At 40.6% G+C, this 129,150-nt stretch overlaps 6 protein-coding genes and 1 pseudogene across 12 annotated transcripts; 5 read left to right on the top strand and 2 right to left on the bottom strand.

The window, feature by feature from the left end:
- The first annotated feature begins 8,409 nt into the window (after window positions 1–8,409).
- Window positions 8,410–30,101, top strand: LOC100701074 (multidrug resistance-associated protein 4). The gene is made up of 31 exons (XM_005449942.4): window positions 8,410–8,841; window positions 10,298–10,408; window positions 11,812–11,932; window positions 12,120–12,344; window positions 12,477–12,566; window positions 12,763–12,926; window positions 13,077–13,202; window positions 17,857–18,106; window positions 18,919–19,026; window positions 19,124–19,213; window positions 19,313–19,504; window positions 20,947–21,041; window positions 21,299–21,385; window positions 21,629–21,725; window positions 22,366–22,587; window positions 22,747–22,884; window positions 23,116–23,153; window positions 23,303–23,418; window positions 23,501–23,647; window positions 24,575–24,654; window positions 24,758–24,908; window positions 25,020–25,139; window positions 25,677–25,787; window positions 27,383–27,483; window positions 27,839–28,030; window positions 28,114–28,269; window positions 28,549–28,638; window positions 28,722–28,894; window positions 29,002–29,107; window positions 29,227–29,360; window positions 29,535–30,101. The coding sequence occupies exons 1-31, from the start codon at window positions 8,762–8,764 to the stop codon at window positions 29,560–29,562; spliced, it is 3,939 nt and encodes a 1,312-aa protein (XP_005449999.1). The 5' UTR covers window positions 8,410–8,761; the 3' UTR covers window positions 29,563–30,101.
- Window positions 30,102–30,221: 120 nt separating this feature from the next.
- abcc4 (ATP binding cassette subfamily C member 4 (PEL blood group)) lies at window positions 30,222–69,910 on the bottom strand. The gene is made up of 31 exons (XM_003440892.5): window positions 69,649–69,910; window positions 60,736–60,846; window positions 57,028–57,148; window positions 56,673–56,897; window positions 56,357–56,446; window positions 55,492–55,655; window positions 55,054–55,179; window positions 53,581–53,830; window positions 52,880–52,984; window positions 52,630–52,719; window positions 52,275–52,466; window positions 49,592–49,686; window positions 47,394–47,480; window positions 46,458–46,554; window positions 42,980–43,180; window positions 42,566–42,703; window positions 42,397–42,434; window positions 42,205–42,317; window positions 41,978–42,124; window positions 40,995–41,074; window positions 39,863–40,013; window positions 39,589–39,708; window positions 39,378–39,488; window positions 38,637–38,737; window positions 37,191–37,382; window positions 36,935–37,090; window positions 35,252–35,341; window positions 32,986–33,158; window positions 31,314–31,419; window positions 30,784–30,918; window positions 30,222–30,703 (listed from the first exon to the last, which is right to left on the bottom strand). Exons 1-31 carry the CDS (start codon window positions 69,720–69,722, stop codon window positions 30,614–30,616), a joined length of 3,969 nt encoding a protein of 1,322 aa, XP_003440940.1. The 5' UTR covers window positions 69,723–69,910; the 3' UTR covers window positions 30,222–30,613.
- Window positions 69,911–82,820: 12,910 nt separating this feature from the next.
- On the top strand, window positions 82,821–89,490 carry cldn10a (claudin 10a). Its single transcript, XM_013268885.3, has 6 exons — window positions 82,821–83,333; window positions 84,711–84,872; window positions 85,009–85,090; window positions 85,194–85,298; window positions 86,620–86,675; window positions 89,459–89,490. The coding sequence occupies exons 1-6, from the start codon at window positions 83,114–83,116 to the stop codon at window positions 89,467–89,469; spliced, it is 636 nt and encodes a 211-aa protein (XP_013124339.2). The 5' UTR covers window positions 82,821–83,113; the 3' UTR covers window positions 89,470–89,490.
- Window positions 89,491–91,038: 1,548 nt separating this feature from the next.
- Window positions 91,039–96,217, top strand: cldn10e (claudin 10e). 2 transcript variants are annotated; one of them, XM_019351162.2, is made up of 5 exons: window positions 91,039–91,534; window positions 91,680–91,793; window positions 92,436–92,517; window positions 92,619–92,732; window positions 95,194–96,217. In XM_019351162.2, the coding sequence occupies exons 1-5, from the start codon at window positions 91,303–91,305 to the stop codon at window positions 95,591–95,593; spliced, it is 942 nt and encodes a 313-aa protein (XP_019206707.1). In that variant the 5' UTR covers window positions 91,039–91,302; the 3' UTR covers window positions 95,594–96,217. The 2 variants fall into 2 exon arrangements, with proteins under 2 accessions (XP_019206707.1, XP_003440934.2); XM_003440886.5 differs by having other exon boundaries at window positions 91,632–91,793.
- Window positions 96,218–98,974: 2,757 nt separating this feature from the next.
- cldn10d (claudin 10d) lies at window positions 98,975–100,773 on the top strand. The gene is made up of 5 exons (XM_005449941.4): window positions 98,975–99,369; window positions 99,565–99,726; window positions 99,815–99,896; window positions 100,000–100,107; window positions 100,243–100,773. The coding sequence occupies exons 1-5, from the start codon at window positions 99,138–99,140 to the stop codon at window positions 100,433–100,435; spliced, it is 777 nt and encodes a 258-aa protein (XP_005449998.1). The 5' UTR covers window positions 98,975–99,137; the 3' UTR covers window positions 100,436–100,773.
- Window positions 100,774–102,514: 1,741 nt separating this feature from the next.
- On the top strand, window positions 102,515–103,407 carry LOC112843869 (uncharacterized; annotated as a pseudogene).
- Window positions 103,408–112,363: 8,956 nt separating this feature from the next.
- On the bottom strand, window positions 112,364–128,913 carry dzip1 (DAZ interacting zinc finger protein 1). Of its 6 annotated transcripts, none has more exons than XM_025903179.1 (20): window positions 128,799–128,913; window positions 128,307–128,418; window positions 127,550–127,739; window positions 126,791–127,393; window positions 124,128–124,212; window positions 123,907–124,022; window positions 122,916–123,074; window positions 122,682–122,819; window positions 122,539–122,601; window positions 122,307–122,435; window positions 121,994–122,042; window positions 117,641–117,691; window positions 117,406–117,465; window positions 116,788–116,963; window positions 116,503–116,704; window positions 115,998–116,172; window positions 113,683–114,047; window positions 113,253–113,374; window positions 112,972–113,131; window positions 112,364–112,845 (listed from the first exon to the last, which is right to left on the bottom strand). In XM_025903179.1, the coding sequence occupies exons 4-20, from the start codon at window positions 127,253–127,255 to the stop codon at window positions 112,760–112,762; spliced, it is 2,601 nt and encodes an 866-aa protein (XP_025758964.1). In that variant the 5' UTR covers window positions 127,256–127,393; window positions 127,550–127,739; window positions 128,307–128,418; window positions 128,799–128,913; the 3' UTR covers window positions 112,364–112,759. The 6 variants fall into 6 exon arrangements, with proteins under 6 accessions (XP_025758964.1, XP_013124411.1, XP_005449996.1 ...); XM_013268957.3 differs by having other exon boundaries at window positions 127,592–127,739; XM_005449939.4 differs by having other exon boundaries at window positions 127,550–127,668.
- Between the last annotated feature and the right edge of the window lie 237 nt (window positions 128,914–129,150).

The raw sequence follows: 129,150 nt of genomic DNA, 5'->3' as shown, positions 1-129,150 counted from the left end.
ATGTGGCACCATATTTGACTCTGTGGTGCCATTCCAACTTTGCTGTAGTCTGCCAAGAGGCTACCATGAGGCATCAAATGCCCGAAACCATGTCAACTGGCTCCTGTCGATGTGGAGGAGCAGCAGCTCTACTCAGACTCCCTCTGAGGGAAAGTCTCTTCAAAGGAAACTCATTTCCACTGCTTGTATCCGCAGCATCATTCTTTCAGTCACTACCCACACCTTTCACCATAAGTGAGGGCAGGAACTGACCAGCTCCCTTTTTACCACAGCAGATCAGTACAGCTTCCACCTCAGTCCGTCTGTCAGTCTCGCACTCCACTCTCCCATCACTCGTGAACAAGAGATGCTTGAACCTCTCCACTTAAGGTAGTAATTTGTCTCAAACTTGGAACAGGTGCTCCACCCTTTTCCAGCTGGGAATGGGGAATTGCCCATGGCAAATTGCCTGAGATGTGTACTATTTGAAAACCACCAGATGGCGGTAACTGCAAAAAAAAAACAAAAAAACTTACTGTCCTATAGAATATGGGAAAACAGCTTTCTGTCTTGTCATCTGTAAATGCCTACCTGCTGATTTTTTTGTTTTTTGTTTTTGTTTTGTTTCCTTCATTTATTTAGGGTTATATTCAATGAAAATAATGAAGTCTGCTAGTTGTACTATCTGGAGTATGAAACAGCACTCTCATTATCCAATGAGTTTTCTGTCAACTCGTTAGCCAATATAAGATAAGATCTTTATTTTCACCGTTACCAGAACAGTGAAACACAGTTTGGCATCTCTCCGTTGGCAGCATGTAGCTTTTTACATTCAGAACCTTAGGATAAGAAAATACGATAGAATAGAGATAAAATAAGTTCAAGAGGTACCGACACAGGGAATGTATGTAAACACAGGGAATGTATGTAAACACAGGGAATGTATGTAATGCACAATAATATAAGTATCTACACAAAAAGGATATGCACAAGTTATATACAGAAATAAAATATCTATATATATATATGTGCAGGTACAGTGTAAGGAGTATTGATCAGTCCAGTATAAGGTGCAATGTGATCGGTGGTATTGCACATTGAGTAAGGGGTAGGAGTACTGGTTGCTACTGTAATAAATACAGTTGTATAAATAGAGGTAGGAATGTTGGTTGTTATATACTGTAATAAATACTGTTTATAAATAAAGTGCAAGTGTCCATGAGTGTTAACACCACAGTTAACCTTCAATCAGGGTGGAGGTAGGGCATGTTTGACAGCCTGTGGGTAAAAACTTCTATAGAGTCTGTTTGTCTTTGACCTGATCGACCTGTAGCGTTTACCAGAGGGAAGGGGGGGGAAAAGTGAGTGTCCAGGGTGCGAGGGGTCCTTGATGATGATACTGGCTTTCTGTTGAAGTCTGCTGGTATAAATACCTCTGAGGGGGGGTTAGTGAAGTGCCAATTACCCGCTCTGCCGCCCTCACCACCCTCTGCGGTTTTCTCTTGTCCTCCACAGTACAGCAGTTGAACCACAGTGTGCAGCAGTAGGTCATAAGGGTCTCGATGGTGGAGCGGTAGAAGTTAATTAGCAGTCTTTGGGGTATTTGGGCTTGACACAGCTTCCTGAGAAAGTACATCCTTTGTTGTGCTTTTCCTACCTGGTGGGAAATGTTTGTGGACCAGGTAAGGTCGGCCAGGATGTGGACCCTGAGGAACTTAAAGCTTTCTACCCTTTCTACCTCCTCTCCATCAATGTAGAGGGTGGAGTACTCAGATCACTTTGTTCTCCTTAAGTAGAGTACCATCTCCTTGGTCTTGGCTGTGTTCAGATGTAGGTTGTTGTTGTCACACCATCATTTCAGATGCTGAACCTCCTCTCTGTAGGCTCTGTATGCACAGTCAGACCCATCCATTCTTTGTGTTTTGCAGCTAAGATAGTGACAGCAGAAACACTTGAGCCTGGAAATGTTTAAATTAATGTACATTAAATTGACACTTTATAAAACAGATGATGACATTATGAGAAATTGCCCAGCAAATGTTTTGATGGTGAATAACCATCAGGTGTCTGGGTTTTGTTGATATCTAGTCCCAGTGAAAAATTGTTCTAAAATAAAAGTTGAAACAATGTTGCAGATGTTATACTGAGGTCAGTTAAAGGTACGTCTCCAAAACTTCTTAGATGTCCTTGTTAGACTTGATAGCAAGAGCAAATTTGTGTTCAAGAATTCTTTTAAATTATTAATCAATTATAATAAAAAACTAAAAACAAAACAACACGCTGTACCTCAAACTCACAAGTGCAGCCTTCTGAATCCATTTTTATCCTGAGCTAATTGAATTATTGCTTAACCAGTCCCATCCCTGGTTTACGATGTTCTCAGTTTTCAGATCAGTTTTTGACCAGGAAGGTGATAGTGGGATTTGAAACCTTTAGCTTAAAACTTTCCTTTTTGCTAAAGCATATAGTTAAGGCTGATCAGGTGACCCTGAACCCTCGTTATGCTGCAATAGGCCTAGTCTGCTGGGGGCTTCCCATGATCCACTGAGTGTATCTTCTTCGTCACATCGGCATACCACTTTGCATTTAATTATTAGTTATTAATCTCTCGCTCTCTTTCACAGTGTACCTTCTGTTATGTCTCTACTATTGTGGGATCTTTGCCTTAGAATATAAAGTGGCTTGAGGTGACTATTATACATAAAACTGAACTGAATTCATCAGCACCTGTGCAGCAATGTGACTGAAAATGTCTTTGGATCTTTACTCTACCATTTTCCCTTGTTTGAAAGCTGAGGTATGGTTCAATGCTGACAAGCAGACAAACCGCCGTGATTTATATTGATGTTACATGCTGCATGCAACAATTCCAGAGAGAAGGAGAGAGAGCAACAACCAGTTATTGAGTTTTGCCAGGAAACTTTCTGTAGTTGTGTTTGAGCAAAGCAAGATGTGTTTCTGCCTCTCCATCTGGGTTACATAAACATGTCTGTATTTTCATTTCCTTTTCATCCTGAAGATATGTTAACCCAAATTAAATATCCAGCCTTTCATGGATATTGAGTCTTCTTTTTCTGGTGTCCAGTACTGACAGATATTGGAACACTTGCTCCTGAGGACGTGGACACGAAAATGCTTTGCGATCCTTCTACATGACTTGAAAGGAAGTCATATAAAGCAAAATACCTTAGATTTGTAGCTTAAATGAGAACATGTTTTACATCAGATAACAGAAGAAAAGGACAAGGAAAAGTTAAAAGTTTTTTTTATATTCAGTGTAGGTATGTGTGATCCCTCATTTAAACTGTCTAGCTAGCCATCATCTGGTATGCTCTCTGAAGTTGCTGGCTCTCAATTTTTCCTATTTGCAGGTCTTCCATCAGTTCTAAACATCTTTCATCAGCAGCCTGAAGCCTGTTTTTTATTCTTTCAATACTTGTGTAGAATAAATACTGTAATGTTACCTCAGTGGAGATAATGCTGATATTCCTGTAGATTCATGCACTGTGGGACTGAATTCCTTACAAACGGATCACCTGGCGTTGCTTTTCTTTTTTTCTTTAGCTTATGTGTGCTGTTTATCTGCTGCTATAGTTTTGTAACAGTTTTGAGCCATACAACTTTAGGCTTTACAAATCTAATATTAAAATAATTTAATATAATTTAAGGGAAATGCATCTTTGTTAAACCATATTTTCCATCCATATAAATCATCTTCTTTTCAGCAACGTTACGATTCTAATTTGTTAAGATGCTAAAGAGATTCAAAATCATCAAAGTCATCAAAATATAATCCAATTATATCAAAAATAAATATACTCCTACAGAAAAAAGTTACATGTGATATAAAAACATGAAAGATATGTAAATCATAAATTATGCATTGAAGAATTTTCTCTAGGACAAATACATTGAATAGCATCATGTGACACATTTCTTCTCCCTAATATTGATCAGGAGGAAGCTGGCAACATTTTTCCAGATTACTGGGTTTTCCACTCATTAGTGTCCCACAGGTGAGCTGCAGCTTAGCCAGTCTGACTGGCTTGCACATCAGACCCAGTTTCCTCATTGCCTGTCATTTTTATAAAGGTATGAAAATACACTCAACCCTCATTCATAAGTCAGCATATCTGAGATGTTGGAACACATCCAGGACAAATTTTAGTATACTGAACTGTGATTGGTGAAAGCCTGTGGATTGAGCGAATGCCACTGGAGGCCTTTTACAAACTGATCCTGAGCTTGAAGGAGCTGAAGAAAATGAACTGTAAACTCTTACAGGGTGAAACTGATGGACTGATGCTTATGCAAGTAGCTGCTTTGACAGAACTTGCTTGTAACAGCGAGCTTTGTTACACAATAGATTATCAGTAACAATTAGTTTAGACAGCTATAGAAAGAGACTGATTAGTTTTGGGGTTTTTTTAATGGTTGTTTTCCCTTTTTTGTGAGCTCATGTAGTCACTTGAAATATGCACAGAGGAATTGAGATACACAGAAATCATTTTGCTATGATAACAGCCCCGTACCTTCTGAGCAGCTCCTGCATCCGCAGGAAGACACTGATGTTTGCAGAGAGGTAGCTGTTTGAGATGAAGGTGACATTTGCCCTGGAGGTAGTCAGTAATGGGGTCAGCCGGGGAGCTGGCCCTAAGGAGGGGCATCTTGCCCCTCCCTTCTTTTCCTCCCCATCCCCGGCTGCCTCCCTCTTCCTGCTCCACCACACCCACCCACACAGGTAGGGCCTTGGGGTGCGGGTGTGTCACCAGGGTGCAGGGGAGGCATCCCCCCCCCCTCTGTCCCCTTCTGGCCACCTGTGCCTCAATTTTATTTCACAACTTAGACATCCACATTATTCACACTCTCATAACACACACACACACATATATATATATAGGGCCTTGAGGGTGATCACGTTAACGGCGTCCAGAGGACGGTCTGTGTATTCAACCCTACCTCTGGCGCCGGTGCCCACCTCTCAATTTTAAATCCATGTAGACATTGAGGGTTCTCGGGAGGGGCCGTGCTAACACCTGCTGCTCTCTGGCAGCAGCACCATGCCCTCCCTTGTTTTAAATGCACTTTAGAACAACACGCAGCAACACTACACATGAGCGGGAGGAGGGAGGTATGGGGTCTTCACACACCCCCGTTCTCTGGGGTGTGTGGGACTGGGAGGAGGTGTTGGCTGTCCGATTGGCCTCCCTGCTGCTGCGGAGCCTGGGGCGGTCTGCTTGCCTCCACCCCGGGGGAAAGGGTCACATCTCTTGGGTCTGGGTGCCGTTTCCCCCTCTGGGGGCGAGGGTACCTGGACCCAGGGCATAGAGTATGTTTGGGGAGTATGATTGTGTGTACATGTCTATGTATGTCTGTCCCTACGTTGGGTGAGTGCTGAGTGTTTGTATATGTGTGCATGAGGGTGGGAAAGCATGTTTATGTCTGTGTGTGCCTGTTTATCTGTGTCTATATGTCAGGTCGGGTCTTAGACTCCACCTCCCTGGGTACTCCCAGGCCCTCCAAGTGTGGAGGCCTATCTCCCCTCACCACACTCCCTGCTGGTAACTGATGCCCTCAGGGGTTGGTGCATTGGTGGTTCTTGGTGTCCGGGGCTGGGCGCTCAGGTATGCACCGGCTCACTCCCGGTGGCTACTTGGCGGGGCCCGATGCCTGTCGCTCGGTCAGGCCTCTTCCGGGGCAAAGGGGGCCCTCGGGCCTCGGGGCCTGCAACTCGGTTCACTCTGGCACAGCTGGCTGCCGGCAGAGCCGGCGGGCACGCTGGTGCAGCCCCCTCTGGCTTCTGCTCCGTGGCTACTGGGTGACCCCCTCGTCTGGGGATCTCCTCAGCCCTTCCCAGGAGGGTGGCACGGATGCCCCTCCGGTGGTACGCCTTGGGCTCTCGCATTCTGGGTCCTCTGGATGTCTGGAGCCTGGATCTCCTCCATGCCTGCTTCATGCCCTGGGGGACGGGGCTATGGGCCTCCACACCCTCTAGCAGACCGTTACGTGGGAAAACCTTTTGTATACAAGCGCGTTGATCCACACAGGTGTGCACACGGGTGTTCACTGTTCGTAGACATAAACTACACCTTTCTTAGCTGCTACTTCAAAGCACATTGTGCGCTGTCTGTCCTGCGTGCTGCACAACAACTTTCAATATTTAGTATTTACTGCTGTTCACACTCAGCTAGATTAACGTGATGGTGTTGTGTTTAGTATGTTGCTTTGTTTTTGTTTTTGTTTTTTTGCTTGTCTTCTCTTCTTTTTCTCTCAACAGGTGATCCAGGAGATTTTTTTTTTTTCTTTCTCTTTGTCTTTGTAAGTGCCCTTTCTCACTGTCCTTTTTCCCTTCTGTTTTTCTTTTCCTTCCTCTCGTTCTTTCTCCCTTTCCTATCCCCCAGTCATGTCTGTCCCATCTGTAACAACTGAAAATAAAATAAATAATAACAACAAAGTTTGATCAAATGGACCAATACGGCAATGCCATGATGATCCATTTGGCAAAATAAATCCATTTGGTATCCTTGTTGGTCTTCAGACAACAATTCTGACGGCTTAAGAACCAAATGGGACAGACAAAAAAAAAAAAAAAAAAGAAAAAGTAATGACTACTTTTTGAAACTATCCTGATTATACTTGTATACTTATACTTAAGGAGAATTTTGAATGCTAGACTCTTACTTGTGATAGAGTACTATCTTGGTGCATTAAAAATAATTTTACTTTTTAAGAATGGAATTATGAACACAGAAAATCAGAAAAATCACAAAATTAGAAAAAGTCAGATTTTGATCCACCATGCAACACCAACAGTAAAGCATCTAAATGGCAGCAGCTTCACTATCATTGAGCATTAAATGAATATGAAGTCATTCATTTGTGCTTGTGTAAAATATTCAAGTAGCAGGTTCCTCTTTATTTAAACTTTGCCATCCTGTGTCCTGCCCCAACCCCCCTTTTTTTCATTGCCTATACCTCACTCACGTTATTCAGGGTGTACATGCAGTTCATTGAGGCATTCAGGCATGTCAAACTCAAATTACATCAGGGGCTACATACAGCCCACTTTAATTGTCAGTGGTCCAGACCGGTGAAATCTTAATATAATGAAGAGAAGTGCAATTACAACAGTATTTGATTTTTCTACACCAGCCATTCCCAGAGTGCTGGCCCCCTTAAGAACCAGAAAATCCCATGGGACCAATCAAATTTTACAATTTCACTCTAATCAAAATACAAGAGAAAGTTATGCATTTCCTTCAAAGTTTTTTTATTGTTTATTTTTTAAATTTGTAAATATAAACACCTAAAATTACTGCTCTTTTACAGCAAATTTATAAAAATGCTTGTGGTAAGTTTTATGATTAATAACATAAACCACCTCCTCTTACCAATTTTAACTCAATTTTTATATAAATATATACATTTATACAAATATGTAACTGTATGTACTTAAGTGAGTGAGTAATTTCAAACTGAATTTCTGTTATTACTGCAGCTCACCCGCAGAGACCTTGACACCCTGGCCTACACGTAGAAAAGTCATTTCCAAAGAAAAATTTGGATGTAGAAAAGAAATGTTGTCTTTTTTGAATTAAACTGTAAGAAATAAATGTGTAAGATTACAGAAAAAAATCCAGATTATCCTATCATTATAAAACTGAAAGCGTTTTGTTAATTGAAAGATTTTTTTTTTCATTTAACTTTTTGTTTTACTGTGGCCCCATTGTTTTTTTTTTGTTGTTTTTTTGGGGGAGGGGGGGGGTCGTTTTTTAAAATAAATTCACAGTAGTGGAAAAACAGGAACTTTTCTGTCCTTCAGTTGTTTATCTATTACTAAAATACTTTGGTGCACAATGAATTGCCAGGGGAGAGATCCTTGTTAGTAGAAAAAGATGTGAAACTTATTAATATACAGTTAAAAGTCCATCATTTATGCCCTCCTTCACATTTTCCAAAGCAGTCCAGCAGTCCGGATTGGAATCACTGTCGGCCGATTTTGGGCCCCGGACCTTACTTTGACAGCTCTGATTCGTTCGTGTTGACAACTAATCCCGATCTGTCCCGTGTTACCATAAGTTTGACCTTAATTTCTTCCCGTAGTCACGTATGCTTTGCATTCTGGGATGCAGAATAGTAGAATTGAACTAGCCGTAAAATGAGCAGAAATTCTACACGCAGTCCAGAACACAGCGCCTTCTTCTACTTTTGTTGCTCCCGCCCCTGACACCCAACCGGCCAATAAGCGGACTGGACGTTCTCACTTGTTTTGTAGTGACGCACTTTGGTTCGCTTGGACTCCGTTCGGAAGTTTCTATGTGTGAAAGCAAAACATCCATGCGTCCGTCTGTTTTCTTCCGCTTATCAAATTCAGGTTCTCGGCTGTGATGGATCCTATACCGGTGGTCACAGGGCGAGAGGCTGTGTAAACCCTGAGGTGTGAGGAAAGCAGACATATTTTAATAATGCTGCACAGGTAGAGCTAGACTGAAAAGGTCACATGACTCCCTTACTTTTCAAGTTCCAAACACGGCATCCTGTAGTCCTGTAGTAATAATAAGATTAATAATAATAATAAAGTTTCACTTTCATTTTCAAATTGCTCTGATGGTGGTGTAGGTGGAGTTACGTGAAGCGATCTTAAATAACTTAAACGGCTTCAAGCCTGAACAGTCGCAGCGATGTTATTGGTTGAGCTTTACATAACGTTCACTTACTACACGGACCGAATGAAGTGGAGTGTACAGCGTGCAGAGATGCGCCCGGCTGAGCTATCCCCAGTATGACCATGGAGGTGACAAGCACGGGCGGCAGCCACAACCCGCTGGCAACTGCAAGCTTTTTTTCAAGAGTCTTTTTGTGGTAAGTGGGATTTCACGGCATGATCTAAATCTGACCGAGCGGTGGGGTAATCAGTTAAGAACAACAAACTCTGCTGATTTCATGCATACATGTTTGTATATCGTTTTAATTGTGGCTTTTCTGAGTTAACTAGAACTATGAAAACCTGTGCGTTTACAAGGGGATTTAATCTGTGCCAGGATGCATTTTTAATTGAAAAAAATAGTTTCTCATAACTTGATCACCATTGAAAAATCAATAGGATTAGCCCATCCCAGCAATGCCGTGCTCCATGGGTCACGTGAGGCAAGCTTTTGAAGAAATACTTCGGAATTTATTCAAAAGCCGGCGACGGTGTTTACATGCTTCAGACCATAATAGTGAAAACTGAGACTGATTACTTTAATTCAAAGTGGGTAGATCCACTTCCAGACACTGAAAAAACAAAACAAAACAAAACTCCTGGGTTATTTTATTAGGTCATAAAAAATACCAAATCCACAGAAAGTATGTGCAGCTTTTCGCTGGGAGACAGTGTATCATTTCTGTGCATTTATTTGTGGAATAGATTTTGAACAGCAGAGTTGAATCAGGTAGATCTGGACTTGTCTGAGTTTTCCAACCATAACTCATGAATGGGAAAACCAATCGTAGGCTTTAATGTAGCCCTCATGGTTTAGACTGGCTTAATACATAGTACAAATACCACACAAACAAATACTACATAGATATGTGGTTGGCCTTTTGATGTCTATATTGAAAGCATTGAGTAACTGAGTAATAACTCACCTCAGAATGTTCAAAGTGCACTTCTTTCTAGATACTAAGGGAGGCTTCACTACACATTCGCAGAGAATGATTAAACTGGGAGAAGCAGAAGACTTTGCTATGTTGTTGCTGTTACATCTGCTTTTCCCCTCTCCTAACCTGACGTACACTGAATGTCATACACTGAGACACCAGGCTATGCAAACAGGTGCTTATTAACAAGTGCTTTTACTGCCAGAAAAACACAGAGTTAAATTAAGGTGAATGGTCCCATTATCCTGTTTTTTTTATTCTCTTAAAGTTAGAGTCGGGTGCTTCTTTATTGTTAGTATTTCTTTGAAAAATGAAGTGGATGTGGGATGGTGTGTGAGTGTGTGTGTCTAGGGAAGGCGGACTTTGACAGTCATGCTAATCTGTTTGACATATATATAGGCTTCATTACATAAAGACTATGTGCCATTGTTTGTGTGCGTGTGTGTGATTTAAGCCAAGTTGATCTGTAAGGCTGATTTTTTTTAACCCAGACATCAGTAAAATATCATAAGTACAACAAGCCGAGCAAACTTTTTTTTCCTTTTTATCATGGGGCATTGTGTTTAGAATTCTGAGGTGGAAAATGAATCGAGTCCTTCTTTTGGAATAAGGCCGGAACATGACAAAATGAGGAACAGGTGAAGCGTCATGGATACTTTCTGTCTTTCTATTTCAGCTGGTTAACCCCTTTGCTGCAGCTTGGCCAAAAGCGAAGGCTTGAGGAAAATGACATGTATAGCATCCTTCAAGAGGATCAATCTGAAGCCCTGGGAGAGGAGCTACAGAGGTACTACACTGCTGTGTTGCGTTATTGAATCACTAACAAAAGTCAAATCTGAGAGATTGAGAAGATGATGGCTTAGACATCGGTCCTTACAATTTTCTATGACCAGTTTGAGAAGAGATTTATTTTTGAGTCAGTGAGTAATGTGTTTATGCATACTACCCAAAACCTTTTCACGACACATGATTTAGTCCAATATTGCCTTGAATAAAATAAAAAAATCTTCTACCCAGGAAAGTTATGGGTTAAGACCCTATGGATTTGGTGTCACTTCCTTTACATGTAGCTGGATGGTTGGCCTTTAGTAGTATTTATGAACTGGTCTTTTAATCAGCCCAGAAGAAGAAGTGTTATTATCTATTTATGATGCAAAAAAAGTCATTTCTAGCCAGTCTACCACAGTACAATAATACCCCAAAATATTTTTCTGGAGTCTGCCATCTATTGATGATATTTCTGTTTGTAATCACCTCCTCAGTCTGTTCATTTCCCCTGGTGAATTGTGCAAATATGATCTGTAGACAAGCAGGTAGATGTTGGTGCTTTGCCAGGAGAGACTGCATGCTTGTACAGTAGCTGTGTGTTTCTTTGAATTGCCAGGGAGTGCTGCTGTAGTGTGAGTCACACCTGATGTGTCATTCTGACAGGTCGATCTACTTATTCCTGTTTGATGTATTATCTCCATTCACAGCAGGCCAAACCCAACCTTACGCCTCCCTGAAATATCCCGATGCTCCCAACAGGCATCCTGTCACTAAAAATAACACTAAAGGTTCAACAGAAAGAGCTGTACTAAAGCTCATTACTTTTAAATAATTCAGTTCCATTTTATCACAACAACAGCCAACTTAAAGTGCCTTGTATTGTAAGATAAGACCCTATAATACTGCAGAGAAAACCTTAACAAGTCAATGACCCCCTTTGAGCAAGCACTTGGTGACGGTAGGAAGTCCATACTTTAATCTGTTTTCATTTTTAACTTGGTTTTAATAGTTTTTAATAGTAATTGTTATAAAATTGTTAAAGAAGTAGCTTCTTTTTTGCCACATGTGTAAATGTTCACAGCTCTCTCAGTCAGAGATGCTAACCCTCCAGCTCTCTGTGCCGTATGTTTGATGAAGATGTAAGTGGCAGTGGCACTGGTAGGTCACTGAATTGAATTGAGTATGTTGCCATTGTGCGGCCGTATGGCTCTCATTTGGAAGACTATATCCTAAATAGTTACATCGCTATTTGTTGTGTCTAGATTGACATAAAATGTTGTTTGCTGAACTCCAACTTATGGTGTGTAATTCTGTTTGTACCAGAGAAGTTGTGTGTGTTGTGTTAGTCCCCGAAGGGAAATTACCTTTCACAGTTACCTCATAGGTTAGCCTAATCTAATAATCTCCATGTTTATCTTGCAGATTTTGGGACCGTGAAGTTAGACATGCTACAAAGGAACTCCTGGAGCCAAAACTCACCAGAGTCCTTATAAAATGCTATGGAAGGTCCTATGCAATGGCTGGGATATTTGTTTTTTTCCTGGTACGTTGACTGGTCATGTGGAGGTGTCAGATGAGTTATTTGTAATGAAATAATAAGCATGCTAATGTACTCAGAGACCTTTCTTGTAACAAAATTTGGTTCAAATATCTAGCAGCCATTTGAACCCATTTCCTAAAGTCTGGGAAAGGATGAATGTAAGCTTGCATTCATTGTCTTTGTCATAAAGGAGACAATCAAAGTGATCCAGCCACTTCTTCTGGGGAAGATAATCATTTTCTTTGAGAATGGTGACCCTGATGATCAGAGAAGTCTTGGCATGGCGTATGTTTACGCTGCTGCGATGTCCATCTCCACATTTGGACTGACTATCCTCCAACATCTCTACTACTATCATGTCCTAAGAACAGGCATGAGGATTAGAGTGGCTATGTGTCACATGATCTACAGGAAGGTCAGTGAAAAATCAGTACAAATGAAGAGTTTTCAGCTTATCTCTGTCAGAAATATGTTCCAATGGTTCCATCTATACTTGTCAGTGTTGTGAAAAAATATTTCAGCAGTTAAGTAAAATTCCTCTCATCAGGCTCTCAGACTCAGTGCTGAATCCATGGGACAAACAACCACTGGGCAAATAGTGAACCTCCTTTCAAATGATGTTAATCGTTTCGATGAGGTAAGAGAATCATGTAGTCAAACACATGATGAGATTATTTAACTGCATTTGATGACATTTTTAAACCAAATTGTGCCCTTAACATCAAGCGCTTCACATATTTATGTGACATATTTATGTGTTTTGTAAAAAATTGTAAGTTTTGGAAAAGTGGTCCGGGATGTTTTCTGCACATCATCAATCATGCTCTCTGTAGATTACACTTAATCTGCACTACCTGTGGGTGGGACCTCTCCAAGCAGCGGTGATCATTGTTTTCCTTTGGTATGAGATCGGTGCCTCGTGCCTGGGAGGTGTAGCAGCCATCGCACTCATGATGCCGATACAGACCTGGTTTGGAAAACTCTTTGGCATCTTCAGGTAAGGACGAAGAATACAGAAGCAGGACATTATTGTTTTTGATAATAACTTTCTTCTATTATGCGCATTGTCTGCCTGTTTTTATACAAATTTGATTATATTTTTTTTGGCCTCTAATGTACACAGTGTAAATGGTGCTTATATTTGCAGGAGCAAGACAGCAGTCCTTACTGACAACAGAATCCGTATCATGAATGAAGTGGTGTCTGGTATCAGGATAATCAAGATGTATGCCTGGGAGAAACCGTTCTCAGCCCTGGTGACTGAAGTCAGAAGGTAAGAACAACATGTTTTATAAAGAATCAGCTATTTTTTTTAGAGGAATTTCTTCTTCTTATAATGTGCTCCCATAATAATAATGACTATAAACAGTATTTCAAAAAATCACAGTGGGCAACTGTCAAAATAAATATTTTAATAAGCTGACTCATCATCCCGCAGTTTTATGATTTGGAACGACCAATATGATTTATGCTTCGACATATCAGAACATGTGGAAATGAAATGAACTGAAAATATAAAAACACAGACATGTCTTTAGCTGTCTTTTAAAATAGTGAAAAGGATCGATGAACTTCAGGGGCATAAAGAAAGATCATGCCACAGATCAGGCTTGCTCCATCAGCCCAGGCACTTTTCTCATTTGCCAAACGAATGAGAAAAGAATGTAGGGTTCACATAACGTGTGGTTTCTCTGGAGGCAGAGATCTATGTTGAACCACTGTGCTCTACTGTAACAGTGGAGAACTGGTCCTATACATGTAAAAATCAAAGGAACGCTTTTTAATCAGATTATAGCATCAAGTCAGTTAAACTTCTGGGAATAATACAAACTGCTAAGTACAATTTTGAGCTGCTGCAGTGATATTTCTGCAAAATATATATTTTTCATTTTGATTTTCAGGCTGTGTTTGAATTCAGCTCTCAGCTCTATATGTTGATAATTTTCATTTCAATGAAACAATCTGACATCCTTTCATTCCTTACACATTACACAGTCCATAGTGTAGTCAGCATTGATATCCCACATGATTTTCCCTTTATATTTTTAGTTAGAGTATACAGTTGAAAACATCCTTTGGTGTGCCTCATGTTTTATGTGTGCTTATGAATCTCCTCATCAACAAGAACAAAGAGCCTGAGCATATAAAGTTAGGCATGTCTGGGAAAATGTAAAGAGATTTCATTAATAGCACTGATCTGTATTGGATTTTCTTATCTCTGCAGAGCTCAACAACTTCTTTAAATCACTGCAATCACAGTTTTTTCAGATAACCTCTTAGGGCCCGTGGGAGTACATATGGATTAGCTACAAGTTTTCAGAATTAACCACAGGGAGAATTCCTTATTGCTTTGATATACTGCTCTTAAAGCAGCTTAGATTTTCATTAATTAATTCATTAATCCTCAGCTTTCTCAGCATTCATGTCTGGTTAATGACAATCCTTTATGTTTGCTCTGCACTTTATATGTTAACTGTCACTTAGTGTTCCCATCAACACCTTCTGAGATTCTTTGAAAGAAACCCACTCAAAATCAGTCCTTGTGACGTCAAGCAGTAATCCATTGTAGCCTTCAAAACTTTCCATCCATCTTCAGCTTAAATTTACTTAGAATAACCACAGAGGAAATTTGTCACTACTAGTGACTAGCATTGAATGGGAGGCTCTGCCTTCTTCATTCTGCTTTTAAATACTTACCACATGTGAGTCAGAAGTCTGAGAGCGAAGTGCTCTATTGGGGTGATATGGTATAATGAGGTCTGCTTTTCAGGAGCCAGTATTTTAATATTGGCTATGCACAGACAGAGAGTAAGGAAGTCGGTGAAGCTTGAACTTTTGGTGTGGATTATACAACTGCTCAACATTATTTTTCTGTGTGAAAACCTGGATTGCATTGTAGTCACGATTAATTCAGCGTTACAGTTTCAGGAAGAATAATGTTTTTACAGTCAACCTTCAAGTTTCAATGACTCTTTGATAGTAAAGACTTCTTAAGATATCCACAGTTACAAAACTACTAAATATGTAGTAAATATGAAGTAATGTGTACATTTTAATTCTAACACAGTGTTGATTTATGGTGAAATGGTTTGTCTATCTTTATATTTAAAATGGATTTTAAGTTGTTTTTTAATGATTTGTAGAGAAGAGACAAAACCTTTCATCTTTATCAAAAAACAAAACAAAGAACGTTATGTTCTTTCCATTCATTTAGATCCATTAACCCTATGGAATTTGTCAAGCGCAAGGCCTCAGGCTTCGCGGCCTCTGCAGATGCTGAATCGTTACATTCTTGTGAGAGGCCCCGCACTGAATGTCCTTAGAGGCCGTACCAAAGCTTTCGACAAACTTTTTTTTTTAAAGCTGTTTTGCTAATGTTCACTCTAAAGTAAGCTCAAATTTATAAATAACTGTCATTTTCTGCTGAGTCAAGCTAAATCTATTCCCAGTATTCCCAGTATTAGCATTCCATCATTACCAAACGATATGTTGACGCTATGGTGGACTGAGCCTTTGGTCAAGGGAGCAAACTAACACATGACCTTGGTGTTGCATGAGATATGCTATATTGCCAAAAGTTCTTGCTCTTTTGCCTTCACATGCATATGAACTTGAGTGACATCCCATTGTTAATCCATAGGGTTTAATATGATTTAGGGGTATATTTATGGGAATTTTTGACCATTTTTCCAGAAGTGAGGTCAGACATTGATGTTGGACAAGAAAGTCTGGCTTACAGTCTCCGCTCTAATTAATCCCAAAGATGTTCTATCAGGTTTAAGTCAGGACTCTGTGCAAGCCAGTCAAGTTATTTCACATCAAACTCATTGATGCATGTTTGTTTGGACATTGTTTTCTGCACTGTTGCACAATGATGTTGGAACAGGAAGGGGCCATCCTCAAACCGTTCATCGCTCTATAATACCTTTTTCCAGTCTTCAGTAGTCCAATGGCGGGGTTTTATGGCCCAGGCAAGCCTCTTTGTCTTATTCTGACATCTTAGCGATGGCTTTCTTCCTGCAGCTTGTCCTGTCAAACCTGTAGCTCGAAGTCTTCTCTTCACAGTTGAAACTGAGACTTACTATGACCATTATTAAGCTGCGCTTGAAGCTGTTGTCCTGTGAGCCACCGATCACGGAAGCTGTTAACTCTCAGAAACCTTTTTCTCGACACAAACTACTTTTTGCAGTACAGTACTGTTCAGCTGATGCTCATGAGGGTATGGTACCACAGTGTGTTCCAACATTGCTTTTATGCAGACAGAGGGGGTTGTAAGTAATCCAGAAAAGCTGGAACACCTGTAAGAATTAGTAGCACCAGCTTTCAAGGCCTGATCAACCTCCATTGCTGCAGAACAGCTTTAAATTGTTAACCCATTTTCAGTTCCCTGAAAAATGCCTTTTTGTATAATTTGAAACGTACATTATTTTTCAGTTTTGGGAGAGTAGAAAAGGGTTATATAAGAATCAGTCCATTTACCATCCAGTGACCCTGTTCGCTGATTTTACATTGCCTACTGTACCACTTCCTGGCTAAAAAGTAGAAAACTCAGAACCACCGTACTGCCAGATTAAAAAAAAGTTTAACACAATTTGTAGAAGCACAGCGAGGATAAACTTGACCTACGTGTATTGACTAGAGAAACTTCACGAGGGTCTAACATTCAAACTGGGAAGCTTAAATACCCACTTAAAAAGACAATGACAACCACTGTGTGAGAGAAAATAAAAAAACAAAACAAAACAAGAAGCATCAATGTAAATATATCAAGAATCACATATTATACGTGATAAGCCTTGTTAACTCAATCTATGTAGGCAAATAAATATAAGACCAAAAAATACCAAAGATACACAGAAAATATGTGATAAAAACATGAATATGTAAACATACAATAATGGACAGAAAAAAATCAAAAAAACAAAACAGATAAGACCCTACAGAATTACAAAGAAGGCCCAAAAAATTAGATGACCCCCAATGAGCAAGCATTTGGTGACAGTGGGAAGGAAAAACACAGGAAGACAGGAAGAAACCTCTGGGAGAACCAGGTTCAGGGAGGGGCAGCCATCTGGCGCAATTGGTTGGGGGTTAGGGAGGAAGACAGGACAAAGACATGCTGTGGAAGAGAACCAGAGATTAATAATAACTAATGATTGACTCTAGAGTGGTGTATAAACAAAGGGTGAAAAGTGGTTAGTGAAGAAGAAACACAAGCATAAATTAGGTAGGGTTCAGGGTCAGGGTCACCTGATCCAGCCATAACTATAAACTTTATCAAAAAGGAAAGCTTTGAGGCCAATCTTGAAATCCAAACTGGAGGCTGGTTCAACAGAAAAGGGCCCTGAAAGCTGAAGTCTCTGCCTCCCATTCTGTCTACTACAAAAACCAAGGAACCACCAGTAAGCCAGTCTGACACCAAAGTGCTCTATTGAGTTGATCTTTAAGATCAGATGAGGCCTGATTATTCAAGGTTTGTTATTCAAGGCCTGATTATTCAAGATTGTGGGCGATCGTGGCTCAAGAGTTTGGAGTTCGCCTTGTAATCGGAAGGTTACCGGTTCGAGCCCCGGCTCGGACAGTCTCGGTCGTTGTGTCCTTGGGCAAGACACTTCACCCGTTGCCTACTGCTGGTGGTCAGAGGGCCCGGTGGCGCCAGTGTCCGGCAGCCTCGCCTCTGTCAGTGCGCCCCAGGGTGGCTGTGGCTACAATGTAGCTTGCCATCACCAGTGTGTGAATGTGTGCGTGAATGGGTGAATGACTGGGTATGTAAAGCGCTTTGGGGTCCTTAGGGACCATAAAGGCGCTATATAAATACAGGCCATTTACCATTTACCAAGGTCTTTTATGTGAGTATGTCTTTGCACTCCAAATAAAGTCTTTTGATTTTACATATTAAGCTTCCCTTTGTTCTTCTTTACTCCTAGGAAAGAAATTCATCAGATATTAAAAAGCTCCTACCTGCGAGGACTCAACATGGCTTCATTCTTTGCCAGCAGCAAGATCACAGTGTTTGTCACCTTCACTGTCTACGCCCTCCTGGGCAACACCATCACTGCCAGCAGTGTGTTTGTCACTGCATCCCTGTATGGTACAATTAAGCTCACAGTGACCCTGTTCTTTCCTCTGGCCATTGAGAAATTGTCAGAGACTGTTGTAAGCATTCGCAGAATTAAGGTAATTCTGTTCTGTCATAAATTGGAATACAAGTAACAAAACTGTAGCTGAATCTGTCATTAGTGCCATAATGACCGATTTACTACTTTTCTATTGTCTAAAATGTTCAGAGAACTTTATATGACAAAAATCTGAATTCCACTTTATTCCTACCAGTTTACCAGTTTCTAAACATCTCTCTAAGCATACATCTGACAAACTGCTATTTGGCCATTTGGTAGTCATTTACAGTGAAGCTGACTAATATTCATTAGACCGTGTGAACATAGTCGTGAATTAAGAATGGCTACAGCAGCCTACAGTGACTTGAGGCTATGGGGTAAATGCCCAATTTTGAATCTGGCAGTGTTGACTTAATGTTACGGTCTTCCCCGAGCCTGGTTCTGCTGGAGGTTTCTTCCTGTTAAAAGGGATTTTTTCCTTCCCACTCTCACCAAGTCCTTGCTCATCTGAGTAATCTGATTGTTGGGATTTTCTCTGTATTATTGTAGGGTCTCTTTAGGTTACAATATAAAGCATGTTGAGGCAACTGTTGTTGTGATTTGGTGCTGTTTAACTAAAACAGAATTGAAATTCACATGGTTCTCCATCATGGAGAATCCATCTATCAACTGGATCCTAAAGTGATGTCCAGATTGATTGCAGATATTGTAACTGTCCTGGAAAGAATGGATAAAAGATTGGTGGTGACATCAGAACTCTTTTTAGTCTTAAATGTAGTTGTTTTTAAATTTGTAGATAGGTAAAACAAGAGAACTGTGCTAATTTAGTTTATGTTTCAAAGCATGTGTGTCCATTAAATATCTTTCAAGAATTTTCTCCTCCTGGAAGAGCTGGAAAGCAAAAATCTCGCACTGCCTTTGGAGGGAAAAATGGAGAACGCTATTGAAATTGAGGCACTGACCTGCTACTGGGATAAGGTAAATTTGTGTAAAACTCATATTGATAATGAGTCAACTTACATATTTTTAAATGCAAAATTTATACCTTAATTAATACATTCTTTTCTTTTTTTAGAGTTTGGATGCACCATCTCTGCACAATGTTTCCATCACAGCAAAGTCACACCAGCTTCTCACAGTGATCGGACCAGTGGGGGCCGGAAAGGTCCGCAACTGACTTACCATTTAGCCTTTAGGTTAGAACATTGAGTATCAAAATTGTGTTTTCAGGGTCACATGTTTATAACATCTGTGTTTTCTTCAGTCATCTCTGCTCAGTGCTATCCTGGGAGAGCTGCCTCATGACACAGGCACATTAAAGGTCAGAGGTCAAATAAGCTATGCAGCCCAGCAGCCCTGGGTGTTCCCTGGAACCATCCGCAGCAACATCCTGTTCGGGAAACAACTGAATCCTAAAAAGTATGAGAGGATCCTCAGAGCCTGTGCTCTGAAGAAGGTGAGATATAATGCTGCTAGTTAACCAGTTCAGGTTAGGCCATCAGCTCAAGTCGAACCTCTCTTTACCCTCTGATGTAAAATCTTACAAGAGGTGGGCCAACAGCCTTCAAAAGTCAATCAAATTATAAATTCGGATATGCCTCAGTTTTATATATTAATATTTAATATAAATTAATATATAATTTATACAAGTGTATATATATCTATATATATATATATAGATATATATATATATGTTTAGTCTGTTAACATTTTTCACTATACTTTATAAATGTTTTATCTTTTACTGTATTTTTTACTGTACTATACTGCTGAGTGACTTGTCTTCTGCTCGTCAAATACATTTCACTGCAGTGTTGACCCTGTGCTAACTTGCATATGACAAATAAAACTGAAACTGAAACTGAATGGAAGAATACATGTATATAGAAGAGTTTATCCTCTGCTTTCTTAATGGACCCTAGGTGATCTTTTTGCCAGAAACCTGTGCTCTGTTTTAACAAAGTTTGTTCCTTAGAAATTACTGCCTTACTACTTTTTAGACAAGTGCCCTCATATTTTTACCTTTCTGCTTTCTATACTTATCCATTTGAGTTCTGCTATTGTGTCATAAAAAATCATAATCATATTGATTAATTGCATTTTTTGCTATAGCTTTAGGAGCAAATTCTGAAATTTGACTTTGGGATGTCACATATTTTCTTGAAAGTAAAGCAGTGTTAGTTGTGTTTTTCTTTTGTGGTCTCATTTGAAGTACAGTTGTGGTCAGAAGTTTGCATGCACTCATCCCAGGCATGAATGTCATGGTTATTTAACTGTTCTTTTTCTATAGTGGAATGATTGTACAGCACACATCTTTAATAACTTTAAAAACAAGTTTAAGCCTTTATTTGGGATTTTCTCTAATCTATGGGTCAAAAATATACACACAGCCTCAAATATATACATACAATCTTGCTAGTATTTAGTTCAATATCACTTGCAAGTTGCTCTTCAAACAGACACTTTTGGAGGCCATCAATGATCTTCTGGGTGATTCTGTGATTCTGTCTGGATATTTGACCACTCTTCTTGGCAGAAATTGTAGAGTTTGTTTAAATTGGCTAGTTTCCTGGTATGGAGCTGGCTCTTACCGCTAAGGTTTGAAAGCCTCACCTTTGTTCCTCTAAACATACCTCCTCATTGTGGTCTAACAGCTCAGTCTTTCTCTTGTCTGACCATAGAATGTTTTATCAGAAGGTATTTGTTTGTCCATGTGGGGAACTGCAAATTTCACTCAAGCTTGAAAGTGTTGATTTTGGAGCAGGGCCTTTTTTCTATACAATCGTTCCATTCTGGAACAAGAACAGTTCAAATAAATCTTTAAAAACTCAAAATTATCATGACATTCATGCCCGTGATGATTGTAGGCAGCTTACGCCTCCATTGTTTCAAATTCAGGACCTGCAGCTGTTCCCAGATGGAGATCTGACTCTGATCGGGGACAGAGGGGCCACACTCAGTGGGGGACAGAAAGCTCGTGTCAACCTAGCAAGGTATATAGACATCATGTAGTAAGAACGCTACCTAGAAGAAAACTTACACGTATTGTTTCACCCTGACGCATTCAAATGTTTGTGTGAGTTTCTAAGGAACCTAAACTAGAGGCAACAAGTAGCTAGATGTTAGGGTGCATGTATTTTTACCCTGCAGGCATGCACACACTTGTGCTGTTACATTTGCTATAGTTTATGTGAAAGTTCAGTCTTTTTCCTGACAAATAGATTCCCCCACTGTGTGTCCTTGTTTTCAGGGCTGTATATGAGGATGCAGACATCTACCTCCTGGATGACCCTTTAAGTGCTGTGGATGCAGAAGTTGGAAAACATCTTTTTGAGCAGTGAGTAATAAACAGTTCAGTGCTAATTATCTGTATACCCCGATTAATAATGGTGTCTAGAATCATGCTTATGCTCCACAGTACACACTGCATGATTGAAGTTCATGTGAACTTTTTTAATTCCATTCCAGTTCAGTTTTATTTATATAGAACTATTTCAAAGCGACAGTCACAAACATGCAGTACAAAGTGATATCAGATTATTTCTATAAGGAGAAACACCCTCTTATTTATCAAAATCAGGTGTATCTGTGGCCTGCTGAAGAACAAGTGTCGTATCCTTGTCACACACCAGCTCCAGCATCTGAGGACAGCTGACCAGATCCTGGTCCTCAAGGAGGTTTGTCCCCCTTTATGCTGGTTTAAGTAGGCAAGGGTTGCACATGTTTGCATTCACCAGTTATAGTTTGTTACTCTGAGGTGTATAATCTCTGAGAGTGAGCTCCAGCACACGTTGATCTCCAGTCCTCAGCTGAGATTTCCATTTCCAAATTTTTATTTGATGCATTTAACAACACAAAGTCTCTGGACCGGATGTGTTAATACAAAAAAAAAACTCAGTTACAGAAGTTAAGGAAACATATTCATTTAGATGAAAAATCTAATTCAGTTTTTCAAAACAAGCTTCAGCTGCATGAAAGAGATCCAGATCAGCATTATGTAGAGTGATGTCAGGTGGTTAGGTTAGCTTAGGTGACGAGCTGAAAAGTGTCAGGGATAAACAGGCAACCTGGCTTTGTGTACAGTTCCAATTAAATCTCCTTGATCCCCCTTTTAATGTGTTCCCCTTTATTCACAGGTTCTGAATTTTGTAGAAGGAGCTTCAAAACTGATTTTTTACGGTGGTTTTCCAATTTTCCAAATTCATAGAAATGATTTGCTCCGAAGGAAAGCGTTCCTTCAGATGAGCCTTTTTGGCTTTTTTGTTATTAAGTACTGACAAACACATTGCTGCTTATTTTCATTATTTGTTTCTCCAGGGTCATATCATGGTCCAGGGAACCTACAGTGAGCTGCAGTCCTCTGGCCTGGATATTGTGTCCCTGCTGAGAAGTGATGAGGAAGCACATTCAGTTGGGTCATGTTCGGTTGACCCAGAGAAACTGTCTTTACGCAGCCAGTGGACGATTCGCTCACAGGGGTCACACTGTTCTTCCAGCAGCCTCCTGCTACCAGACAGCAGCTGCACTGATCAGCTTCCTGTAGGTATATTTCCAAAAGATTAGATTAAGAGTCCCCATATAAATGGCAGCATTTTGTAGTCACTGAATGACAAGGATGGACAAAAGTAGAAATGAATAGTGTGGGTTAAAATAGACCTGCAAGTCTATTATCTCTAAACTTATTTTATTGTTTTGCAGGTTGAAGTTGCTCAAACTATTACAGAAGAAACTCGAGCTGAAGGAAATGTTAGCGGCCATGTTTACCTTAAGTACTTCACAGCAGGCTGTAACACTTTGGTGTTAATGGTCATAATACTGCTCAGCATTATAGCTGAGGTAAGCACTAACCCTTCAAAACCCTTCCTGCACCCTTTCTGTCTCCAGATGTTACCTGTCTGTATTAACTGTTGTCAGTATCAAATCCCTCACTGTACAATCATGTGGAAATGTCACAGTGACTCTAACCTGACTTAACCTTCCCACCCTCCCACACATTTCATGCAACTTGGTTTCCTCATGCTCACAAGTGTTTCAAAAATTGATCTAAAGAGAGGTCTGTTTCAACAGGTTGCGTATATCCTGCAGGACTGGTGGCTGGTATATTGGTGAGAACTTTATCAATGTGGATATTTTTAATGGCAACTACAGTATGCAATAGCTTAACTTTATACTGTTCATTTGACAGTTTTTTAAATTAAATTAGATCAATTATCATTTGCTGTGTACATGATTTGATTGTCTTGTCATCTGACAGGGCAGGGGAGGAGTTTTCTAACAGCACAGCCACTGCTGTTAGCGTGGACAGTGGAATGAACGTTACTAGTTCAGTTCGAAAGTTTGATCTCACTTTTTACCTTAGTATTTATTCAGGTAAGCCTATAGTTATACCAGTAGTTCTTGTTAGAGTCTTCGGGTCTAATATCTAATATAGTCCTCCTGTGTTTACTTTTAGGTTTGACAGCAGCAGCTGTGGTCTTTGGTTTTGCCAGGAGTTTAGTGATATTTCATGGGCTGGTGAGATCAGCTCAGACTCTGCACAACAGCATGTTTAGTGCTGTGCTCCACACTCCTGTTAGCTTCTTTGATGTCAACCCCATAGGTGAGGCCTAAACAGAATTTATTTTAAATTTAAGAAAAAGCGTTGGATTACATCAGGGGTATATCCTGCCTTATGCCTTTTTGTGCATTGGCTATAGTTTTACAAATAACCCAGTCTATTTCTACCAGGAAGAGAACTGGAGATAAAACACATCCCTGGCATATTCCAGTTTTTGTGAGAACCAGTCTGTCTGTGAGTTCTCCAAGATGACATTGGCCTTAAACATCTAAAAAAAACCTCTCTTAAGGTCTATTAAGTTCAATTCAATCCAATTTTATTCATATAGTGCCAAGTTAGAACAGCCACATCAAGGTGCTTTGGGAAGAAACAGTGGAAAGGAAAAACTCTTTTAACAGGAAGAGATTTCTGGTAAAACCAGGCTCAGGGAGGAATGACCATCTGCTGTAACCAAATGGGAGTCAGGAGAGGAAGTCAGGACGAAGTTATTATTACTCTTTGGCTCTCTCATCCACAGCATGTCTTTTGTCCTGTTTACCTTCCTTAACCCCCAATCAGTCGCAGCAGATGGCCGCCCCTCCCTGAGCGTTGTTCTGCAAGAGGTTTCTTCCTGTTAAAAGGGAGTTTTTCCTCCCCACTTTCACCAAAGTGCTTGTCATAAGGCAATGAATGGTGAAAGCATTGATTTCTATGGTGTAAAGCTTCATGTTCAGAACATAGACAGCATAAAGATGGACGTAGTGATATCACCCACTGATGTGGATTGTCCAGGTAGCTTCAATGTTAGCGTCTTGCTAGAATTATCCCACCAGAGCATACAGTACACGCTAAGAAAAAGGACAAAAATTACACTTGCCTACATCCTTAACATGATAATGGTGCAGGGGTGGCATATCTTTGCTTTTACTGATTGAATGATTTATTGTCTTCTCTTTATATAATGTTTCTGTTTCTTTTCCCTTGTTTCAGGTCGAATACTCAACAGGTTTTCCAAAGATGTCAGCCAAATGGACTCCATGCTACCTATCACTTTTGTGGACTTCTATCAAGTGAAGACTACTATACTTGCTATATACACACGCTATACTTCGGATTCACTTAAAAGGATCCTTCAGTAATTTGAGTATTTCTGATTATGCGATGTTGTTTTAGTTGTTTTTACAGAATGCTGGCGTTATCGCGGTGGCAGCCTCAGTCATCCCTCTCATCCTCATCCCTGTTGTTCCTCTCCTATTAGTCTTTCTGTACTTGAGAAGCTTTTACCTCCGTACCTCACGTGATGTCAAACGTCTTGAGTCAACAAGTGCGCTTATTTTTATTACGATCCTATCATAAACTCATCATTTTAAACTGTAGGTTCAATGATGCTGGCTGTTTAACAGTTTCTTACAGCTAATCTTTGCTTTTCTTACAGCTCGGAGTCCTGTCTTCTCCCACCTGTCCTTGTCTCTTCAGGGTCTTTCCACCATCAGAGCCCTCAAGGCTGAGGAGAGGTTAAAGAAGGCATTTGATGCCCATCAGGACCTGCATTCAGGTTTACACTTTATGCACTCTTTATGGATGGTTAAAACTGAGATTTTCTAGCTGATTTTCAAGGATTTCAAGCGATAAAGAAAACTAATCCTCATAGTTCCAAGTAGAACTGGAATTCTGGATAATTTGCTCTCAGTCTGTCAATGAATACCTTCTGGGAGCATACTTGTAAAGGCATTTTCCCTCTTAGGAAAGTTTATCACAGGTCAATTCAAAGTTGATCATTCGCTCAACTATCTCTCCTAAGAGGCCTTGGAAGATAAGCCGTGCGTCTCCAGCTGAAAAAAAGTTAAAAATGTTGTAAATCAGTAATGATAGTAGATTAATGATAGTGAAGAAACCTGGAAGACTTTAATTCAGTTTTATTTATATGACAACAGTCACCTCAAGGCGCTTTATATTGTACAAATCGCTTTATAATAAATTATATGTGTGAGATGTTACGGACTCATGAAATGTCTTGTAAAGTTAACCTGCTCAAAAGATTAACCTGGTCATCTTCTTTATAATGAAATGCATTTTTATCGTCTTGTTGCAGAGGCATGGTTTTTGTTCCTGATGACCTCCCGCTGGTTTGCACTACGCCTTGACAGTATTTGCTCCATATTCATCACTCTCACAGCATTCGGCTGCGTCTTACTCAGACATGGTGAGGAACTACAGCAGCATGCAGACAAAGTGTCTCACAATAGGTGCCTTATATTGTAAGGTAAAGAGTCTGTAACAATACAAAGAAAACCCCAACCATCAGAGGACCCTCTTAGAGCAAGCACTTGGTGATGGTGGGAAGGAAAAACTCCTTGATTTATTTTATTACAGCAATTACGTATGCTGTAGGTATTAAAGGTACTTTACAATGGTTTGAATATCTATCTAACAGACTCTAATTTGTTCATGTAAATGGAGAGTCCTCTTCACACACTAAGGTTAGTTATGGAGTTCCACAGGGTTCAGTGCTAGGACCAATTCTGTTTATATTATACATGCTTCCTTTAGGCAGCATCATCAGAAGACATAGCATAAATTTTCACTTCAGTTCAGTTCAGTTCATTTTTATTTCAAACATGTGCCTTTACAGTCATTACAAAATATCATTCCATTTTTTGTTTGAAAAGGAGTAGGCAGAAGTATATACTTATTTCTAATTATTTCTACTTCTATGCAGATGACACCCAGTTTTATGTATCTATGAAGCCAGGTAACACACACCAATTAGTTTAAGTACAGGAATGTCTTAAAGACAGACTTCTTCATTGCCTCCCTGTTAAATCCGGAATTGAATTTAACATACAAGGTGTGGAATAATCAGGCCCCATCTCATCTTAAAGACCTAATAGTACCCTATCAACCCATTAGAGCACTTCCCACTCAGACTGCAAGCTTGTTTGTGGTTCCTAGGGTATTTGAAAGTAGAATGGGGGGCCGAGCCTTCAGTATTCAGGCCCCTCTTCTGTAGAACCAGCTCCAATTTTGGATTCAGGAGACAGAGACAAACTCTCTACTTTTAAGACTTTTTTTTATAAAGCATATATTTAGGGATGGATGAGTTGACCCTGAATTTTCCCTTAGTTATGTTGCTATAGCTCTAGGCTGCTGGGGGCTTTCCATGAGGAGTCTTTCTTCTTCACTCTTTATGTGCGTATACATCACTCAGCATTTATTCATTAGTTATTGTTAATCTCTGGCTCTCTTCCACAGCGTCTTTGTCCCGTCTTACTCCCTTCACCCACAGTCAATCATGGCAGATGGCTGCCTCTTCCTGACCTGGTTCTGCCGGAGTTTTTCCTTCTCACTGTCGCCAAAGCATTTGCTCGTAGGGGATCATATGATCGGTGGGGTTTTCCTCTATATTATTGTATGGTCTTTATCTTAAGATATAAAATGCTTTAGGCAACTGTTGCTGTGATTTGGTGCTATATAAATCAAATTGATCTGAATTGAATTGAATCTGCGCAACAGGTCAAGAATATACAATGTAGATTAATAAGATTTGCCATAAATGGATGTTTATTAAAACCTTTACTTAAACTATAAGAAATAAAGGAAAGAAAAACCAAACAGTCCCAAAACTTTTAAGCCAACCAACCCCTTAGTGGGCTTAAGGTATTTAGCAAACTAAACACAGTTAAATGTTTAATTTAACTGTATTTAGTTTGCTAAATACCCTAACCACACACACTGAGTTAATCCAGAAGAAAGTCCTGAAGTAGCCTCTGATTTCTGATCATGTTTTGGATCCATTAGGCCTGGAGGCTGGAGAGGTGGGCCTTGTGCTGACCTATGCTGTAACACTGATAGGAAACTTCCAGTGGACAGTGAGACAAAGTGCAGAGGTGGAGAACATGGTAAGAACTGAGTGATGACATTTTGTATTTCCATTGTTTTTGAATGAATGATGTTCATGAAAAAAAGTGTTGCTGGGTGAAGATAAATTTATTTAATGGACAGTTACATGGAGCAATGTTTCCATTTCCCTTAAACCTCTCAAACTTTGATCATACCTGATTTGTACAAAAACTTTGGACACTTGACTTCTGCACTTACAGTAATGTATGCTGTACAAATTATAAAACCCTTTGTAGAAAAGTTGGAATTTTTGGTTTTGGGGTTTCAAAAATATAAAACCGTCCTGATGCCTATGAATGAAAGTTAACATAGGCTACAAAAAGCATAATTGGAAAAGAGTTCTTGGCTTTTCAGATGACATCGGTGGAGAGGGTGGTGGAGTACACTGAGCTAAAGAGTGAAGCGCCCTTGGAAACTCAGCAGCGTCCTCCCTCTGATTGGCCGAGCCAAGGAATGATAACCTTTGATCGAGTGAACTTCTTCTACAGCAAGGATGGACCACCAGTCCTCAAAGACATCAACGCCACGTTTCAAGCCAAAGAGAAGGTGACACATCTGTTTGCAGAGAACAGCTGGTTGGGTCTGAGTGATGATCAGCTGTTGATGTTCTGTGTGTTCCTCTGGGTCAGGTCGGTATTGTGGGTAGAACAGGAGCGGGGAAAAGCTCTCTGGTCTCGGCTCTGTTCCGCCTGGCAGAGCCCCAGGGGAAGATCTACATCGACGGTGTTGTGACCTCTGAGATCGGCCTCCATGACCTGCGGCAGAAGATGTCCATCATTCCTCAGGTACAACATCAAATGACACCTCAACTGCCTGAAGAAAAATATGAAGAAACAGTTACAATCTCACTGTTACAATAATGCTATCCATTTGTTATTTTTCTATTAATTAAAAATGCTATATCATTTATTTTCAGTAAATTAAACTCAAAACACAGATTTTCAAAGTCATGTGGTACTGCATGCCTTGTGTTACCACATCCATATCCACCTTTGGTACATAGAATTAATGCCGAAGCAGTGTCTACTGATTTTTCTGCCCGACTCTCCCCTCTGCTCCCCCAGGACCCAGTTCTCTTTACTGACAGTGTGAGGAAGAACTTGGACCCTTTCAACCAGCGCACTGATGAAGACCTGTGGAAAGCTCTGGAAGAGGCTAGTATTTAATCAGCACACCCAGATTTGTCGTTACTGCCCACAGACCAGCTACAGGTTTCTCCTCTCCATGTTCACCGCAGGTACAGATGAAATCTGTGGTGGAGGAGCTGCCTGGGAAGCTGGAGACTGTCCTGGCTGAGTCAGGCTCCAACTTCAGCGTGGGCCAGAGGCAGCTGCTGTGCCTGGCCAGAGCAGTCCTGAGGAAGAACCGCATCCTCATCATCGACGAAGCCACGGCCAATGTGGACCCAAGGTCCTCCAGATATGTTACCAGTACAGAGAGCTCCTAGACATCCAGTAGTTTTCTCAACACACTTTTCCCACATGATTCTCCAAGTGTTTTTCTTGTTGTTACTGCAGGACAGATGAGCTGATCCAGAAAACCATTCGGGAAAAGTTCAGAGACTGCACTGTGCTCACCATCGCTCATCGCCTCAACACCATCATAGACAGTGACCGTATACTGGTAACTCATCTATTCCGACTGTAGCTTTTTAATTAATTCATACTGTTAGGGTACATAGATGCGCAAAAATTGTTCCTATGTTAACTGTTACACCACCACATGTTTTCTGTTGGCCTAAGGTGCTGGACAGTGGCACCATCCAGGAGCTGGACTCTCCTTTCGCACTGCTGCAAAACAAGGAGGGTGCTCTCTACAAGATGGTGCAAGAGATGGGTCAGGCTGAGGCAGCGGCTCTGCTAGAGTCAGCAGGAAGGTGAGATGAAAAAGTCCCTTTAAACATAGCTGAAAAATCTGCATCCACACCGTTTTCATGCTTTCCAGCTTATCACAGCAGCTTGAGCAAAATTCTTTTACACTTTTCTGTGGCTGCTGCAACTTTAAACCAGTTGAGGTCTACTTCCAACAAGTCTCTCTCACACCCAAACAGACAGAAGTTAAACTGTGACGTGGAGTGAAACACTGGAATCAGCTGAACACTTGCAGCGACCTCTGAGCACCGCAAGCTCCTACTGCCTCCAACTGTGTGCAGCAACTGGGCCGTTTGATGTTTTCATGCTTTGTGATCTTATTTGATCTGTGTTTGTTTTTAAGTTATGTTGAAATCATAAATTATGGTTACATCGTTCACATGTGAACGAGCTACTCTGTATGATCTGTAAGTTTCAGAATTTGACCTTGAATTTCCAAACCGTTATACTTTTTGTACACGATTTTACATAAAGTTCATGTAATTTGTAACAGTTGTCTTCTTGACTTGCCCAAAGTAAGATTTGATTTCGGTATTGCATCGTGGTAGAAAAATATTTGCCAAAAAAGGAAGAAACTACACAATGCAGTGTGAAATGTGTGGGCCTTTTATGTAGTATTTGACAAAACAAGTGTGCAAAGTTGAAATAACTTAAACATTCAGCAGACAGCTCACACTGCAGTTTCACTTTCCTCCCTGGAAATACTTCAGTCAGCATTTAAACTACACAAGGAACAAAATATTTAACACTAAAATCTTGTGAAGCTTTTTCTCAAGTCTTTAAAACATGTAGTTAAAAAGATAAATGTGAAAAGAAAAAAAAATACAGAGATCTCTGCTGAGTAAGAATTTGGTCGTTACTAATCCTGTACAACAATATCACTTTGATTTACAAATACAAAGGCAACTTTGGCTACACTTCCATCAGTAAATTAAAGCACTTGGGATTTTAAGGATTATGTAGCCATGTAAAAGCTATTTGTGCAAGGCATCAGAATACTGAGCAGCAATTTAATACGTGAGAGATAAATAGGTAGTGCTCTACATCAACAGTTCTCATAGCTCTGATTTCTGGGCTGTCAGTTTGAGGAAACAGCTGCACTGTGTGGCCACATCAGGCCCAGCAAATCAATGCTGTGCAGGTCACGTCCTCCCAGTCTCATCGCCACCAGCAGCGGATCAGTGCTTTCACCAGAGACTGGAGGGGCACCTTCTGAAATCTTCTGGAGGAGCAGAAGCAATTCAGTGCCTCCCTGAGCTTACAGAGCGGTCTCAAAGATCACCAAGTTCCCGTCTGCTGTTACTGCGTGTCCGTTTGACAGGCCGGGGCGGCTCCTGCTGTCGTAAGCCTGGAACGCATAGTTTACAAATGTCAGTTTACAAAAACAGATTGTTTTTGTTAAGTGTGAAGAACTGGAGTCAAACTGACCTTTTTAGCTGCCTCTAGAAGAGCTGCTGCCTCCTGTTTGCCCGTCTGCTGCACCATTTTATAAAAAATGTTGGTGGGATCCTGCAGCAGGGTGTACGGCTCATCATACGCATGGATCTTCCCTGCATCTAGAACCTGGAAACAAATAGTTCTGATTATTGCACAAAAATAAGAGCACAGTGTGAGTTTCAAAGCAAAACTAACAGCCTCTTGACTTGAATCTGTGGCATGTTTCAGGCTATGAAAGAAAAGCTGTTAAACCCAGAAAGCCCAACACTCCATCCGCATAAAGGGAAAGCAGAAGCTGCTCCAAAGGTGGTAGTCACACTTGTGTTACAGTTTGTATGTTTGGACATCAATCTTGTCAAATACAGAATGCATTAAGCATTAATGCATTTCTAAGGCCCGGCAATGACAGATTATTTGGATCCAGCTCTCAGGAAAAAGCCATTCTACTTTTTACCTTTGCATTAGTTGTTTAACTACTACCTAATTAGAAGTGGCATCGGTGTTAACGGTTCAGGACTCACCAGTATACGGTCGCTGTCCACAATGGTGTTGAGGCGATGAGCGATGGTGAGCACAGTGCATTCTCTGAACTTATCTCGTATGGTTTTCTGGATCAGCTCATCGGTCCTGCAGCCACAGAAATAAACGCTTCTGTTAGTGTGACCTTTAGATAAAATTTACTATCAGCAAACAACCACTGATGCATGATTCACGTGTCAAAGTAAGTATCATCAGCTGAGTAGTTTCTGTATCCCATCAGGCTGCAGTACACAAGATATTCTTCTCTCTAGCAAGATGTTGTTCATACACAGTAGTGCTGGCCGATATGGAAAAAATATTTATCACGATATGAATTATTTTATATCACGATAACGATATATATCATGATATACCACCTGACCTGTGCTCATCTGGAAAGTATGCAGTCTGTAAACAGCGAGTGGAGAGGGTGCAGTCTTTGTTTTGAGTTACCGTAAAGCATGTCGCAAATCCGGGTGCACGTACAGCAGCACCATGTGTCAAAAACACAAGACGGAGTTTCTTTGCAAAAAATATCATTTTTTATACTTTATTTTCTCTTGCATAGAGTCAAGAGTATGTATAGTGAGAAGACAACACTAATATATTTGCCACAGGCTATTTAACCCTTTAAGACTTACCATAGAACCAAGTCCGCCAGAGCTTATCTTTACATTTTACATGCTGTAGTGCCATTTGTGGGAGCATTTCTAGTTGTTATACATCAATACAACCGTTATAGCCCAAATTTTAATAATATGTATGCATTAAGTCCATAGTAACTACATAAATTGCAAAATAATTATGTGCAATAAACTACAAAAAAAAAAAAAAAAAAAAAAAAAAATTGATAATAGTTTGTTATTTTTTACATATATATCTAGTTAGAGAAATTTCAGAGGCTTATCCCTCAAAACTGTAAATACAAAAAAGTTGCACAAAATAGTTTCCAACCATGAGAAATTTATTTTGAGTGTCTTCATAGTTTTATTTTTGAGATACACTAATTCTTATACACACTACAGGAAAAATGAAAATAAATATTATAATGCATCAAAATAAACTATTTCCAACAGTGTAATTTGACTTCTAAGCCTCCCAGAAACGATACAGAAACGCATAAAGTCAAACATGACTTTTAAAAACACCAACATAGGCTTATAAGGCCCTTTCGCGAAAATGACGTCACTTCCGGTTTCGGGAAGGTAATGGCGGATATGCGATAGTTCGCGCTGACGTATATGCCAACGTAGGACGTGTTATGAACATCGGCAAAGCCTGTTTCTGGAATATTATGTTTTTGTTGCTGGAAGTGCTTCTTATGCCATTTTTGCAAAGCTATATGTGGAAGGAAACCGTGACCTCGGGCAAGCTAATGGAATAAGATGTAAGTACAACTCCTACGGTTTCATATGCAAAAAAAAATTATTGCTACCTTACGTGGTTCCAGTTCTACAGGGATTTAAAAATAGTTAGGCAAAACGGAGTGTGCCTGCTCCGACCGGTTGTAAAGGGTTAATTATATATTTTATGTAATAATTTATAAAAATTTGGGTTAGAAACGATAGAAGACAAATGGCACGATAGACACTTTTCTATCGCCAAATATGGGCGATATATATCGTCATATCGCCCAGCACTAATACACAGTAGTCAAACGTCAACTTGCAGTACCTCGGGTCCACATTGGCTGTGGCCTCATCAATGATGAGGATGCGGTTCTTCCTCAGGATAGCTCGTGCCAGACACACCAGCTGCCTCTGGCCCACACTGAAGTTGGAGCCCGACTCAGCCAGGGCAGTCTCCAACTTTCCAGGCAGCTCCTCCACCACAGACTTCAGCTGCACCTGCAGGAACAAAAAAATGAATAAAGGAGCTTTAACTACACTGTATGTGCGCGCGTGTCCTCTATAAACAATTCCTGCTCTGTTATCTTTTTACAGTTAGTTCCCAGGTTTTGTTATGGGACCAATCATGCATGCTCCCCTTAGACATTATTAGAAGTACTGCTATGATATGATACCCAGCTTTATTTATCAATGAAGTCAAATGATGCAGGCATGTCTTAAAGACAGGCCTGAATGACCTAATGTCCATCTTCTAAATTCAAACAAAACTAAGTTTATTGTACTCCGTTTCAAAAACATTAGAAATGTGTGTCTAACCAGACACTGACTCGACCTCCAGTAGCAAAAGGACTCATGAGTCATGTTTGATCAGGTCATGTTCTTCAGCATCTACATTAAGGACTGCCTTTCTTTTCTTCCTATTAATTTGTGCAATATCTGTAAAATTAGAAGCAACCTGTCTCAAAGCAAAACTGAAAAGCTAGTTGGTGTATTTATTTATTCTAGGCTGCATTGTTGTAAAAGCCTAAAAGCCTTCAGTTGATCCAGAATGCAGCAATCAGTATAAAAGAGAGACCCCATTTCTCACATATTAGCTTTGCATTAAATTTGAAGTCCTTCTTCTTACATATAAAAATCATGAATAATAAGACCTCTTAGTATCTTGATATCCTGACAAAGATTAATATGAGCTATAACAATATAATTACTGCAGAGTCATCCGTTTTCACTACAATGTTACCCACAGAGGTGTCCCGTAATGTTAAGAGCACAGCTTGAGCACATTTGTAAGCCTGAGCCAGCCCGAGGACCAAATGCTATTCACTGCCTTGCCATCATAGCTGCACATCTGTGACAAGGGGCTACTCTGGATGACATCACCCTCAGAGGTAATAAGAGCTGCTGGGTTCCTCTGCAGCTAGATAACTGTGATAGACAGTGGGGTGTTATTGTTACACTGTGACAACAGCAGATGTAGAGATGCGACCCAAAGCTGACAATGCTTCATTATAAAAACAAAAACCAAAAAACCAAAACAACAACACAGAAATTAAAGCATACGAGGATGTGGAGACAGAGTTGGAACTGCACAGCTTTCCTCAGCTGAAAGAGGGAGACAATGTGTGAAGGCCGATGACGATCCTCTGCTCTGAAAGTGGCACAATTAGGAATGGGATGTATATACAGTGGTCCCACACTATAACACTGTTCACCTTTCGGGGTCTCGCTGTTTCACTGATTTTTTTTGTGCAATTTGCATGGGTTTTTTTTGTTTGTTTTTTTTACAGCGCATTGTGTTCTGCGCCCTGATTGGCTGTAGACCACTGTCAATCAATCGCGTGCCGTGTCTCCTGTACAGTACAGAATGCGTTCAGCTTGTCAGATTTACATAAATTTTCAATCACTAGCAGTGTGACTCTGTGCTGTACTGTATGTTTGTAAGTTTTAACCCCCACAAACACAAAAATGTCGACGAAACATTTTGCACCGCCAAAGGCAACTGTGGGTGTCTTTGGTTTCATTCTATAATACTACGAAGGTTTGAACTTTGAGAGTGTTTGCCTGTCTGAGAAAAGTGTATGAAATGTGTTGTGAGGGGTTTTACAGCCTTAAAACATGTATAATAATTGTAAAAAAAATAAAGCTGGCTACTTCACGGATTTCACTTAATGCAGGTTATTTTTAGAACGTAACTCCCGCGATAAACAAGGGACTGTAGAGCCCCAGATAGTCCATACATGGTGCAGGTTCCTGGCGGCTCTTTTCAAGGCTGATTTTGAGGTCGAAATCCTTGAGGTCATTTAACACTGGGATCTCTGATTGCCTGCTCCTGGCTCCAGGACAAAATTAGATAATTGCCTATTTAAGAGAATATCCTCATGCAACAGAGACAGCAGTTCCTTCACCCTCAGTCAGCCTGAATGGGACAGTTTGGTACCTCTGATGAGCGTACCATACCAGCGTACCAAATATTTCACAATATTTCTGTTGCTATTGTAAGATAATAAAATAGTTTGGCAAGTATTCTGCTTCATAATACAAGAATTAAAACTCACACACTACTGATTCTGCTGATTGTGAGAGTTACTGACCTCTTCCAGAGCACTCCACAGTTCTTCATCTGTGTGTTGGTTAAATGGATCCAGGTTCTTTCTCATGGAACCCGTAAACAGTACTGGGTCCTAAAGGGGTGGGGGAGAGTTGGAGAACCCAAAATGGACACCAAAATGATTAGATTTTGTGGACTATTAAACAATTTGTAAACAGAACAGCACAGTGACTTATTTCAATATATTTGAGTGAGTTTCCTGCTGTGCCAGGTAAAAGTTTAAAAAACCTAAATGCCACACATGGCACACTGTAACCAGCTGCCAGTCCCTCCTTTGGTTTTAAATGCATCCTACAGGTTTGCAAAATTTCTGACTGATCACAGCGAAGAACTTTGTGGGAATTGAAATGCAGTCTTTAAAACTACACTCGTACAATTGTTAGAGCAAATAATTCAGTTTTATTTATATAGCACCAAATGAAAGCAGTTACAACAAAGTGCAAACACTTGTGCTTTTCTGACAGAGCAAACAGAAGTGACTCTAGAGCAGGGGTCCCCAATCCCAGTCCACGAGGGTCGGTCTCCCTGCAGGTTTTAGATCTCACCTTGGGTCAACACACCTGAATCACATGATTAGTTCATTACCAGGCCTCTGGAGAACTTCAAGACATGGGCCGTTTATCAATGCCCAAGTACGCGAGTACGTACTCGCCGAGAACGCACGGGAGTACGTACCCGCCGAGAACGTGAGCACGGACTCGCGATATGTACAACTGGAACACCTGCGTACGTGATGATGTCACAGGTCCGGAGTTTTTACTGCCGTCCCCTCTTAATTTAACTGTGAGTAACATGTTATGAAGCTTAACTGTAATCACAGCCAAACCGGTTTACTCAGGAACAAATAAAACACTGAAATAAACCAAACATTAACATTTAGAAGTGATCTAAGTGACTTATATATCATTTTTAACCTCAGTAGTGAAACCTCTATTAATAAAAATAGTGTACATGTACATACGTGTACATACCTTAATAAAAACAAGCAGATGAGATGTTAGAACGCTTTTATTTCTATTCTAGTGGACACTCAATACTATAGACAGCTGCTGGGGTTTCTTTAACCCGAGTAGTGAGAAGACCGCGAGCGGGTGGGGGGGGGGGGGGGGGGTTGAAAACGATGTGCCGGGAGTCCGCTGTTGAGTTTTGGACGAAATGCATTCTGGGATATTTAGCTGTCCCAAGTCCACACCGATGCATGCTCGACAAAACGGGCGGATCGAGAACACATCCGGGACTTTTTCGCGTTCTCGGCTTGATGCGTACTTCGAATTGGAACAGTACTTGGTCTCCGACTGATGACGTATCACGAGTACACGAGAACGCAAGTACGCACAAGTACGCATATTGAGAAACGCCCATGTTGAGGAGTTAATTTATCCATTTAAATCAGCTGTGATGGATCAAGGACACATCTAAAACCTGCAGGACACCGGCCCTCGTGGACTGGGATTGGGGACCCCTGCTCTAGAGTGTCAGAGCAGGCTGGGGCTGCTGATCCTTCTTTGCTTTAAGGATGTGCCAAACGAGTAATTAGTCACATATTAGCCAAAAATTTCTCATGTCAAAGTAACAAAGCTGTAGAAGACGAGCTACGAAACAAGGCAACAAGAGTAGCCAGATGCTAGTGTTGTGTTCTGCTAAGAGGTCAGCTATGATGTTGTACCTGAGGAATGATGGACATCTTCTGCCGCAGGTCATGGAGGCCGATCTCAGAGGTCACAAGACCGTCGATGTAGATCTTTCCCTGGGGCTCTGCCAGGCGGAACAGAGCTGAGACCAGAGAGCTTTTCCCAGCTCCTGTTCTACCCACAATACCGACCTGACCCAGAAGACACAGAACATCAGCTTTGGTTTGACAGCGTGTCACACAAAAGGCTTCAGGTTCTTAGAAACAAAACAAATAAACCTTGATGTCTGACCTTCTCTTGGGGTCTAAACATGGCTTTCAGGTTGTGCAGCACCTGAGGTCCGTCAGCACTGTAGGAGAAGTTGACCTGGTCAAAGGTCACCAGGCCTTTACTTGGCCAATCAGGAGGAGGACGCTTCTGGGTTTCCCAGGGTGCTTCACTCTCCAGTTTAGTGTACTCTACTACTCTTTCCACTGATGTCATCTGACGACAGAAATGCAGAAATGCACATTAAATCAGCGTCAGTCTGTGTGGTGTAGTCAAGAACACAACATGTAATAAAACTATATTTGCGTACAAGTTCAATTTAAGAAATAAACAATCAGGTAAATCTGAAAGAATGGATTAATATCTAGAATTACACGAAAGATCTAAGAAGATACTGCCCACCACATCCTCCGCATCCAATCAGCAAGTCTGCAACTCATAGCTTAGTGTTCAGGATGCTTCAGTCTGCCACTGTTTCTGGGCTTCTACAGGACTATTTTACTAAGCTACTTTTTTTCCCCATGAGCTGTTTTTTCTCAATGAAGGAGAACAGCCACGTGACTCAGACGGATGTTATAGAATCATTTAGTGTGTCTACTTGGTATCAAGGAGAATGCAGGTATTATTTATTATTAATCTAAAGCATCCACCCTCTGTGAGCCATTTTATGCTTTAAACACTGTTATAATCTCTTCCTTCAGATAGGTCCTTTCTACCATTTCGCCTGTAGTTTAGCTCTCTCACTGCTTCACCTGTAAACATGATATTGACAGATGCCAGAGAAACTCTTTGAGACGACCAGTACAATTGGTGGTCTATTCATGCTATTCATGTTAAAGAGCAGAATCCCAAAGCTTAACCTTTTGGACCCTTGCAAAATAATAATATCCATCAGTCTTCTTCTGCTTATCGAATTCAGGGTCACGGGGGGACTGGAGCCTATCCCAGGTACCACAGGTCGGGAGGCAGAGTACACCCCGGACGGGTCGCCAACACAGACACAGGGGAGAACATACAAACACCTCACAGAAAGACCACGGCCTGATGGTGGAATTGAACTCAGGACCACCTTCTTGCTGTGAGACAACAGTGCTAACCACTGCATCACCCAAATAAATAAATAATAAATAATTTACTTCAGACTGTAGGTATGCTGACCTCCTTGAACTCCTAAAAATTTTTGATCATTTAAGTCTGCTGATAACACTAGTTTAAGATGCGTAGCACACCAGGCAGAAATCATGCAACATCAGGAAAGTGGTCTCAGATTTACCTCCATGTCAACAAGCCCAATAACCATACATATAAAAGAAAAGGGCAAAGAAGACTTTTGATGTTCAAATGACAGAATAAATACAATCTTTGGACTATTTCTGGAAATTAGTAAGATTTATATGGGAATAGCAAAAGCTCAGTCATATAAAGAAATGATACAAACGCTGGAAATAAAAGAGACATTGAGTATCTTACCATGTTCTCCACCTCTGCACTCTGTCTGACACCCCACTGGAACATGCCCATTAGTGTGACAGAGTAGCTGAGAGCCAAACCAACAGCACCCGCATCAAGCTCTGACAGGAGCAGGAAAACAACCGTTTTACTACACTTTTAAAAGTTAAACAGTAGCAATCACTCAGCACCTGCTGGACTTCACATGCAGTGTATTGCCAAAAGTATTCACTTGACTGCCTTTGCAAGCATATGAACTTGAGTGACATCCCATCCATTTAATTTACAGGGTTTAAAATGATACCGGCCCAACCTTTGCACCTTTAACTCTGCTTTAGCAGTGTGTTTTGTGGGAATTTTTGATCATTCTTGTGCATTTGTGAGTTCAGACACTTATGTTGGATGAGAAGGCCTAGCTCGCTATCTCCACTCTAATTCATCCCAAACTCACTCATACATGTCTTCATGGACGTTGCTTTGTGCACTGGTACGCAGTCATGTTAGAACAGGAACCTGAATGAAATTGTCCAAAATGTCTTGGTATGCTGCATTAACAGTTTCTTTCCCTGGAAACACTCAGACAAGTACCGTTCTCAGACTGGACCATCGGCTTGCCAGATGGAGAAGCTTGATCGTTCATCAATTTGGATGGGTAAGCCTATACTTTTGGCAATATAGTGGATAACTCGCACACTGCTGCCCCCTGCTGGTAGGCCATCACAAACAGCAACACTAAATCGACAGTAAAATTAGTTCTCTCACTGTCTCTGAGTAGCAGACAGCCAAATGTAGTGATGGTAACAAAGACGGAGCAGATGCCATCAAGGCGGACAGCAAACCAGCGAGAGGTGGTCAGGAACAGGAACCAGGCCTCTGCACAGTGAAACAATCCATCACTGACAGTTCACAAACGTACAATTTTTAGGTTCTCTGATCATAATATGAGCTTCTATGTGCCAAGCCTGAGGAGAACCTGAGTGCAGGTCCTGATGAGCATCAAAGACTTTCTGGAAGCGCTCCTCTTCTCCAAAGGCTCGGATTGTCCAAAGGCCCTGAAGAGAAGAGGACAAGTGGGAGAAGACTGGACTCCGAGCTGAAGACACAGATGAGTGAGAAGTTACCAACAGGTTAAAGAACGCTTCAAGCTTTAAAGATATTAAATGTGCAGGTTTTAAAATGAAAAAGAAACAACAATAGCAGCACGTATATCTCCTCCTTCACACACTGTTGTACTGTAGGACACTCACTGGTGGACTCGAGCCGTTTAACATTTCTGGAGGTCCGCAGAAAGTAGCGACGCAGATAAAGAAAGATGAGAAGGAGGGGGACAACGGGGATAAGGATCCAGGGAATCACCGACGCTGCAACAGCAATGACCCCAAGTATCTGGAGGAAGATCTGCTCACAACAGATAACAGAAAAACACATCAACATTAAAGTGGTTTGTTCTTTTGCCTTTTTCTTTTTTGTGTGTGTTTAAAAAAAAACTAAAAATAAATGTTTTACAGAATGAAAAAGTATTTTCATTAACTTGTGCATTGTACTTCAGCCTTTCACTTTAGTAACAGCACTGTCAGTTTTACCCATTTTATTCTTCAACATAGAGAGCTTTGACCCTCCGTTACAAATAAGAGCGTTATCTCCGATCGACATCAGTAGGTAAATATTACCAACCTAGGGCAGTGCCACAGCGCTTACACTTTTCCTTTACTCACCAGTTGCATCACTGAGTGCTCTGATTTGAAATTAAATTTGTCTGTTTGATGCAGATTCAGTGACTGAGGCAAGCTCGAGGAACATCAGACAACAACGAAATTCTAAATACTTTGTCCAGCAGCGTGTAATCAGTGTACTGATTAGCTCCTAAGTTAAGAGCTAAGTGCCAATGAGTTATAAAGCCTTGTCCTGAGTGGAGCATTTTAGGTTCTGCATTGATTTCATAGTGATGGGACAGCTGCTGTCAGTCTGTAGCAAAGTTTAGATTGCCTAGTTATGGCATTTTCTTCATAGAATTTAGCTTTCATTTTGGAAAACTACCCAGCAACAGATGAGCACATGGCAGGATCGCTTTTCTTCACAGTTTTTTGAACTGTTGATTTGATTCGATTAAGACTTGTTATTGTTTTTTTTATTGGACTTTAAATGGCTTTTATTGGCTTGAAGCTTTTATTGTCATTACAGTAGTGAGTGCAGCTGTTACTTCAGGAAAATACTTCACTACCTTTGCTCTGGACCTGCTGTGTTTGTCTGTGTTTGAAAAGAGTGTGGAGGCTGCAGCTCCACCATAAACTGTCACTTGTTATGATCTTCTTTGCTGCTTTGTCAGTGGTTTAGAAAAGAAATATGCTGCTGTGTCTTTGCTGAGAGATCTACCCTCACCTGAACGAAGTCCGCAAACGTCACTGGCATGTTGGAGTCCAGCAGCCCAATGTCCTTTGAAAATCTGTTCAATACTCTTCCTGAGGTGAGACAAGAGACAATTATCACCACACTTTGAAACCAGCTAGAGTAAGATTAAGGTTTAGTTTAACTTTTCTTGCTTGTATACTGTGCACCCACATAGATGGCAAATGGAGTAAAAGGAACTACAAAATTCATCCATCCATCTTTACCCCCCCTTATCTGGGTTATCCGGTCACACCAAGGTATGGCTGAGCTCCTCGCCCTATGTGTAAGGAAGAGGAAACTCACTGAACCTCATCTACCCCAGGGGACCGGCCACCGGAGAGCTCTTTTTTTTGGCTTCAGTGACCTCAGCCACAGTGATGGATGGGTTAGCTCCAGACTCTGCTTCCACTACTAAAGGTGTATCAGCGGGATTGAGGACATCCTTTAAGCAGATCAAGCCTAGGGACTTGAAGAGGGTTGGGTATTGTGCTTATGTGTCAAATGTGATTTTACACATAAGCACAAAATGACAGTCAGGACCCGTTTTTTGACTCAAATGCACAGGGAAGCAACCCCACTCATCCATCGCAAAGCACAGTTGCCAAATTGGGGATACCTGTATACCCAACCTGCCTGTCACCTCTCACTGAGGGCAACCCAGGATTGGTACAATGTCCAGCCCTTTCTAGACACCAGAGCAAAAGCTATGAGTTGATGTGAGCGCGACTACACCTAGCTCATATTTCTCAACCTCAAGCATTAGCTCAGGCTCCTTCCCCAACAGAGAGGTGCCATTCCAAGTTCCTAAAGCCAGATTTCTCAGACTGCCCCTGACCATCGCCCCTCCTGTGAGTGGTTGGCCCACACGAGCACTACAGAATTCCATTTAGAAGTTTTTGAACTACAAAATTCTACAATTTACCGACTCTGGCTTTAGAACGCACAACATTAAAAATTTGCAAAGTTTTGCTTACCAATCGGATTGATGTCAAAGAAGCGCACGGGTGTTTGGAGTATAGCACTAAACATGCGGTTGTGCAGAGACTGTGAACACCTCACTAGCACACTGAACAGCAGCAAATTCCTGCCAAAGCCAAAGATTATGGTGGCTGCAGTCAAACCTGGAAAAATAACACACCATGAAACACCACAGTAAAATCAGCCGAAATGCAGCGCAGTGTAAATAAGAGAACGCCTTTACCTCCATAAATTCCCAGGTAAAAATCCATGTCCAGCTCTTTGGTGACATTTAGTCCATTCTCTGTGTTGTTGGTCATGTTACTGCTGGCCATTAGTTTTTCTTGCTCATCAGCCCTAAACAGTCAGACATGAGTATAAACAAACATGTAAAAGCTGCAGTCTATGAGGAAAACGGCAGATTGAAGATACTTACCAGTAAGCTAGCCACCAGTCTTGCATGATGTATGCTACCTAGAAGATATAAAAGTAAAGAAAATAATTTTTACTGCTTTATATTACACATGTGAAATGCATTCAACACTTATTCTCACTGAGCTAACATGTGGAAGGCGAATTACAAGTACAGGTGGGTCTCTGTGTACCTGAGCCATGATGTTAAGCAGCACGACAGCCAGCAGAACCACAATGTTGGCCCCAGCTGTCAGATACTTGGCATAGATGCGCATTCCAATGGTTCCCTGAGCTCGATTCTCCTCTGCGAATGTCTGAACTGGCTCTGCCTGCGAGGAAGTCATCAGCATACAACAAGTATCATGATCACTGGCCATCAAGTTCCTTGTGTTTAACTTGTCAAAATGAAAATGGAGTAAAGCAAACTAAGCTCAACTTGTGTCAGTTCAGCACGCTCTGCTTGTTAAAGACCATTGGGGGAGGGGGGAAAAGAAAGAAAAGCAAACATGATATTAAACTAGGGATGGGCAGAAACTACCCATTTCCTATAAACAACCCTGACTTTTTAAAAACTAGGCTGTTTTTACTGATAATTATGCACTAACCGGTAACTGGTCTCCATCTTTGATGGACTGGACAGAGGAGGTCTGGGACAGTACTGAATTTTGAGACAGAGTTCGAGTTCTGATGGGGGTGTCATGATGAGGCTGCTGTTGCTCCTCTTCCTCCTCCTTCTTGAGAAGGGAGGTGAAGTCCAATCCAGACTGCTGAAGCTCCGTGTAAGTTCCCTTTGCCACCATGTGACCCTGACACACACAAATCACCAAGTGTTAGGAAATTGTACAGCTGTGAGGGTGTTTTACAGACCTATGGACACACACACACACTTTGTAGTGTCTGAAGATGTCAACAGCAGTACATTTCCAAAGTCCTGCTAGTCACCCAGATAGTTTTTCGACATTCAGCTTACTTTGGCAGCACTTAGTCCCGTTTGTGCTTTTCTACAAACGGCAGTAGTGTGGCTGAATTTCAGAAAACAAAGCATCTTCTGAAGAGACAAAGATAAATCCCTACAGCCCCTTCAGTCTATGATCTAATATCTTGTGTGCAAAGCTGATAACCGACCTGAAGGTGGCGCCAGAGAACACTCAGAAACAAAAGTTCAGAGCAATCTTCTATAAGACTATTCAAGGCTGATCCACAGTGTTTGCAATGTCAGGTCATCACTTTGTACATATAGTTTCCCCAGTGATTATTTCAGATGAATCCTTTTATTAATCTGAAATAATCTTTTATCCAGAATTGAATTCAAAATCCTGCTCCTCACATACAAGGTCTTAAATAATCAGGCCCCATCTTATCTTAATGACCTTGTAGTACCATATCACTCCATTAGAGCACTTCGCTCTCATACTGCAGGCCTACTTGTTGTTCCTAGAGTATTTAAAAGTAGAATGGGAGGGAGAGCCTTCAGTTTTCAGGCCCCTCTTCTGTGGAACCAGCTTCCAGTTTGGATTCAGGAGACAGAAACTCTCTCTACTTTTAAGATTAGGCTTAAAACCTTCCTTTTTGATAAAGCATATAGTTAGGGCTGGACCAGGTGACCCTGAATCCTCCCTTAGTTATGCTGCAAGTAGAGCTGGGCGATATAAGATTTTTTCATATCACGATATGTGTTTTTCATTTCAGGCGATAACGATATATATCATGATATAAGCCAAATAACTATATTTGTAAGATTTAAATGTGCCGTTGCTCACAAGTAAAATGTGAAATAATCAGCAGCTTGTTTTGATTTAAATATTTATTTCCCATAATAAGTTCAACAGGGTAGATGTACTTAAGGAACATAAGACTTCAGTTTCAGATAAATAAAGACAAATATTGCAAACTACACAAAAGGCAGCCGCTAAAGCGTTTAAGTTTCAAAACAGAAAAAACAAAACAGACTACTAAATTGTCAATTCCACTTAGAAACAAAATTTTAATTCTAAAAATAAAACTTAGTCAATTTTGTCTGTTCTTCTGTAAAACAAACTAACTTTTGTCAATATCAAATAAACTGAGAACTAAAAGGAAATTCTCAATCTCTCCTTGTTGTATAGCTTAGCTTTTCAAACAGTTTTAACAGTTACTTTAGTCCAGAGTTTCCCAAAGTGTGGGGCCCGCCCCCTAGAGGGGGGGCGCAGAGCCATTGCAGGGGGGGCGCGGTATGAAAAGAAAAAAAAAGAAAAGAAAAAAAGAAAAGAAAGGTTGGACACTGCTAGCATAATAGACAGGTTTTTGGCGGGGCTCCCACACAGACAAAGCAGGAGATGAAGCATCGCCAAATATGTTTCCAAACCAACTTCCTTCCAAGCCAAAGACTAGAAAGTATGGTGAAGCATATCTTCCCTTTGGCTTCACCTGCACAAGTGCCAAGGTAGGTCTCCCCTGCAAAATTAGTTTTCCCTGCGTCGGGAGCAGCGCTGGGCTCTCCAAATCACGGACAAACAGTATCCCACATTCTTGATTTTTAGTTCACAAACACTTCTTGTAATAACTAACTACTCCTGACATTTTGGACATGTTAGCTCTTTATACAGTAAAGTTACAGTGGGATACAAATAATATCAGGCTGATCCTGCCGTAATTTGTTCCCCCTGTTCAAATCACGGACAAACAGTATCCCACAGCTGGTTTAGTTTTTGAACCCATTTTGCACAGAGAGACATTTTTTGAAAAATGTATTGACAGCAATGTTGAAAATTATTACACAGGAAAAAAAAAAAAACAACTACACGTAAAATAATTACACCGTGACGCCTCTGCCTTTCTAAATGGAGGGACAGTAACTGCGTGTAAAAACTGAAGATAGACAAAATACTGTTAATCTGACTATCTGCCATTCTGCAATTCATCTCATGTAAACAATAACGTGGCGCACAGCGTGACGTGAAAAGAGGCACATACTTTTGTCGTTGCGTGACGAACTCTGTAATCCTCGTCCACACATAAACGCAAAAAAAGGAGTTTTAAATAATCTCCGTTTTCGGTGAATCGCAACGCCGTTTACGTGTGGACGAAAGACCCAAACGCATAGAAACAGCGGAGTTTTCAAAAATACCCGTGTAGGTGTGGACGTAGCGTAAAAGAGTTAGTAGTATATTTTATTACTACCTGTAATTTATTGCCGTTTACTTGTATCTGCTTAATTGTTTACTAAATGTTTGAGGTGTGAAATAAACCGCAATGGAGCAAAACATGGATGTGTGTGTTTGGAGGATGTGTTTGTGCGGTGGGGGGGGCGCGAACATTTTTCTTGTAAAACAAAGGGGGGCCTGGCAAAAAACCACTGCTTTAGTCTGACAAAAGCCGAATGACGAATTAGCGCTTTCAGTCAGAGATTGAGTATGCACCGGTTTATTGTATTTCCAGACTTGCTTTCGGCACAATTTACAGTGCGCGCTACTCTGTTTTTTGTCAGACTTAAAATAGCCGAAATACCTTCACACTACGGAACTTCTATGGCCTTTCCGTTCGACAATCTCTCCGGCATTGGAACCATCATCTGTTTTTTCTTCGGTAACCTTCGCTCACGCTCTCGGTTGATTTTTCTCTAGTCGGCACACTCATTTCCTCCATTACCTGGGCAGCCCGGCTGGCTGCTTCCCAAACAAATACACATGTGCGCCTTGGCACTTGTGCTGTACATAACAAGTCACGTGACGTGACGCTGCGGCTGTGATTGGTTCGGCTCTGCGCTACTTAATTTGGATTGGCTGTTCTTTTTTTTTTTCCTTTTAAGAGGACAAGAGAGATGAGGCCTATCGCAATAGTTAAATTTTTCTATCGAGAAAAAGTTATTTCGCAATACATATCGTTATCGTTCTATCGTCCAGCTCTAGCTGCAAGTTATGTTCTTCTTCAGTCACCTTTCTCACTCACTATGTGTTAATAGACCTCTCTGCACTAAATCATACTTGTTATTAATCTCTGGCTCTCTTCCACAGCATGTCTTTTGCACTGGAATGTAAAAGCTGAAGGTAAACACAGTGCTCAGATACAAGTTTGGTACACAGGGATGATTTCATCTGCACTAACCTCTTTGAGGACAACAATCTGGTCAGCTGCCTTCAGGTACTGCAGCTGATGGGTGACCAGGATGCGAAGCTTGTTCTTCAGCAAGCCACAGATGCATCTGACACAAGAAAAACATTTTTTCTCATTCCAATTTGTTTCAGTTTCACATAAAAACGTCAAACACTGTCAAAGGATTTTCTTATTCTTTAGTACAGTTAAAAAGTTTGTATGTTATCTAAGAGGAAGAGTGTAACAGGAAGTTTGGGGTAAAGCTCAATTGTCTGCCTGACACTGGTAGTCCCGCACCCTTCCTGGCTTAGCCCAACACATGCAAAGCTTTTGTCAGTTTTCACTTCTGATGTATTTTTGTTTCAAAGCACTGTGTACAATGACAAAGCTATAAAAACAACATTAAACAATGGGGCACTGCTAAAAATCTATCACTCGGGTTAAAACCTTTGCCAAAAGCCAAAAACACAAGTGCATGTGTTACATCATGCACAACAATTGAAACTTTCTCCTGCTGGGAGGTGACACTGAACGATTTCCAGCTTTGATGTATTCTTCCAGTAAGGGGCTTAACCCCACCCCTGACCTGTGATGTGACTGCTAACAGAAGAAGCAGGATGAATCGCAAGGACAGAAAACTGTTTTGCAGAATTTTGATTAAACAATATAGCCATTCACAGCCACTTCTTAAAGCAAGGGTTGCCTGAAGTTTTTTTGTTCTTTGCCAAATAATCATGTGTAGACACCAAAGAACACTCAAAGAAAACTTAGAAAGCCTGCACAACTACTCTTTAGTCTGGCTCCATGGAAGCTAAATATCAAGTCTTGTCCAGTCATGTGCAAGACTTTTGCACATTATTGTAAATGTGTGCATCACAAACAACCACACATTCTTTGCAGAGTGAATGAGTCATAAATGCTGAAATGATTTTAACTGAAGTCACTCACTGTTCAAAGAGGTGCCTCCCCACCTCTGCATCCACAGCACTGAGTGGGTCATCCAGAATATAGATGTCTGCATCCTGATACACGGCCCTGGAATCAAAAGCATTTACAGTAGCTGCAGCATCAGGCTTCATAGCAACAATGAGAGGTCTTCTTACTGTCATCTAAAAGTGAGAAGGTCTTCTGTTGTTTTTTTAATTATCATTACTTCTGGCTCACGGAGTGCTTTAATTCAAGACAACTGAAAAAATGCGATCCTTTCGTGCATACATTTACTGTGTCAATATCATCTCAGGTGTTGCCAGGAAACAGTCTGCTGCACCTTCCTTTAAAACCTGTCCATTCCTGGTCCTTTAAAGTTGTTCTGCCTCAGGGGAAATCTATGCTGGCATTCCATGGGTGGCTGTAGCTCAGGTGGTAGAGCAGGTCACCTACTGATCGGAAGGTTGATGGTTCGATTCCTGGCTTCCCCTAGTCTGCATGCCAAATATCCTTGGGCAAGATACTAACCCCAAATTGCTCTCCGATGCATCCATCGGAGTATGAATGTGTGTGAATGTTAGCTAAAAGAAGCACTTAGACAAATGTGCTGGTGTGAATGGGTGAATGCACAAGTTGTGTAAAGCGCTTTGAGTAGAGATGGCACGATACCACTTTTTTATGTCCGATACTGATACCATAAATTTGGATATCTGCCGATACCGATATGAATCCGATATTGTGTTTTTTAATCAATAAAACTGTTTTTTTTAATATCTTGCTGCATTTTGTATAAGTTCATACTCAAGTTTAAATAAACAACAACACTAAAGCTATTCTGTTATACCTGTGTGTAAAAAAAAAATACACTGCACCCAAAATATTTCATAGTTCAGCAACACTGATCAATCTAATAAACCTTACCTAACTTAAAACCTAACTTAAACCTGCTCCATCCTCCCTATTCTGGTATTTTAAAGAGTACTTAGCAGAAATATTAAGCAACCTAACTAATAGGGTTGCAAACTCCCAGCAAAAAACAAAAAAAACATAGGGAACCACCCACCCTCCACCTCATGATGCTTAATCGATGTAATCAACTTTAATTTGATGCAGGGTGAAAAAAAATGCACAGAAACAAATTATTTTTTAAGAATAATTAAATAGATTCAAAATCTTTCTTCTACAGAATTGCAGAATTCACAGACGGTACCTTCCCAAAGGAAAAAGTACTATAGCTTACTAGGGTATATAGACTTAAGAGTTACTATATATAGTAATGGACTTCTATACATTTTACATCAGATTAAAACTTTGGGTGTAAGATTCAGATAATTACTTATTAAAAGCTAGACATTTTAAATGAGAATAAGAAAGAAAAGTATGTCTTTGTGCCCCCTTTTCCCTGTTCATGCCCTATCGGCCCCCCTGGCTACACTTTGCTAGATCCGCCCCTGCACAGTTACCAGCCGTCAGCTACGTAGAAAAGGATCCTGGTGTAGCAAGTAATATTAAATAAATTCTAACAACAGCTTATCAAGCTTAAACGTGCTGCTGTTGTTCAGCCGCTGGTTTCCTCTTTCTTTCGAAGTGGGCCAAAAACAAAGAAGAGAGACGGACTCGCAACAGAAAAGCCGATCAGCTGATCGTTAAGCAGTTTCACGATTGAAGTAGCAGCAGGAAGGTGAGGGAGAGAGAGAGGCAGTCGCTCCATATATCGGTTGTTAAGCTTAACATGGGAACGCTTTACAAACATTCAGAGATGAACTTACACACTTGCTTTACTTCTCTCTGGGATAACTTCCTCGGAGATGAAATGCTGTTTTGGTAGCGAGGCTACAAATACACACAGCCGCTCTATCATGTGACGCATACTGCTGCAACGTGCTACGGTTATGAGCCGAGTTACGCCGTGTTGCAAGTTTTGTGAGATGCTTTTTTTTTTTTATATTTAATGGATCGGAGTACATTTTTTATTTTTCGCCGATATCCAATCCAGTAATTTAGGTCAGTATCGGACCGATACCGATACGTAATATCGGATCGGTCCATCTCTAGCTTTGAGTGCTCAGAAGAGTAGAAAACCGCTATATAAGAACCAGTCCATTTACCATGTGTATCATTTACTGCTACTAGCAAAACAAAACCTAATGTACAACCTAACAGCAGTCAAGAATATGTGGGTGAGCACAATAAAGCAGTCTGGTTCTCTGTCACACTACCTGGCCAGGTTGACACGAGCTTTCTGTCCTCCGCTGAGTGTAGCTCCTCTGTCCCCAATCAGTGTCTGGTCTCCATCTGGGAGTAGCTCCAGGTCCTGGATTTATGGACAGCAGAGTCTTATTACTGCACCATACAGTACCATGGGAAGAAAAGCATGTCTTATTGCACGGGTGTCCAACTCTCCTGCAGGTTTTAGATGTGTCCTTGATCCAACACAGCTGATGTCAATGGCTAAATGACCTCCTCAACATGTCTTGAAGTTCTCTAGAAGCCTGGTAATGAACTAGTCGTTTGATTCAGGTGTGTTGACCCAGGGTGATATCTAAAACCTGCAGGACACCGGCCCTTGAGGCCTGGAGTTGGACACCGCCGTCTTGTTATGAAAATCAAGAGAAAATTCTCATATTTTAAAACTGGAGGAGTAGTTGCCAACACATACTGGTGTGCTACACCCATATAACAGGCTTTGTTGTTGCTGCAGAGTACAAAAATGACCAACACAAGGGCACAACTTTCAATTTAAAAAACAAAAAACCCCTTAATAATATTATCATTATTATTATTATTATTGTTCATTTTGATATTCAATAATATGCTGACTCAATGATAAAAATGCCACACTACCTTTGTGCAAAGAAAAATGACAGAGCAACACTAGCCCCGTTTGTTTTATGTAAATGTACAAGTGTTGAGCCTTTTAAGTGTACAAATGAGAAGAAAACAAAGTAAACAGTTTAAACAGTAAAAGCCAGAGTTTTACCGAACCTTTGCAATGACTAAGCATTTTTAAAAGTCAGCACACTGCATGACTCAGCATCTTGATGACAAAGCTATTCATGAGACTATCAAATCATTTCTAGCCCTTGTCAGAGCAGGATTTTTTTTTTGTTTTACTGTTTATTGCACACAGTAACATGACTCACAAGTAACTCATTTATTGAGCACAGCATGTGAAACCTCTGCTGCTGGCAGGTTAACAAGGGCTCAGTGCAGTGCAAGTGTTATATCAGACATCTGCAAGAGTGCAGACATGCAAATCTTGTTGTAAAACTACATAAAAGTAAGCAATAAGTGACCATAAAAACAAAGATAAGAAATGCCATTTGAAGAAGTCTCATCAGCAAACGGGACGAATACAACAGGAGAAAATTTGGACTCTCTATCCTCTCTGCACTCAGACCTCTGCTGTCGAGTCACTTGGTACCATTCACTTACAATTAGCATATAGTAAGAAAAAGTAGTGCTACCATCTATGGCTCATTATTTTTAGCAGCTTTATGAACAGAACCAAGTCAGCTTGTTTCAAGATTGTTCACAGTCTACACACACACTCATCCAAAAATCAGTGTTGGGAAGTTTCACAGCAGACTGGTGACCTTGGTTTGGTGATACACTGACAACAAACATCAATATTTTAACTGGATAAGAAGATAATGGATGGATGGAAAATACTCTGGGAATACTACGAACAAGAAGGCCCACCTCACTTAATGGGAGGCAAATTTTCTGCAAACAGTCAGAGTCAGACTGACAACATGCTGCCATCAGAGTGCTATTGCCAAACTGAGTCCATTCAAGCCCAGTTTCACTGTGAGGATATAGCCTACAAAAGAAAAAGATCACCCCACTCAGTATTCACTCAAAACTTTGAACTATAGTGATAGCATGTGCATCACTCTGTCTGTAAACACTACCAAAAACATTACCTCTGCCAAGGAAGTTATTATAACACAGCAGATCGAGTGAATTTATGTCATCAACCTGCAGCTAAATCTTGCTTTTCAAACCCAGTAAATCCTGAAATCATATTATTATACAACTAACAGCAGTCTGTTAAGACTCACACAAAGGCGGCAGCAGCTGGTTTCTTTTAAGGAACATTAAAAGAAACCTGACACCAGGAAGTCATCTGTCTAATAAAGCTTAGAAAACATTTCCTGTCTCATTATTCTGCAGCATCACAGAGTCAAACAAACACAGGTCCCATCTCATTTATTGAGACCTTCATGATCAACAGACTGGGTGAAGTTTCACTAATCCTGAAACACAAATCCTCCCATTCCAACAAACATGACACCAAAGCATTTTCATACTCCTGACAATGAAGAGGGAACGTACTAGCAGCACCACACAGGAACAGAGTCTGTGTAAGAGAAAGGGAGTGACACACGCTAACACAGGTGACGCATACAGACTCTGTACAAGAGGTTTTGCAGGTTAAACACTGCACCGCCTCATCCAGTTCTATCTTGTAAAGTCCAAAAGGTCAGGACTAGCCGGTCTCACACACAAAAAAAATTAGTGGGTGTATCAGTGCATTACTGAACTGAACTAGAACTGGTAAAGCAGGTTTTACCAAGAGGACCTATGTATAGACAAAATACTTTTACATTTGCTTAAATGTAAGATGACAGCTTTAAAATCTGAACTGGAATGTTGCTGGTCCAGTTGCTTTTGACAAAGTAAAGTCATCGAATGTGTTTTAACATTGAATTAGTATTAGACACATCAAACAGAGGCAAGTGTAGTTGCTTTGGGACTGATTTCACTAAAAAAACAAAACAAAAAACAAGATTTAGTGCAACTCTGGAGTTATTTATCACTCTTCTCTCTTTTTAAAGGCTCAATCATGCACATAACAATGGTTGAGTACTTTGTGAACTGCAAATGCACATCTCTCACCCTCTTTAGAGCACAGGCTCTGATGACTCTCTCGTACTTCTGGGGGTTCAGCTCTTTTCCAAAAAGGATGTTGCTGCGAATTGTTCCAGGGAAGACCCACGGCTGCTGGGCTGCGTAGGTCAACTGTCCTTTGACTCTCAGCACCCCTTTTTCAGCTGGAAGCTCGCCCAGGATGGAGCTCAGCAGGGATGACTGATAGTGATGGTAGAGGGTAGAAGCAAAGATAGGGTAAACGGACTGGTTCTTAAATAGCGCTTTTCTACTTTGAGTACTCAAAGTGCTTTTTATAACAGCACGTATGACATGAGCATGACAAAGAAAATAGATTACACAGCATCACGAGCAGATGTCTCACCTTTCCAGCTCCCACCGGTCCAATTACAGCCAACAGTTGATTTGAATTGAGTGTGAGTGAGATGCTCTGCAGAGATGGAGCATCTAAACTCTGCAAAGAGAATAAAAATCTTACATCAGAAAAAAACATTTTAAAAGTCTGCTGTTTAGATCTACTATGAACAAAACAATGGGTAGTCAAAGGGCAAGTGTGCACTCAGTTAAACTGAAGTATTCTGATTGGTTAGAGCAGTGAATGACATGTATCCAACCTTGTCCCAGTAGCAAGTCAGATCCTGAATCTCCACAGCAGCATCCTTCTCATCCTGTGGCAGACCAACTGTGTTTTTCCTGATCTCATCCAGTGTCAAGAACTCCTTTACCACAGAAGGAGAAAAGTGCATCAGTGCCAAGTTCTAACACAGCCATGACAGTCAAATCCCTCCCACGATCATTTCCCAATGCAGTGTTACACAACAGCACCAAGGTGTCACATGTTTAAAGAGCAGTCTTTTACTACAGTGGTCTGGTAAATTATTTGTAATGTTATACAACTGACAGTGACACCATTTAAAATTCCATTTAAATCTGAACTCAAGTTTAGGGGCAGAAAAATTAAAAGAGGAAGAACTTTGTTTTACACAGATGTCCATTGAGATGATGCTACGTGAGAACAGCAGTCCCAGACTGAACAGTAGTGTAATGAGCAGGTACTAAAGCCGTTCTCTGCTTTTATGAGTCTGTTCATTGAAAGCAGAACCAGACTTTCAGAAGCACTGCTACATTCTGCTGGCTTTAACAGTTCAAAAGCTGCATGGCGAGAGACAATGACTTTAAACCTGCACTAAAAATGTGCCAGGCACGTCTCCAACAAGTCAACAGACCTTAACTGTTACAAGGTCTGCTGACTCAACTGATTTTTAGTGAAGTCTGTTGCATTTTCATGTCTGTAAATAGCACCAACGCGGTGTACCTGAATCCTGCGGACGCTGACACGGCTCTCAAACAGCTTTTCAATAGCACTAGGGAAGAAGAGCGTCACCGTAAGTCGCACCGCACTGTAGAGAGACACCGTCACGAATACACTGCTGGCTGAGATGGTATTCCCCAGGAGGACATAGAGGGTGAATGTGACAAAGAGAATGAGCTTGCTGGCGCAGAAAAATGAAGCCATGTTGAGACCTCGCAGGTAGGAGCTCTTCATGATCTTGGAGATCTCTTTTCTAGAAGGACACAGAACACCAATAATGAAATGTGACCAATGTTGCCTATTCCTTAGCCCTTCACAAAAAAAATACATTACTTTCTAACATTCAAATGTTAGCGTTAAAACACAGAAACACCGTGTGAGAGCGAAGTACTCTAATGGGGTGAAATGGTACTACAAGGTCATTAAGATAAGATTGGGCCTGATTAATTAAGACTTTGTATGTGAGGAGCAGATTTTTAACTTGAATGTGGATTTTACAGGGAGCCAACAGGAGAAATATGCTCTCTCTTTCTAGTCCCTGTCAGTACTCATGCTGCAGCATTTTGGATTAACTGAAGGCTTTTCAGGGAGTTTTTAGGACATCCTGATAATAATGAATTACAGTAGTCCAGCCTAGAAGTGATGAACTAGTTTTTCAGCATCACTCTGAGACTGGATGCTTCTAATTTTAGAGATATTGCACAAATGGAAGAAAGCAGTCCTACATATTTGTTTAATATGTGCATTGAAGGACATGTATTGGTCAAAAATGACTCCGAGGTTCCTCAGTGTTACTGGAGGCCAAGGTAACGCCATCCAGAGTAAAAGAATGATGTTCACCCTCCTTAATAATAATAATAATAATAATAATAATGGATTGCATTTATATAGCGCTTTTCGGGACCCCTCAAAGCGCTTTTACAATACCACTATTCATTCACTCTCACATTCACACACCGGTGAAGGCAAGCTACAGTTGTAGCCACAGCTGCCCTGGGGCAGACTGACGGAGGCGAGGCTGCCATATCGTGCCATCGGCCCCTCTGGTCTCTTACTGAGGAATGCAGCTTAGCAATAAAACAGCAGTAATCAGCACCAGTACCAGCTATCAGTATTATATCCAAATTGGAAAAAAGTTGGACTGGCTCCTCCCATGTTACCCTACACTACAACGCTCTCTCAGAAAACAGCCTCTTTCCTTTATTTACATTCTTACTCCCGTCCCAGACACATGTATCTAATTAAGCCAGTGGTTTGGTAAGATAAGCATTTTCTTCTTGGTTCATTTTCAAAGTCAGAGCTTTGAGTAACACCCTTCATCAACTATCACAGTTACCAAGCTAAGGTCAGGATGTGCTCCAAAACCAGATCCGCACAGTTCCACTGCATTTAAAAATTAATTGCATGATGTTAAGCAAAGTTAAGTTTGCATTTTTTGATACTCAGAATTAATAATCATCATCATCATCATCTTACCTTCTGACCTCAGAGACCAGAGCAGCGAAGGGCTTTTCCCAAGCGTACATCTTAATGATCCTCATTCCAGACACCACTTCATTCATTGTGCGGATTCTGCTGTCTGTCAGAGCAGCAGTCTTACTTCTGTAAACAAAATAGAAAACTCACGATTGAACAAACCTACCCAAACATCTAACATGCAACATCAATGTTCACCAGTTCCATCAGAATTATTCCTTAAAATGTTTTTCGTCACCAAGTCTATAAGAGATCTTTTTCTTTTTGGGGGAATTTAGCCAAAAATACTGAAGTAAAAACAGACCAATCATAGGAGTTTTTAGACTAAAACAATAGTTCCTTTCCACAGTTCCACGAAGATACACATTTCTGTTATGCTAAATCAGAGTTCAGCTCAGTTTCAGAGATCTAAGACTGACTGAGCATTTGTGCTTTTACCTGAACTTGGAGAAAAGTCTTCCGAACATGCTTTGGACCGGCATCAGAATCAAGAGGACCCCTATGCCTCCCAAGCATGAAGGACCGATCTCGTACCACAGCAGCCCAATGACTGCAGCTGCCTGGAGCGGTCCCACCCACAGGAAGTGCAGAAAGATTGTCACCTATTCAGAGCAAAATATCTGGAATAAGTTTCAATGTTACTTTAACAGCAATACGTCTTTTAAGGAAGCATTCGAATTCCCCCATTTAGGAATGGCTACTTTCAAAAGACTTTATGAAGATCAGTGAAAGCATGACATGGTGTAATTAACATCCAGCTGCCAAGGAACAAAATACCCCCAAGAAGCTGGCATTTTCACAGCAGTCTCTGCCCACACTGATTAAAAGGAAACTCAACATTCCAATGAGGGAAACTGGATTTGGTACCAAGAGTGTAATTAAGCCTGATCCTCACGCTACAAAAGATTTGCCAGAGTTTGTCTGAGTGAATACAGTTGAAACAGTCTGATGTGACACACATAAAAATGGTGAATTAGTGGGTGTGTATGTTTGAGTCTTTATGCATGCATTTAACCCTGAGTGGATTAGAGAAAATCCAAAATACATTCAATATATATTGTGTATATACGCTTCTGATCACAACTGTATCTGTAAAATTAGTAGTTGGACAGCAGTAAAGTTGCATTCTGCTTACACTTCTCTGTAGTTAAATGAAGCATAAGTGCTAGAAGGTGCCACTGGGAATGAGGTTTAGCTATAGTTAAAATCTTGTTGCATCCAAGGGTTAAAGCAAATAATATTACTTAGCAGCTAGTCTCAAGTCTTGGGTTTTTATTTGCTAAAAGCTTTAAATTTCACATACTTCATCAAACTTGTTGACATCATTGGAGAGGAGGTTAACGATCTGGCCTGTGGTGGTCTTTCCCATGGCTGAACTGCTCAGATGCAGAGCCTTAAAAACAGAGATCATCCGTGAAGCAACATTCCTCCACTCCAAACACCCAGCCAGCCATCCACAGAGTTCTTAAAGTATTACATGACAGAACTTGGCAAAGTGATACAAGCACAAGAATGCAGGTACTGCCTTTAGCAGTCCTCACATGCAATCTAAATAGAGTTCAGTAACAACTAGACAAGAAAGGTTTTTTCCTTTATCAAGCAACAGGACTCCTGCTCACCTTCTTATAAATCATGTGACACATGGCCACTCTGATCTTCATGCCTACCCTCTGCACATAGTAAAAGTAGAGGTGATGCATCAATGCCAGGCCAATGGTGCAGAGAGACAATCCAGCTGCATAGCCCAAGGTCTCATGGAAAGCCCTCGTGTTATTTGGGTCATAACTCTCAAAGTATTCAATAATCTTCCCCAATAAGATTGGCTGGACGACTTTAATGGTCTCCTGAAATGAAAAAGATGAAGGACCGTGACCGTCAAAACACAGTAAACACAGCACTGATTAACGATTCTGATCAACATCTCCACTGCTTTAAGTTTGGTTCTTTTCATTTTTAATTATAATGAACACTGACCTCAATTAGTGTAAAGATCCCCAGCACCGCATATGCTTTCCAGTAACACTTAACAATGACACCGGTGAGTTGAGGCTTCCGCAGCTCTTTGGTAGCCCTCTGGACCTCATGATCCCAGATTCTGTCATGGAAAGATCATATTTACTTTGTTTTCCACTTTTGTCTTTTAAATCCTGGAATTCAAAGCAGCAATTAAAGATGACATGATGAGGTCTCCCTGTCACTTGACTGTACTGCTGTGGTAAGATACAAAACAGGTTAAGAATTAAACCATTTCTACGAGTTTGCCGTGGATGTTTTATAGGGTTTACCTTACATCACCTCCTGTTAAAATTCAAATATCAGTCTCAGGCATTAGTTTTTCTTTAACCTCCAAACTTTCAGATAGTTTTGGTGTGAATAGCACTGATTATATTTACGTGAAAACAGTTTTACTCTGGCAGTTTTTATCCAGTCAAAACGAGGTTTGGACACAGCTACTATGTGTTGGTTGCCAGCAGAGCCAGAAGTGTGAATGACCAGTATCACGTGACCATAAAATCCAACCAAGAGGTTAATTCCCTTTAAACACTGAACAGGTGCAAAAAGGGTAAAACAAGGAAAATGGACCTGAACAACATCCAATGTTTACACCAAAGCCAAAGGTCCAACAATTGTTTGAATCGTTTAAGTTCAAAGGTCTTTACAAGAACAAACCTGTAGGGGTTTAACATTCCTCTTAAGGCTTTTTATGGTTGCTTTGCAGCCTTCCTTACTACATCTTATGGGAATATGCGGTTCCAACTTAACAACAATGACCCCCTTAAACAAGACACAATTTCAGCTTTTAAAGGCTCCATTTATTAAAACGTTTGATTACATTAGTCTTTAAGCACTTAGTACATCAGTGAGCCACGCCGTTGCAGTTATAAAGGTGGTTGTTCGAGTGTTTGTTAGTTGGATAATTCATTCACGGCGCAGTCTTTTGTCCATTCGCCAAGTCTGTTGTGATCCAACAGATGAAACCAGACTATTCATCCATAGATCAGCAAAAATAAAGAAAACTGTTTAAATTATACAAATTATATCTACATCCCTGAATAAAAAAGACAGCTCTCTTTCCCTTTCTCAGGGAAGTTCATAGTCTTCATTTTGTCTCTGCACATTTCAATGCTGAACACATACAAAGCAGCAAATCTTGACTCTGGACTAAGAGTCTTTGATGTCCTAAATACAGGATTTCCTACTCAGATAGTGATCATTTCAAGTTCCACTTGAAATTAGACAGCAGATAGCAAACTGCAATAATATTACTGAACCACCTCCTCAGAGGACAGTACAAGAAATACAGATTCTACATTAAAAGAAATTTCACTTGAGGGACACCATCACAGCCTTTCTACAATCAGCTCACTTGGAATTTATAGTAGGTGAAGCTCAGTTTTACTGACTGATAATCACAAGGCACAGCTTTTCTAGCTTCATCAAAGAAATAAGAAAGGTCTAATTTATAGTATTACTCATCTACTGTACTTTTAGTCCTCCTTCACTGTTAAACATTACAAGGGTTCCTGATCATGTAAGAAATATTTCACTTGGCAGGGTTGAATTCTGAATCACCATTATTTAGGATTTTAATTTCCCAGAGGTCACAAAATAAAAACCACAAAGATGAAGCAGAAAATATCCAAAACTGCTTTACATGGAAATTTCTTTCCGGATTGTTGGCTTTCAGCATATACAGAAGTAACCTAAACACATTAAATCTTGTTTTGTTAAAACATGGCAGCAACATAATGTTAAAGTCACAACTAAATAGTATATAGAAGTGATAGTGCTTGTGAAAATGCCACCAGGGAGAAAAAAATAGAGTTTGGTTTTACATCCATCCAGCAAATTCGAGACTATGGCTAAAAGTCAGAGTATTTGCTGAACAGGTTGTCAGTCTGTCGCAGGGCTTAGAGACACGACTGTTCACACTCACATTCACAATCACAGTAACCACTTCGAACTGTGAGAGGAAGCCACAGGGGAGAGCCTGAAAACTATACAGAAAAGGTGCAACTGGCCAGTGGATTCAAACCCAGGACACTCTTGCTGTGAGACAACAGTGCCAAGTACACTTGGACTAACATGTGGTGGAAAAATAAACTGAACACTGAAACTGTCAAACTGTCTGAGATTTACTGAACAAACTTTTGCAAAAGGAACACCACAGCATGAACAGAATCAGCACCAGCATTGATGCTGAATAAACAAAATCTCAGCTCCTTTATACTCCGTGCAGCTCCAGAGCCACGTTTTCCCCACTATCATGTACACACCTACTTGATAATAAAGAGTGTGTCTAGCAGTTGTGTGCCTGCTTCATCTTTGTGCACAATCAGTAGTACAGTACTACATAAGAGTTAAATAATTTTTCTATTTGACATTAATTCTAAATATCTCAAAGCAAATACAAGGAACAACTATTTCAAATCACTTTGACTCCAAGCAGGCTGATGTTTCAGACACAGATTAAGGCTGGTCCAACCTCACCCATAGCAAGCACCAATCCAACATCTAAATCTTTGACACACAATTTATTGTCTGTAGCTTATAGTCTCAGCTTATATATAACTTGTGCCATCACTCTCATCATGTTACACCCGCCATGACCCCTAGGCTTTGCAGACAAGGGTTGGAGTGGGGGGGTAACACAACTAATAAAACCGAAATTGACTGAATTTTAATGAAATAATAAATGAATACAATTCCAGGATAAGTATAATAAAATACAAAAAATGTTTTATTCATATAATTTGATTGTACTGGTGGTACTTCAGATCAAACAGAGTCACCAGCCAGCTGAAGTGAAATCATATTTAAAAGTGTAATTTCCTCCAAACTTCTGTCATGTGGTGACTTAAACACAGAGCAACATAGAACTGAATGGATCATCTCACCGTAAAGTATGATCCAAAACAGCTGCCCTATATTTCCTCATGCCACCACTATTTAAAAAAAATGTTATAAAAATTGTCATCTAATGTTATCTTACAAGATTCTCTATTGGAGACAGTACAGGTGACAAGAATTTATATAGTTCATTTCTACTCGTGCTGATCACTCGATGATTTTCCTACTGCAACCCTCATTGTTTCAAACAGCGCTTCTATTCTATGCCGAGAGCACTTTGTCTAACTTTCATATGTAAACTCAACACTCTGATGTGAGGGGACAACTTGGGGTTCAAATCTTGTCCAGGGATACTTCAAAATGGCAGAGAGGATTGAACCATCAACCTTCAAAATAGCAGATAACCTACTTTACCCCCTGAGCCACAGCTTCTCAAACGGTACAGAGAGAAAATATTATTTTTATAGTTAAAAACAATTTTAAAATAAACAGCCCAAAAAGTGATTTGTCAATTATAAGTATTTCCCATAACAAGTACCTTGAAGGAGAGGGTAGTGAGTGGTATCACTTAACATTTCGAAATAGGTAAATGACCCAACTCCTAGGTATACTGTGGTGGCTGTATCTCAGGTGGTAGAGTAGGTCACCTACTAATTGGAAAGGCTGGTGGTTCAATCCCTTATACCGGACCTTGGTGTAGCCCCTCAGTTCATCCATGTTAGAAAGAAGCCTTCAAACTCAACACCAACACAGTCCGACACATGTTAATGAGCTAACAAAGCCACCAGATGTGATAGATTGTCTTAGTACATAGATTTAAAACTTCTCTACCTCTGCAGGTCCTGTCCCAGTTTCTCCGACCGGTCCTCTGCAAGCACTTGGTACATATCATCTTCCTCCAGCCTACGTTTGTAACCCGCCCGGAACAAAGGATTCAGCCACCTGAGGGAAAAATAATTCCAAGAGTCAGAGGGAAGTGGAAGCAGATGTCGAAAGAAAGAGGAGAGACCGCAGTTTATGGTTTAATTTAGCTGATCATCAACTCTACATGGTGTTAGAGCCATGCAAAAAACCATGTAATATGCTTGCAGCAATGAAAAAGACGTGAGAAATGTGTGGTAAACCAGGACTTCATAACATGATGGGCTGGAGGCACAGATGGATTAACAGATATACAGGCTCAAACAAACAAAAAAACCCTCCCCACTCAACAGCACTTACATAAAAGCAAGGGTCCAAAATGCAGGTCTTTGTTGCTTGTTTACCTCACTTCATGGCCATTTCATTTCTTTGTGTGTTTTGTAGTCATATTTTAATGGATTTCCTTTTCTCTCTTGACTCCTTTGTAGTTTATTTTGCACGCAGAAATGTCTCTTTGCACACACAGTGTTTTTCACTGAAGCCGTGCCAGTGCCCAATCTGGAACTAATTGCACACATTTTCACTGATGCCAAAAAGCAGGCACTCACATGACGCTGCAGAACTATCGGGCCCAAAATTGGGACCACTGTTTACGAATTACTTCGTGAAATGCGCAAAATAGGTTAGAAGTAGCCGTAATTACTTTGTGAAAAATAAAATAGGTTAGGATTCGCCGTAAGGAACCGAATTAGACCTAGGTTTTAGAGGTAGCCGTAATTACTTCGTAACAAATTGTTTGGATAACACCGTACCTACCAGGACTGTACGGTGTTTCTCCAACAACAAACCCTGGATTACTTCAGAAATTAAAGCTGTCCTCAAGCAGAAGAGGAGGGCCTTCAAATCCAGAGACAAAGAGGAGTTGAAAAGGGTGCAGAGAGAGCTTAGGGGACTGATAAGGAATGGGAAGGACAGCTACAGGCAGAAGATGGAGAACCAGCTTCAGCAAAACAATGTTGGTGAAGTCTGGAGAGGCCTCAGAACCATCTCAGGCCACAAACATCAGAACTCTCTGCCTGGGAGGGATGTGAGGTGGGCAAATGAACTGAATCATTTCTTCAACAGATTTGATTCAGCCATGAGGCAGTCTCCAACATCGGCTGCAGACTCACCCACCCCCACTGCTGCTGTTCCACCTCTGACACCTCAGACACTTCACACCTCCTCTATTCACCCTGCTCACTCCTCCCCACCCCCAACAACAGCATCCAATACACACTCAACACAAGGCTCCAGCCTGTCTCTCTCAACCACCCAGGTTCGGAGGGAACTGAGGAGGATTAAAGCCAAGAAGGCAGCGGGTCCAGATGGCATCAGCTCGAGGGTCGTCAGGTCCTGCGCGGACCAACTGTGTGGTGTGATGGAGCACCTCTTCAACCTGAGCCTGAGGCTGGGAAGAGTCCCACAGCTCTGGAAAACTTCCTGTGTTGTTCCAGTGCCAAAGACTTCACGCCCCAAGGACCTCAACAGCTACAGGCCGGTGGCTCTGACATCCCACCTGATGAAGACCCTGGAGCGGCTGGTCCTGGCTCAGCTTCGGCGCCTTGTGAGCTCATCACTGGACCCACTTCAGTTTGCCTACCAGCCTGGCATTGGAGCGGATGATGCCATCATTCACCTCCTACATCGTTCCCTCGCTCACCTGGAGACCGCTGGGAGCACTGTGAGAATCACGTTCTTTGATTTCTCCAGTGCCTTCAACACTATTCTTCCCTCGGTTCTGAAGGACAAGCTGGAGAACTCTGGAGTGGACCATCACCTCACTACCTGGATTTTGGACTACCTCACCGACCGACCACAGTATGTGAGGACTCAGGGCTGTGTGTCGGACAGGGTCGTCTGCAGTACGGGGGCCCCACAGGGAACGGTTCTGGCTCCGTTCCTCTTCACCATCTACACTGCAGACTTCTCCCACAACTCCACCCAGTGCTTCCTGCAGAAGTTCTCTGATGACTCTGCAATAGTCGGCCTCATCACTGATGGGGACGACAAGGAGTACAGAGGACTGACTCAAGACTTTGTGGACTGGTGCCAGCTGAACTACCTCCAGATCAACGCCAGTAAAACCAAGGAGCTGGTGGTAGACTTCCGCAGGCACAAACATCCTCCACTGCAACCACTGAACATCCAAGGTATGGACATTGAGGCTGTGGACAGCTACAGGTACCTTGGTGTTCATCTGAACAACAAACTGGACTGGACTCATAACTCAGACGCCCTCTACAGGAAAGGGCAGAGCAGGCTGTACCTGCTTCGGAGACTCAGGTCGTTTGGAGTGGAGGGCCCACTCCTGAAGACCTTCTATGACTCTGTGGTGGCCTCAGCCATCTTTTATGGTGTGGTCTGCTGGGGGGGCAGCATCTCTGCTGGGGACAGGAAGAGACTGAACAGGCTGATCCGAAGGGCCAGCTCTGTTCTAGGATGCCCTCTGGACCCAGTGGAGGTGGTGAGTGACAGGAGAATGGTGGCTAAGCTGTCATCCCTGTTGGACAACATCTCCCACCCCATGCATGAGACTGTGACAGCACTGAGCAGCTCCTTCAGTGGGAGACTGCGGCACCCACGGTGTGGGACGGAGAGATTTCGCAGGTCTTTCCTCCCCACTGCTGTCAGACTCCACAATAAAGCATTTAACTGATCAATCACACACATCCACAAATGTGCAATAACACAATGTGCAATAATCTTTCTGGCAACCGTTGTATTTTTCACTCTGTTGTATATAACATTTGTATTCTATTTTTATCCTATTGTATATTTTACTCTATTTATTCTACTGTATATATTATTCTATTTTTATTCTATTCTGTACAGTTGTGTACTGTATTTATTCTTTTTTATTTTTTTTTTATTCTAATTGTCCTTCATAACTTTTGCACTGTCCACTTCCTGCTGTGACAAAACAAATTTCCCACGTGTGGGACTAATAAAGGTTATCTTATCTTATCTTATCTTATCTAAAAGGGCGCAAATGTCTATGTGTGTGTACGTGTCTGGAAGTAAGTTGATTTTACAGCACAATACGCTGCTGAACTACTTCTATTTTTGTTTTTTGCTGAGGCTCAAGTACTGGTGACAAAGGAGAACGGTTGGGTTTCATCTCGTAAAACTGATACCGCTTCATTTTTTAGAATTGAAGTCGAAGGGCGTATCAGTAAACCACTCTGAAGTCAAGCGTGCCAGTGACGGCCCAGCAAAATCTTTGAACATGGAGAATAAACAAGCAAAATTAACACCTGATGAGGGATGTTTAGAAAAACAACAAACCGGAGCAAGAGTAATCCAAAAGAAAGGGAGAGGAATGCACAGGGCAGGAGCAGGGGGTAGACGCAGGCCTAGACACACACCAAACAGTGGTTTTAGTACTACATGCTGGAGGTGTGGAAAAGAGGGACATTTTGTACGTGACTGTAAGAAACAAAGAAGCAGTTCAGACTAGGAAGAACATAATAATCCCTCGTCAAGTAAAAGATTAGAGATCAAAGTTTAAAAAGGGCTGGATACAGACCCAACTGAATACATATAAACACAAGAGGAATAAAGTGGAATAAACAAAATGTTAAATTAAATTAGAGCTTATCTCTACTGTATTCAAACTAATAAAAGCAAGGATAACAACCTGTAAACTGGTATTAACAATGAAACATAGTTAGGATGAAGACCATGCCCAGAATGAATAGAATGAAAGAAAATACATAACTCAAACAAACACATATTAAATGAAATAGAGAGATGCATAAGGTATATTAAGGTTTTGTCATTGTTCAGCCAAGGAAAGTGTGTGAAAAGGAAAATGTCTCCAGCTTGGGAAAGGGTGAAACTGCAGGTCACCCCCATCCCTCGATGGATGCAAAACAAAATATAAATAAAATATTGTAATATACTATTGCTGTTATATAAAAAGATAATAACATTAATAATAACATAATATTAATATGAAGAGGCACCTCAGTCAGCTATGATGTGAGGTGGATAATTGTTAAAAGTAGTCTGCATCAAGCTTAAGGTTTGCTCAAATTCAGTATAATGACATATGAGATGAAGAAAATAAAGAAAATATCTAAACTAATTAAGTGCATAGAGGCACTTGACCTGCTTGAAAACCTGTCATCCTAGATGAGACATTGCTGAAATATAGAGCACACCTATACTAACAACTAACAAGCTAAACCCTGTATACAACAGCTAAAGCTACACAATTGAGAAGCTGAATTAAATATATGGTCACTGCTAAGCTGATGAGCAGGTTACACATTTTTTAGAGCAGGAGCTGCATAAGAACACATCAGAGGGAGGGAAACAGCTATTAAAGCTCAAACATGAAGCTGTCTGTGGGCTCAGTTTTTTTTCCCCTCACGCTTCTGATTTGTTTTTGGCAGCAGCCTTTTTGCATCCTGACTTATGTGTGTAAAGCGTTTAAGCCATCAGTAACTTGTTTTTGTTTTGTTTGTTTTTTTTGTTTTGTTGGTTTGAAAAATGAATAAATCTGTGATCATACTTGTGGATCACAGTGGCACATAATGATTAGGCATATGATTTACTAATGCAGATGTAATAACTTTATTCTAAAATTCAAGGAGAACAAACAAGAACAACATCTTCAGTTATGTCTTGTTGTTGTTCTCTGTGCAGTGTGCTGAGTTTTGTTTTTTGTTTCTTTTGTTTTTTGAAATGTTGCTTGAGTGATGAGTACTGTAACTTCTGACGTGGCTCTCACCATGTGTCCTTGATGATGATAAGTTCAGAGCCAGCTGAGAGCTGGGTTGTCTGTTTTGTTTTAGGTGACAAGCCAGAAAAGTTAAAACTTAGTTTCTTGTTTTGAAAAAAAAGGGGGGAAAGGGAGGTTTTGTGTTTCTCAACCAAGAACAACTACAATTTCATTTTCTGTTTTTGAGAAAGGAGAATTTATAATAATAATAATAATAATAATAATAAAACAAAGAGTGATGTTTTGCTTAAGTGTTGAAGCAGGCTAATACTGCAATATACCGTCTAGTGCATGATCCGTGAGCAATAAATGAAATCATCTTATTTATCTTTAAATAAACTCCAATTATGGAGACCTGAAGTCACATGCTTAGGGCACACCCTCTCAGGTGAAGGCAGAAAGCCACTAAACAAAGAAAAGAAGCCATACAAAATGCGCCACAGCCACAAACTAAGCATTCATATTCTTTCTAACTCTTAGTGAGCCTGAGTTATGACCTTGGCTCCCTGTTTTTCTGCTTCCACCAAGGGTGGGGGTGACGCTCCCGTGGCATGTGCTCTGTTCTTTTTACTATCACAAAGAAAAAAAAAGAGAGAGAGGCCCCTACTCTCTGAATACAATATTCTTTTCATAACTCGGCAGTATGAAATGTCATGAAACAGTGTAACTCACTCACAGTAAATCAGCAGTGAATCAGCAGTATAGGATAATACAAACCTATCTAATAAATCTAATGATTTTCACATTCTTTTAACTCAGAAGTATGATGTGGCCTACAGCAGTATCATGATTCACTCATTTTGATTATAGGTATAATGTAATATATAACAGCATAATAATCTCACAACTGCTTCAAGCACATTTGCCTTTCTTAACACACGTGAGAGAAAGGCAACTGTTGAGAAAATGCTCTTTTGGGTGAGACAGTCCCAGAGGCCTTGCATGCAAGCTACTAACACACATACATGCAATGAAGAACAGCTTACACTACAGCACACACTATACATGCGCCTATATCTCTCATTAGTGTTAAAACAGGGAAAACTTAATAGTTTTGTTATCAAATGCTGAAGTTTATCCACTACTAACAAATAAACTCTCTGGGTTGCAGGACAACAACTTCAAAAAGAACGAGACTGGTATGACCAACCAGTGATGAAACAACAAATTTAGTGGTTAAGAGTCAAATTGTGAGATGTTTTCTGCTGATTGAATCATACAAGTGATTACTGAAGGAAGGAAAATTCCTTTTTTGTGCTTTTAAACGTGATCTTACGAATTTTAATATCTACCTGTGTTGTCCTGTCAACTTGGTGGGTTATGAGTTAATTATATTGTGAGGAAAAACAAAAAAAGGGGGAGAGAAGGCTGACACAGGGCCTGGCCCAGTGTTTCTCCCCTCTCTGAATAACACAGCCAACACAACATCATTTTCCTGTTCGTCTGTTTTTGTTTTGTTTTTGTTTTTTCTCTTTATGTTTAATTACAGGCTGCTTTGCCGGTCCTGAAAGCCGAAGCTGACCTGGACTCCTGCTCTCCCCTCTACCATCTTTGACGTGACCCTGACCAAATGCTGCAGCAGCTGGACCCATAACAACAATCTAAAAATGTCAACAGTGCTACAGGAAAGCGATCTCATGCAGCAGAGACGGAGAGCGTTAAATCCAAGGCCCGTTTCACTACACGGGGGAGATTTACAGACAGCTTCAGCTGACAGAGCTGTGACGAGACGCCCATTACGCCCGAATGAAAAGTAAGGCCGAGCAAAAGAATGCTGACCTTGATAACTCTGCATTAACACTGTGCAGGACAGTGGCGGACCAACACGGATGATCGGGCAGCAGAAGAAAGGGCGTGCCAGAGACAGGAGGAGCAACTGAGGTCAAAAGGCACCTCAGAATGGACAAAACACAGAAGAAGATGCAGGTTTCACCTGCGGTGAGCATGGACACTGGAGAAAGGACTGCCCCAATTGGGACCAGGACCAGGACAGACTGAACTATGAGCAGCAGCAGCAATGGTCGCAACCGGACTGAAAAGGAGGAGGGCAGGACCCCAGGGCACGCTTCAGGCCGTGGTTTACCCAAAACACCAGAACAGGAAAGTGATAAACACGCCAACATACACTAACATACACATCTACACACACTGACTCAGAATGAAGAGATACACACACCTGAACAGACGTGCACTTGTTGATTGAGTGAGAAATGACACAGACACACATCAGACAATGTACACTCATCAAACATGACTGATGCCCTGAACGCCTTGAGACAGATCAAGCAGGCCCAAAATCAGGACTATGTAAGTAATACAAGTGACTGGTTTTCTTGGCTTTACACTGGCTCCTGGCTACAGCTGCTAAAAAGACTACTACTGCCTTTTCACTGTGCAATACTTTTTGTTAAAAACCAACGGTGCAATAGACTTCAATACTTGAAATACTTGAAATACTTGCAATTCCTTTGTATTCTTATTCTTACTTATTCTATTTATCCCTTTTTGTAGTTTTACTTTTATTTTGTGTTTTGTAACATGTATCCTGCCATGTCTAAAACTCATGATTAACCGTATAATTGTTTCCACTGTTGCTGCATACATAGCCGTGACAAATGATGATGATAATGACTCCGACCTGTTGGAACATGAAAACTTTGTGCGATTAATGATGGTGTGATAGAAACTGTACAACAAGATGTTACATACTGATATGTCACTTGAAAGTTATACTGACAACAGGAGGGAATGTCAATAGAAAATTGTACTTAGCAGTCAGTATAAGCTTTTAATGATATAAGTTTGCATATGATAGAATACTGTATGTTGACCTTTTGATGACTTAGACTGTTGTCCACTACAAGACTGTTTTATAAATTCTTTCTCACAGCGATAATAGCTGAACAAGCAGGAAGAGGAGAGCTGGACACTTTTATCTGCGCTCCTTAACAAGAAGAGGGGCTGCGTCCTTCTGAATCTCACAACACACACACACATACACCTGAACCACTCTTATCTTCACTCCCTACGCACTAACATCCCTCTGCCTATGAATAGAAATATTCACTGTTGTATTGCTTTGTATATAAATAAAGACCAGAGCGGTAACAGGGCGCGCATCACAGGGCCCCCACTCTGGTGTGAGCGTTCTGTGATCGCCCTTGTATACAAGTAAATGCTGCAGCGTCTGTGTGTTTCTACCCTTAGACTCTTAGCTGAAGAAGTGTCTTTAGAATAAATCTCTTGACACTTTGGAAAATTGTGGTCAGCATGACCGAGCCTTTGCCTCAGTCACTACCACTGTGACAGTACTATATTTAAATGTCTAAATAGAGTGGGTTTGAAGGCAACATTTTAATATTATCAAATTGAATTTAGGTTTCCAAAGGTGAAAAGGATTGAATGGTTGCAGCATTTTACATAAATATTAAAGCCAATGTACTATATGCATGGCATTATCCTTGGGAGCTGAGCCCCCCTAAAGGTTTAAATTTAGACTCGCCCCTGGTGTGAGAACTCAAGGGAGATCTTTGGAAGAGAGGTAACAGAGCGCCTTGCCACTGGGCCAGTGCAAGGTAAACACGTCCAATTACCTGTAAAAATTAAAGAGCACAGGTGTATTAATAACGGCTACGTCCTACTCAGGAGGTCCTGTTTCTGTTCGCGAGGTTATGACTTGCTGGGAATTGAGAAATCAAACTCCGTGAGCTTGATGTGAGTGATAGAGGAAACCGTCGTGTAAAAAAAGCAAAAAACAGCTTGATCGTCCACACAAACCCTACATCCTCTGTGTTTGATACAAACCCGAGTAACCAATTGTCATTTGAAGCGGTGGTATTCAAAATAATTCAACGATAAAGCTTTGAATAAATATACAGGATATGCTTCAGATATTAAAGACTTGCCTAAAGTTTAAATTCTGTAACGAAAACCAGCCAATCGGTCGCGTTTCAGCCAAGCACCCGACTTCTGGTTTTCAGCAACTTTCGGTTTAAGCTGTTTTATGGCTCCACTTACTTTAAAAACAACATTTAGAAAACATATACATTTCTCCACATCCTTTATACGTGTTTTTAAGTTTCAACGTTAGCATCCGGGACGTTTTATTAACTTACCAGAAAAATATCTTGGACAAAAAGTTCGCCGTGGCAGCCGGGTTCGTCTTGGCATCTTTGCTGACTTTTTCCATAGTAGCCCACGCTCACACCGCAGGTTCCCTTCAGCTCTTTCCCCTTTTAAAAAACTGCTCCTCGTGGCTATGTGCCGTGGCTTTGGAGCAGACACATGTTACGCGGAGGTCAGCAACCTCAAGGTGCGTTACATATCCTGTAAGACACATGGGCCTCTCCTTACAAGCGGTCATAAAAAAGGAAAAAAAAGAATAGAAATTTCTTTAATTGCTCCGCCCCGTCACACCCCATTGGTTAAAACAGTCGTCCACGCGCACTGACTGTGTAGCTGTGGTGCATTCACGTAACATGTTTATAATGTCACAGGGTATTGAGTCCAGTTTACCTATGATTTTTCTTCTCTTTTTGAGCATTGAGGAGGAAAAAGTGATATTAAAGATACTGCAGATACTTTTCTTTCTAATATTGGAGAGTACCTGACACCTTCAGTTTTCAGACGCAGAAGTTTCACCTTAACTTACTGATATTACGTAATAAAGCAATATTTGTACCGCATTACGTTTTAAGGTACAATTGCCGTCAAAGATAAGGAAAAAACAGACTTTACTGGTGAATATCAAATTTTCTTTATGCTGACCAAGTAAAAGAGCTCAAAGGTGTCCAAATAAACTTCCCGTGTGTCAGATGCTTTGAGCTTATCATCATTAGTCAGCAAAATACTGAGTTCCTCATAGCTTGTCTTGTGTAGCTGTGAGGTCTCACTTGACTGTATTTAAGTTATGATAACAATGTATCATAAACGAAACTGTGTCTGTCCTGTGGGACCCAACCTGAGAGTTTTCTACTCAAAAATTTCCATGGCAAAGGAGGTGGCATTTGTTTGCTTGCTTGCTTTCTCTCTGTGACTTTATGATCCCATAGGCAAACACACTGATGTGAGGTAGACACAAAGAGAATATCCTATAAATAAAGAGCAGGCTGTTGATGAGAGAGGCTGTCTGACATTCAACAGGTGTTTCCTGCTTTGACATAAAAGACCAGAGATAGAAAGAGAGAGCAGGGACTAAAACACCTACCTCCTTTCCTTCTGTCACTAATTTCCTTTTCCTCCCCCCTATTCAATGAAATTCAGTCAAATATAACCAGAGTAAATGAATGTCCTTGGAGTCTCAGTCTAATGATAACAAAGCTGCATGTTCATAGCCCCTAACCTCACTTGTTACTTTATACTACGGTTGATGTTTAGCTAGCACTGACTGGGAGAAAGGCCAAAAGAAGAGAAGCCAGCAGGAGATTATTACAAACAGCTGAGCTCAACCCAATAACATTCATCTGCAGGGGATCCAAACTACTTTCGCTTGCTATCCTTAGTTGTGTGGCAGGTCTGCTTCATTTCTCACGCATTGTATTTTCAGGTTATTTTCATTTCTTCAGTGCTCAAGAAGGCAAAGGTGCATTATTTTCACAATTCTTCAGCATGCTTTATTGACTTGGGTCAGGGTGACCAGAGAACTGCCGCTTACAAGATATTATTGTCTTTTTGGACCATACACTATAAACCAAGGGGATGGTTTTGTGGGAAAACCCCAATAAATCAGCAGTTTCTTAAATAATAAAAACCAGTCAACCTAGCACCAGCAAGCATGCCATCTTTAAAGTCACTTAAATTACCTAATTTCCCCATCCCGCCAGTTTGCAGTAAGCAGGTCAGCCTGACCATGTCTACATGCCTAAATGCTTTAATGCACTAATGAGCTGCTGCCATGTGATTGACTAATTAGATAAAGATAAGATACCATTAATGAGTCATAACAGGTGTACCTAATCTATACTTTGGACAAGAGCTTTCACTGCATATTTTTATATTAACACTATAAAGTGACAGCTACAATGGTACACTGTTTTTCCAAGAAAAATTAGATCTAGCCTTTTTATTCAGGAGACATCTAGCTTCATCACTTTAATGTTTTCTTTTTTCTTTTTTGCAGTATGATACAATTGTGTGCTGTTAGCACAGAGGTGTTATGGGATATTGTTTTGTTTTTGTTTTTAATAAATTGGCATAGAAGCTTAGTAATGTAGATCCCTCTGATCACTGGGGTTTTTTCACTAGAGGCTCTCTCTCTGCAGGGTCTGCATCTCGCACCATGACACACCTTAAGATAGCCTGTAATTAAATGTATCCAGCTCTCTTCTGTCACTCTCTATATTTAAACCTTTCATCTTTTTTTCTAATATTATAGTCTTATCTTCTTTTGTGATATCAGACTTATTCATGTTTGTGATTGTTAGATGCTGCTGATGCCATTCATGTGAATGCACAGCGGTAATCCTGGGTTAACTTAGCAAGTTTATAGTCAGCTTCATGTGACAGCTTATCCTGATGATCAATTTTAAGGGTAATAAAAGGGTTACTAAATACTGATAATGGAAAGGCACCTTGGGTATGTTGAACTCACCTTGTAGTAAAGGGCTCTGGGTGCTTGCCTGCCAACCGTAAGCCCAATTCATGTAGAAAACCTGCGAGAAGAGAAGAGCTGTAAGTTAACCTAACTTGATAATAATATAATAGTATACCTTAAACTGCCTATCAGATGTAATTATTCATTAACTGAAGGTGCCAGAAGACATGAGGTTTTATTGGTAAGAAAAATGTAACCTACTAATAAATAGTTCTTAAACCCATTAAGAACTTTTTACTTACTCATATTCAAGCGAAGAAAAGTATTTGGCGAATGGTTGTGTTTTTTTAAATCAGATTATTGTTTTACCCTGATAAAAAAAAGAAGCACCTCTGTTGAGTTAGTGTCGAAAAATGAGTTGCATGCTCCTGCTAGCTATTTGCTGCATTCAGTGCAATACACTATGTACCTACTAACTCATCCCAGTTACTTTTCATAAAAAACCATCGCGAGATTTAAGTTATTTATAACATTTAGTCAAGAAACTAGCTAATTAGAGTCTAAGTGGAATCCACTTAGTGTCCACAGTGCTGGACTATAAGCAATGAGCTGGGGAGGGGCCCAAGTGAAAAGTGTGATGAGTTATTTATCCGTATTTTTTTACTTGCTGTTCTTAATACTATTGTAGAGGGTTTTTTAAAAAAAAATTATGCTAATGCTAAATGTACTACTTGTAATGCTAGAACCACTAGCCTAGTTAGCATTTAGTACTTCAAAGAAAGAAGAAAAATGAAGAAAGTATTTAAACACAAGGCAGTTGTTCTGTTTACAACAAACCTGTCCAAACCTTTATTGGAACCAGCCCATTTCAATGACTAAGAGTATGTTTAAACTGAAAGTAAAGTTATACTGGTTGGCAAATGTGTTACACAACAATTTTAGTACTTTCTGGTAAAAATGCAACTATGATGTAATAATTAATTTGTTACACTGAAAACTTTAGTTGCTGTAGTATATGGTAAATAGCTAAACATCATGCAGTTTCTCCCCTTTCACCATAAACATGAGTGTGCAAGCCAATGCTACCTCACTGTACATGTGTTGGAATGGATGTTTTGAGAGACTAATTTAAATTTTTATATAGTGCCAATTCACAACAACAGTCACCTTGGGTTGTTTTATATTGTAAGGTAAAAACCCTATGATATTATTATAATATATGTTATTTAAAAAGAAAGACTGATGAAGAATGTAGAGTATTTAATAAGTATTTATTTACTTAAGTCAGAGTTAAAGCAGTGTGATTAGTTTGAAGACAGCAGATTGCTGTGTTTAAGGATTACAGTTTAAGTCACCACTACAAGACTAAACATGCCAAGAAATACAAGAACTTAACTGATACAGAGTGAGGGTGGGAGTATGAACCTTTGCTAGCAAAGCTCCAAAAGCATCACAGACATTTTACTTTTCAAGATTGACAGAGTCAAGACCAGCTCTGTTATCAACTGGTTTTTGGGATTTTGTGGGGATTTTAACAGAGTGTTTGGTGAACTCTGATACCCTAAGAAAAAAGAAGCATTTGAGAATCTGCCCTTTTCTGGGTGAACTGTAACAAGACCAATCAAGGACATTTTGGGAAATTAGAAGTAATTAGAGTAGAATACAAATATCCTGCATTGTGGGAAATTCCAGCTGCAAAGTGATGGGAATGGAGTTTTTGGGAATGTTAACTGAAAAGTGATAAAATATTACCATTTTTATTACGGTTATTTCATATTTTCAGTGCATAAGTGTAACATCTACCTTTACCAGTAGCAATTCATAAAAACATAAAAACTAATATTTATCAGAATTGAGTTCAGCTTATTGGTGTGACCCTCCACAATAGTCCCAATTTCTCATGTGGACCTTGGGAAAATAATTACCCACTGCGGTTGTACATGATAGATTAAGGGAGTAAAAGAAGTTTTTGAGCTTATGTTAAAAACAGAAAGAGAATGCTAACTCTTTATTCTGAAGGTTTTGAACAATCATTGATTTCAAGCACAGCCCAGTGATTCTGGGTGATTGGGAAATGATAAATAGAAAACAGTAAATGGTGCTGTCAGCCATATGATTGGATTATAGAAGACACCTGAAGAACGGAGTTGAGCCACTCATTTGGACTCCAGTTTAGTCCTATATTTAAGAGAAAGCTGTGTCTTTTCCTTTAGAGATCACACAGCAGTGCCCTGTTGGATGCTCTCTCTCATGCGCATGAAGAAATAAAGAGGGTTGGTACAGCTGATTGTGTCTGCCGACTTTGTTAATTAAACTTCCATGACAATAGTGGCGTTGCGAGCAGGGTGTCCCGCCTGGTCTCGCTGGACGACAGCTCCTCAGCGGCTGATCACCCCAGGGAAAATAGAGCCACGGACACCCCTGACAAACTAGAAGGGCAGCAATTTTCAGATGGGTAAGCTATAGTGAACTCACAAATCATGAGAGTTTTCTGGCTGGCTTAGAGGGGGTGAGCAGTTTGCAGACCTTTGTAATAGTTCATGAAGGACTTTCTGGGCTTAATGTGGGGTGAAATGAATGATGTGAGACGAGAGAAAAGAGAGAATGGTTTTCCCAAATAAGTGGTTCACACTGAGTGATCCCCTAAGAAAGCTAGAGATGTTATTTGGGGACTAGATTGCCCAGAGTGACTTAATCACTGAGTATTGTAATTGACAAGAAAACTATCCAATAACAACCCAAAGGAGAGTGATTGGAGTTGTTTTAAGTAAAACCATTACAAACAGTGTGAAAGAGTGAGGAAGGGTGTGATTAGAGTGACGTGAGAAAAGACTACCCTGACAAGGGGGCAGAAGGGGAATTGTCTCCAACTGGAGGCCAGGGAGTGATGCTGAGGTCACCAGCTGCCCCTAGTAGACAAAATAAATAAAATAAAGAGAGAATAAGTAATAATAACAACAAGAATAAATAATAATATATTAAAGAGGGGTTGTGTTTCTCAGCCTACAACAACTTAAGTCTCACTTTCTGTTCTTAAGAAAGGAGGATTTAAAAGGGGGAGATGTTGTTTAAGCAGTGTGAGAAGGATAAACGTCTCAGTTGCGGGTGGGTAAACGGACCTGGATTAACCTCCACGAGTGCAGCGGTCGGAGCAAAATAATCGGTTAACATCATTAGAATCATATCTAGGCTGAATTATTTTACAGCTTCACCTCCATGTGTTTCTCATCCAAGCTCTAAAATGTTGTTCCAAAGCAATGGCAGACAGCAGCATTGTTCTGAACCTTGAAGGGCCCAGCAGCATATACAAATGCCATCATGGATGCATGCTCTCCCAATAATAAGCTGGGAGGTTCCACAGCAACATCAATGTGTGTGAATGGACCTTGAGAAGACTGTCTTAGTTTGACATTTTATATGGTTATATGGCAATGGAAGAGACTGGAAAAAAAAAACAGGACAAAGCTGAAGGAGAACTGCCACTGGACTGCAAAGTGGTGGAGAGAGCAGATAACAGCAGAGGGAGGAGAACACATGGAGGAAAATTAAGGCTGTTGTTTAGTGTGGGGAACGAAATTTGTGTTAAGGAAAACCGACTGACTCGGAGTGTTATGTGACGGCTGTGTGCAGGCAGGAATAGGACCCAAAGCAGACAGTCAGAGACAAAAGGTGAACTTAAATACAGCTTTAATGCTGAACTCCAAAAAGTAACAAAACTAAGACTCCAAGGTAAACTTATACAGACAGAACACACAGCAAAATGAACAGTAGATCACAACAATGACAAACTGAAACACAGGGCTTAAATACATAATCAGGGAATGGGCAACAGGAGGGAAACACAGCTGGGGCAAATCAGGCCTAACGAAACAGGGGAAGCAAAACCAAACACATTAACATAAGGCACGCACCTCCAAAGTAAAACAGGAAACATGACACAGACTGAACTAAAGACAGACTCCCACGCACGCACTGCAACAGAGGGAACAGAGACGTAGGGCAGACATAGACACTGGCTGGACACGGGGATATAACAACTAAGGATAACACAGAGACATAACCCATAAGAAAGAACTCTAAGAAACCAAAGACTAGAAATGATAAATAATATATAAACACAAAACCTCTGGGTCAACGACCCAGGCATCCTAACACGGAGTGGAGGAAAGAGAAAGTGTCTGGAGCACTGCAACGGGAAAGGTAAATGGGAAAATGAGTAGAAAATGCATTAATCCTACTAACACACACACACACACACATGCAATGAAGATCAGATAATATTTTTATTATCATCTTGTCAGGTTGACTTAGTGGGTTAAGAATTGACATATAGACTAGTTGACTGTTATCATATCAGGGAAAGATGACTTGATTATAACACAAGTGAGTGGAATGATGCGGAGGGTTAAATGAGTGGAGATCAACAGACTGAGTTTCCTGTTTCTGATGTACGGGTGAAGCTTGCACCTAGACACACACACACCTGATTATATGGAAACAAACTCACTTTGTAAAATACATGTCAGCATTTTGCATGTTTTTATTTTAGGGATAAAAAAGAAGAGCTAAATAAAATGATTGTGTCTGTGAGTGCACCAGTGCAAACATTGGGAAGAAATTCACATTCCAGGCATAAAACATTGCAACGAGGTGTTTAGGAAGCATCTAATAGCAAACATAGCTGTGTGAATGCTAAAAAATCTTTTGTGTATTCAGCAGGTGGAACCATGTCAGGTGACCCCGGACTCTCCAGATTAGAATAAATATGATGTGGGGGAAATGAGTGGAGGTAGTGACTCCTGAGTCTGGGTTCAGACCAAGTAAGCATAAGTAACCAGTAAATGCCGGAAACAGTGTAAAATGTGTATACAAGTGTGAAAATGTACTGTATTGAAACTAATCTAATAACTTTGATCTCAGCCAAATGGATTCACCCAGGAACAAATAAAACACAGAAAAAAGCCAAACAATTACATTTTTAAGTTATCCGAGTGACTTATATATCATGTTTAACATGAGCAGTGAAAGACAGCGGGGGTTGCGCCGCTGTGACGTAATTGGCCTTCAAATGCGGCCTCCGAAGGATGCAGCCTACGTTTTGGGACACAGCTAGCGTGTTAATAGACCTCTCTGCACCTCATTAATCTCATTAATCATTAATCTCTGTCTCTCTTCCACAGCATGTCTTTTATCCTGTCTTCCTTCTCTCACCCCAACAGGTCACAGCAGATGGCCCCACCCCTCCCTGACCCTGAGGTTTCTTCCTGTTAAAAGGAAGAAACTGTTTTTCCTGTTTTTCCTTCCCACTGTTGCCAAAGTGCTTGCTCATAGGGGGTCATGTGATTGCTGGGTTTTTCTCTGTATATATTATTGTAGGGTCTACCTTACAATATAAATATGATTTGGCGCTGTATAAATAAATGAATTGAAGTGAAGTATCACTTCTTTTGCAGCAGCAGATGGTTAACCACATGATTTATAGCAGCACCTCTGGAATCTGTTTATCCAGACCTGACGTATGGGATACACAACTCGCTAATGTTTTTCTCTGAAGGTCATTGTGAAAAAATTTGGCATCACGCAACCCAGACATCAGTGAAAATTAAGCAGGATGTGCAGTGGTCACAATCACAGAACATCTCAGCGTTTGTCTTGTTATATCACTATTCATCTCAGGCTGCTGAGCTCGTAGCATTAAAACAAGTAAGTGACATTATTTAATATCAGTCTCTAATTATAGTAATTTTGGATAAACACATGGGATGATCCATGATTTGGGACATATTATGGATACAATAGTGTTGATTTAGGGAAATCCATTGCACATGACAACCTTGTGACTGTAGTGCTGGATGCCTTATTACTCCTCTGACCTACATCTGTTTATAAATGTGAAGTTTATATTAACTCACAGATTCTGTTTCTGAGGCAACTGTAGTGTGGATGAGGATGGTGGAGCCAGGATTTAAACAGACTTAAGCCACATTAAGTCTGTTTAACTTACGAAACCCACATTGACTTTACCTCCTAACACAGGTTTACAGGCCCAGAGAGAAGCTACTCCAGAGGAGAAGCCCTGATATTGCCTAAGATAAAATGTATCTAACTTTTTCTTTATTCTCTTGGTGATGGTAAATTGAGGCATGGGAGGGACCATGTGTCAAAAGGAGGGATTCCAGGTTTACTCTAAAACTATTTTGCAATTAAAAAAAATTTAAATGATTGTTCTATTGATTTGTGTCACTAACAATTCATATACAGGTGGTACATCCATGCTGAGATAAGCCTTTTCATAACCTATAAGTAAAGTTCACTGAGTGAGGTGAGGGGTGAAAAGAGCGCCCTCCAACAAGAGCGTGCCAACCTCCAACTCAGTGACTGCAGGGAAGTCACTGAGTTGGACTCTGTGTCACCTACGAGGGATCAGCGATGGAACACAGATAGCACCACACAGCGGTGCCCTGCTGGACACTCGCTGTCATGAAGAAATAAAGAGGGTTGGTACAGCTGATTGTGTCTGTGGACATGTATGACATTCCATTTCGTTTGTTAATTAAACTTCCACGACAACGTCTTACACGTGTACCAGCACTGTCAGGGTCCCTGGGTCTTGGACACTGTTTTGGAGTTTTTGTGTGTTCATGATTTGTTTTGAGAAATGATTTATGTTGTGCTCTTTAGTCTTCTGATAATCGTTTGATGTTTTGCTCCTTTGTGCTTTTGTGTTTTGGTATTTCATGCCTAGGAATAGATCTGTTAGTTCTTTTTGGTGCTCCCTCTGTTTCCCCATGTCTGTCTGGTTCTCTGTGGTTGTCTGGTCTTCCTGTTCCTCCTCTTCAGCTTAGGATGTTCAGGATCTCTGTTGAGGTGGCACTGGTTCCAACTAGAGATGCTACAATTGGATTGATAATCATGATTGGATGTTATCAGTAGGTGCATTACCCAGCAACAGCAGCTATGGAAATGCGTCACTGAAGGGATTTCATTACGGCACTTGCTGCGCTTTAGATCTAATCTTTGCTTGGAAATCCTCTGTAATTAAACGGGCCTATATAACATTTTTTTTTTTCATTCCCTAAAAAATACAAGATTAGGAGTATAATTAATATCACCTGATCTTGTCCATAGAATTGATGATTTAACATGTTATATCCATGCATGCAAATTCTTAACATTCATTTTACTCAGACTCACTCTTTTGATACCCTTTGCCCTTCATCACGCTTCTCACTTGGGCCCATCCTCAGCTTATTGCTTATACTTCAGTGCTATGGACACAGAGGATTCCACTTAGACCTTAATTAGCTAGTTTCTTGACTATATGTTATTGTATCATACATGAATCAAGAGGATCTTGATTACATTGTGGCAGGGGTGTGATCTGCATCTCTACACTTCTTCTGCAGGAGAGGGGTGTAGGTTTGGGGCCAGTACCAGGGAGCCTGGGAGGACAGCTGGGACTGGTTTTCTAATCATGCTTTCCCTACTTTATTAGCCCGCTGAGAATGGGTGAGGGAAAGAACTGAGCTGGAGGCATGGCAACTGAAAAGTCAGAAAGGACAAGAGTGTATATTGTTGTTGGACTAAATGAACACTTACACTGACCACAATGGTGAATGTGTGTGCCTCAGGTACTTGTTACAGTGGTGTCAAAACCCAGACAGCCGCAGCCCAGCTGCTGATTGAGCTGAGGATGCACCAAGAACATGTGGTGGTGCATTGTGCACAGTTTAAAAAGCTGCAGCATCAGACCAAGCACCAGACACATGTGCTAGAGTAGCTGGTTGCTTGCTCTGGAACCTCTTTGGTACTGCAACTACTCTCCTCGGCACTGACGGTGATGCTGTATCAGATCAGAGTGGATGATCCCAGGCATTCCTGGAAATGCCCCAGGCCACAGTGGAGGCTGAAATTAAGTATAGACATAGACTCAAGGCTGCAGTTAGCTTCCGCCTGTTGCATCCCCCAATTCTGGGAAGTGATTGGCTGGGGTTCCGTGGTGATGAAAATCATTGGTTGAATAGTGTGCCCTGATGTAGAGGCAACATTGATGTGACTTTCAATACTATAGCCTTCCATTCTAAAATATACTATTCCATTTTACACGATGCCATTCCATTCTATACATGACATTCCATTTTATACTATAACATTCCATTCTAAAATCATTATATTCTGTAATATGCCATTCTATTCTATACTTTGACTTTCCATTCTATAATATGACATGTATGACATTCCATTTCATACATTAACATTCGATTCTACGGCATTCCATTCTATACTATGACACTCCATTTTATACTATGGCATTCCATTCTGTAGAATGACATTCCATTGCCTATTATACACGTCTATTCTAAAATATGACATTTCACCTTTTCCATTTTGTGTGTACTGAAAAGAATAATACCAAACAAGGTAAGGTGAATAGTTTTTCAAATGAAATATAAAGGTAAAATCAAAAGTAGGCAAAATTGGCAATCATACCACGGACCCCAGAGGGTTGAACTGCAGGAATGTCTTAAAGACGTAAAGACCCGGATAACCTCTAATTTTCTGTGTCTAAATAAATCTTTATTTCTTACTATGTCATACCATTCCATTCGACACTATAGCATTCCATTTCATATGTGTGGGTGTGTCCTGCCATCTCTATTGCCTTAGGTGCCACGCTTTTTGTACAGCTGACTCTACTCAGCAATTAATACTTAAGGCCAGAGAATGTCATAGTGAAAATTGGAATGGTTTAGTTTAAAATGGTATATCATAGTAACCATTTTAAATAATGGAATAACCTAGTACAGAGTGGAATGTCTGAGTGGAGAGTGGAATACAGAAAGGATTCTGGATCTGTAATAGTGTCGTTAACTGTGAAGTTAACAGTGAGCTGTGCTAATTAATGTAGCTATACCTCTTTGTTTCGAGTTGTAATGCCTGAGAACATGTGAGGGAACTGTGGAGAAGTGAGTATGTGTACAGATGTTTTGGACATATGAGTCTCCTGTAGAAAGACTGCCTGTAAGTCATTTAACCAATTAGTACTTTAAATGTGGAAACAACTCCCCATACATTCCATGTGACAAACCTCTGTGTGCTCATGTTTACTAAAGGTGTATGTGTATGTGTATCTGTCTATCTTTCACGGTTGTGTATGTGACTGTTCTGTATGTTTATGTGGTAAATTGCAACACTGAACGCAGAGCATACATGATGCTGAGTGCAGAAGGAGATGAGAAAAGATGTGAAAGTGAAAATGTGAGGTGAAAATGGGATTACCTTTCCATTTTATACTAATACATTCTATCTGATACTGTACCAGTTCATACTATACTATGACATTCCATTCTACATTATATCATTCCATATTATGGCATTCCATTTTATAGTATGACATTCCACATTATGTTATACCATTCCATTCTACTATGACATTTCATTCTTTATATTTACATTTCAGTTTATACTATACAATTCCATTGTAAACTGTTACATTCCATTTGATACGATACAATTCAATTTTATATGTATGTTAATATGTATATAGGTACGGACACCCACAGTGCCCTAGGCAATTTTTCTGCAAAGTTTAAAATAGCTTAAAAAAGGGATTGGGAAACTCATTGAGAAAAAGATTGCAAACATATAAATATACATAGAAATTATACAATCACCATAGTTTTGATGTTCACAGCCTGATACAAAAATGACTCAATGAATGATTATTATAATTATAAAAATTATTGTTTATTTTCCTATCAACATAATTTCACTTCATGTCATCCTCTGTTTGACCATAGCCTTTGTTTAAGGCACCCAGTACCTGTTTGTACTGCTGTTCTGTTGTCGTCATCAGTGACACTCACACAGTTAAAAGAGTCATAATTTGATTAGCTGTCCTGATTAAATAACAAATATTTATCCCCCAAATTACACTAGGTTATCAAAACTTTGACCAGAACTTTGAAATACTTGTTAGCATTTCTTTCTTAACATTTCCTAAACTTCCTCAGCATAGGTTTTATTCTGCTGTTATAACACTTGAGGCCACAGCAGCCTGTCATTGTCACATGGCAATGGCAATAATGTAGAGAGAGTGTGCATGTGCATGAGAGAGAGAGAGACCCAGGATTACTATTATGAATATCAACCCTACAATCTAGTATTTTCTGTCAAAGGAGGAACTGTGTTTGTTCTTTCTGCCACTTGATGGTGCTCTAATGCTGTTAAACAGGGATGTCAATCACAGCCCAGGGGGTTCTAACCAACTTTTCAATGTATCTAATTCTGCCCACTGGGTGGTTTTGAAACTTGTAACTTCAGAAAAAACAGGGCATACATTTAAGACTTTTAACTGTATTTTAATCAATTTTACACTCATTTTACTGACAAAGATATCAACCATGTCCAATCATATTACTATAAAGTAAGTCACTAAAAATAACCTATTATATGACAGAAAAGATGCTTCTCATTGTTTGCATTACATTAAGTAATAGAATTCTTAAAAGTTACAGTTTTTAAACTGTTTTCTGCTTATTTACAGCATTTCAACAGATTTTCCCCCCAGCTAGTACTTTCTCTGTAATTTTATGACTTTATTTCTTTAACTCTAAGTCCAAAGAGCTGTGCCAATGGGTTTCTTTGATGTTCTACACCCTTATTTGTTCATGTTGTTGAAAAACTGAGGCATACTGTTGAAACCACACATCATCATTCCTTCTATCTGTGTTCCTCATCTTGCCTTTTCAGATCCTTCCAATCAAAGACTTCCTTCTCCTGGAGATCCTCATGCAACCTCTCTTCATACCGTGTGGAGTGATGACTTGTGTGTCAGTCCCAGCCCCCATACCCTATAAAACTACAGAATGTGGATCGGAGAATGGTATGTCTTTGATTGATGCTTGGACAGAGGCTGAGCAGGAGAAGCAGAAACAAAATTCTGCAGAACTGCCAGTACTGACGCACCTGTCCTAGACCGACACTCCCACTTTTTGAGAGACAGAACTCGTACCTGTCCCAATCCAGACCTTTAAGTCAGAGGGAAAATGGGCAACATGGCAACAGAGATCACTGCTTTTCTCCTGACCATCTCTGGGTGGATCTTGGTGTCATCTACTCTGCCGACAGACTACTGGAAGGTATCTTCTGTAGACGGGACGGTCATCACCACAGCTACCTTCTGGTCCAACTTGTGGAAAACGTGTGTGACAGATTCCACTGGTGTGTCCAACTGCAAGGACTTTCCTTCAATGCTGGCTTTGGATGGTGAGTTCATAGTAATTGTTTTGTCGCTGTCGCAGGTGACGACAATTCTTACATCAGTAAACAGACATAGTTAAATAAATAACCACAAATCTGTGAGCACACATCTGACAGATGTACTTTTTAGATAAATGACCTCATTTGTGAAAAAAGAATGTATTTGGAACTTGATATTTCCTTTTCTACCTCAGCCCTGAGGCCACAAATAGCCACTACATTTAAAGCTACTAGAGAAGCTGAGCTAAACTTATTAAGCCCTCCTTATATGTCTAATCAACGCAATCTGAGAAAGCCATACAGTCACACAGAGGTCATTTGTTACTTTATATTACCTGTTATTCAAAGTTAAGAAAGCAATACTTCTGGCAGTCTTAGTGTCCTTTAGACTGTTGTTTTAAAGCAGCAGTTCTTTCCTGGGGGTTAGAGAGATCTTTTACCATCTATACGTTTAAAAAGCCCAAAATAGCGAAAACACTTTACAGCTTAAACGTACAAAAAAAAGTGTTTTTTTTGCCACGAGAACAAGATGTCGACACAACACTAAATGATAACATTTAAAGTGCTGTCAACTTGTTAGTGAGAAGTTGATATTTACACATCAATCAAACATCATGATTGCATTTTTCTCTACCTGATGAAACATTACGCCAGCAATAATTAGTTTTACTCACATTTTATTTTTGATCATTTTCTTTGTTTCTGCCACAATCTGAGACACTTTCCACATACATTTGCAACACACATGCAACATTTCCAACCTCCAACCTTGATACAAATCTTAAGTATAGACGTAACCTTTAAACTAATCTATAAGCACAAACAGTCTTCATTAACAAACTAACCATTCACTCACAGTCCACTCTGGAAAAGCATTTCAAAAGACCTTCCCTTTTATCCGTTAACAACAGGACAAGCTGTCTTCAAATAGAGGACATTCAATACTATTATTAATAGTAGACAACTTGCAAACCATGTGTAACCCTGGAAGAGATCTTTTTAAAAAAGGCAAAACAGATGTAATTAAGATTTTTTTTACATTGTATAAGATGACAAAAGAAAAGATTACACAGGCATTCATAATTTTGGTTCTCGCATCGCAAAGTTATGACATCACATTAATGTGATTGGTCAGTTGCAGTGTTAATCCTAGATCAACTTTATTATGAAAATCAGTGCAGAAATCCAATTTATTCCAAGTGATTTATTTGCAACTATATCTCAAATTTCCTTTACACAAGAATACATCAAACTGTTCAATGTGAACAAAATAATTCTTTTTTTTTCACATTTGTAAGTCTGTTTATTGTTACGATTCATGGGCAACAAAAAAAGTAGGGAACCAACTAATGCATAGCTCTCTTCTCTGTTTCATTTTTTAAGCGTACATCCAGGTGTGTCGGGGTTTGATGATCGCTGCTGTGTGTCTGGGTTTCTTTGGTGCCATTCTTGCCTTGGTAGGAATGAAGTGTACAAAAATAGGAGGCTCAAAGACCACTAAAGCTCGGTTGACTATCCTGTCAGGCTTCCACTTTATTCTTAGCGGTAAAAACCATCCCATTCTCTATAGTATGTCTGGATTTAATGGAGAATAATGTGTTGAATGAATTCCTCTTGAGCTAAGAACATTACCTTAGTTCCTTTTAATTTGAAGTAGTAATCTGCTTATTTCTTTCCACAGGCCTCTGCTGCATGACGGCATGCTCCATATATGCTCGCAGGATCACAGCTGACTTCTTTGACCCCCTTTTTGTTGCCCAGAAGTAAAAGGATTCCTTTCACATGGATCAAAGACATAATCAGATGAAAGGAAGTCCAGTCAAAAATATCGTGTTTTTTTCTTTTTCTTTTCTTTTTTCCCTGCAGGTTTGAGCTGGGAGCCGCTCTCTTCATTGGCTGGGCTGGATCTGTGTTGTGCATCTTAGGAGGACTTATCTTCTGCCTCAGCCTGTCTGAAGGCTTCAGTATCAGGCAAGTGGCTTGGTTTTGCAGATATACAGAATGCTAACAATGTGATTCCACATGAACAGCAAGGTCTTAGTGGATCTGATGTGGATGCACTCTAAACTGCATGATTGATTTACTAACTCAATTGGGCAATTTAAGTAATTACTTTAACTGCAATAGAAAGACAAATCCAGTCAAAAACATCCAGTAATCTCTCAGCAACTTGCCGCATAATTGCTGAACCTACAAAGTAAGTTGTATGATTGTACGTTATGTTGATTAGCTACTCCAGCTGAATGTTTCCTTTGTTACAGTTGCATAAGAAGGACCTTTTAGAAGTTAAAGTCACCTTGACTGAGGGGAGCTATTGAGAAGTGTTACATGAGATGGGCAAAGAAAAACAGACTTTTTTTCTTTTGTTCCTTTTTCTTTTAAACATCCTAGTTCTTTTTCCCCCTTTTTGGTAACAATCAGGCTGATTAGAATGTTCTCACTGTATGAATACGGCGAATAGCAGCAATGGCACCTAGTATTGATTGGCAGTCAGTTTGTAATCGTAGTCATTATAAACCAAAAAAATGTGCTACTGATACCACATGAAAGTTTGTCTGCGCATGTTTTAATCAGACAACCTGCAGGCCTCTAAGAATGGCAATCTTGGTTTCAAAGATCGGTTTAAAATTTTCCAAATTTCCATTAAATTCATGGTTCCCAGTGGAGGAATCCTACTGACTTCTCTGATCAATCAATTTTTAAAATAATTTATTCCACAATGGAGCTGAATTCGTAGCTTTGAGAAAAAATATCTTAACCAGTTTGATGAAATCCTATAGATTTTCCCCTGGGCAACACAATTCAATTCAATTCAGTTTTATTTATACAGCGCCAAATCACAACAACAGTCACCTCAAGGGGTTTTATATTGTAAGGCAGACCCTACAATAATACATACAGAGAAAAAACCCAACTATCATATGACCCCCTATGAGCAAGCAATTTGGCGACAGTGGGAAGAAAAAACCTCCAGCAGAACCAGGTTCAGGGAGGGGCGGGGCCATCTGCTGCGACCGGTTGGAGTGAGAGAAGGAAGACATCTCTTACAAGTCTAAAGATGTGATGTTCGTGTGGTTTGTAGTTAAAAGTGCTTTGAAGTGAATTTTCTAAGGTTTAGTCCCTTTGGTTATCCTTGAACTCTTTTGAAATGCATGAAAAACTCAGTATGGTTGTAGAACTTCTTAAATGTAACAAGAAAATTGAAACGTGTAAGAAAAAAAAGGTTTTCCTTGAAACAGAGCTTTGTAGCCTTTTTTATTACTATGCAAATTTCCTGTTTTGATTTTTGCAGAGCTGAATACTCCTACAATGGAGCTGCATCTTTTCCGACAACACGCAACAAGACCAGTAAGCCAGCCCAGAGGCCAAACAAAGAAACACAGGAGCCATTGAGGCAGTTTGGAAGGAATGCATATGTGTGAAACTGGACTCTTGTTACACGAATTGATTTGAGTATTTAACAACATTTCATCATTTAAAACCAAGGACAGCATCCTCCAGAATTAACTAATCTGCATCTGTAGGAAGATAAAAAGTGAGCTAATCTGGGACATAGTTTACATATTTGATTTAGTGTTCAGATTTAAATATGGCTGCCTCATTTCTTTCAGAAACTCATTTATGAAAGGTAAGCACTGAGAGTAGGAAATTTAATTTGACACAACATGACATTCAAAGTCTTTAGTCACCTCCAACAAACTGGCTTTTTCACCATCTTATGCATTGTTAAAACATGTCAAAAATTGATGGTGAAACCTTTTGTTTTCTTACATTTTCTTAAATGTTTTAAAACTAACCATTGGCATACTATGATTGAGCCATAAATTAAGTACATGAATTAACTGCTCCAGCTCACATTATATGAATACAAATGTCTTCTAGTTAAAAATTAGCATTTTGGTACTTTTTCCTAAAAGCCTGCATAACTTATATTAGTTTGATCTTTGTATAATTGTATAATTTACCATCTCTACAACCAAATAATAGGTTAAAGAAGTGCCTTTCTAATTTTCCTAGTCTAGACTAGTTTGACCTCCAAGGCTAACTAGGTCACATCTGACCCCGGAGATGCTTATGTAGATGTGGACGCCCAACCGGAGATTTCCCCTCTTATCAGCCATCCATCTCCACCTAGGAATATAGGAACCCTGGGCTATGTTACGCAAAACCTCTTGGCCCAGAGGGTATATACTTGAACCAGCTGACAGAGAGTAGATGTCATGTGCTTTCCACTGCTTTGCATCTGCGAAAAAAAGAGTCAGGTGTCCAGGGCTCAGCAGAAGGGTGGCTTTGTGTGGTTGTATGCCTCCTGTGTTAAAATGATAAATACATTTGAGCTTGAACTCTCTTGAAATTATTAAAAAAAAAAAAGTTCACAAATATCAACAGCTTGCAATAGCTTTTGTCTAAACTAAAATCGTTACAACTACACATTTCAAAACAAACAATTGTATCATGAAAGTCTGTGACTGAGAATCACTCAGTCATCTAAGTTCTGGTAGTCTTGAGAACTTGAAAAGAAGTAACTGAATACTTCATTTAAAAATACATTTCTTCCAATGATAAACTTAATGAATTCTAACATCAACTTTCTTTCAAACATTTCTAGACTAATCTTCTAATGTTGCTTCACTTTCATCCTTCATATAAATTAAATACATATTTAATGCTAAAGCCAACCAACACAAAACCAAAAAGAGCATGCCAGTAGCTCTTTGATGCTAAGCTGAGGAACAGTGTTACCTTTCAAGGATTTAGACTTGTCACCCACTTTATTAGGTACACAATATGCTTGTTAAGGCGAATCTCTTCTCAACCAATCATATGGGAGCAACCTAATGCATTTAACCACGTAGACATGGTCAAAATGACTCAAACATCAGAATGGGGAAAAATTGTGTTTTAGGTTGCTTTGAACATGGCGTTGTTGTTTGCTGTTGGTGCTAGACATGCCAGTCTGAGTATTTCAAGAATTTCTCATGTACTGGGGTTTACCACAAAACTATTTCTAGGATTTACAGTGAATGATCTGAAAAAGAGAAAAGATACAGTGAGCAGCAGTTCTCTGGGAAAAAAATGCCTTGTTAAGGCTAGATTACAGAAAAAACTGATAGGAAGGAATCTAGTATTTGGAAGGTCTCAACAGCACATGGATATAGATTTATATTGGGAGGTTCTACTTAAATTGATAGTTTTGCACCATTTCAATAAACAGCAGCAAGCAGTATAGGGTAGCTTTGATCTCAGCGTTAATGTTAATGTCTGCTTTAGTATACTAACTTTTGTCAGAAACATCTAAAACACACAATGCTAATTTTATGTGGGTTATAAACCAGTGGACTGGCAGAATTAATATAGTTTGATATATTTTTCTTTTTTTAAGTTATTTTTTTCATTTTTTTTCTGCACAGTCTAAATATCCTGCAGGTTTTAAGAAACAAAGTAACATATATTTCTGTATATGTCTGAAAGCCCATATAAAGAAAAGAGGACATTTGGGACGGTTTGGCTAATGAATTGTAAAAGTTGAAGGCTCAGGCGTTAGACCTAATAAGTACCTACAACGGGAGGGGCCTCTTTAGGGTTTTCCCAGCCATCAGCTGAAGCTAATTTAAATTTGCTGAAGCTAATTTAAACCATCTTTCATAAAAATATTAAGGCTGCCCAGCCTCCAAAGTATTAGTATATTTCTCTGCCACACTGACAATAACTTTATCATAAGCTGGGTGAACTTTGGAACAAAAAAAGAGCTCTTTCATCTGAACTAAAAGAACATTCATCACTCCCAGGAACTCTCATTACCTCAGATTTAAGTCTAATTAGAGCAGCACAAAGACGCTATGCTGTAATTATGCAGCCCACCGCACAGTGAGGTCCTGGCAAAATTACTAATAACTAGCAGCTTAAGTGCCTGAGGCAAAATTGAGAAGAATGCTTCAAGCAGCTTTATTACATATTTCAAGAAGACTTGTAAAGGTCACTCTTTTACTCTAAATATCAAGCAATGTGATCTCATACGTTGCCTGTTATAATTTTTATACATAAAGTCTGATTTTATTATTTCAAAAATCAGCGGGCTAGAATAGCATCAGTTTAAGAGACAGTTTATCAATCCTTTGACTTATTTGTAGGGACTACCTGAGATCCCTATAACAGCTGGCACAGGCTCCAGCAGCCAACCAACCCAGAATAAGGTAAGTGGAAGAAAACAGACGGATGGAAGTGCTGTGGTAGTGGCTTGTGTGACTCAGTGTGTTTTTGAGGTGGATTTTAAGTGAGTCTTGTTTTTTTTAGTGTTTATATTGTTGTTATATATGTTTCTCCTTTAGTGTACTCAGTCCCTAGTTTCTTTAGCGTTTCCTTCCTCCCTGACTGTTCCATCAACTCTCCTTTATTAATGTCATTTATGTGGGACAGGCCATGTGTCTGTGGTTTCCCCATATATATGAGGAAGAATTTCATGAATCTGAATTAAAGGCAAATTGGCAAAAAATAGCTCCCTGTCTGTTGCATAAATTTAATTCAGTTTCTTTTCAGTGTTATTTATATAGTTGCCTACCACAATAACAGTTGTCTCAAGGCACGGCATCCCATAAACTGTCATGTCCTTTATAGAAATGAGAAATGTTTTTTCTTTTAAATGTCTGCAACTGACAAGCTTTGTAAAAGCACATCAATATCATACATTTACATTACCCCTACACATCCACAACTTGGTAAATAAGCGCATCATCATTCTAGAGTTCCCATTATGAGGTAATTGAATGAAGTTAAGAATTGGAAAGTAAAATCTGGAAAATTAAGAGGTCTGGAACTCAGCTTGTGGTGTAACTCATACGATCTCAGTCTAACACACTATAGTTGGAAAGCGGAATTACATGTGCCAAACATCGAAATGGTAAATAGTTAAGCACTTATAATAAAATATAGATGCCAGACATAGGTATGTACTAAATGCACAGAGAGTAAAGGCACACTGTCTCACTATGGCTGGCAATGGGGAAATATTAAAACATTTAGGAATGGGTCATGACATGTCAAAAAACAAAGAAAAGAATTCTGCTAGACACAAATCCATTTCTATTTGGTTTATAGCCAGAGACAAACAAAATTGGGAACCTTTGTTACCATTTTGTGAATCTAAATGGGGATCAGTTGAAATAGTTGTTTGCTAAGATTTATTTTTGCAGCATTTCTGCCTGTATCAAATAGCACAGTATAGAGTTTGGAAAGAGCGAGGGTGGATGAGTGCGGCTTTTGGTATATTGGTCACCTACTGTGGTACCGAATTAAGACATATTCTTGAAAAAAATATCAAACTAGACCTTTACGTCCTTACTTTTGGCAATCCTTCCTTAAATTGTACCTTTTGACCCCAGCAGTTGTGGAAGATGCAGAAGAAGTAAAGAAATGTTCTAAAATCTCTCTTTTAATTAGGTAACCATTCCTGTTCATTATTTTAAGGTTTTGTAATGTTTTTAAATTCCATGCTTTTTAGCTATATTATGGAGGGAATATAGCTAAAAGGCCTGATATAAAAAAAATCTCAGTATTAATTATGAATTAGAAAAGAAAACTATGCCTCATGCTATAAATAGATCCTTCTTCTTTTAAACTGTCTGAAAACAGTGGATATGATGTCTTCGGTAATTTGAGATACATGCTAAGGTAAGCAGTCTCAGGCCCATGAGGACCTGCATTACTGCTTTATCCCACACAGACATACAAAAAGAAATATCTGGAAAACAACACCACACACCCCTTTTTTAAAACATGATATTCACTTCTCTCTGAGAAGAGCATTTGTTTGAGTTTGGAGACCGAGGATTGCTTGAATCACCGACTACCATCTTAAAAATTAAAAAAGAAACTCACCAAACTAGTGGTTTGCAGTTGGGTGAGAAAGGATTGAAGCTTAAATAAACAAAAGCTTCTGGGTCAGAAATCTAGAAAGGAAACAACAACAATCCCTACGATGAAAATTCGAGTGGTTCAGATCTGGGGGTTCCTGATGACGGTACTGGGTTGGATCTTCGTGGCCTGCACTATGGCAATGGAGGGCTGGAAGATTGCCTCCGTTGGGGGCATGGGAGGTTCGGCTGTCATCAAGGTAGCCTGGCACTGGACTAGTCTGTGGAGATCTTGTTTTACAGACTCAACTGCTGTCACCAACTGTTATGATTTCCCTGTACTCTGGTCTGTGGAAGGTATGTCAACATATTTAGTATTCAAGCTGTATTTATTCTCATTTGCAAATCAAGAATGTTTACATAAACCTTTGTCTGTCCTTTATTGTCACTCTAGACTATGTCCAAATAGTGCGAGCCCTGTTGATGTCGGCTCTTTCTGTAGGCATGCTGGGGTTTGTACTTAGTCTGTTGGGTATGGAGTGCACCTACATTGGAGGAAAAGTACAATCAAAATACAAGAAGATCTACATCGGTGGATGTTGCCACATCATCAGTGGTAAATGTCTAGCTTTAATTACTGGAAAATCATTGGGTGTGAATACCATCTTATCACTCTTTTAGAAGGGATGGCTTGTATTTCATTTCTTTGTGTACTTAAGTTCTATTCATTGTCTGCTCTTGGATTTTGCTGGTTAATTTGTGTCAAGACTGGATAAAGGTAACTTACAATTGACATCCAGCACAGTAACTTAATATCATTTTTAAAATGCTTAACACTGAACCATGAAATAATTGCCAGAATATTCAAATTTTTACCTCTGCCAAGGCAGTTATGATTTTGGTAGGATGCATGAGATTCCTTCTGTCTGTAAATATAACTTGAAAAATTCTGAATGAATTCTGATGAAACACTGTAGGGATGTATAGTGGGGTCATCATCAGACAATCGATTAAAACATGGCTCAAATCGACCAAGGTCTTCAAGGTCAATTAATGAGTTATTGGTTGAAAATTGACAAAATGTCTTATAATTTTGCAGCTATGACTCTTAGATTACGTTTCACATCTGGCTTTCTCTCAAGCTGACCCCAAAATGTATTATATATCTTATGCATACAAACACATGTTGCATATGTGATATGCATAGCAGCCAATGTAACTTTTGACTCTATTATTTTTTAACTTGATTTACATTCAGGAGTGCTGTCCACATCTGGGTATGGTGTCTATGCACAGTATGTCTATGCAATACATATTGACCCTGGCCCCACTGGACTCCAGTAAGTAACCATGGTTACACATAATAAATGTTACCCTACATTGAATAAAACTGAAAATTTTAAATTATGATCTCCGCATCTCTTTGGTTTGCATCTAACAGGTTTAACCTTGGCACCCCAATATTTCTCGGCTGGGTGGGTTCAGCCTTTCACATCACTGGTGGTGCCTTCTATCTATGGTCAGTGTGCACACCGCTCTGTGGAGGAGAGAAAAAGTAAGTGCATAGACAGGATAGAAGAGGATGCTTTAAAGCCACAGTCTATCTGAAGGCCACTTAATGGCTGCAAAATGGTGATTGCAAAAAGAATCCTATAGAAGTCTATGGGAAAATGGCTTTCCGTGCTAACCTCTGTTAACAATTACCTGTCAAGTTTATGGGCTCAGTCACTAATTTTAAGTCTTAATAATATATGTCTATTTTGCAACTTTGTCAGATTTGAGGATCATTTGTGTTATGAAACCACAAGCTTAATGGCAAACAACTTGTTACACAGTCAGACCTGCCCCTCTTTGTCAAATCCGGTATTTGGTAAGTGTAGTTCAATAAGGAGAGATCATTTGAAAGAATGAACATGATTTATTGATGAACAGAAATTAGACAAATTTGGCGGTTTGTCTCCAATGGCCAGTCTTGACGGAACATAAAGGGAGAATGAGAGTGAGATTTAAACTACGCAGCATGAGTGCTGATTGGCCTGAAGAAAGCCGGGAGAGGGTTACTGGACTAGACCAGTGATGACAAACACCTTGACAACATGGTAAAGTTGGAGTGATCAAGTTTTAATTTAGCCAGCAGAACCTGGGAGCAGGCAGATGAAAGACCATAGATTGTCCTTTATGAACTTATGCATAAGCTTCTTTCAATAAAGAGAGATTATTTGAAAGAATGAACGTAATTTATTGACGAGCAGAAATTAGATAGGGGTATTACACGATTAGACTACAATGGTCTGTCTTGGCGGAACAGAACCCCAACTTTGAAAGGGGTTAGAGCAGGATCCCAAAAGAAAAAAAGATCTTACTGCAGCAGAGTTCTGGCCTATGGAAAGGGAACACATGCATGTTAGGAGTAATGCATGGCATGGCAAGGCATAGGAAGCATAAGCACCGAGAAGAACAAGAAAACTGGGAAAGGTCTTGAAGGATCCCCACCAGGGCTAGAAGTGAGTCTGGTGGCAGGCCTCCAATGGCAGGCCACGTTTGCCATTTGTTTGAAAGGGAAAACTGAGGGATATCAAAGGCCAGAGGGAGGTTGAGCTTGGGTTAAGGGCCTGGGCTGCAGATGGCAGACAGAACAGAGAACCTGCAAAGACTGAAAATGCAAGCGGTAAGAGCAACGTTGGCACAGGGCTTCTGATAGCTGACAGAATAGAGAGGCTGCAAAGACTGAAAGCTGCAGCACATGAGAGAAGAGCCTACAATAAGGCTCGGGGCCGCTGATGGCCCACAGAGAGAATAAAGGCTACGAAAGGCTGAGAGTTGCAAGGAACAGTGGAGAGAAGACGCTGCATTAAGGCTTGTCCTGCTGTTGGCCAGTAGAGAGCACACAGAACATAATGAGGCTCAGAGTTGGCAGCAGGAGTAAGAGTAAGACTTTTATACCACCACCAGCTATATGCCGACTTGACATGAATTTAGACTTGGTGACTTAGAAAAGTAAGGCAGAAGACGTGCAAACGATTTGGAGTGGAAGGAAAGTTTCGAATTATAAGGACTTACCTTACAACGTTAAGCCTCCTAGGCAACTTTGATGTGTTCGGCGCTACACGACTGAGGGTGGAAAGAAAGGCTTGTAAGGCTGATAGAGCAGCACCTACCTACCTATTTAGTGAAGATCTTGGAAATGAAACAGTAGAGATAGAACTATTACCAATTCTAAATGCAAGCCTTTTCCAAGATCTTAATGGAAAGAGTTACTGCATAGAGGCCAAGGAGATGCTGCTAAAATGGCACAAAATATAGGGATCCACGTATTGCTAATTTGACCTTATAAGAACCATGCTTGAATCATTCCTGTGGAGGACAGGAAACATCAGAAACTCAGGAGGACTACTACCGCTAACGATTACCAATGCTAGTACCCCCAAAACCTGAAGATTGTGCTAAATGTTTAGAACAGTGAAAACAGAAGAATAATGAAGACAGAAAAGGACATGCCATTGAAAATAATGAGCAGGTATGCCAAAACCTCCGAGGCAGAAGCCTAAATGACCAAAAGTAGTAGAAGTTCCATGAAGAGCCAGGATGAATAATCAAAAGTAAATGTGCATGACTTGAAAGGCAAAAATGATTTGACAAAAGAGTTTCGGATGGCCTGCAGGGGAGGCAGCTGATATCTAATGGATGAGGAGCCCGAAAATTTGAGGAGCATTTGATTATTTAGGACTTAAGCTTCTGGCTAATGACGTCTGCCACAAACTTAATGATGCTTATTTGAGTACTTGTTGAGCTATTTTAGATCAGAACAAAATGGTGGAATGAAAAATCAATCAACAAACCAACAGCATATGGCAGGAAATTTGGAGGAGCAGTTATGTCTGGAAAATGGGAAAAACATCAACAGTTTGGCTGACCTATCATCTAATAATACACTACGTGATTTTTTTTTTACTACGTTTTGCTTAGTGGAACATGTAACTGTCGTGTTTGACAATAATGTGCATCTCCTTCCTTAGGGTGATTGTCAAGGGACTGCCAGACCCATTGCAAAAGAAGTCCACCACATCTCTGTCCACAGTGTCGGAGATCACATCCAAGACCAAACTGTCCTCTATTTCTGAACTATTATCAAGGTCTGAGGGCTCAGATTTATCTAGCATTGCCTCAAGATCCAGACGCACGGCCAAGTCAAGGCGTTCCACCCAGTCAGAAAGGTCTGAAAGGGTTGAGCTGAAGACAGATTTAGGATCAAGATCAGGATCTGGGTCACAGTCTGGCCTGTCTTCAAGGTCCAGCCTATCAAGTCTGTCAGAAGTGAGGAGTGGCATGAACAGCCAGAGAAGCAGGGCACAAACTTCCATGTCAGGCACTTTAGGGAGTGAGATTGCACCATTTGTCAAAAACTCTTATATTTGAAATATGAATTATTAGGTATAAAAAAAACTTCAGAGCATGTGATGACCAAGCAGTCAGATGCTTCAAGATTTTAATATGTGGTATAAATTGCATTCAGTTGTCTGTTTTGTATTAATTAAAGTGTCTGACAAATGTTTTATTGGATTTTTTTCTCTCAGATTTGTAAGGTTGTTGTTTCCACACATCAACTTCTAAAAAAGATGGAAGACTTTAGGTAACCTTTGAGACAGCAAATAAAACCCCACCAGTCTAATCAGGTCTAGCTGACTGTAAACAAAAAGACTCGAAGAAGACTAAAGCAAATGGCTTGTGTCTTTTAATATCTTATTATTGCTGGTGTACTGCATATATTTACCAAATGAAAGGGATGTGGAGGAGACTGGGTCAGATCCAGGGGCTACTGCTTAGCATACTAGGCTGGATTTTTGTGGGTTGCACACTTGCTATGGGCCACTGGAGGTAGGCTGATCATTCATCTATAGCTAGAGATTTCTGACGGACAGAAAAGAAAAAGTGTAGACTGTTAGATTTTGTTAAATAAGCTTGTGCTTCTTCCTACTCCTTTTTGAAAATGTAAGTTATAATTATTATTGCTTTGTTTTCCTTTTGTTTTGCTTTGTTTGTCTTTTTCCCTCTTTTGTTGTTGTTACTATTTTAACATGTTCAAAATAAAGATTCAGTACAATACAGTACTTCTATCTCTGTCAATTGAGCATTGCACCTTGTGGAAAATCTTGAAAACAAAGTGTTTAGCATTAGATTTTCCAGACACTGTAACTGCTATATAGAAACCCAAGCAAAGATCACACGCAACCAGCCGTTGCAGCGTAGCCTTGACACAATAAACATAATACATTTCTTGCAACATAAACAAACACAGTTTATTCCTACAAGTCACAATAGAAAGTTAAAAGGGGTCAAATGGATAGAAATAATATGACCATAATCAAGCAGGCAAAAAACAAAAAATCAGTCAGTGCCTCCCACCTGACCCCTCAAATTAAATTAATCTTTAACACAATAACAATAAAGAGTTGAACAATTCAGAGTACATAACAGTTGGTAAACATTTATAAAAACAAAAAAAATAGCCTATTTGAGTAATGTTAGAAATAAATGAATCCGTAAATGAAAACGTAAGAGTGGGTTTTATTAAGAAACTATATAAATGTATGTGTGTGTGTGTGTGTGTGTGTGTGTGTGTGTGTGTGTGTGTGTGTGTGTATACAACATAGTAAAGGTAAAGTTCATTTGAGGGCTATGTAGTGGAGTTCTTTGCACTTGCTGTTGCTGTTCTCGTCACTTTAACTACTAATCCAAATTTTCCTTGTTTTTAATCAACTGAGGGCTCCATAAAAAAAGCTTAAAGTGTTATACAAAAGTCTTGAGCCACCCTTCATTTCTTTTTAGTTTGCTTCCAAGGAGCACGACTTTCTTGTTGGGTTTTTTAAAGTGTTTTTGAGCAACTTCTCCAGGCTTTCTGAAGGTCTTTCAAAGTTTTTCATTGGACCTTTTGCTCTTTCACTTTTTCACTCATTCTCACGTCATTCCAAGGCCTTATGTCTGACCACTTTCACACAAATGTTCATCTGTTTGTAGAACCATTTAATGCTGACCTGAGAAACATTCAAGCATAAAAAAGGCAGCAAACTCAAGAAATGAAACAGTGTTGTGTCTACACACAAGGGGCAACTTTGCAAAAAGCCGATTTTAAATGGTAAACTTTCCATGTGGTTGGCTGTGAGTATCATTTATTTGCATGTAGAAAGCCTGAGCTGCTATTCAATTCAATTCAATTCAATTCAATTCAATTCAATTCAATTCAATTCAATTCAATTCAATTCAGTTCAATTCAATTCAATTATACAGCGCCAAATCACAACAACAGTTGCCTCAAGGTGCTTCATATTGTAAGGTAGACTCATAGGATGACCCCCTATGACCAAGCACTTTGGTGACAGTGGGAAGGAAAAACTCCCTTTTAACAAGAAGAAACCTCTGGCAGAACCAGGCTCACATCTGCTGTGACCGTTTGGGGTGAGAGAAGGAAAACAGGATAAAAGACGTAATTTTAGAAGCTTCTCGGAAAACCCACTTACTGGTTTGTTGTGTGTGTTTTTCCCCATGTGTCATCAACTCTCCCTCATGCAGGTGTATCAGACATGGCTGCTTACTGTTTATACATAAACAATGTGGTTGAGTTGTTTTTACATAGACAAGCAGATCCATCGAAACTGAGGTAATGTGGTTTTTAAATCCTTCTTGTGAATTCTCATTTTAACTGGCTGTATAATTCACTATGCAACTCCACACATAGTTAACTATCCAAAAAGGTTGGTTTACTTAAATATAAACCATATAAACTACTGTGCTTTGTTACCACTACTAGAATCAATGGAGGGAAAAAACATTTAAAGCGTGAGGAAAATTCTCGATCCTCTCCCTCCATCAGACTGAAAGAGGAAGATAGAGAGATGTTTCAAGGAACTCATAACATTATGAGTAAGGAAAAGCTTAGATTCAGAAACATCATGCAAAAGCATCTCAGCATTACTGAAGCAATGTAGGATGATCTTGTCCGTGAATGAAACAAAAGGCAGCCAACATTCAAAGAGCTTTGGAATGTCCTTGACGAAGCTTGGAGATCTATTCCAAAAGACTTACAGAAATGACAAGACAGCTTGGATAAGACAGTTCTAGCTGAATGCAGAATGCAATGACAGCAAATCGCATAAATGCATGTTTTATTTACAACAGCACAACATGAAACACTCAGACGTAAAGTTAGGCAATGGTTCACCAAAATGCAGAAAACTATCTTAATAAATTATGGAGGAATTTTTATTATTTTACCCAATTTGAAGTTGCAAAAGACTGTACATCTACATTACAAAATATCTTCAAAACATTGTGAAAATCTGCAGAACTCTGCATAAAGGACAAGGCCAAACATCGATATAGCATGCCTGTGAACTTTGGGCCCTCAAACTGCATCAAAAACATGCCTGAATCTTTTTGGGAACTTCATCCACAAACGCAGGTTAAAGGTCTATCATTGCAAATAAGCCCCATATGAACATGATCCAGAAACCATGCTGTCTTCTGTTATTACACAATAACAGATATGAAACAATGAAAAACAAATACGTTTAACAATTCTGAAATCTGGGATCACCGTGAAACTTGAAACTTATGAAATACCCCCCCCAAAAAACCGTCACACAAACAACATTTAATGTTTAGTCATGAAAAACATGACTTTTACACATTTGACATCTGAGCTGGGAACCTAAACAAAGTAGAGGCACACCATAATGAAAAGGTTAAAACGAATGGCAGGCGTAATACTGTTCCTGGTGGCAACATCAAAGGCGCTTACTGGACAGAACTATCTAAAAGATAAGATGAGCTCAAAGCATCCACACTGCTAGTCTCACACTTACACATCAGTAATGACACAGAGGGGGAGGCCCATTCACATTTCCTGCAGTGAGACCTTACTTTTTCAGCTGTTACGGGTTTTGGTCGAGGACCAGCTTTCACCATGAAGTACAGGACGGTGGTGATGTACGTGGAGATCGGCTGCTTCGTGTCCTGCCTATGTGGCTGGATTCTGGTCTCTTCCACTCTTCCCACAGAGTACTGGACTTTCTCAGAGGTGGGCACACTAGTGCTGACCACCTCCAATTACTACTCCAACCTGTGGATGGACTGCATCTCAGACACCACGGGGGTGTCTGACTGCAAATACTACCCCTCCATGCTGGCCCTGCCTGGTAGGATACGCTGAGATATTCAAAACTTTACAGTCTCTCTTTTTAATGTTGTACTCAGCTGTTCCTTTAGTTCCTTGCTATGTTTTTCTATGTTGAAGATACAATTTGAAGCAGAGATCATAGAAATTTCTTTAGGTTATCTTAATAAAATGCACTACTGTTATGTTAAGATAAACTGTATTTGTTTTCTTTCAGCGTTCTTGCACGCCTGCAGAGCACTGGCGGTCTGTGCTGTCATTACAGGCTTCTTCGGGGGCGTCCTCACACTCATAGGGATGAAATGTACTAAAATAGGCGGGACAGAGATTGTCAATTCAAGGGTGACATTTTCTGGTGCTATTACCTACCTGGCTTCAGGTAAACAATCCTTTAATACATATATGTTGGTTGATCAGTTTTCAAAATAGCCAAAAGAGGTTTTAAAATACAGCCTCTTTTCTGGTAGGGGGCTGCGGCATGATCACCTACTCGTGGTGGGCTAACAGAGTCATAACTGAATTTAAGGATCCAAATTTCAGGGCACAGAAGTAAGTAATTTTCAAGTGGTATTCATATTATAGTAGTTGATTTTTAAAAATAGATATTAACTTTAAAAATACATGCAATGAAACACATCTGCATTCAATTCAGGTTTGAACTTGGAGCGGCAATTTTTGTTGGCTGGGGAGGATCCCTTCTTCTTATTTGTGCAGGGGCGGTGCTGGCCTATTTGTCTGGGAAAGAACTCGTACCATCATGGTGAGTAAAATAAATAAGTCCCTAAAGGTTGTAAAGTGATAACCTTTCTCTATTCGTGGCTGCCTGTATAGCAGGCCAGAACTAGCAACCTGTAACAGCTTGGATTACCTCACCTTGTGTCTCCTGTTTTTCTAGCATCAGCTCCAACCAAAGGCCAGAGAGACCAGTTTCCTACGCCACTGCCCGTACCATGCGTACATACATGATGCCGCCCCCATCCTCCAGAGTGACACTAGTGCCCCCACTGTATAACAAAGGCATGAATGGCCGAACAACCAGAGCAACAAATAAGACAGATCAAACCTTGGGCAGAGACAGCTTCGTCTGAGCCAGAGGGAACCAAGAGTGAAGAAAGAAAACGTATGATTACTCATACAACATGAAGCTGTAGCATAAAGACATTGCTCTTACTGGTTGGTGTTGTAAATAACATTTGAGTCCCATGACAGAACAAGGTGTATTTTGTTTAAAAATTGGCCAACCTCCTCAAAATTCCATGTCTCCAATCATCTTTGTACAAGTTCAGTTGCTAATATAAGTTATAAAATGTTTAACAATTGGCCTTTAATTTATTACTGGTGCATTTCCTTATTTATAATATTCTGCACCAATTTTTCTGTTTGTAAGTTTTTTTGTAAGTCTCTGCAATAAAGTTGTGTCCCTGAATTGCCTGTGCCACCAGTGACTCTTATGTAAATCCCTCTGAATGGGTCCCCTCATTGGTCCTTAATGAGGGGACCAATTCATCTTCATCTTTTTCTTGATATTTCAGAATGGTTAACTGATGTGTTAAAGCATAACATGTCCAACCTGTTCTTATTTACCATACAAACTGATCATTTTTATAATTTTGATCAAGTGGCTGATAAGCATCTTAAAACTTCTTTTTGAGTTCTTCGTGTTCATGCCTGGTTTGTGTTGTGGAAAAATAATTTGAGCATTCAAACCAAACAGATTTTCTGAGATTATGAAATGAAATGAAGATAATGAAAGAAAGTTAAAACCTTCCCAAGGGATCAATAGAGCCTGAACAGGGTTCGTACCAGCATTGACCAACAGGCAAAATAATAACAGCTCCTTTGTATGGATACAATCTTGGTCTGTTCAGCGGTTAGGAGTTAAATTTAGTGATAGTGCTCAATGTATTCATTACTATTAAAAGTGTAAATTGTGTAAATTATTTTATTTTCAATGATAAGAAATTGAAATTAAAATTTACTGGTATCATTTTTTTGTGTTTTGTCATTCACCCCCAACCAAAGGGACAGACGCTGCCCCTCCCTGAGCCTGGTTCTGCCGGAGATTTGTGAGAATCTGCCGGAGGTTTCTTCCTCTGGCAGAAAGGGAGTTTTTTCTTTCCACTGTTGCCAAAGTGCTTGGTCACTGGGGATGGCCTTATTGTTGGGATTTCTGTGTACTATTGTAGGGTCTTTACCTTACAATATAAGGTAAGGTATATTATAAGAAAGCCCTCCATAAAGCTAGAACATCTTACTATTCGTCACCGATTGAAGAAAATAAGAACAACCCCAGGTTTCTCTTCAGCACTGTAGCCAGGCTGACAAAAAGTCAGAGCTCTACTGAGCCAACAATCCCTTTAACGTTAACTAGTAATGACTTCATGAACTTCTTCACAAATAAAATTTTAATCATTAGAGAAAAAATTACCAATAATCATCCCACAGTTGTAATATTATCTACAGCTACTTTTAGTACCATCGATGTTAAGTTAGACTCTTTTTCTCCAATTGATCTTTCTGAGTTAACTTCAATAATTAATTCCTCCAAACCATCAACGTGTCTTTTAGACCCCATTCCTACAAAACTGCTCAAAGAAGTCCTGCCATTAATTAATTCTTCAATCTTAAATATGATCAACCTATCTCTAATAATCGGCTATGTACCACAGGCCTTCAAGCTGGCTGTAGTTAAACCTTTACTTAAAAAGCCATCTCTAGACCCAGCTGTCTTAGCTAATTATAGGCCAATCTCCAACCTTCCTTTCATATCAAAAATCCTTGAAAGAGTAGTTGTCAAACAGCTAACAGATCATCTGCAGAGGAATGGCTTATTTGAAGCGTTTCAGTCAGGTTTCAGAGCTCAGCACAGCACAGAAACAGCTTTAGTGAAGGTTACAAATGATCTTCTTATGGCCTTTGACAGTGGACTCATCTCTGTGCTTGTCCTGCTAGACCTCAGTGCTGCGTTCGATACTGTTGATCATAATATCCTATTAGAGCGATTAGAACATGCTGTAGGTATTACAGGTACTGTGCTGCAGTGGTTTGAATCATATCTATCTAATAGACTCCAGTTTGTTCAAGTAAATGGAGAGTCCTCTTCACCCACTAAGGTCAATTATGGTGTTCCACAGGGTTCAGTGCTAGGACCAATTCTGTTTACATTATACATGCTTCCCTTAGGCAGCATCATTAAAAGACATAGCATAAATTTTCACTGCTATGCTGATGACACCCAACTTTATCTGTCCATAAAGCCAGATAACACACACCAATTAGTTAAACTGCAGGAATGTCTTAAAGACATAAAGCCCTGGATGGCCGCTAACTTTCTGCTTCTTAATTCAGATCAAACTGAGGTTATTGTACTCGGCCCTGAAAATCTTAGAAATATGGTATCTAACCAGATTCTTACTCTGGATGGCATTACCTTGGCCTCCAGTAATGCTGTGAGGAACCTTGGAGTCATTTTTGACCAGGACATGTCCTTCAACGCACATATTAAACAAATATGTAAGACTGCTTTCTTCCATTTGCGCAACATCTCTAAAATTAGAAATATCCTGTCTCAGAGTGACGCTGAAAAACTAGTTCATGCATTTATTACTTCCAGGCTAGACTACTGTAATTCATTATTATCAGGAAGTCCCTACTCCCTAAAAGCCTTCGGTTAATCCAAAATGCTGCAGCAAGAGTCCTGACAGGGACTAGAAAGAGAGAGCAGATTTCTCCTGTTTTGGCTTCCCTTCATTGGCTTCCTGTTAAATCCAGAATTGAATTCAAAATCCTGCTCCTCACATACAAGGTCTTAAATAATCAGGCCCCATCTTATCTTAATGACCTTGTAGTACCATATCACCCTATTAGAGCACTTCGCTCTCACACTGCAGGCTTACTTGTTGTTCCTAGAGTATTTAAAAGTAGAATGGGAGGGAGAGCCTTCAGTTTTCAGGCCCCTCTTCTGTGGAACCAGCTTCCAGTTTGGATTCGGGAGACAAACACTATCTCTACTTTCAAGATTAGGCTTAAAACTTTCCTTTTTGCTAAAGCATATAGTTAGGGCTGGACCAGGTGACCCTGAATCCTCCCTTAGTTATGCTGCAAGAGCTGTAGGCTGCCGGGGATTCCCATGATGCATTGAGTTTTTCCTTTCCAGTCACCTTTCTCACTCACTATATGTTAATAGACCTCTCTGCATTGAATCATACTTGTTATTAATCTCTGGCTCTCCTCCACAGCATGTTTTCTATCCTGTTTTCCTTCTCTCTACCCAACCGGTCGCAGCAGATGGCCCCGCCCCTCCCTGAGCCTGGCTCTGCCGGAGGTTTCTTCCTGTTAAAAGGGAGTTTTTCCTTCCCACTGTCGCCAAAGTGCTTGCTCATAGGGGGTCATTTGATTGTTGGGTTTTTCTCTGTATCTATTATTGTACGATCTACTGTACAATATAAAGCACCTTGAGGCGACTGTTGTTGTGATTTGGCGCTGTATAAATAAAACTGAATTAAACTGAATCACCATCAACTGCGCTGCTGTGGAGAGAGTGAGCAGCTTCCGTTTCCTAGGTGTACATCTGGCAGAAGATCTCACATGGGCAGTTCACACAAACAAAACAGTTTGTGCAGTAGAAGTCTCCTTCTTTCTCAGGAGACTGATGAGATTTGCCATGAGCCCCCGCATCCTATGGACCTTCTACTGCTGTGCCATTGAGAGCATCCTCACTGGATGCTCTCTACTTCTGTCAGGTAAGCTAATCATCTGCTCCGTCAGGCAGGAGGTACTCCATATTGTACATATTATACATAAAAGCTATTTTTTGCATAATATTCATCTGCTGACTTGTGTACACACATGCACACACACACACACATATATATACATATATACATACTCTCATACACACACACACCCACACACTCACACACACACACACACACACACACACACACACATATATATATATCTATATAGATATAGATATATATATATAAGAAAAAACAAACAAATACCCATCTCGCCCCTGCGGGCGGTTTATCCTTCAAGCTCGGGTCCTCTACCAGAGGCCTGGGAGCTTGAGGGTCCTGCGCAGTATCTTAGCTGTTCCCAGGACTGCGCTCTTCTGGACAGAGATCTCCGATGTTGTTCCCGGGATCTGCTGGAGCCACTCGCCTAGCTTGGGAGTCACCGCACCTAGTGCTCCGATTACCACGGGGACCACCGTTACCTTCACCCTCCACATCCTCTCGAGCTCTTCTCTGAGCCCTTGGTATTTCTCCAGCTTCTCGTGTTCCTTCTTCCTGATGTTGCTGTCATTCGGAACTGCTACATCGATCAGTACGGCCGTCTTCTTCTGTTTGTCTACCACCACTATGTCCGGTTGGTTAGCCACCACCATTTTGTCCGTCTGTATCTGGAAGTCCCACAGGATCTTAGCTCGGTCATTCTCCACCACCCTTGGGGGCATCTCCCATTTTGACCTTGGGACTTCCAGGTTATACTCGGCACAGATGTTCCTGTACACTATGCCGGCCACTTGGTTATGGCGTTCCATGTATGCCCTGCCTGCTAGCATCTTGCACCCTGCTGTTATGTGCTGGATTGTCTCTGGGGCATCTTTACACAGCCTGCACCTGGGGTCTTGCCTGGTGTGATAGACCCCAGCCTCTATGGATCTTGTACTCAGAGCTTGTTCTTGTGCTGCCATGATTAGTGCCTCCGTGCTGTCTTTCAGTCCAGCTTTGTCCAGCCACTGGTAGGATTTCTGGATATCAGCCACCTCCTCTATCTGCCGGTGGTACATACCGTGCAGGGGCCTGTCCTTCCATGATGGTTCCTCGTCTCCCTCCTCTTTCTTGGGTTTCTGCTGCCTGAGGTATTCACTGAGCACTTGGTCAGTTGGGGTCATCTTCCCAATGTATTCTTGGATGTTCGTTGTCTCATCCTGGACTGTGGTGCTGACACTCACCAGTCCCCGGCCCCCTTCCTTCCGCTTAGCGTACAGCCTCAGGGTGCTGGACTTGGGGTGAAACCCTCCATGCATGGTAAGGAGCTTTCTTGTCTTTATGTCAGTGGCTTCTAGCTCCTCCTTTGGCCAGCCTATTACCCCAGCAGGGTACCTGATCACAGGCAGGGCGTGGGTGTTAATGGCCCGGATCTTGTTCTTACCGTTCAGCTGACTCCTCAGGACTTGCCTGACCCTCTGCAGGTACTTGGTGGCTGCAGCCTTTCTAGCGGCCTCTTCATGGTTCCCATTCTTCTGCGGGATCCCCAGGTACTTGTAACTGTCCTCTATGTCTGCAATGTTGCCTTCTGGTAATTCAATCCCCTCAGTTCTGACTATACATATATACATATATATATGTATATATACATATATATATATATATATATATATGTATATGTGTACAAACAACAGAGGTGTGCATATATGTGTATGTGTATATATATATATATATATATGTAAAAAAAACAAAAAAAAAAACACCCAGGACGCCCCTGTGGGCGGTTTATCCTTCCAGCTCGGGTCCTCTACCAGAGGCCTGGGAGCTTGAGGGTCCTGCGCAGTATCTTAGCTGTTCCCAGGACTGCGCTCTTCTGGACAGAGATCTCTGATGTTGTTCCCGGGATCTGCTGGAGCCACTCGCCTAGCTTGGGAGTCACCGCACCTAGTGCTCCGATTACCACGGGGACCACTGTTACCTTCATCCTCCACATCCTCTCGAGCTCTTCTCTGAGCCCTTGGTATTTCTCCAGCTTCTCGTGTTCCTTCTTCCTGATATTGCTGTCATTCGGAACCGCTACATCTATCATATATATATATATATGATATATATATATATATATATATATATGTATATATATGTGTATATATGTATATATACATATGTATATATATATATATATATACGCTATCCATAGCAGCTGGATAGCGTAGTGGTTAGACTACACGCCTTTGGAGCAGAAGATCGCAAGTTCGATTCCTGCCTGGGGCGTCTGTATCCAGTAAGGGTCCTAAGGCTAGACCCCCTATGCTAAAGTGAGCCTACCGCAGACATGAGCGAGACAGATAAATATGAAGGCATGCCGGCTCGGACGTCGCCCGGATCAACAAGGTCCGCGTCAGGTGTTGAGGAACCAGGGCACCCTGACGACAAGTGGGCTACTGGAACAAGAAGGCATCGGTGGGCAAGAGACGAAAACAGGGCGTTGTTGGAATGCTACTACGCAAGTAACCCTGGCGGAAGGGGTTACATGAATAGGATGAGGGACCTATGGATTCTTCGATACCCAACATCCACAGTGACGGCGAAACAACTAGTAGCTCAGTGTTCCAACATTCGAAAGAAGGGACTGCTCTCACAGCTAGAGATTGACGAGGTACAACATAAATGCTACGGCAAGGAGGAGTCAGGACGCCAGGTCAGGGGGGAGATATCATCACCCCACCCGAGATTGGGTACATAGCCCCAAGTGCGATAGGAGAAGGATCGTTGAGTGCGAGAGGAACTGACCTGAAAGATAGGATCATGGCCAAGCTTGAAACCTGGACCCCCCCTAGCCGGTTACCAAGATTACGTGAAGTACCCTCAGAAGGTCTGCTAGATGATGTTAATGCAGCGCTACGGACGATACCTACAACCACGATTACCGACACTAACAAGCTGATCTACACTACGGCAGCAGTGATCAGTGAGATGCTTGGCTACAAGTTGAACAGCCACAAGGGGCAGTACCCTCCATGGAGAAGGAGGCTAGAGGGCAAGATCAAAGTAGCACGGAGGGAGGTTAGCCAACTAACGGAGTTGCAGAAAGGCGGGACAAAGAAGGTGCATAAGAAATACAGCAAGCTGTCCATACCTGAGGCCTTGGAAACTGCCAAGCAACGACTCACAGCCTTGGCCAGCCGCTTGAGGAGGTACACCAGAGAGATAGAAGGCAGGAGAATAAACCAGCTGTTCTCCACAGAACCAGCAAAGGTGTACTCTCAGTGGCAAGGGAACAATAACAGAACAGCACCACCAAGGCTGGAGACGGAGCAATACTGGAAGAGCATATGGGAGAAGGACGCAACCCATAACGGCAATGCTCAGTGGCTAGTGGATCTGAGGGCAGACCATAGCGACCTCCCTGAACAGGGTCCAGTAACCATCACAGTGGCAGACATCCAAGAAAGGGTCTCCAGTATGAAGAGTTGGACAGCACCAGGGCCCGACATGGTTCACGCCTACTGGCTGAAGAAGCTGACTGCACTCCACGAGCGTCTGGCAGCACAAATGAACCAGCTGCTAGTTAACGAGAGACACCCGGAATGGCTAACCGAAGGTCGGACGGTCCTGATCCCCAAGGACCCCAAGACGGGACCGGTCCCATCCAACTACCGACCAATAACCTGCCTCAGTACTACATGGAAGCTCCTGTCAGGCATCATATCGGCTAAGATGAACAGGCACATGGGTCAATACATGAGCGGGGCACAGAAAGGGATTGGCAAGAATACCAGAGGCGCAAAACACCAGCTACTGGTAGACAGAACAGTCAGCCGAGACTGCAAGACCAGACTGACCAACCTGTGCACAGCCTGGATTGATTACAAGAAGGCCTATGACTCAATGCCCCACAGCTGGATACTGGAATGCCTAGAATTGTACAAGATCAACAGGACCCTAAGAGCCTTCATCAGGAACTCAATGGGGATGTGGCACACAACACTAGAGGCCAACTCCAAGCCCATAGCACAAGTCACCATCAAGTGCGGGATCTACCAAGGAGATGCTCTGTCCCCACTGCTGTTCTGCATAGGCCTGAACCCCCTCAGTGAGATCATTAACAAGACTGGCTATGGATACCGACTACGGAACGGAGCAGTTGTCAGCCACCTCCTGTACATGGATGACATCAAGCTGTATGCCAAGAGTGAACGAGACATCGATTCACTGATACACACTACCAGGCTATACAGCAATGACATTGGAATGTCATTCGGGCTGGAGAAGTGTAGTCGGATGGTAACAAAGAGAGGGAAGGTAGTCAGAACTGAAGGGATTGAACTACCAGAAGGCAACATTGCAGACATAGAGGACAGTTACAAGTACCTGGGGATCCCACAGGTGAATGGGAACCATGAAGAGGCCGCTAGGAAAGCTGCAACCACCAAGTACCTGCAGAGGGTCAGGCAAGTCCTGAGGAGTCAGCTGAATGGTAAGAACAAGATCCGGGCCATCAACACCTACGCCCTGCCCGTGATCAGGTACCCTGCTGGGGTAATAGGCTGGCCAAAGGAGGAGATAGAAGCCACTGACATCAAGACAAGAAAGCTCCTTACCATGCATGGAGGGTTTCACCCCAAGTCTAGCACCCTGAGGTTGTACGCTAAGCGGAAGGAAGGGGGCCGAGGACTGGTGAGTGTCAGCACCACAGTCCAGGATGAGACAAGAAACATCCACGAATACATCACGAAGATGGCCCCAACTGACAGTGTGCTCAGTGAATACCTCAGGCAGCAGAAACCCAAGAAAGAGGAGGAAGGCGAGGAACCATCATGGAAGGACAGGCCCCTGCACGGTATGTACCACCGGCAGATAGAGGAGGTGGCTGATATCCAGAAATCCTACCAGTGGCTGGACAAAGCTGGACTGAAAGACAGCACAGAGGCACTAATCATGGCAGCACAAGAACAAGCTCTGAGTACAAGATCCATAGAGGCTGGGGTCTATCACACCAGGCAAGACCCCAGGTGCAGGCTGTGTAAAGATGCCCCAGAGACAATCCAGCACATAACAGCAGGGTGCAAGATGCTAGCAGGCAAGGCATACATGGAACGCCATAACCAAGTGGCCGGCATAGTGTACAGGAACATCTGTGCCGAGTATAACCTGGAAGTCCCGAGGTCAAAATGGGAGATGCCCCCAAGGGTGATGGAGAATGACCGAGCTAAGATCCTGTGGGACTTCCAGATGCAGACGGACAAAATGGTGGTGGCTAACCAACCGGACATAGTGGTGGTAGACAAACAGAAGAAGACGGCTGTAGTGATCGATGTAGCGGTTCCGAATGACAGCAATATCAGGAAGAAGGAACACGAGAAGCTGGAGAAATACCAAGGGCTCAGAGAAGAGCTCGAGAGGATGTGGAGGGTGAAGGTAACGGTGGTCCCCGTGGTAATCGGAGCACTAGGTGCGGTGACTCCCAAGCTAGGCGAGTGGCTCCAGCAGATCCCGGGAACAACATCGGAGATCTCTGTCCAGAAGAGCGCAGTCCTGGGAACAGCCAAGATACTGCGCAGGACCCTCAAGCTCCCAGGCCTCTGGTAGAGGACCCGAGCTTGAAGGATAAACCGCCCGTAGGGGCGTGCTGGGTGTTTTTTTTTTTTATATATATATATATATATATATACACATACACATATATGCACACCTCTGTTGTTTGTACACAAGACACACAAGACTTTGACTCACATGTGCTGTACCAGTGTACCAGAAATGTAAAGTGACAACAAAAGCGATTTGATTTGATTTGCAAAGCTAAGCAAACGCACTACACTAGATCTGATCTAGTGTATCACAGTGCGTTAACTTCATAGAGTACCTCCAAGTGCATCTGATTTCACTGCTGGTATCTATCCTTGAGGTAATCTTGTACTTTTGGAGTTGTTTTGCCTCTTTAGGAGGCTCTGACTTCTTAGCAGGAGGGTCATAGCCCAATAACATGGTGGTGGTCGCTGTTGTTGCTCTCTGCTTGGTATCGGCTTGGCATCCTTCCCTTGATGGACATATTGTTAAGGATGATGGAAATACAAATCATGATCTTGAATACAGACTTTGTACTCAAGCCACTCTGCAAAATCTGGTAAGATCGGCATTGGTGACTGAATAGGATTGATGAACCACTTAAACTGCGCTTGAAAAATGGCAGTTTGGACAGCAGTCTGGTGACATGCAACCCACACTCCAGTTCCAGTCTCCCCTTTTCCAAGCTGTTCCAACATTCCGACTAGAGCTTTTACTTTCAGAGCAAAAAGATGGAACCCTCAGCTGTCGCCACTCCGGACACGAGGCTCAGACAGCAAGTCAGTGATCTGCTGCAGCGCTAGTTTGTGAATTTGACCATACGGCTCTATCGGGTAGGACATGGTTTGGCTCTGCAGGTTCTGGGTGTTGCTGTATGAATCTGCAATCAGGAGAGCATCTTCCAGCTTGAGTTGATCATGATAAAGGTGGGATCAATTTTGCTACTAACTCTCCACAAGACAGTTAATAGCTACTAACTTTAGTAGCTTTAGTAGTTTTTTAAATGTTTATTTTATCCCCAATTTTTGCTTAAATGAGAAAGCTTCTACTTTTTTCTGACACTTTCATTTATGACATTACTTTTTGACTGTATGTGTTGTTAAAGCAGGCACATAATGCATGCTTATGAAAAAAAAGACAGAAAGAGCATCACTATATCCACTACACAATTATTTTGTCACCTCTACACATGTTTTCAGGTATCTTGCCTTTCAATATGTTACTTCTGTTTTTCTTTTGCATTGATTGATCACCTAATACACATGAAACATACACAACAATCTTATTTTAATAAATAGATTTAAAAAAATATTTCCAGTCTGTAGAAAACAATGTAGGTACAAAGTATTCTGTACCTACGTCGCACATTGTACATTACATTGTACCATTTGCACTCACCCTCCTGGTCGCTCAGGTAAGCTAATCATCTGCTCTTAGATGTGCCAGGACACAGCGTAAGCTCAGAGAGACAGAGCTTTTGCTGTGACAGCACCTAAGTTGTGGAATTTGCTGCCATTGTCTATTTTTAAGTCACTTCTTAAAACCCGTTTTGAATTGTTTCTTATTATTCATTTATTTATTTATTTTTGTTCTGTCCTTAATGATAACCACTTTACTCATCACTCGCTAAATACAAAGCATTTTATAAATAAAAACGACATACTTTAATTGGAAATCAAAGAAAGTGCATTTAATCGGTAATGCTCTTCATTGAGAACGAGTGCCACACACAGTGATCAATTTCTCATATTTCTTAAAAAGTCCTTACTGTAGTACCGAGCCTGTACTTCTGCTGAGATGCCAGAAGATGGTGCTCAAGATTAAATAAACGAATAAAAAGACTGTTTTCTGTGTACTTGGTAGATGTTGCAATCCTACAGATCAGCAGATAACCTCAAAATGTTGTTGAAAAAAGAACAAGATCATTACAAAAAGCTGAAATGTAAACTTTCAGTGTGTATGACAAGAACTCAGTTAATCTCATAAGATCAGTTTAAAGGGAATCTATTGAGTTTGTTTTTTGCTCCTTACTTGTTTAATTCTTGGAGTCTTTTAATGTAGTTTTGCATGTTCTCTCTCTAAATTTCACATTTCTTGAAAGTAAATCTTTGATTGAATGTAAGGAAGGCATATTGGGTCTACTTTAACTTCCATCTGATGCCAGGCTCAGATAGCTTGCCGTGAGGAGACTGTGAACTGGTGCTATATAAAATAAATGAAATAATATTATTGAAGCTAAATAATATTGTTTACCCCCAAAATTACAACAAAACTTGACCCAAAATTTTCCACAAATCCTGCCATTTTTAACAATTTCAAGTATTTAAAGTATATTCTAGTTTTTATCTTATTGAATTAAAAATATAGACTGTAACATAATGATGTCAGTTAATTATTAGGGTGTAGCTAGGAAGAGTGTCACCGTTTTAGACAAGACTGCATTAAAACTGGTTTGCAGATATCTCATATTTTGCATATTCTGTATATTTAGCAGTTAAATTAATGATGAAATGTTGTCACATGAAGTTTTCTGTGCAATATCCACAGAATAGATATCTCAAAAACTTGTTTCCCATCACATGTTAAGACTTCCTATTGTACGGCTCATTGCTTTATTTTATTCATTGGACATATTTCATTGTGTTTATTGACATTAAGAATACTTCCATTAAAGCAAAACTTGGAGGCATGCAAAAAACTACTTGCTTGAAATAATTTTATAAGAAAAATCTATGATTGCTTGTATAAATATTTTATTTACAAAGTCATATCTCATTGTTCCTTTGGTCACATGAATACATTATAAAATTGGATATACAAAATCATACAGACTCTACATACAGTACCAAAATCAGTATCTCATTTAAAGTTTGGGTTGCATGAGTAAAAAAAAGGAAAGAAGAAAAAACAGAAGACAATCTATTAAAAGATAAACAGTAAAAAAGACTAAGGCAAGAAGAGAGTTTCGAGGCCTATGGTATTGATTAGATGGCCACCTTTTCTATGCAGACCTCTGAAACCTAGCTACCTTTGTGAAATATTGCTTTCCTCTATTTACAGCTTTTATAATATGGCTTTTTATGATTGATTGTAGTTGTCAGAGGAGGTGGCTGAGGTTTCTTTGTGTGATCAGCTGATGTCCTCAGAGTCACTGATGTCACTCAGGGAGCACAGGCTGCTCTTCAGCGTGCTTCCTGTTCCAGCTTCAGTTAGACCTGAGAGCCACACAACAACACACAGACAGCATGAGACAGAATCTTCATACTCCAAATGTCAACATGTTCTCCTATGAAGACCACGAGAGGCAGTAAAACATTCATCTGCATTAAAGTGGCACTGACCTGATTTAGGACCCTTTTCTGTGGAGGTTCCCCAGACACTGGTGCTTCGTGATTCCAGGCTTTTCCTCATTGGTCCTGAATCCTGGGCCGGTTTTGACACATCCCGTCGGTCCTCTAAGGAGGAGACCATCCACTCGCTGCTCTCCTCTAGATCTGTGTACTGCCAGCAAGTACATTATTGTTTCAGCATTATGGATCATTTTTAATTTTGCGATAAGAGCTTACATTTTTATTTATGCAGTATCAAATCAAAGCTATCCACTGAGATCACATCATCTTACACTGAGTTCCTGAACCTCATCCGCCCTCTCTGGTAAGACGCTAACGCCACCTGGTGGTTTCTTTACTGCTCTCTCAGCAAACTGCTTCTCCATTTTTCTGGCCAGGTCACTGACTTTGTATTCTGTAAAAAAAAAAAGAGACATAACACACAATTTACACTTTAAGGCATTGTAACAATACCTTGGAATGTTACATAACAGGCAAACTATGATAGCATAAACCGCATTCTGTGAATGGTCTTTGATCAACAACCACTGATCAAAATCCAGATAGTACCATTCAGAGAGTTGAGGAATGGCTATAACCACAGCATTGTAACATGAAAACGGAAAGAGCATCTGTAAATGGAGGAGGGGGCCTAAGGGTGAACATGTATGCTGTATAATGTCATTTTTACACAGATCCTTCAAAACATCAAACCTAACTAACCTTTCCCGTGATTTTTCTTCTCCACATTGCCGTTCTGGTCTTTGTAATTCTGGAGGTCAGTCTCCTGTTGCTCGCTGACTTCTGACCAATCATCTTCCTCTTCATCGCTCTTTAGTTTTGTGACCGCAGTCTTGGTTACACCACCCACTGAGACTTTGGAGTACTGGATGCTGTAGATGGGCGACTGCCTGAAAACAGCCTGCCTGTCCTGGACAGGACTGGCTTTGCCAGCTCTAGTTTGGATTTGGGTTGCTTGGTTAAATCTGGGTTGTGTTGATTTCCCCTGCTGGTGTTTTAGGGGCTGTTCCTCATCTTCATCTGTGACATCATCCTCAGATTCCTCCTCTGAACTGAAGGGAGGAGTCCTTAAGAATGACACAAATAACAGTTTTTGCTGCACACAACTAAGTTGACAGTGATCAGAACAGTGTTGCATTTAGTTTCGGTTTCAAATAACCGAGAAGTCAAAGTGTTAACTTTTTTAAGTGTAAGAACTTCATTGATAATAAAGCCAGGGGTCTCAAACTTAAACATCAAACAAGAAAACACCCACAAATATTTCCAAAAATGTAGTGTTTTGTTTCAAACATTGTACAACAGGTCAAAACTGCAAACGTGAACGCAATTTATTTCTCTCACTCTTAACTAACTGAAGCCTTTCACTGAACTACCAAATAAACACACTTCTCCTCTCTTTCTGGCCGGACACGTGGCAGCACTTCTGCTACCATTTTGTTTGTATTTAACAAAATAAAAGTGTACTGTGTACACATTAGCTTTTGACTCTCTCACTGAACTAACAACAGCCAATCCCTCAACATGTTTGTGCTCCCTGCTCATGTTGCCTTCATATTAAATCATTTTTTGCTTTTTAAAGAACTTATTTTAAAGAACTTACTTAACATTGCACTCAACAATAAACAAATCCTCACTAACTTCAAGGGCCAAACTGCTTTATGTTTCTTCTTGTCAAAATATGGGCCGTAAGTGGCCCCCGGGCCGCAAGTTTGAGACCCCTGAATAAAGCCGTAGTTCCTAGTTGATGTTCAAAATGATACAACTTAAGCAGTCTATGACAAGTCAGCATGAGGCTGACAATGATAGAGTGTTCTTAACAGTATTTCAGACTTTGCAATTTCCTGGAAAATGATTACAAAATTGTTGATGTGTCACACTGCACTTGGAAGCACTTTCCTTACAAAAAATATCCCGATTAGAGATGTGTTCCTTGCTGGGGTTGTTGGATGATCAAACCACATCAGCTGTGATATACCAGCCCCACCCCATCCGACAAAAGTGAACATCCTACACTCTTTCACTGTTTGCATGTGCATCCAGCACTGAGTCTGATACGGGTTTACCTGCCACATCCTGACAGTACAACACCTGTTTGTGACCAATCATTTCAAAAATGTTAAAATAAAAATCAAGAAAGAAAAAAAAAGAAAAAAGTGGGAATTTCCAGAAACAACCAAATGGAACTGAAATAGAACATTTGTATTTTCCAAAGTGTTGGTCGTGATATTAAACTATTATTATGATTCTACACAGAGAAGAAAAGGAGACAGAAAATACTGAAGTAAGGTTACAAAAGACCTCAGCACCTGTGTGTCACAGCCTGTACTGACCCAGCCCAGCTGCTCCATGTGTGCTAGTATAGCATACTAGCCTCACAGCAAACGGATAGCACTCTATACTAAAGTCCAACCTACCCATTAGCTGGCTGCAGGCACTGGGGCTTAACAGCACACTGTTACCATGAAAACCATGACACACACAAACACACAACTCTGATTATGGCGACCTCTACCTTTTTGTTGCAGGTGTCTTGCTGCTATGGCAACCATCTGCTATTTTATCACGTTAACATTCCTACTGGAGGTGCGAATGCAAACAGAAAGGAGAAGCAGAACTCAGCAAAGCTCACTACATATAGTCGTATTCTAAACAAATATTAAAAATATAAAATTCCCTGCGGCCTTCCTTTACCAGGGGTTCATTTATGCCTATAACCATGTTCACAACCAAGCACTGAGACGTATTTAAATATATATCACTTTGATTTTTTTCAGTAAATGGCAAAAGTTTTAAACTTTAACTGTGCTCCACTGAACTGATGATGAAAAGACCAGTAATATAAGTAACAGAGTGCTATATTCAAATGGTTCAAACCTGTGTGAGTTTTTTTCAATGGCTCATCAAAGATGACTTTAGAACATTTATCACAGCTATGATTAAACCATGTAAATACTGAGTGGACATTTATGGACAAACTATTCTTTCACAAAAACTGATAAATGAACTTTCTGTCATACTTGGTAGGGAAGCTCTTTAAGGCTGTCTTGGAGTTGGGCGTAGAGGTCTTGTGTTGGGTGGTGGCCTTGGTCCTTGGTGCTGGCTGAGGGGTCTTAGGCTGTCTGATTGCAGAAGCAGACGCCCCCTGGCTGGCTCTGGAGGGCAGGCTGCTGGAGCGAGGGCGGATCTGCAACACTGAATGAAGAGAAAAACGAGTCAAGTAAACACAATTAGCAGCTCAGTCACTGACAGTGTGTCAGAACTTAAATCAGCTTATGTGGCAGCAAACAAGCTATAACAGATTACACCTGGCTTGTGGAAAGCACATGCAGTCAGTGTCAAATAAAATAACATTCAACTTTACCCACATGCGATGAAAAATTCTGATTGTAAAAGGAGCAGCAAATCTAACAGTAGCTCAAACAGCAATATAATTGGCAAAAGAACCGTGTATTATTTCTTGTTGGTTAAGAAGATGATCTCATGCGCTAAGAGGCTTTTGGATGATTAAGAACTGGAAAGCACCTTGAACAGGGTGTCTGGATCTAGGCTGAGAGTATGCAGCAGGATTGCTGGTGCTTTGAGCACCCAGCTTCTGCTCCACAATGCTCTTTATCTCCTCCCGGTGGTTCCAGTAGCCAGACATCGACTTCGCAACGCTCTCCCGCTTTGAATCCAGCTTGGACAGAATCGCAGTGAGCTCCTTGTTCTTTAGACCGCTCTGATCCTTTTAGAAGAGGTAGAGGGAATAACATTAGCATTATGGTACATGTTCTTCCTTGTATTGCTGATTAGGAATATGCAACATACAGGCTTGACCCCCAAGTTCTCCAGCTTCTTGATCAGACCCTGTTTAAGCTCTGCTTGTATCTCTCTCTTTATGTTGGAGTTCCTTTTCAAAGCGCTCGTGTTCACCCTTGGCTTCTTCTCTGGAGCCGGCTCAGGCTTCTTCTCCACCACCTTTCTGTCTGAGTGGCTGCTCGAGTCTGTAAAGGACATCTCAGTCAGTCAGTTGAGCTGTTCAGGACATTCATGGTCCAATTACAGACAGCAAAGGGGAAATAAGAGAATAGAATGAGCATGCATTTAGCAGTTTTCACAGGAAGCTCCAAACCACAGGTGGAGTTGGGTAGATGTGACCGCAGAGGAGGAGAATGTCTCTAAGTTTATTTGTCAACAACAAGGCAACAAGATGATGAATGGACATGATGATGACGACACCATCACAGAATATACACAGGCCAAGAGGTGGCTTTCCAAAAAGCTTTAGTGTACTAAGGTCATCTTAATGTCCTTTGTGTCATTAAGACGATCTCAGTCCGAATGCACTCATGGAAAACGGTTGCTCAGAGGAGACTGATTTATCCATGCAGCAGTAGCATGCAATCAGCTGGATCTGCTGGTTTTAATGTCTTTAGTGTATTTTACCTTTCTCCTCTTCTGACACCTCCTGAATAGGATCCAGCTTAAGAACAGAGACTGGCTCCTCTAATTGGACAGCATGAGGTCCAGGTAAGTCAGAAGGTCAGATAAAATGAATACTGAGTATGAGCAATAGAAAAACAACACAAAACTGCTAAATCTTTTGTGCACAAAAGCACATGCACAGCCTCACTGGGGAGTGACAAATGTTGCTTCTGATGGCTGGCTTCTATTAACTTACCGACTACAACTCTTCTTTGTTTAGGCTCCAAAGCCGGCGGACTGACAGTGACTGAAAAACAGAAACAAAGATGAAAAGTGTGGCATTAAGATCAGAAATGTTATTTCTAGGGCTGCTCAATTAATCGAATTTTAATCTAGATTACAATCTGGGCTTTCAACAATCATTAAAAATGACTGAGCCGATTATTAGCACCTCCCTCGTGCTTTACTCCGCGCTGCTCCGTGTGGCAAATCGAGCGCACCTCTCTGCGTTTCGAACACGTGTCACAACAATTAAGAGGACCCGAGGGAAGCTCAGAAAGCTCGGAAAGCTAAGCAGAAGTTATTTGGAGAGGAGAGGATAATGGCTGCTGAAGAAAGAATGCCATTGGTTGAAAAGAGAGGTAAAACGACTTCAGTGGTGTGGAAACATTATGGGTTTGCGGAGTCAGATCAAGTAGACATAGTGTGTAAACTTTGCTACGGTGTCGTAGCTGCACCACAGAGCAACACTACAAATTTATTCAATTATTTGAAGACCGCTCACAAAGTGACATACGATCAATGAAGGAACATAGAGAAAAACTCTTGACAACACCTGCTTCATCCTCACAGACCTCCATTCACGCTACCCTGTACAACGCGACTAAATATCCCACCAGCTCCCAGAGACACAAGGAGATAACAAACGCGGTAACGTTTTCCTCGCCAAAGACCACTGCTCAATTAACACAGTGAACAACCAGTATTATACAGTATTTTGAAGTTCACTAAACATAGATGTTTACATTTTTCATTTATTTTTTTATATTGCAAACATTTGCACTGTTATCAGTATTTGCACACTATTTTATATTATTTTTTGACATCTTTAAAGCCATTATTCAATACATTGTTATTGTTAAATAAATATCGTCAAATAATCGAGATCTCAATTTCAGTGAAAATAATCGTGATTATCATTTTTGCCATAATCGCGCAGCCCTAGTTATTTCCTTGTTATAGCATTACAGTATAAACTATATATAGACAATATGCTCAGAGTTATACCACTGCTTCCACTATATCAATGTAATGCAGATGAGATGCATAAATAATTACTTTAGCTTTTGGTGTTTCAGAGTAATATATATGAAAGTTTGATTTTAAAACTGCTTCATTTCTGCTTGTGGTGGTTCTGTGCTGGACTTTAGTTTGGGTGAAGCTCACACAGGTCCTTTGTACAAGTGAAAAGGTGAAGTGATGATCGAGTGTTACTCAAGGCTGATGCGTTTTTACCACGGACAGATTAACTTGTGCCACAAAGTCTTGGAAGAATAAGTCCAAACTGAAACTGTCTGACAGAAAATGAATGCAAACAAACCACAGAAAAGTGACATCATTTCTGTAAGAGCAGCACAGTTTGCATATTAGGACACAATGACTCAAAACAATTAAGTAAATAACTTAATTTTTTTGTGATGCCAGTAAAATGATTTATAATCTACATACTGCTGACCAAAAGGTGACTTACTGTAAGCCTATATAAAGGCCTAGCACCAATGTTCCCTAATTTTTCATGTGTCTGAGCAAACAAAAACTCCCTGAGCGTCCCTTGGACCACTGTGAGCGACATCAGACGTGTGCACTGTGGTCACGCCAGCATCGAATCCATCCAAGTTACATGGTTTATTAAAATAATCAAATTACAGCATTTACATTTATGTTAGACTACTTTTAATTAAGTACTTTAGCCCACTTACAATGAAAATAAAAAAAAATCTTGTTCATGATCTGTGTAATATGTTAACACTATTGGAAGTAAAAATAACTTGAACTCCAATTTTGAAAACACAACTTTCTTTCTTTTTTTTTTTTTATAAAGCTCTGACTTGTATTATGAGTATGAGTCTGTGGTCTGGGAGAGAGTCCTGTAACTCTCTGTCTGCAAAATACAGTATATAATGACCAATGTTGGGCAATTAATTATAGTTACTTCTTCAAAAAAGTAACTGAGTTTTACAAACAACAAAGTTTTCTGCAGCTATTTACCTAAAAATGCAGCCAAGGCGGGTTGTAAAGTAAAGGTTTCAAACTATTTACAGAACAATCAGGTGTTCTACATCAAATTTGATGCCACACAAATTAATTATGCCACTCCAAAAAATGATTTATGTCCACTATGAGATAAAGGAGAACAAAACTATTGACTACACTGCACACTAACTACACAAGACAACACACTAACTTTAGAATCTATACACGGTAAACGTCGCAAATCTCTCACATCTCAAAACACCGCCGTCACTCCTAAAACTTCCCCCTTCCTAAACAACTAAATGCCATGTCGCCATATCATTTTTTGATTGGTCGACATGGTACATTTTTCCACCAATAGGAAAGGGTGGGTTTTTTTGGTTTTGGTTTTGTTCACAGGCGGAGAGTGCTTTCAAGCACTTTCCTTATAAAACGCAGTTTTTACCATTTCTTCCCGCAGTAAATATAAACAACGCTAGTATTCAGGAAAAAAAACAAACATTACATATATTTTTTATCATAACTCTGGTTTTATGTGGCCTATCAACACAATTTAAAAACTGGTATGAAGTCCACACTCTTTCCGTCAATTCTTCCGTCCGTCCTGCTCACACCTCCAATGGTTGTACACGGGGTCATTAACGTGGCTTCACTCCACATCAGCCACGCCACATTGCTAGCTAAAACACCAGTGTTGGCACATAAGGACGCTGTCATTGCTGCTTGTCAACGAATGCTGAATGTTAATCGCATCATTAGGTGGAGCAGCCAATCACCGGTCACTTACTGACTCAGACTGCAAAACAGAATGAATTGTTAAAGTATTTATTTTATTTTCAATTCAGGTTAGATTTATTTATCAGGGTTCGTACGCTTTTTTCAGGGTCAAATTCAAGCACTTTTTAAGCACTTTCAAGGTCCCTTTTTAAGCTTTTCCAGCACACAGTTGCAGCAACTGTGACGTTCACTAGTAGAACTGACACACAAAACAAAACGACTACACTACACACTAACTACACAAGAAAACACACTAACTTGAGACTCCAAACATGATAAACGTCACAAATCTCTCACGTATCAAAACTCTCTCTCTCTTTTTCGCTCACTCGCTCTCTCTCTCTTCCCAACAACCAAATACCACATGTTGCCGTATCATTTTTTGATTGGTCGACATGGTACATTTTTCCACCAATAGGGAAGGAGTGTTTTTTCTTTTTTCACTCACAAGCAAAGCGTGTTTGCTAGCGCTCGCCATAAAAAACGCCATTTTTATCGTTTCTTCCTGGAGTAAACGCCACTGTTTTATTCAGAAACCCCCCCCAAAAACATCGGTTTTACGTGACCTATCAACACAATTTAAAAACTGGTATATAATTTGAAGTCCGCACGTTAGACCCAAGTTGAAATGGAGGCTCTGGGTCCGTCGACCCCAGAGGGTTAATCAGAAAGCCTTAAGTTAGCTAGTTACGTATCGGGCTAATGTTTAAAGCTTTCACTTGAGTAAATTAACTCATATTACTGCTAAGTAATGTTAGCTAAGTTCACAGCATATTCCGTAATAGCGCTGCCATACTGCATCACACTCAGTGCATTTCAATCATTTCTCCAGCGAGTTTGATAGCTACCAAAATAATAACCATAATTAAAAAAAAATAGCATGTGTAACGTACACGTACTGGGAAATTATTTACTAGGACTCACCTATCATGCGACTGGAGAACGCAAACTCCGCCATTGTTGTTTTCCATCAAACACATTAAAACAGCAACCTACAGGTATGTTAGCGCACTCATCCCCAACTGTCCGAGGGAGGGGCGGGGTCACATATTGAAACAGACGCAAGGCAGCCCAGGCGGGGAAATTTTGCTTTTGCGTCTCATTTTATTTCTCTATCTGATAAGAAAACAATTCAATCAGATAGCTATTTATTGTGAATGAAATACAGTTACATTTTCAAGCACTTTTAAGCACCACATCTGAAATTCAAGCACTTTTCAAACCGTGAAAAGACGACATTAGAACTCAAGCATTTTCAAGGATTTCAAGCACCCGTACGAACCCTGATTTATTTTTTTGTGCGCAATGCAGATTTTCTGTGCACAGAGACCGTGCCAGCAGTGCATGATTGTGCACGCGCACAGCTTCGTGGGAAAATTGCCTATCACCACTGTAAAAGCAGGCATCTGTTACTGAATTGACAATTCTATGCTTCAAACACAGGTGGCTGTTCCAGCAAAAACAGATGTGATGTAGAAAGTCAGTGGAGTGGTTGCACATTGCTAATACAAGTACACACAAGCTACAGGAGAATGCCATCTACAGCTGTGACTGTGGTATTATTAAAAGGAATCCATACCTGGTACTTCAGCTACTTTTGTAGGTGGATTTGAGGAAATGGTCTTTATCTGGGGGAGAAAACAAATGTCACTTACTAGCTCACATGATCCAGTATCTTTAAGGTTTTCCTGGTTTATAATCTAAAAACTGTGAACTACTCCAGGAAAAGCACAAGTAGCTTCCAGCCAAATGTACACCATCTCATGTCGATACAAGCCCATGTAGCAAATACAGGATATCCTGAACAAGCGCCGGACCCTCGCCTCACTTCCTCTCTCCATATAATCGCGTAGTGAGGTGATTACTGTGCCACTGTGATTGTGTGAGCTAACCTGCTCCCTCTGAGCCTTGATGGTTTGCTCCTTTTCCTGCAGCCTCTTTCTCATCTCCTGCTGCTGCCTCTGGCTGTGCTCCTCTCGCTCCGATAAAGACGACTGCATTTTGCTCAGCTCATTCAACAGCTGGAAGACAACGGGACGAGGATAAATTTTCTGGCTGGTTCATTTCAAAAGAAGCTTGTTTAATACTGCATATGCTTTAATCAGGATGAACATTAATGCATACTTGATTCTTTTCAGACTCGTGTTGAACCTTCATTTCTTGCAGTCTGGATTCCCACTTCTTATCCTATAAGAGTCATTTTTAGCAATTTCAGTGGCATTAAAAATAAAATCGCTTTGGGTTTTTGCAACAATCTCAACACTGACCTGTTTCTTCAGCTGGTGTTCCATCTTTTGGATGGCTTGTATCTGCATCTCTTTGTACATGTCCACATCTCTCTCTGGCTGTGAGTGCACAGGGCTGATTGACCTTTCATGCTTGGCTGTCTGATTCTGATTTACTTCCTATGAATGGAAACACATGAGAAAGATTATAGGAATGATTAAAAGACACCCTGAAGATCAAATCAGCGGTATACAAAATAAATACTGATTTCATACATTGAGAGCCTGAATATTTCGGTTGTAAAGAAATTCCATCTCTCTGCGCATGCCGTCCCTGCTGTCTTCTATCTTTCTGTCCATGCGCGCCATCTCCTCGGCCTTAAAACGGTCCAATTCTCTCAACAGGTCTTTGTGCATCGATTGTTGTTCTTTTTCCTAGAATCACAACCGTGAACATGACCTTCATTAGTGACCACAAAGCTCTCAAAATAAGCTTTTGCATTGTGATCCATATCTTACAATAAAATAGCAGCATTTTGTGATGACAGTGTTACAAAGTGGGATCAGTGGATAAGCTAGGAATATAGACAGTATGGAAAATTGCCATTTTAAAAAAAAGAGCTATTTCTAAAGTGATACTGACTTGAATTTATATTCTGGCAATGCAGTAATACATTGTAACAGGGGTATTGGGGTCAGTAGTGTCATCATTTCAGTTGTTGTTGTTGATTAGGAAGAAAATGATGTCATGTGCTTTTCTGGACCACAGGAGGGCCGCAGTGCTACAAGCTAATCCAAAAGTCTATTATCTATTATCATAGGATATACTGTACAATATAAAGCACCTTGAGGCGACTGTTGTGATTTGGCGCTATATAAATAAAATTGAATTGAAGTCAAGTTCCATCACGCTGTAAGATTGTGTCAGTGCCCCAGGAAAGGGTTACCTTCACTTTAGCCAAGGCACCATTGATGCTAAAAAGTACACTGAGACCTTAAAACATCATGTAAAGGCTTCAAGACACTTTTTTTCCATGAGTATCTCACAAAGCTGAGAACCCTTTTGGCACAACAACATTGCACATCTTACACCTGTAAAAAGAACCTTTTTCTTCTTTTTACTAAGAGTTTTCCAAATAGTAAATATTGTATTATTTTTATTGTTTTTAAAGTAACCCAGGCCAAAGATAATTTACAAATCACAGCTTTCAGTTTTATTTGATTAATGTTTTCTGATTAAAGTTCAGATGTTGCTTTGTGATCCTACCTGAGCTATTTTGGCTTCTAACACCTGCTGCTGCTGAACAATCTGTTCTTTCAGACTGCTGATCTCCAATTTGAGACTATTAATCTCAGATTTCTGCTCACTGACGGAGTTTAGCTCTGAAAAGACAAGTCATAGTGACATAACTACATGTAAGCATGTTATCAACATGCTTCATAATTTTTCTCCATGTCGTTCTTCAGATCAATCCTAACTTCACTTACGGCTCTCGTACTCATCAGGGTGCCTCCGCTGCATGTGATTCTGCAGAAAGGAGGCATTGAGGAATGATTTCTCACAATGCAGGCACTAAAAGCAAGAAAGAACACAAAAATTCATTAATTAAACTGGCTGCAGAAATAAATCAGTACGTAATAACTCAAAATTTATAATAAAAATCTTTAATATCTCATCATAAACACACCAATGCTACTATTATTTTACCACACTGTGGTGGACAGTGCTCTCTTTTATGCTGCAGTGTATTAAGACTGCATAACACATGCTTACAGGCACCAACAGCTGGAGACTAGGGCTGTGCAATATGACCAAAATCTCATATCCCGATATAAGAATTCTATCACAAAAATAAATATAAATCACAAAAATGTAACATTTTCTGTAAATTATGTGAATCTCGGGCAGCTCGACTTGCGGGAAGTGTTTCCAGCTGCGCGTCATGTAGCTGGAGTCGAGTATTTTAACAGATGCATGAAACTATACATCTTTAGACATAAGTGGTAACGGCCGCCGTTTTCTTTGTGAGTATTTATTACACGGCGTGCTGCGGAGAAAAGCCTGTTCTAACGTTTAGTCTAAGGTTTATTTTTTAGCACCTGGCGGCTCTTGTTTTGCTTCTCATCCGTAAATAATCTGCTCTTTCACGTGATTGAGTTTATTTTGAAAAGTCTCAACAGGATCTTGAGCTTTACTGTGAAGGGTTTATGTGGAACATAAACAAGCGGACACGCGATGGAGTTACCGTCGTTGTTGCTAACTGCAACGTTGTCGTGCGCTTGTCCGTCCATAGTGTGGTTATATTAAATATAAGAGAGAGAGAGAGAAATTAAGAAATTAATATAGCCACTACAGTGACCATCAAAACGATGAAAAAATATTGCCGTAAACAGTTTATTTTGCAACACCACGAAACAAACGATAGCGTAAAATGAAACGATAGACGTTTTTATATCGTTATCCGATATATATCGTTATATCGAACAGCCCTAGTGGAGACCTGACAGCTTTGTAGTCAAGGTGCATATATAGTTGGTGTATTGTAATGTAAATTATCCGCGGACTAATCTGCTCAGTCAAAAAACAAACAAACAAAAAAAAACCAGACAGGTGGAATGTCCAATGGGACCCAAGCAGACACTAGTGGACTAAAAGTGTTTTTGTCTGTCAGTGCAGCCTGACAGACAAAAACACCAAGTGGCTGATGTTGGCAGGAGGCTTGACTTAGGACTGTGGAGGAGAGGGAGCACATTGAACAGACACCCTCTCCACAGCCTCCATGCTGGCAGAGGAACAGCAATCATATACACCTTCTCTTACTAAGGAAGAGCTTTATGAATCAGCTTTATTTTATCAAGTAATTGCACAGTAAAATAAAGAAATGCTATTTTCTAACTTTTTGATTTTTTTTCTCCTTAAAAGAGAGTTACAAAAGTAACAAATAAGGTAGCAGTTAAAGAACTGTATCAGTAAGAGTATTATAAGTACCCTTAAAATTTTAAAAATATCCATCTTTATATGAGGTGTTTCATTTTGCATAAATTGTAACTGAGGAATCTGTGATAACCGATCTTACAAAATGATACTAATTCCTAAGATTTCACAAATGTAGTGGAGCAACCCACCTGTCTGTGTGTTCATGAATGCAGCATGTGTTTGTTTCAGACAGAGCCCAGCAACATGCACCAAACGGCAGCATCCACTGAGTTTAGGCTCATGTTTCCAAACAGACACAGAGCGTGAGTGATGATCATGTCCTCCCTGCGGCAGGCATCACCACACACCAGCTCACACACACACACACGCTACATTTAGCACTGCCTCTGATTGTTCCTGGGACTAAATATTGCTACAGATATGTTGTCAAAACATATGTTAGCAAAAACTCAAATGCAGTCATGTGACTTGGAGGGGCTCATTTAAATTACTGGTTAGGAGTAACTCTGGAAATTAGGAGTCAAATTAAATTAGTCTTCAAAGACAGCAGTGTGGGTTCATGTTGTAGAAATATGGCACCAAAGTCGCAAAGGTCCTCAAAGGACACACGCACATGGCCTCGCTATCAATTATTGAACCAGCTCTGTTAGCTGAGCTTCTAGCGCACACCTAGCAACCACATGCTCTCATGACACACTATATCTGTTGCCTTGGGAACAGCCTAGCCAGGTCAGAGCTAGTTGTTCACCTGAAGAGGACAGGAAGATTTTTTTTTAAATTTTTGTGATAAATAACCAACAAGGACAGCATTCACAGACATACGATGAGATGGCAGATGGGTTTGCTTTCCTTTTTAGATTAAAAAAATACCCTAATTGCCACTAAATGACACCATTTGCTCAGCAGCTTTAAGTCTGATTTTTCCTGCATGAAAACAAAGATTATTAGAACTTGACTGTGGTTAGGACATAACAACTGCTTTCAGAGCTGCAAATTTCCTTGGGCCATGCTAAAAGCTTTGCTTTTTTCCCTTGAAACCCTGTTGTGAAATGCACAAAGCCACACATGTGAATAGGTTTCAGGAACAATGACAGACTTGGGCCTGAGGAGAGGAAAAAAGAGGGTGGGGGTGGATGTCCGCTGCCACACATATATTAAATTCAAACAGCTCCAATGGCCCTCAAAGAGAAAGCGTTTAGCCTGTCAACGGTACCTTGTGGCTGCTGATGATTCGTGGGGCGAGCAGCGACTGCTGGGTGCGAATAACCTTCTTTCGCTGCTTGAGCTCTGCAGTCAGCGCTTTCACCTTCTCCTCCTGCTTCTTCTGCTGAACCAGCAGCTGCTCATGCTCCCTGCCGGTGGCCGACAGTCTCTCCTCCGCCACACGCAGATTGAGGGAGAGAAAGTCCTGGCAGTGGAGGAGCCACTCCACCGTGAGCTGAGCAAGGCGCAAGAGCTTCAGCAGAGCTGGGTCCACGGGGGTCTGGCACCGCTGGCATCGCTCCCCCTCCAAGCTACAGAAGGTCACCATGCTGATGTGCTCCTGAAGGGCATCCACGTCCAGCTGGCTCACTACTAAGTCTACATCCACTGCATTGATCCGCCGCCAGTCCACGCTTTCTCTGCGTGGGCGGAACTTGAAAGGGAGAAAGGTGGAGGTGGTGCTGGACGGAGTCATGCCTGGTGCGGATGATGCTGTGTGGCCGTTTACAATGTTCTGGCTGAGAGGAGAATTCAGAAGAGAGGGGATCCCGGCTGATGAGTGGTTCCCCTGGGTGTCACTGGTGTAAGGGTAGTAGACTCCCTCGTGAAATGGCTGAAAAAGAGAGGAGAGAAAGGGATGGAGTCACATTAGCATCAAATACAATCACTAGGAGAGAGAAAGAAAGACAGAGAGACATCAAGAAGCATCTGCTTCAGCGGGTAACGGCAGAGCACAGATTCCACCACTTCCTGCTCTGCCTCCTTCTACCTATGTTGCTGCTGCTGTCCTCACACAGCCAATCGCCCTTACCATCTTCGACTGGTTTTGCCTTTACTCGGAGAAACAGATCGAAGAGCCGTCACTCCTCTCCGGTTCCGCCCCCGTTGCTAAAGCAGCACAAAGCGACAAGCAAGATTAGGCGTCCGCCCCGTTACCTTGGAGACAGCGGCGAGCGTCCCTGGGGAGAAACGTTATCAAAACAGCGACCAACAAAACGTGTCCACACAGTTCACAGTGCGCTGTAACCTGCAGTACATATCAGCTTATACTGTACAACAAAGTCTCCTCATTCACCTCCGTCTAAACGGTGTGAAACAGAATAAAAGGAGAGCTAACGTACCTGCGGAGGAGCACGAGGGAGGTTCAGGAAAACGTTTTCCATGCTAACAGCAAATACCGTTAATCTGCCGTCACGTCTCTAAACAGTCATTTCAACTTCGGGCAGGCTTTTGTTTTATTCCCCTGCTTGACCTCAAGTCAAACAACAGCAGACATGCTTGAGCTTGTCCTTCTTAAGACTTCAAGTTACGTTTTAGAAAAAAAAAAGAAAGACCACAATAGCTTCTCCGAAAAGTCAAGCCGCTAGCTAAAGAAAAGAACAACTCTTTGAAATCCCTTCATGCCTGCCTGTCTGGGTAACGGACATTTTTCTTAAGTCAATATTAAACCTTATTACACATCACTAACAACTGTGAATGTTTAATCTTGAGTTTGACATTGGACTACCACATGAAAAATAACTTACCTGGAAGATTGTGATGTTAATTCGTGGCCTTTAAAAAAGTTTATTTTCGACGAGATCCTAGGGGATTTGAGGGTAACGTAGCTGCTGGTTTCCACATTCCTAAATGCCTGCTCTGAAAAGACAACGGTCAAGACAGACGTAATAAATACGACACTTCCGGCGCTTGCCTTTAAAATAAAACGCCAATGCAGCAGACAAAGTTTAAGCTAAATTTAAATCTTTTTATTTCATTTTACAGAAACGCAGTAGTACAATGTTCCCAAACATTAGCCATATGCTATATGTTTAACCTCAGATTTTTTCCTGACTGAGCCTTCATTTTCTTTTATTTTTATGATTTACATTTTTAATTTATAGCGATATTCAATTCAGGTTCATGTCTTATTTTACGGCGGAAACTCCAGTTCACTGATCCGAGTAGAAACACATCTGTCACTCTGAAAAGTCTATTTCGAGCTTTGACACCAAAGCTTTCCAAGAATTACTACGAACCTGTACTTTGGCGAAGTAAACATCATTTCCGGTGTGATCCGCCGTGAGTTTGACGCATCTCGCAGTAAGAAGTGGGGGAAGGGAGCAGCTGTTCAATTTGGGGCTGAATAGGGGTGTAGAATCGTCCCACTTCAGCAGAAGGAAATAACTTTAAACACATTTAAAAACATAAAAAGAGAGCACATTAGAAGAAATTGTGAGGCACCAGCACATCTACACGCAAACGCACCATGTATAGATGCATGTGAAGATTTTGAAAACTTTCCGATCCTCTAACCTACAGCATGCCAGGCTTGCTCCACCTTGTGGTTGATTCCTTTTGCCTTTTTTGTTTGCTTCTTTATTGAATTAT

Source organism: Oreochromis niloticus, linkage group LG23 (assembly GCF_001858045.2).
Source record: "Oreochromis niloticus isolate F11D_XX linkage group LG23, O_niloticus_UMD_NMBU, whole genome shotgun sequence".
Taxonomy (NCBI): Eukaryota; Metazoa; Chordata; class Actinopteri; order Cichliformes; family Cichlidae; genus Oreochromis; species Oreochromis niloticus.
This window is presented reverse-complemented; position numbering and strand designations above follow the sequence as displayed.

What these genes read in the sequence shown, in the direction of transcription:
- abcc4 (XM_003440892.5), bottom strand. Translation starts at nt 69,722, where the DNA reads ATGGAAAAAGTCAGCAAAGATGCCAAGACGAACCCGGCTGCCACGGCG. An exon ending in AAGATGGAGACCAGTTACCG is followed by an intron (nt 42,704 to 42,979) that starts GTTAGTGCATAA and finishes ACTTCCTCGCAG; the next exon opens with GCAGAGCCAGTTCAGACATT. An exon ending in TTACCTGGGAATTTATGGAG is followed by an intron (nt 42,125 to 42,204) that starts GTAAAGGCGTTC and finishes TTATTTTTCCAG; the next exon opens with GTTTGACTGCAGCCACCATA.
- LOC100701074 (XM_005449942.4), top strand. Translation starts at nt 8,762, where the DNA reads ATGACCATGGAGGTGACAAGCACGGGCGGCAGCCACAACCCGCTGGCA. An exon ending in TTACCTTAGTATTTATTCAG is followed by an intron (nt 23,419 to 23,500) that starts GTAAGCCTATAG and finishes GTTTACTTTTAG; the next exon opens with GTTTGACAGCAGCAGCTGTG. An exon ending in CTTTGATGTCAACCCCATAG is followed by an intron (nt 23,648 to 24,574) that starts GTGAGGCCTAAA and finishes CCCTTGTTTCAG; the next exon opens with GTCGAATACTCAACAGGTTT.
- cldn10a (XM_013268885.3), top strand. Translation starts at nt 83,114, where the DNA reads ATGGGCAACATGGCAACAGAGATCACTGCTTTTCTCCTGACCATCTCT. An exon ending in CTTCCACTTTATTCTTAGCG is followed by an intron (nt 84,873 to 85,008) that starts GTAAAAACCATC and finishes TTCTTTCCACAG; the next exon opens with GCCTCTGCTGCATGACGGCA. An exon ending in CCCCTTTTTGTTGCCCAGAA is followed by an intron (nt 85,091 to 85,193) that starts GTAAAAGGATTC and finishes TTTTCCCTGCAG; the next exon opens with GTTTGAGCTGGGAGCCGCTC.
- cldn10e (XM_003440886.5), top strand. Translation starts at nt 91,303, where the DNA reads ATGAAAATTCGAGTGGTTCAGATCTGGGGGTTCCTGATGACGGTACTG. An exon ending in ATGTTGCCACATCATCAGTG is followed by an intron (nt 91,794 to 92,435) that starts GTAAATGTCTAG and finishes ATTTACATTCAG; the next exon opens with GAGTGCTGTCCACATCTGGG. An exon ending in CTCTGTGGAGGAGAGAAAAA is followed by an intron (nt 92,733 to 95,193) that starts GTAAGTGCATAG and finishes CTCCTTCCTTAG; the next exon opens with GGTGATTGTCAAGGGACTGC.
- dzip1 (XM_013268957.3), bottom strand. An exon ending in GAAATATTCAGGCTCTCAAT is followed by an intron (nt 122,820 to 122,915) that starts GTATGAAATCAG and finishes TTCCATTCATAG; the next exon opens with GAAGTAAATCAGAATCAGAC. An exon ending in ACAAAGAAGAGTTGTAGTCG is followed by an intron (nt 117,466 to 117,640) that starts GTAAGTTAATAG and finishes CTGTCCAATTAG; the next exon opens with AGGAGCCAGTCTCTGTTCTT.
- cldn10d (XM_005449941.4), top strand. Translation starts at nt 99,138, where the DNA reads ATGAAGTACAGGACGGTGGTGATGTACGTGGAGATCGGCTGCTTCGTG. An exon ending in CCAAATTTCAGGGCACAGAA is followed by an intron (nt 99,897 to 99,999) that starts GTAAGTAATTTT and finishes CATTCAATTCAG; the next exon opens with GTTTGAACTTGGAGCGGCAA. An exon ending in AAAGAACTCGTACCATCATG is followed by an intron (nt 100,108 to 100,242) that starts GTGAGTAAAATA and finishes CTGTTTTTCTAG; the next exon opens with CATCAGCTCCAACCAAAGGC.